Source organism: Drosophila mauritiana, chromosome X (genome assembly GCF_004382145.1).
Source record: "Drosophila mauritiana strain mau12 chromosome X, ASM438214v1, whole genome shotgun sequence".
In the NCBI taxonomy this organism is placed as follows: domain Eukaryota; kingdom Metazoa; phylum Arthropoda; class Insecta; order Diptera; family Drosophilidae; genus Drosophila; species Drosophila mauritiana.
The window spans coordinates 21,318,737-21,459,236 of record NC_046672.1 but is presented as its reverse complement, the minus strand read 5'-3'; the positions used below and the strand labels follow the sequence as shown (position 1 = coordinate 21,459,236).

General features: G+C 43.4%; 10 protein-coding genes and 2 long non-coding RNA genes across 24 annotated transcripts; 11 read left to right on the top strand and 1 right to left on the bottom strand.

Annotated features, from left to right (window-relative positions):
* The first annotated feature begins 53,055 nt into the window (after positions 1-53,055).
* LOC117147765 (double-stranded RNA-specific editase 1-like) lies at positions 53,056-55,704 on the top strand. 4 transcript variants are annotated; one of them, XM_033314793.1, is made up of 5 exons: positions 53,105-53,204; positions 53,376-54,237; positions 54,350-54,713; positions 54,857-55,434; positions 55,487-55,704. In XM_033314793.1, the coding sequence occupies exons 3-5, from the start codon at positions 54,383-54,385 to the stop codon at positions 55,685-55,687; spliced, it is 1,110 nt and encodes a 369-aa protein (XP_033170684.1). In that variant the 5' UTR covers positions 53,105-53,204; positions 53,376-54,237; positions 54,350-54,382; the 3' UTR covers positions 55,688-55,704. The 4 variants fall into 4 exon arrangements, with proteins under 4 accessions (XP_033170683.1, XP_033170682.1, XP_033170684.1 ...); XM_033314794.1 differs by having other exon boundaries at positions 53,127-53,204; positions 53,376-53,391; XM_033314792.1 differs by lacking the exon at positions 53,376-54,237 and having other exon boundaries at positions 53,056-53,204.
* A 6,083-nt stretch (positions 55,705-61,787) lies between these two features.
* On the top strand, positions 61,788-64,543 carry LOC117147767 (double-stranded RNA-specific editase 1-like). Of its 2 annotated transcripts, XM_033314800.1 has the most exons (5): positions 61,834-61,937; positions 62,119-63,129; positions 63,195-63,558; positions 63,702-64,279; positions 64,332-64,543. In XM_033314800.1, exons 2-5 carry the CDS (start codon positions 63,055-63,057, stop codon positions 64,527-64,529), a joined length of 1,215 nt encoding a protein of 404 aa, XP_033170691.1. In that variant the 5' UTR covers positions 61,834-61,937; positions 62,119-63,054; the 3' UTR covers positions 64,530-64,543. The 2 variants fall into 2 exon arrangements, with proteins under 2 accessions (XP_033170692.1, XP_033170691.1); XM_033314801.1 differs by lacking the exon at positions 62,119-63,129 and having other exon boundaries at positions 61,788-61,937.
* LOC117147766 (double-stranded RNA-specific editase 1-like) lies at positions 61,902-71,898 on the top strand. 4 transcript variants are annotated; one of them, XM_033314797.1, is made up of 5 exons: positions 61,902-61,937; positions 69,505-70,366; positions 70,479-70,830; positions 70,974-71,551; positions 71,604-71,898. In XM_033314797.1, the coding sequence occupies exons 3-5, from the start codon at positions 70,512-70,514 to the stop codon at positions 71,799-71,801; spliced, it is 1,095 nt and encodes a 364-aa protein (XP_033170688.1). In that variant the 5' UTR covers positions 61,902-61,937; positions 69,505-70,366; positions 70,479-70,511; the 3' UTR covers positions 71,802-71,898. The 4 variants fall into 4 exon arrangements, with proteins under 4 accessions (XP_033170688.1, XP_033170686.1, XP_033170687.1 ...); XM_033314798.1 differs by lacking the exon at positions 61,902-61,937 and adding an exon at positions 69,258-69,333 and having other exon boundaries at positions 69,505-69,520; XM_033314795.1 differs by having other exon boundaries at positions 69,505-70,830.
* A 4,523-nt stretch (positions 71,899-76,421) lies between these two features.
* LOC117147082 (double-stranded RNA-specific editase 1-like) lies at positions 76,422-79,128 on the top strand. 3 transcript variants are annotated; one of them, XM_033313847.1, is made up of 5 exons: positions 76,473-76,565; positions 76,737-77,598; positions 77,711-78,062; positions 78,206-78,783; positions 78,836-79,128. In XM_033313847.1, exons 3-5 carry the CDS (start codon positions 77,744-77,746, stop codon positions 79,031-79,033), a joined length of 1,095 nt encoding a protein of 364 aa, XP_033169738.1. In that variant the 5' UTR covers positions 76,473-76,565; positions 76,737-77,598; positions 77,711-77,743; the 3' UTR covers positions 79,034-79,128. The 3 variants fall into 3 exon arrangements, with proteins under 3 accessions (XP_033169737.1, XP_033169738.1, XP_033169736.1); XM_033313846.1 differs by lacking the exon at positions 76,737-77,598 and having other exon boundaries at positions 76,422-76,565; XM_033313845.1 differs by lacking the exons at positions 76,473-76,565; positions 76,737-77,598 and having other exon boundaries at positions 77,605-78,062.
* A 541-nt stretch (positions 79,129-79,669) lies between these two features.
* On the top strand, positions 79,670-81,850 carry LOC117147084 (NFU1 iron-sulfur cluster scaffold homolog, mitochondrial). The gene is made up of 3 exons (XM_033313848.1): positions 79,670-79,861; positions 79,921-80,177; positions 81,190-81,850. The coding sequence occupies exons 1-3, from the start codon at positions 79,794-79,796 to the stop codon at positions 81,714-81,716; spliced, it is 852 nt and encodes a 283-aa protein (XP_033169739.1). The 5' UTR covers positions 79,670-79,793; the 3' UTR covers positions 81,717-81,850.
* A 1,346-nt stretch (positions 81,851-83,196) lies between these two features.
* Positions 83,197-85,604, top strand: LOC117148355 (tektin-3-like). The gene is made up of 3 exons (XM_033315713.1): positions 83,197-83,778; positions 83,882-84,469; positions 84,638-85,604. The coding sequence occupies exons 1-3, from the start codon at positions 83,342-83,344 to the stop codon at positions 85,173-85,175; spliced, it is 1,563 nt and encodes a 520-aa protein (XP_033171604.1). The 5' UTR covers positions 83,197-83,341; the 3' UTR covers positions 85,176-85,604.
* A 16,257-nt stretch (positions 85,605-101,861) lies between these two features.
* LOC117146706 (double-stranded RNA-specific editase 1-like) lies at positions 101,862-104,561 on the top strand. Of its 3 annotated transcripts, none has more exons than XM_033313120.1 (4): positions 101,862-102,002; positions 103,141-103,492; positions 103,636-104,213; positions 104,266-104,561. In XM_033313120.1, the coding sequence occupies exons 1-4, from the start codon at positions 101,940-101,942 to the stop codon at positions 104,461-104,463; spliced, it is 1,191 nt and encodes a 396-aa protein (XP_033169011.1). In that variant the 5' UTR covers positions 101,862-101,939; the 3' UTR covers positions 104,464-104,561. The 3 variants fall into 3 exon arrangements, with proteins under 3 accessions (XP_033169011.1, XP_033169012.1, XP_033169010.1); XM_033313121.1 differs by lacking the exon at positions 101,862-102,002 and adding an exon at positions 102,200-103,028; XM_033313119.1 differs by lacking the exon at positions 101,862-102,002 and having other exon boundaries at positions 103,035-103,492.
* Positions 104,562-105,099: 538 nt separating this feature from the next.
* Positions 105,100-107,264, top strand: LOC117146707 (NFU1 iron-sulfur cluster scaffold homolog, mitochondrial). Its single transcript, XM_033313122.1, has 3 exons — positions 105,100-105,291; positions 105,351-105,607; positions 106,619-107,264. The coding sequence occupies exons 1-3, from the start codon at positions 105,224-105,226 to the stop codon at positions 107,143-107,145; spliced, it is 852 nt and encodes a 283-aa protein (XP_033169013.1). The 5' UTR covers positions 105,100-105,223; the 3' UTR covers positions 107,146-107,264.
* Positions 107,265-108,629: 1,365 nt separating this feature from the next.
* On the top strand, positions 108,630-110,846 carry LOC117146705 (tektin-3). Its single transcript, XM_033313118.1, has 3 exons — positions 108,630-109,199; positions 109,303-109,890; positions 110,059-110,846. The coding sequence occupies exons 1-3, from the start codon at positions 108,763-108,765 to the stop codon at positions 110,594-110,596; spliced, it is 1,563 nt and encodes a 520-aa protein (XP_033169009.1). The 5' UTR covers positions 108,630-108,762; the 3' UTR covers positions 110,597-110,846.
* Positions 110,847-111,450: 604 nt separating this feature from the next.
* LOC117147241 (neutral alpha-glucosidase AB) lies at positions 111,451-116,065 on the top strand. The gene is made up of 5 exons (XM_033314055.1): positions 111,451-111,556; positions 112,123-112,252; positions 113,078-113,827; positions 113,987-115,472; positions 115,541-116,065. The coding sequence occupies exons 2-5, from the start codon at positions 112,146-112,148 to the stop codon at positions 115,970-115,972; spliced, it is 2,775 nt and encodes a 924-aa protein (XP_033169946.1). The 5' UTR covers positions 111,451-111,556; positions 112,123-112,145; the 3' UTR covers positions 115,973-116,065.
* A 12,070-nt stretch (positions 116,066-128,135) lies between these two features.
* LOC117147679 lies at positions 128,136-129,328 on the top strand. Of its 2 annotated transcripts, none has more exons than XR_004459856.1 (3): positions 128,136-128,227; positions 128,285-128,480; positions 128,532-129,328. It is a non-coding gene; the product is annotated as an uncharacterized LOC117147679 (long non-coding RNA). The 2 variants fall into 2 exon arrangements; XR_004459857.1 differs by having other exon boundaries at positions 128,565-129,327.
* Positions 129,329-129,782: 454 nt separating this feature from the next.
* LOC117147750 lies at positions 129,783-130,912 on the bottom strand. The gene is made up of 3 exons (XR_004459866.1): positions 130,666-130,912; positions 130,249-130,594; positions 129,783-130,068 (listed from the first exon to the last, which is right to left on the bottom strand). It is a non-coding gene; the product is annotated as an uncharacterized LOC117147750 (long non-coding RNA).
* Positions 130,913-140,500: the final 9,588 nt, after the last annotated feature.

Below are 140,500 nucleotides of genomic sequence, written 5' to 3'. Positions count from 1 at the left end.
TGGGGAAGCTGCTTCGCACCATGCGCTGGGTGGCCGACAGCTCTGCCATCATGTCTGCTTGCCCAGCACAGGCGGCAGCGGTGGCAGCAGTGGCAGTGGTGGCAACGATTTCAACGGCAGTGGAAACAGTTGGGGCAGCAGCGTGGTCAGCAGCAGGGGCAGCAGTGGGATCAGCAGCGGGGGTAGCAGCTGGCTGGTCATCAGCGTGGGGGGGGGAGGGGGGGCGTTGGGCAGCATCGATGGCAGCGTTTGAAGTAACCCTCCTCCAGTACACCAACGGGTTCTGGCACTCCATTCGACGCCAGGGCAACCAGTTTCGCCTGCGTTGGCGCCGAGCTCTTAGAGGCCAGATGGCTTCTACGCCTGCCTCGTCTGGATTTCCTCGAGGCACTGCTTCCGCTCAAGGCACTCGCGCCGCTGTCGCTCTCCATCGGCATTACTCCGATGGTGGCTCCTCCTTCCGTCGACTCCAGCAACCATATGCCCACTGACACGAGGTAGTTGCTCTGGTGCTAGAGCTCCACCTATCGGTAGAGTGGCCCAAAACAGTCCACTGGTCTGGCAGCACTAAACTGTTCCAAGACACAGACCTTAGCAGTGACTACCACCAATAAGCTTTGTCACCGCTGTTCAAAAAGTTTACCCGAAAGCTCACCTCGCAATACGTGCTGAGTGGAAAATTTGCAATAATTTATAATAATTTATTGCTAATAACTTCCAAGCCGCTTTTTTTTATCACACGAAAATTTGCACACCACTTCCGCAGAGCACTAAATCACCGATTTAATCACTTTCCAAACAAGGAAAACGTAGTTCTTCGCAATCTGTGGTACCCGTGGTAACGAAAAAGAGGCTCGGTGGGCCTCCTCCTTTTGCTCCGACAAGCATGGTTACAGGATCCTATTGCTGTATTAGTCGCCTCTTACGACAAGCAACAGAGGACTGTGGATTCTCTCGAAGGTCCAGTTTTCGCCAAAGCGCTGCACTCCAAGTCCATCAAGATTCCGCAAATCTGCATATAGGGGGCAAGCGCACAATACGTGCCAGTCCAGTCCTCATATGGATCTCCACATGCGCAAGCGGTGGTATCGCTGAGGGCTCTCCCGTGCAAAAATGCATTGAACGACCCGTGCCCTGTCAGCAGGAAAGACTTCCTCATCGAGAATCCAAAACTTGGATCCCGGTAGGCGAGAGTGACGTATGGGATAAATCTATGCGTCACCCGTCCTGGTTCGCTGTCATCATACACGCAATGTCCTCGCCGTAAAGCTAGTCGTTTTTTTTTTTTTTTTTTTTTCAAGCCAGTCGTTTTCTTCCCGTCTGTAGTTAGATTGCCCCTCGGCATGACGAGAGAGCTGGCTAAGCCACATGGGGGACACTGCATTCGCGTCGAGGCCCAGGATTGCGGGGGTTCTGCTGGCCTGCAGCAGGACCGCATCCATGTACCGGAGGTACGGTTCCAGAGGTGCATCGAACTGGCAGTATGCGGCGCAAAGGAAGATTGAGCCAAAACTCCTTTTAACGACCAAAAATCTGTGGTGAGGGTTTCCAATGGCATACAGATGGCTTCCTGATGATCCCCGCCGAGATACGGCTCCTGCACCAGCGCCAACTTTAACCCCGATCTCCTGAGTCAGACTCCGAGCTCGATGGTCGCAGCTCGGCCTCGGCCACAGTTCGCTTGGATGAAGCTAAACATTAATGTCTAGCTTGCACCATCGCTAGCAACGCCACGTATGTCGGGCAAACATCCGGAAGGAAAACCATTTGATGTGAACACAACCTACATCAAGATTCGCCATCGCCCGGTCCTCTACATCTAGCGTCACATTTACTGTGGCGCCGTCAGTTACCGACCACACCTTGGTCACCAGGTGCACGGACTTCTTAAACTGGGACAGAGTCATTTCGCTATCGAAGTTATTTTCATGGAGCTCCTGCATGAATTCCTCTGGGCCGATAGCTGTGTCGACGTCATAGACGACGACCTTCGGCTTCTCAGCCGCATTCCGTGCCACATTTAGCCCAACTTCAGCGAATCTTTTTGATGTTACCACCTTCTGCAGCTCTCCAACTGAAGGAGTACGAATGATCGCACCACCACCTCGACGGAGCTCACGTACCTCATGTACTCTGACTCCGAGGGAGGGTGCAACCATCGTCCGCACCTTTTCCGCTATAGCTTTCCCCGAAAGCGCAGGGTCGTCGCACTTCACCACCGCTGACCACGTCTCGCGAACCTTGGTGGTCCGCGGGGCAGCGATGGGTGCAACCTGAGGCATCTGGGGAGCATTGGCGGCAGTAGTCTTCAACGGATTGGACGACGGCGGCGGCGGTGGCGGCATAGAGAGCCGCGTCTCCAGTTCTCCACACCGGAGCATTAACGTCATTACTAGCTCATCGTATCGGCTGATAGCATACGAAAGCTCTTCCGTGTCCACGTCTCCTAGGCTGGGGAAGCTGCTTCGCACCATGCGCTGGGTGGCCGACAGCTCTGCCATCATGGCTGCTTGCCCAGCACAGGCGGCAGCGGTGGCAGCAGTGGCAGTGGTGGCAACGATTTCAACGGCAGTGGAAACAGTTGGGGCAGCAGCGTGGTCAGCAGCAGGGGCAGCAGTGGGATCAGCAGCGGGGGCAGCAGCTGGCTGGTCAGCAGCGTTGGGGGGGGGGGCGTTGGGCAGCATCGATGGCAGCGTTTGAAGTAGCCGCTCGGGCGCCCTCCAGCGACGAATACGCCTCCTCCAGTACACCAACGGGTTCTGGCACTCCATTCGATGCCAGGGCAACCAGTTTCGCCTGCGTTGGCGCCGAGCTCTTAGAGGCCAGATGGCTTCTACGCCTGCCTCGTCTGGATTTCCTCGAGGCACTGCTTCCGCTCAAGGCACTCGCGCCGCTGTCGCTCTCCATCGGCATTACTCCGATGGTGGCTCCTCCTTCCGTCGACTCCAGCAACCATATGCTCACTGACACGAGGTAGTTGCTCTGGTGCTAGAGCTCCACCTATCGGTAGAGTGGCCCAAAACAGTCCACTGGTCTGGCAGCACTAAACTTTTCCAAGACACAGACCTTAGCAGTGACTACCACCAATAAGCTTTGTCACCGCTGTTCAAAAAGTTTACCCGAAAGCTCACCTCACAATACGTGCTGAGTGGAAAGTTTGCAATAATTTATAATAATTTATTGCTAATAACTTCCAAGCCGCTTTTTTTTATCACACGAAAATTTGCACACCACTTCCGCAGAGCACTAAATCACCGATTTAATCACTTTCCAAACAAGGAAAACGTAGTTCTTCGCAATCTGTGGTACCCGTGGTACCGAAAAAGAGGCTCGGTGGGCCTCCTCCTTTTGCTCCGAAAGCATGGTTACAGGAACCTATCGCTGTATTAGTCGCCTCTTACGACAAGCAACAGAGGACTGTGGAAGTATTCTCGCCCGCTAACCACACGGCGAATATGTTGGGCTAAACACCCCTCTTCCTCTGGAACACTTTCTCCGCAAACACTGCCAGCCGTTCAGTCGTCTCTTGATCATTCAGGATTCTCTCGAAGGTCCAGTTTTCGCCAAAGCGTTGCACTCCAAGTCCATCAAGGTTCCGCAAATCTGCATATAGGGGGCAAGCGCACAATACGTGCCAGTCCAGTCCTCATATGGATCTCCACATGCGCAAGCGGTGGTATCGCTGAGGGCTCTCCCGTGCAAAAATGCATTGAACGACCCGTGCCCTGTCAGCAGGAAAGACTTCCTCATCGAGAATCCAAAACTTGGATCCCGGTAGGCGAGAGTGACGTATGGGATAAATCTATGCGTCACCCGTCCTGGTTCGCTGTCATCATACACGCAATGTCCTCGCCGTAAAGCTAGTCGTTTTTTTTTTTTTTTTTTTTTCAAGCCAGTCGTTTTCTTCCCGTCTGTAGTTAGATTGCCCCTCGGCATGACGAGAGAGCTGGCTAAGCCACATGGGGGACACTGCATTCGCGTCGAGGCCCAGGATTGCGGGGTTCTGCTGGCCTGCAGCAGGACCGCATCCATGTACCGGAGGTACGGTTCCAGAGGTGCATCGAACTGGCAGTATGCGGCGCAAAGGAAGATTGAGCCAAAACTCCCTTTAACGACCAAAAATCTGTGGTGAGGGTTTCCAATGGCATACAGATGGCTTCCTGATGATCCACTAGGATGGGCTGCCTTCCCTCGCCGGTCGGTGTCCCCGCCGAGATACGGCTCCTGCACCAGCGCCAACTTTAACCCCGATCTCCTGAGTCAGACTCCGAGCTCGATGGTCGCAGCTCGGCCTCGGCCACAGTTCGCTTGGATGAAGCTAAACATTAATGTCTAGCTTGCACCATCGCTAGCAACGCCCCGTATGTCGGGCAAACATTCGAGAGCATGTCATGCCCCGAGGGTTGCCCTCTGTGACGGCAGTTCCGGCAGACCACTGGGTTTTGTCACTTTCCGCGGTGTGGCCTTGTTGCCCGCACTGGCGGCAAACATTATCCTTTTGCCGGCATTCGCTGACTTTGTGGTCGAAGCCCACGCATCTGTGGCAGGCGTAGGTGCGGACCTGTGATCGGCATCGGAAGGAAAACCATTTGATGTAAACACGGCCTACATCAAGCTTCGCCATCGCCCGGTCGTCTACCTCTAGCGTCATATTTACTGTGGCGCCGTCAGTTACCGACCACGCCTTGGTCACCAGGTGCACGGACTTCTTGAATTGGGACAGAGTCATTTCGCTATCGAAGTTATTTTCATGGAGCTCCTGCATGAATTCCTCTGGGCCGATAGCTGTGTCGACGTCATAGACGACGACCTTCGGCTTCTCAGCCGCATTCCGTGCCACATTTAGCCCAACTTCAGCGAATCTTTTTGATGTTACCACCTTCTGCAGCTCTCCAACTGAAGGAGTACGAATGATCGCACCACCACCTCGACGGAGCTCACGTACCTCATGTACTCTGACTCCGAGGGAGGGTGCAACCATCGTCCGCACCTTTTCCGCTATAGCTTTCCCCGAAAGCGCAGGGTCGTCGCACTTCACCACCGCTGACCACGTCTCGCGAACCTTGGTGGTCCGCGGGGCAGCGATGGGTGCAACCTGAGGCATCTGGGGAGCATTGGCGGCAGTAGTCTTCAACGGATTGGACGACGGCGGCGGCGGTGGCGGCATAGAGAGCCGCGTCTCCAGTTCTCCACACCGGAGCATTAACGCCATTACTAGCTCATCGTATCGGCTGATAGCATACGAAAGCTCTTCCGTGTCCACGTCTCCTAGGCTGGGGAAGCTGCTTCGCACCATGCGCTGGGTGGCCGACAGCTCTGCCATCATGGCTGCTTGCCCAGCACAGGCGGCAGCGGTGGCAGCAGTGGCAGTGGTGGCAACGATTTCAACTGTAGTATGCACACATATCGGTTACCCACTGTACCTACATGTATTCATAATATACAATCACATTGTAGACTTCTGTTGCAATGTGTACATAAACAGTCCAGCCCAAGCGTATGCGTAATACGAGCACCCACTTGAGGGCTAACATACCTAATTGCATGATCAGCAGTACTCACGCTGGCCAAGCGCTGATCGCTTATATGTGTGCAGGCTATGCCGGCAGCGCTGCTCCTCGACTTAGGCTAAGAAACCTTTGTATGTAGATCGCCAGAACATTGACGAATTAACTTCGAATGGAGCGAGACCTTCCCTGCTCCTCCAAATTAAATCAAAATAAAGTAAATTTAAAACTACACAACCAATCTTTCAATGTGGGGCGTAACTACATGGCGAACGTGACAGGACTCAACAACTTCAACAAACAACCAAGACGGCGGCAATTGCGGAGAAACAGCGATCTGAGTGAGTAGAGTGTGGGTGTGATGGGTAAAAACAGGGGCGGAGTTCGAAATAAAGCAAAAAAAAGAATAGCGCACCTAAAGTGGCTATTATATACGAATACTCCACCGCCAGTATGGTCGAAAGCTCAAAAACTACAACCCGGGCTAGACCACTATGTCAAATATCTTAAGGAAACAAACCCAACCACACCCGCTCACTCAGTAAAAGAAATAAAATGCTTACCAAATAATAATAAAATTCAACCTACCCAGCCAAAAAGCCTGCCGGAATTTAAGAAAATCTGCCCGAACGACTGCGAGGGACCATTGGTTCACACCATATTGTAAACGTACTTGCAGGCATTGCAACACCGGCACACAACCCTAATAAGAGGACATTATCATCAACGTGGAGAGCAGCCCGCTCACTACGTCATCGAGGACGTGTCAGCGTGCCAACACCGGCGACGCCCAGCTGACACAGGATAACGTGGTGTGCAGCCCGCCCACTACGTCAACGCGGGAATAGTATTCACACTGTGGTGCGCTATCCGCACACTACAACAACGGTGGATCTCCAACAACAACTGACAAGAGGGAACCGACAGCGCTTCAAAGAGCGCAAAATTTTTTTTAATAGCACTGTGTGCAAAATTTTTTTTCTGATTGCACTGCGATGCATATTTTTTTTAATAATTATAAAAACCAATTGTAACATTGAGCGGAACCTTTTCTGCCCGATGAGAAGTTCGGCCTGTAAAGCCAAACGAAAATTTAGGTAGGAAACCTGTAAATTCATACGGATGAATTAATTTTGAATTTCTCACCGCCGCAAGGCGTCTTAACAAAAAAAAAACAAAATAGATATTTTAAAATTAAAAAAAAAATCGAATCAAAAACAAAATCAATAAATAAACAATAAGTAAATTTCATTTGACAACTCTATAAGTAAATTTTACCCAGACCCAATATATTCAGAAAAAACTGTATTAGAAGAAAACCTCTTTCCAAACATGGGTCTAGTAGATGTTAAGTCAGTGGACTCCACTGCCAATGTAATCAACAAGGTCGAAGTTGTGCCTTTAAACCTGGATTACATTATAATTTGTTTAATTATTATAACAATAATTATGTTGATAAATATATGTTATAAACTATACAAAATGCATAGTAAATGCCTTAAGAAAAGATATATAAGCAGAGCTAATGACTTGGACAGGGTTTGATAGCTGAAAGGCAATAAATAAAGCAAACAAAGCAAAACAAATTTAACCCAAGTAAGCAAGCATAAAACTGCCATGTCAAAAGCTTCAAAAAGAAAACAAAAAAAAACAAGCCTAGTTATGAACATATAAATAAATATGAAAATATAAAATGAAATATAAAATATAATTAAATAAATCTTTTTATTAAATTTATTAAATAAATCTTTTTATTAACACCCCAGTTCCTAACTTGATGGATTGGCTAAATATAATAGCTAAAATCAAGAAACTGCGGGAAGACTTTGATAGATCGTTTAAGTGCCTCAATAAGAGTGCACCAATAAGTAACGATACAAAGATAAAACATTTAGAGACACTATTAGGAAAACATAACGAGGTTCGTGTCATAATACTTGACCACAATACGAAATTATCTTCGTTACAACAGACACAAGTAAAAGATATAATATCTCGATTAAAAGAGAACATATTATATGTGTCACAAAGGCACAAGTTACAAGTACTTGTTCCGAATACACTAAATTTCCCAGCTGAACTATTACTAGACGTAATTGCTGAGGAAAGAAATAGTAAGCCAACAGGAAGCAAGATAGTAAACAAGATGGCACAATCAGTAGTAGATTTCCTAAAGACAGCCTCGTCTCTATTATTTGAGTACGACGACAAAGCCGAAAACCTACAGAGTTTCAAAGACGCTCTGAACTTGTTAGATTCGATAAAAGGAGAACATGAAACTTTAGCAGTCAATGTCATTAAGACCAAACTAAAAGGTCATGCTAGGAATCTCATTAGCACGGAAAATACTATACAGGAAATTAAAGATAAACTCTCGCGAACAGTAAAGGGGGAATCTGTTGAGGTACTCTCTGCAAAATTACTAAATCTGCAGCAAAAGAACAAAACAGCCAACCTTTACACGCAAGAGGTGGAGCAATTAACAAGAGCTCTAGAAGGCGCTTATATTAGTGATGGTTTGAAACCAGAACTTGCAAACAAATATAGCACAACACAAGCCGTCAAAGCAATGACGAGGAATTGCTCGATTGATAAGGTAAAAGTTATCATGCAAGCAGGCACGTTCAACAGCATGAACGATGCCGTATCTAAATTTATAGACAGTTGCACAGAAGCAACTGGACATTCCAACGCTGTTATGTTCTACCAAAATCAGACTCAGCGCGGTACACACCGCGGTCGTTATAACACGAGGGGCTGCCCTTATTACAGAGGCGGTCATCGTTATAAAAATACCAATAAAAATAATAATAATAGAGGAAACTTTAGAGGCCGTGGCAACTCGAACCGAGGCCAAAACAACAATAATCAGAGATATGTAAGAGTAGCCCAAAATAACTCGGGAAACCTTTTTCTTTCTTTTTTTTTTTAATAGACACAGGTGCAGATATTTCTCTTCTAAAAGAAAATTCTAATATCTTTAATGATATTCAAGGAAACAATAAAATTAATATTCAAGGAATAGGACAAGAATTAATTCAATCTAAAGGATTAACTTCAATTGAGATACAGATAGGCAATTACATAATTCCACACGATTTTCATATAGTAGATTCACATTTCTTAATCCCATGTGATGGAATATAAGGCATTGATTTCATAAAGAAATTCAATTGTCAATTAGATTTTAATCAAACAGAAGATTGGCTCAAGATGAGACCAAATAATTTGAATTTCCCAATATATGTTCCAATAACATACAACTCTGGTAATAACTCAATAATTCTACCAGCAAGATCCCAGGTTGTCCGAAAAATACAACTATCCTCAAATGAAGATAGTGTTTTAATACAAAACCAGGAAATTCAAAAAGACATTTATGTTGCAAACACAGTTGCAACAACCAAAAATGCATTTGTCCGATTGCTGAATACAAATAATAAAAATCAAATATCATAGTAAATATAAAAGATCTACAATATGAATCACTTTCGAACTATGCAATAGTTCAAACCAATCCTGAAGCAAGAGGAAAAACTGTCATGTCTCAATTTTTTTTTTTTTAATAAGCATTTTTGTATTTATTGAATCTTCTTGTATAAGAACTAACAATAAGTTTAAAAATCTTAACTATAACAAGTATTTTATGAACAGTTGTATTATTTTTCCAACTGTTCTATGATTAAACGGCCCTTAAAATTTATTCGCTGGGTTGGTAGGTCCTTTCGCCGGAGACGGGAACGGCTGCTGAGCTGGATTAGACCTCGCGCTAGGTGGTTGGGGTGCGTGTAAAGCTTGCTATGGTATTTTTCCTTAAGTTCCGTGATTGCGTTGGTAACTGATGGGATATTTAGGTCTCTTTGGATGTTTTCACTCCGAACGTACCACGGTGCCCCAGTGATGGTTCTCAGAATCTTTGATTGTGCTCGCTGTATGATGTCAATATTGCTGTTGCTGGCATTGCCCCATAACTGTGAGCCATAGGTCCAGATAGGTTTCAATATAGAATTGTAGAGCAAGACCTTGTGATCTAGGCTGAGCGGAGAACCAGAGTTGATGAGCCAGTGTAAGTTGTTGGCTTTGAGTTTAAGTTGGGTTTTTTTGGCTTCAATGTGCCTGCGCCATGTGAGTCTTCTGTCAAGGTGTACTCCTAGGTACGCTACCTCATCTGCTTTCGGGAGTGGTATGTTGTTCAACAAGAGCGGAGGACAGTCTTGTCTGTTTAGCGTAAACGTCACGTGCTTGCATTTTTGCTCGTTTACTTTTATTCGCCAGTCAGAGAGCCACTTCTCAATGTCGATGAGGTACAGTGCCAACTGTGCTGTAGCTTGGATAGGGGACCTTGAACGGCTAAGGATAGCTGTATCGTCGGCAAATGTGGATACCGTTAAGCGACTATTTGTAGGGATGTCGGCTGTATAGATGAGGTATAAGGTTGGCCCAAGAACGCTGCCTTGGGGGACTCCAGCCTCAATTGTATGATCAGTGGAAGTGGCAGTGTTGCACCGTACTGCAAACTTTCTGTCATAGAGGTAAGACTTTAGAAGTTTGTGTGTGCTTTCGGGTAGGGATGTTTTAATTTTAAACATTAGGCCGTCGAGCCAGACTCTGTCGAATGCTTGGGATACGTCTAAAAATACTGCTGTACAGTATTCGCGATATTCAAATGCAGTTCTTATTTCCGTTGTAATACGATTCACCTGTTCAATGGTTCCATGGCTTTCGCGAAATCCAAATTGGTGGGCTGGGATTATATTGTGGTATATCAGATGTTGATTAAGACGGATCAGCAGGCATTTTTCGAATAGTTTCGAAATACATGAGAGTAGACTTATTGGTCTGTAAGATGAAGCGACTGTGTGGTTCTTACCAGGCTTTGGAATCATTATGATAATCGACCTCTTCCATCGTTGTGGAAAGTAACCAAGTTTGGTGATGGCATTAAAGAGCTTGGTTATGTAGCGAACTGCAGAATGTGGCAGCTGGATGATCATTTCCGGTGTTATAAGGTCGCAGCCGGGGGATTTTTTCGGGCTGAGATTGTCTTTGATTATTTTAGTTACTTCTTTAGGACGAAACACAATTGGGGTGTGTTGCTGGTGGCGGTTTACGGGATAGGACGGCAGCGCGAATGTACTAGTAGCCTGGTTTGGCGTGAACACATTTTGTAGGTGAGCGGCAAATGTGGTGGCTCTGTCTTCATCACTACGGGCCCAGCCACCTGAGGAATTCCTTATCGGCAAAACGGTTTCAGTCGGTGGGCGAAGAGTTGAGTGGGCTCGCCACAGTGACTTTTGTTTTGTGCCTGTCGGTGTGAGTTGCTCTATGTATCGGCGCTGATCGTCGTCCTCTTCTTGTTTCAGAGCGTTGGCCAGTTTCCGTGTGGCTACTTTTAGCTTTTGTTTTGCAGTCGGGGATCTGGAAGATTGCCATTCTCTGCGTAAGCGTCGTTTTACGTGGACGAGTTGCTCGATTTGTACGTTGGTCTTTTTTGAATTAATTGTATTATTTGTTATTTTGGGTGTTGCAGTAAGAGCTGCTGCAGTAAGGATGGATTGCAATGCACACGTGCAGCTCTCTATATCAGATTCAGTATTGAGTTTTGGGCTTAGCTCAATATGTGAACTTATATATTTTTTATACCTGAGCCAGTTGGTTTTGTGAGAAGTCAATCTGAATGGTGGTTTCACGTTTTCTGCGTACCGGCGGAGGTGAATTAGTACAGGCGAGTGATCAGATGACAGATCCGGCAGACATTCAGCTTTAACCAAACTGCGGGAAATATTTTTCGTAACTGCGAAGTCGATCAGGTCAGGCAGCTTATTGAGGTCTGATGGCCAGTATGTAGGACTCCCGGGGGAAACATGGTCAAGTTTATTAGTGGCTTTTATTATAGTCTTATAAAGCTGTTTTCCTTTTGGGTTCACAAGTCGCGATCCCCAGTGAGTATGTTTAGCGTTGTAGTCGCCTGCTGCAATGAAGTGTGGCCCTAGTGCTTGGAAGAAATCCAGGAATTGAGCTTCTAATACTGTGAAACGGGGGGGCAGTATACGGCCGCTAGTGTAAGGAGAGTGTTGTCATCCAGCTGAATGCTGATGGATGTGGCCTGAAGATGATTTTCCGCAAATTCTTTGTAAAAGTGGTGCTTCATACGGTTCCTTATGAGTATGGCGGTGCCACCGTGTGCTTTTCCGTCGGGGTGATTTGTACCGTAGAAATGGTAGTCTCTTATTTGAAAATTGTATTTGCTTGTGAGATGAGTTTCCGAAAGAAGCATTACGTCGATATGCCTCTCATGTAGGAATTGAGCTAGCTCAAGTTTGCGCTGTGAGACGCCATTGGCGTTCCACGTAGCTATGCGTAAAGTAGCCATTATTTATTTGATTGTTGGGCTACAAGCATTTGTATCAAAAGGTTTTGATTACGCATCATGTCTTGAATGGTGGTCTTCATAAATGTCATAAATTCCATCATGCTCTGTTGTAAGGCTTGCATCATAGCTTCAGTTTTTGTTTCCTGCTGCGCAGCTGGGTTATAGTTTTGTTGTGTGTCTAATTTTGTGTGCACTTCATGTGGAGTTTGGGTATTTTGGGTTGGAGGCGTCATACCTGATTTTAAAACGTTTGCAAATGTTGTCTTGTTAGTGTTGAATGTAGGCCAGGGAGCGAAACTTGCTGCTTTCGAGAAAATTACTTCAGGATTTGTCTCTGATGGTATCAGCGTAGCTGTTCCTTGGTGTGCCCACGCCGTGTTCATTCTATTGTGAAGACGGATTTTCAGCTCTTTGTAGATTGGACAGCCTCTGTAGTTTGCTGTGTGGTTGCCCCCACAGTTATTGCATTTTTTCTCGCATGCATTTTTTTTGTTAGTTTGACAATGTTTGGAGTCGTGGAGATCTCCACAGACTACGCATACCGGGCGAAGTGTACAATACGACCTCGTGTGGCCATACTCTTGGCAGTTTGTACATTGTACAGGAGCGTTACGTTTGTGCGGCTCTTCTACCGTGATCCTACGGTGCAGAAGGAGCTGGAGTTTGTAAATTGGGTGAACCTCGTTTTTTCTAGGAGGCTTGTTTTCTGGTTCAAGCTCAATCTTGAACAGTGGTTGGGGCTGCCTGTTTCTGTTTTTGATATTGAACACGCTTTTGGCGTAAAATCCCTTTTCCTTTAACGCCTCAGTTATCTCTTCGGGCGTAACATCAGACTCAATGCCCTTCAGGACTACTTGCAGGCCCTTGCTGCTTTTAAGCTGGTAGGTGTAGAAGCCTATTTTTTGTGCGGTAAAATAGTTTGTGACTTTTCTGTAGTTGTCCTCCGTTTTCGTCTGAAGTTTGATTTCGTTGATAGTACCTCTTACGAGGGGAATTATATGAAAGCTATCTTTTCCAATAAGGCCAATCAAAGTATTTACAAAACCGCTTGTGCTCTTCTCGCGGATGTATATTGGCGGAGGTTTTGTTTTCTTCGGTTCGATATCAACGGATCCCAGCGGCACGTCCTCAGCGGTGTCTACCAGCAAGGCAAATCTGTTGGTATTTGCAGGGGCTACATTTTTGATCAAGGTAGAGTTGTCGCGTGTATTTTTCGGCTTCTTTTTCAAATCTGAATTTTTCGGGCTGAGCTTTCGCTTTATTGTAATGTAGCGGTCCATTCCAGTCTGCCAGGTCGACCCAGCTTTTTTGTTTACGTTTTCGTTTTGTTTTGCTGGTAGTGCAGCAGTACCGTTTATTGCTTGCGGTTTTGCTTTCGCTGACTCAGTCAGAGCGTGAGCGGGTGCAGCCGATGACGAGGTAGAGCGGGCTTTCGGTCTATCTCCAGCTGTTGTTGTTGGAGGTAGCGGGGCTTCTGTCGGAGCTAAGAGAGCGGGAGAGCAGGAGCGCGCTCTTTCTTGATTTGTTGGTAGAAGAAGGTTTATTGACCGCTCGATGTCTGCGTTTGGGATTGTCGGTGAGACGTAGGAGAAGTACGCGTTGTTGCGTTGAATTGAGAGCCGGCGTTCGTCTTGCTCGCGGTGTCGCTGAGCGCGAGTGTCGTTCTGACTCATAGTTTTATAATTTAAGATAACAAATCACTATATATTTAAGCGATCTTGCATCGCATAGAGCGTCTCTTTCGCTTTCGGATTTTTTTATTTAGTTTACTTTATTTGGCGTTCACTTCACTCAAAACAACCGATTTTGTGCGGAGCTCGATAAAAACGTCTTCACACTTCGGCGGTCGAATCAATTAACACAAAATTTTCCACCACAATTCAAATATGTAGCATGTCATATGCTGTCATCATCCCATCTGTTCTGCCAACTCTGCAGTAAACACTCATCTAGGCGAGTCTTCCTCTGCTTCCAGCTTAGACACGCAATGTCCTCGCCGTAAAGCCAGTCGTTCTCCTCCAGCGGGTATCGACGTTTTAGCTTGTATTTGACCGCTAATAACTTAGCAGCCAAGTCAAGCGGGGGAGCTCCACAAAGTACCTGCAGTGCCACTGTGGACACTGTTCGGCATACCGAAAGGCATCCAAGCAGGATTAGCCTCTGGCAGGAGGCTAGTCGTCTCCGGGCGGCTACTTGTTCGGCGGTGTCATACCATACCGGGGCACCAAACAGCACACAAGGTGCCATGAGTCCGTCATATATGGTCCGCCTGGCTCGAGGACTGAAGCCAAAGCGGGTCGAAGCACACGCGCCAATGCTCCAACGACTCCCATCCGCTGGCGAAGCGAAGCTATGTGCGTGAGGAATTTCATTCAATTTCCATCACTGACCGTGATGCCAAGGTACTGACAGCTACGCACATACGGAAGGTTCGCTCCAGCAAACCTCACCGTAGGCTCACGTCTCAAGGCACCTTTCAGCAGCATTATTACCGTCTTGCTGGTCGAGACGGCAACGCCAACTTCCGCTCCGCACGCTTCTATGATGGACATCAGTGGCGCTCCTTTTTCCTCTAGTACCGCTCGGGAATTTCCCTCGACGAGAAGCAGCAAGTCATCCGCGTATTCACTCAGCTGGCAATACGGCTGGAGACGCTAAAGCAGTGCATTCATCAGTATGTCCCAGATAAATGGGCCGCTGATTGACCCCTGCGGGCAGTTTCTAGTTACCGGTACATCCACAGTACCGGAACTGCTTCGGATCACTGCTCTTCGGCCGGAGAAAAAGCTCTGCCACAAGCCCATTTCCCTGCATCCCAAGTCGGCTAGTCGGCGGAGTGCAGCACTCCATTCGACGTTGTCGAATGCTCCTATGAAGTCCACGAATGTGCCGAGGCGTATTGCGCCGGGCTGGCACAAACACTGCTCTTCACGTGCCTCCAAGCATCCTCCACACATCGTCCTTGGCGAAATCCAAACTGCCATCTGCAGCCTTCCGGAAGAACTTCTCTCACACGATTCACCATGATGGCCTCGAGCACCTTACCAAAGACTGGTAGCAAGCATATTCCTCTATATGAGGAGGGCTCACACTTGTCCTTATCTACCCCTTTGAGCAGCGAGACAGCTCGTGGGCACTTCCACTCGGCGGGAAAGTATCCCAAACGGATGCATCGGGAAAACAACGATGTTAGGTGCTCAGCTATGGCGCGCCTGACTGCCTTGCAGATAGTGCCATTGATGCCGTCCAAACCGAGAGAGCGTCTGCTCTTCAACCGGGCAACACATACATCAACCTCGAATACTTCGGGGGCCGGTGGGACTTCCTCCGCGATGGCAGTCGGTGCTTCGGACTCCGCAACTGGGAAGAAATTGCGGAGGAGCACTCGTGCACAGTCACCCCAATCAGTGATCAGCTCGGCATTCACGCGGTGGCACCCAATCTCCGTGCACTTTCATGTGATGATCTCATGGCATGATCTCCCACGAAGCGTTTCCAGTCATCCATTTTCGCCATCCCAATGAGCTTCTTGTAGTTGGCTGAGGCACGCCTCAGCTGGACCACTACAAGCTCTATAGCGGCACCGTCATCACGACGCCTTTCATCTTGGAGTAGGCGACAAAGTCTCCGGACTTCGCGCCTTTCAGCGCAGAGGGCGGCAGTCCACCAACGTGCTCTCCTGCTGGTCGATCGAATCGACTTCCTTCCCAGCGCTAATCTGTAGTATATACGAACATAATAACAATAATAATAAAATTTATGATAATAATATTAATAATAATTAGTATATGAATCATAATAATAAGTCAACTAATAAGTAAACTTAGGACCACCCTAATTCCTTAGGTCCACCCTAATCCTAAATATGCGAATTCAGCATGTGCGTTTTTAGGGGCCGCACTCGACTCCCATTGGTTATCGAGTGTGAACTTCATACATTCATATTGCAGAATTTGCTAGTTTCAGCACTTGGCTGTCACGAGCGATCTGCCTGTAGACCACACTAAGTTCAGATATAAATCAGAAGTACATGAAGAATGTACACATGCTTAATAAAAGCCAAATTAATAAAAGAATGACTGATTGCGTTTTAAATCAAATTAACTACAACTGATTGCGTTTTAAATCAAATTAACTACATGGCGACCGTGACAGGACCGTCATAAGTGGTAGCAGAAACTAAAGGAAACCTCTTCACTAAACGTGAGAGGATCAGCATGCCCGGCATTCAATGCTTATCCACCGAGACGGCGGCAATTGTGGAGAAACAGCGATCTGAGTGAGTAGAGTGTTAGTGTGATGGGTAAAAACAGGGGCGGAATTCGAAATAAAGCAAAAAAGAGAATAGCACACATAAAGTGGCTATTATATACGAACACTCCAGCGCCCGAATGGTCGAAAGCTCAAAAACTACAAGCTGAGCTAGACCACTGTGTCGAATATCTTAAGAAAAAAAACCCAACCACACCCGCTCACTCAGAAAAACAAATAAAATCGTTACCTATTAACAAAACTCCAACTCCCCATCCGAAAAGCCTGCCTGCTTATAAGAAAAGCTGCCCGAACGTTTGCCCGAACGATTGCGAGGGACACCACACATTGTGAATATACGTGCAGACATTGCAGACCCAGCACATAATCCCTAAATGAAGACATCATCATCAACGTGGTGAACAGCCCGCTCACTACGTCAACGTCCAGCTGACGCAAGGAGGGTCAGAGTGCCAACACCAGCGACGTCCAGCTGAAGCAAGTAGGAGCTGAAAAATAAAATATTTTTTTTTTGTTGCCCTGCGTGGCACACCACCCTCGATGCACTCCGCTGCATATTAATATTACACAAAATATTGTAACATTGAGCGGAACTTTTTCTGCCCGATGAGAAGAATGGCCCGTAAAGTCATACACCAATTAGGCAGGAAAATGTAACAATATTTAAAAAAAAAAAAATTCAAAACAACATATTTTTAAAGTAAAATAAACCAAAACCGAAAAATAAGAAAAAAAATAATATTGTAAATTAAATATATACAAAAATGGGTTGGTTTGGATCTGACGATAGTCAGACAAAAGATAATACGGCCAATGTGGTCAATAACTTAAAAATAGTCGACCATACAGAAGACATTCTGTCACTGTGGTTACTCCTTTTGATCTTGACGATAGTAACAGTCGCTCAGTTTATATTAACGCTATATGTTAAGCATAACAAGATAATAAAGAAGCGTTATATGAGCAGAGCGAATAATTTGGATAAAATTTAGAAATAAAAAAAAAAAAGATGAATGAATAAAGAAATACTTTAATATTCATTTAATTAATTTACTTTAATATATATAAACATATAAAAAAAAAAAAAAAAAAAAAAAAACCCAAAATGTATATTGAATTAAGATGATCTAAAATTTTTATTTTAAATATCAGAAAACTAGATTGAAAAGAAAAGATTATTGAAGAAACCTTTTTAGGAGAGGCCACAATTTATAAAGTTCGATTGCACAGATAAATCCATATTATTCTTTAAATGGACTGGCAAGAAATAAAAAACGAGCTTAAAGAAATTAAAACGACTTTCGACAAGTCTTATAAATGCATGACACCAAATAGAGAAGTGCAACAAGACACTCTCAACAAGCATGCGCAGATATTGGTAAGATGCTTTAATGAAGCACGCCAATTAATTCACAGAGAAAGGAAAAGATTAACAAAAAATCAAAAATCATTTATCCCAAGCAGTAAAATTTCTAAACAGATTCCGTGAGAACTTGTTAAACGTCAAGTACAGACATAACTTAAATGTTACTATCCCAACGATTTTAAGCACACCTCTAGTGGCTGAGATCGGTGAGGATATCGAAAGTGTAGGAGAATCGGAAATAGAAATAAAAGAAAAGGACCTCCACGATCTTTCAATTCCAGCAGTAATAACATCACCCCAATTACTTGAAGAAGAACTTTCAGATTCAAATACTTCAAGTATACAGGAAACAGCCAAAATGACAGACTCTGCCGCAACATCAAGGGAATATGTGCGACAAATTTCGTCCACAATACCTGAGTTTGACGGCAAAAAGTTAAACTTAAATAGATTCCTCACGGCCCTCCGGCTAATAGATCTGACAAAAGGAGATCAGGAGATGCTAGCGGTATAGGTAATTAAGACAAAGATACTTGGTCCATTATCACACAAAGTTGAAAATGAAAAGACCATTATCGATATAATAAATATATTAAAAGCATCGGTTAAAGGCGAATCGCCCGGTGTCATTAAAGCGAAAATGCTCAGTACACAACAGCGCAGTAAAACTACAGCGCAATATACCACAGAGATAGAAAACCTACGTGGGTTGCTCGAAGCAGCCTATATAGATGATGGTTTAGATTCAAACAATGCAGACAAATTCGCTACAAAGGAAGCCATATCTGCAATGACTAAGAATTGTGGCACGATAAGCTCAAAACCCTATTGGAAGCTGGAAATTTCAACACAATGAATAGCGTGATTGAAAAATACATACACTGCTGTACAGAAATGACCGGCAATTCAAATAGTGTACTATTCTATAATAATAGAAGCCTCTATCGAGGTAATAATTACCGAGGAAATTATAGCATACCGCTACACGCGATTACCATTTGGTTTAAAATTTTTTATAGGCTGTTCTGAAAAGCACATGCTTAAAAATCTAACCGACGTTTTCAAATTATGTAGGCAGCGAATGCAATGATGCATTCGAATATCTCAAAAGGGAATTAATGAAACCAACACTTCTTCAGTACCCAGATTTCAGCAAACAATTTTGCATAACCACAGATGCTAGTAAACAAGCATGTGGAGCGGTATTATCTCAAGACCATAACGGTCAACAACTACCAGTGGCATACGCTTCAAGAAGTTTTACAAAAGGCGAAAGTAATAAGTCCACTACAGAGCAGGAGCTAGCAGCTATTCACTGGGCAATAAATCACTTCAGACCATACCTATATGGTAGGCATATTTTAGTACAAAGTGACCATAGGCCACTATCATATCTTTTTTCGATGAGAAAACCCAGTTCAAAATTAAACAGAATGAGACTAGACTTGGAGGAGTTTAAATTCGCAGTAGAATACCTCAAGGGGAAAGATAATCATGTTGCAGACGCTTTGTCCCGAATAACCATCGGAGAACTTAAAGCAATGAATAGACAAATACTAAAGGTCACAACAAGATCTACAACAAGACAGAAAAATACCTGCGCAGGTGAAAAATTGCATGAACCAAATAAGAAAGAAAATATAAAAATATAAAAGGTAATCAATAACATTGATGCCAAAAAATATGTTATACTCAAAATAGACAAACATAAGTGCTTGTTAAAAAGAGGAAAACACATTATAACACGTTTTGATATGACTAATTTTTATTCTAATGAAATAATCGATTTAGATCAATTCTTTCAAATGCTTAATGAAGAAGCAAGAATAAATAGCATCATTCAAACACAATTGTCACCAAGTGAACAAATCTTCGAATTTGTCACTATAAAGAATTTTAAAGAATAAAGTCAATAAAATACTAAAAAACTTAAAAATAGCGCTATTAAACAAGGTGACAAAGATAGATACAAATGATAAGGTTCAAATAAAAGCAATACTGTCTAAATATCATGATGATCCGTCAGAAGGAGGCCATTCAGGAATTTCTAGAACCCTGAGGAAAATAAAAAACTATTATTATTGGCCACAAATGACAAAGGCAATAAGTAAATATGTTAAAACATGTTTAAAATGCCAACAAGCAAAGACAACAAAACATACTAAAACACCTTCAACAATAACAGAAACGCCAGCAACAGCATTTGATATAGTTTTGATAGATACCATTGGTCCACTGCCAAGATCAGAAAACGGAAATGAGTATGCAGTTACTATCATTTGCGATTTAACAAAATATTTGGTAACGATACCTATTCCAAATAAAAGTGCAAGATCAGTTGTTAAGGCTATATTCGAAAATTTTATTCTAAAGTACGGTCCAATGAAAACAATCATAATGGACATGGGAACGGAATATAAAAACAAAATTATAGACGACCTGTGCAAATATATGAAGATAAAAAACATTACTTCAACAGCACACCATCACCAGACATTAGGAACAATAGAACGAAGTCACAGAACTTTCAACGAGTATGTTCGCTCATATATATCTGTTGACAAAACCGATTGGGATATATGGATACAATATTTTACTTATTGTTTCAACACAACACCATCGGTAGTTCATGAATATTGTCCATACGAATTAGTATTTGGAAGATTCCTTAGAATTCCTTAGGTCCACCCTAATCCTAAATATGCGAATTCAGCATGTGCGCTTTTAGGGGCCGCACTCGACTCCCATTGGTTATCGTACATACAAGTTATGAACCCTCTCTGAATGTCTTCCCTCTTTCCCCGCCCTGCTGCTTTTATATACGATTCCCCCGTTAGACCACTCTACACCACACAGTGGTCTCTCACATACCCCAAGAAACGCTGACTTCGCCCCCCGCCTTGCCCACCAATTTCACGACACATTCAACAGCCACGCCGGCCACTATGTGCTGCGTCCGCAAGAGACACTTTGTTGCCGATCGCGCCCGCTGCAAAACTGCTGCGCCTGCAAATGACACATTGTTGTTATGAGCAGCGCAGCCGCCGGATGTTGCGCAAGAGACCGCCGACACAGCATAGCTCATATTTCGGCCGCTGGCCCAGCAGCTATGCGGGGTCGCCCCTCGTCCCACGTCGCCTGTTGACGAGGCGTTCAAACACTGGAGCCGGAGCTCTGGTGAGACCTGGCGAAGACTGCAGAAGGCAGTCTTCTACTAACACCCGAACACTCCAACTGGAGAACTGCCGCGAGCTATTAAAATTAAATTAACTTTGTAAAACATTGAACCTAAGTTGGACTTAATAAAATTATAACGTGAAACGGAGCTGTTCACTCTTCTCTTCATTTTGGGAGCCGATCTCCAAGAACCCTAGGAATGCTTATCATATTGATTAGGTGAGCTGTGCGGCTACGAGAGCCGTAGTAGCAGAGCGAGAAGTAGTCTCGCTTAACTGGCGCCCGAACAGTCAGAATTCTGACTACCGGCAATGGTTACCAACTAAACACAATAAAAATTATAAAAATGAAAAAAAAACAAAAAAAAGGAAAAAGTGAACCACGAAATGTGGTAAAACAAGATAACGACAAGTGACGAATGGCACTGATGTGATAGTGGAACTATGAAAGTAAGAAAACGACCACCCGCCGCGGTGAGAATGCCGCTACAACCTGTAACGGGAGAAACATTCTGCACGGGCGCAAAAAGTCGTATGTAACAAAACAAAAGACCACCCGCCGCAGCGTTAACGCCGTCTCCGTCCAGGAGCGGGGCATATTTAACGCGGGCGCAAAGTGTCTACTTCAAATATTAAAAAATGACCTATGTAACAACCCACTGCGGCGATTTGTCTACAGCCCCTGTAGCCCATTCGCGAGTGCAAAGTTCATAGGAGGCCCCCGAAAAAGCTGCCCAGTAGATTGTGTGGCAACCGTACCTTAGTAGGCCAAGGCCAAAAAGGGAAAATACGGACCACCGTGCCCAGCGCTAGGCTTCACTCGTCCGTCACTGCCGTAATACAATACTAAGAAAAAATACGAATACAAATGCTAACATAAAAAATACCAAATACCATACCATAAACCATTGCCTATTACAAGAAAATATAAAAAAAATCTCTTTTTCTCCCTTTAGATACTAGAAAAGACACGAGACACACATTTTTTCTCAACACACTCACACGAGGACCAACACAAATTGTCAAGGGTGAGCGAAACTACACTTAACTATCTCTGTGCCTTTGATAAGAAATATAAAAATATTTGACCACAGACGCGTCCAACTACGCTCTTGGAGCCGTATTGTCCCAGGACACTGAGGGAAAAGATCGTCCTATAGCTTACATCTCGCGCACCCTGTCGAAAACTGAGGAAAACTATGCCACTATAGAAAAAGAAATGCTTGCTATAGTGTGGGCATTGGACAACCTCAGGTCTTACTTGTATGGTGCTGCATCGGTTAAGGTTTATACCGACCATCAACCTTTGACCTTTGCGCTAGGGAGCAGAAATTTCAATGACAAACTTAAACGTTGAAAGGTTAGAATAGAAGAGTATAATTGCGTACTCATCTACAAGCCCGGCAAATCTAACGTCGTCGCTGACGCCTTGTCCCGTATAGTTCCAATAAACCACTACCTTGATTGGTGCCGTTCGGATACTGCGTCGGCTACCGAGGGCGGTTCCACCGTCCATAGTGCGGATGAGGACGCATCTCATTTGCTACCTCACGTAGAAGTACCTATCAACGTTTATCGCAACCAACTTGTCTTTGACCCCGAGCGTTCCGAATACCTGTGTGAACAACCCCACAGGGGCTTCGAACGTCATCTCATTCCCGTCGGCACTGGCCTTTTGTCCGAGTTAGTTGTTACTCTGGCAAAGTACCTCAAACCTTCAGTGATCAACGGGGTTAAAATACCCGAAACTTACCTACCATCCTTCCAACGCCTTTGCTTGGCGAATTTTGCTGCGTTCAAAATTCGCATAACGCAGAGGCTGGTGGTAGATTTGTCGGACCCTGAAGAGATCTGCGAAGCCATTGAGCTAGAACATCGCAGGGCTCATAGGGGTGCTAAAGAGGTGCGCCTGCAGCTTTTGGAGAAATATTATTTCCCCCAGATGGCTAGTACCATCCGCAGGCAACTCTGTACGAGAGGCACCCCAATAGACCTTTCCTTCAACCAACACCTATCCCGAAATATCCGTGTGAAGTTCTTCACATTGACATTTTCACTTTAGAGAAGAAAATTTACCTAAGCTGTATTGACAAGTTTACCAAATTTGCCAAGCTTTTCCTTCTCGAATCAAAATCCTCTATTCATCTCCGGGAAAAACTTGTTGAAGCACTACATTACTTCACCGTCCCAAGGGTACTGGTCTCAGACAATGAAAGAGGTCTTCTGTGCCCGACGGTCTTAAATTATTTACGTACCTTGGGTATCGGTTTGTACAATACACCGACCCAGAAAAGCGAGGTCAATGGTCAAATCGAGAGGTTTCATTCCACCTTCCTCGAGATTTACCGATGTTTGAAGAGCGAACACCCTGACTTCAAATTTAATGAACTGGTCTCCATTGCGGTGGATAGGTACAATAATTCTATCCACTCGGTAACCAATAATAAGCCAGCTGATCTATTTTTCGACCGCTCGGCTAGAATAAATTACCAGGGGTTAACTAATTTCAGAACTAAGGCTCTCGAAGACGTTAGGGGTTGATAGAATACCGCCAGGAGCTCGCGAACGCGGCTCACAACAAAACTAGAAAGGAACCTTTATCATATAACGTGGGCGATAAGATCTTTGTTGCCAATAAGCAAATTAAAACAAAAGAGAAGCAGCGCTTTAAGGCTGAAGAAATTGCCGTGGATAGAAGGGTAACGGTAAAAACCAAGAAGGGCAAGATATTGCATAAATCAGACCTGCGTAATTAAAATGGCACCGGCTCGTTGTGTATGTTTCACGCGCTTCCATTACAAAATACACTTTTTACATTTCAAAATACTTTACCAATTGACACCCTTTGCTCAAAAATAATTCAATAACATTTAATTATTAAATCCCTTATCTCTAAGCTAATGTAAGCAACACCACAAAAATAATGTTACTCATAAGATAACTTTTTCAACCAATATTGCAAGTATCATTGTCACCCATATGGTGGGGCTGCAGACGTCTTCAAGTACGAGGCTCCGCTCGTCCCGCTACAAGAGGGCACCGTTTGGCGCGTCAATGGACATTTCAAACTGGCGCACGTCATCGACTTGAGAAGGTTCGAGTCGATGGTCCAGGAAGCTCGGCGTGAGGCTGTGCAACTGACGGATCCCAGGATTGCGGCGTTGGTGGCACATTATCTGGAGGAATCGCAAGAGGGCTTATCTAGACTGACGGGCACTCGGCGCGGACGTCGATCACTGGACTGGATTGGGTCTGCGTGGAAGTGGATTGCGGGATCACCTGATGCGGCGGACTGGGACGCCATTCTTCACGCCCAGGAAAGCATCGTGAAATCGGTCGACCAGCAGGTACGGATAAACGCTGGATTGTTCGATGCCTCACACGACTCCCTGAGGCAGCTGAACGAAGTTGCCGCTAGGGTTAACGCAATCGACGGGGATGTTCACACGGCTACGACCTTATTGCATAAGGCCTTAATTATCAATAGTCAGGTCGGCGAGCTGACACAGGCGTGCCAACTAGCCAAGTCAGGGATCGTCAACTCTCGCCTGTTGGATCACGAAGAAGTGCAGGCTATTCTGACTGAGGTTAGGAATTTGCCTTACCAAAATGCCGTGGAGGCATTGGAGTTCTCACGCCCGTCGGTACTAACTAATGGAACGACGTTGCTGTATATCTTGGCCATGCCCAAGGTCGCCCCCAAGGAATACCGCTTGCTTCTTCTCCTCCCTGCCACGCTCGAGGGAAAGCAAGTTATGCTGAGGCATGACAAGGTCGCCGTTAGCACCGAGGAAACATATGCTGTGGTGAACGACTGCCTCTCCATAGGCAACACGACTGTTTGCCCGGAAAAAAGTCTCCTGAAGATGAACGAAAACAGTTGTGTCCCCAAACTGCTGAAGGGTGGTCAGGCTAGATGCGAGTTCCTCAGGAATAACGAAGCTCGCGTGGAACTGGTTGAGGACGGGATGATGTTTCTTTCTAACTTTAACGGGACACTTGAGGCCGGACCCAACACTCATAACTTAAATGGGACCTACATAGTACAGTTCGCTAACGAGACGATTAGTGTGGCTGGAAGAACCTATACAAGTTACTCATCAAGTCACTTCATGGTCATGCCTGCGATACTGACTACGGTCACCACCACCGGGTACGCGCCTTCACTTCACTACGTCAATGACTTCAACATGGAGAACTTGAGGAGACTCTCGGGGATGTCCGAGAAGGTCTCTTTTTCCTTCCTACTGGAGGCATTGGTAGTCCTGATTGTCGGGGCGCTCCTCTACATCATATGGAGGAAGCTGACATCAACCAAGGGTATTCCTGTCGTGGCAAACTGTGCCTCGGATCCTGACACGCGAGGCGCCGGCAGGGCACCTAAAGCTCAATAATCTGCGGGACGCAGATCTTGAAGGGGGAGGAGTTATGAACCCTCTCTGAATATCTTCCCTCTTTCCCCGCCCGCTGCTTTTATATACGCTTCCCCCGTTAGACCACTCTACACCACACAGTGGTCTCTCACATACCCCAAGAAACGCTGACTTCGCCCCCCGCCTTGCCCACCAATTTCACGACACATTCAACAGCCACGCCGGCCACTATGTGCTGCGTCCGCAAGAGACACTTTGTTGCCGATCGCGCCCGCTGCAAAACTGCTGCGCCTGCAAATGACACATTGTTGTTATGAGCAGCGCAGCCGCCGGATGTTGCGCAAGCGACCGCCGACACAGCATAGCTCATATTTCGGCCGCTGGCCCAGCAGCTATGCGGGGTCGCCCCTCGTCCCAAGTCGCCTGTTGACGAGGCGTTCAAACACTGGAGCCGAAGCTCTGGTGAGACCTGGCGAAGACTGCAGAAGGCAGTCTTCTACTAACACCCGAACACTCCAACTGGAGAACTGCCGCGAGCTATTACAATTAAATTAACTTGTAAATCATCGAACTTAATTTGACTTTAATAAAATTATAACGTGAAATAGACTCACTCTTGCCTTCATTTGGGAGCCGATCTCCTAGAACCATAGGAATGGTTATCATATTGATTAGGTGAGCTGTGCGGCTACGAGAGCCGCAGTAGCAGAGCGAGAAGAAGACTCGCTTAACTTACATATTGCAGAATTTGCTAGTGTCAGCACTTGGCTGTCACGAGCGATCTGCCTGTAGACCACACTAAGTTCAGATATAAATCAGAAATACATGAAGAATGTACACATGCTTAATAAAAGCCAAATTAATAAAAGAATGACTGATTGCGTTTTAAATCAAATTAACTACAACTGATTGCGTTTTAAATCAAATTAACTACAAATCACATACATTATGTACTATACTGCGCAGGGTCGAAACTTGCTGGTCCAACGGCGACTCTGAGAAGTTTTCCGGAAGTTCGGCTGCTCTACTCACCATTTCCTCCTTGAACAATCGCCAACGTGCATTGGAGAAGTTCCAGGACGCCACAGGAGCTATGCTCTCAACTGCGCGCGCTATAGTTGGTTCGGCCACAACAGTAATGATGTTATGGTCACTCAATTCCCACTCGTCCACTCTCCACTCATGTGGCCCACATAGATGCTGCCTCATTGACGATTGTCACGTCGATATCGGTAGTAGCTCTGTGATTATCGAACGTGTACACCTCTGTTGACGGATTTAGGGCGGGGACTCTTGCCTCCAACATGCACTCTGACAGCAACTCACCTCGTCTGTAGTTAGCTTGCCCCTCGGCATGACGAGAGAGCTTGCTAAGCCACATGGGGGACACTGCATTCACGTCGAGGCCCAGGATTGCGGGGGTTCTGCTGGCCTGCAGCAGGACGGCATCCATGTACCGGAGGTACGGTTCCAGAGGTGCATCGAACTGGCAGTATGCGGCGTAAAGGAAGATTGAGCCAAAACTCCCTTTAACAACCAGACATACCCCAAAATCTGTGGTGAGGATGGCTTCCTGATGATCCACTAGGATGGCTGCCTTCCCTCGCCGGTCGGTGAAAACGCTCATTCCTTCAGGCAGCACATCTATTCCGTCCCCGCCGAGATACGGCTCCTGCACCAGCGCCAACATTAACTCCGATCTCCTGAGTCGGACTCCGAGCTCGATGGTCGCAGCTCGGCCTCGGCCACAGTTCGCTTGGATGAAGCTAAACATTAGTGTCTAGCTTGCACCCTCGCTAGCAACGCCCCGTATATCGGGCAAACATTCGAGAGCATGTCATGCCCCGAGGGTTGCCCTCTGTGACGGCAGTTCCGGCAGACCACTGGGTTTTGTCACTTTCCGCGGTGTGGCCTTGTTGCCCGCACTGGCGGCAAACATTATCCTTTTGCCGGCATTCGCTGTCTTTGTGGTCGAAGCCCACGCATCTGTGGCAGACGTAGGTGCGGACCTGTGATCGGCATCGGAAGGAAAACCATTTGATGTAAACACGACCTACATCAAGCTTCGCCATCGCCCGGTCGTCTACCTCTAGCGTCATATTTACTGTGGCGCCGTCAGTTACCGACCACGCCTTGGTCACCAGGTGCACGGACTTCTTGAATTGGGACAGAGTCATTTCGCTATCGAAGTTATTTTCATGGAGCTCCTGCATGAATTCCTCTGGGCCGATAGCTGTGTCGACTTCATAGACGACGACCTTCGGCTTCTCAGCCGCATTCCGTGCCACATTTAGCCCAACTTCAGCGAATCTTTTTGATGTTACCACCTTCTGCAGCTCTCCAACTGAAGGAGTACGAATGATCGCACCACCACCTCGACGGAGCTCACGTACCTCATGTACTCTGACTCCGAGGGAGGGTGCAACCATCGTCCGCACCTTTTCCGCTATAGCTTTCCCCGATAGCGCAGGGTCGTCGCCACCGCTGACCACGTCTCGCGAACCTTGGTGGTCCGTGGGGCAGCGATGGGTGTGTAGTATGTGCCTATGTAATATTAAGAACATTTAAGTATAATAGCATACTAACATATAGCAGCGCTTTCTTGCTATGTTTATGTTTATGTTTATGCAACCGATAAGGCCCAAGGCGGATGATCCACTAGGATGGCTGCCTTCCCTCGCCGGTCGGTGAAAACGCTCATTCCTTCAGGCAGCACATCTATTCCGTCCCCGCCGAGATACGGCTCCTGCACCAGCGCCAACATTAATGTATAATGGCGGATGTAACGTGATCGTACACTCGAAGGCTACAAAGTATAAGTGCATGGTCAGCATTCCCACGCCGACCAAATGCATAATACAAAGGTATATAGCTCGCTCTCTCGATTAGCCGCTCCGCCGATGGCGTATCCGGCAGCGCAGCTACGCGGCTTAGCCTAAGACGAAATATATTCAAAACACATAACGCGGACACTGTAAAGACGTTGAACTGGCAGAACCATTTCTGCCAAACAAAAATTAAACAAAAATTAAATAAAAATCAAATAAAAACCTAAGTCAACCTGACGGCTGTAATAAAAACCAAAAGACTTGTGTTATCAATGAACGACCCATTACATGGCGACCGTGACAGTCGTCCAACGATGGACAAATTGACGAAATAATAAACACATATTGGAGAAAAACGTGACTGGAAGGCTGAGGAAGAAGACCGAGGAATCATTACATGGAACTTACAATTGCCAAAAGTGAGGAAAAATCTGAGTGAGTAGAGTTGTATTGAGTTATGGGAAAACACCGTGGCGGTTTAAAAACTAAGCTGAATAAACGAATAGCCCACGTAAGGTGGCTAATATACGGTCAGCAAACGCCACCGGTTTGGTCGAAAGCTCTAAAGCTACATGCAGAGCTAGACCACTTGCTGCAATATCAGCAAGAATTAAAGACCCATAAACTCGAGAAAACTCACTCAGATAATAATGAAGTTCCAAAATACCAGGCATGTCCAGCACCAGCACTAACAAAGCCGAAGAAGTCCTGCCCTCCTGGCTGCGAAGGAATTTGGAGTCCTCACTGCCTGGGGACTTGTGAGCAGCCATCGACATTGTCAGTGGCCAAACAATAGACAGCAGCGAGGGAGTGTCAGCGTGCCACCCCCGGCGACGCCCAGCTGACACCTGATGAGCATCAGCAGCAGCAGAACATTAAATAAGTAATAATAAATATAATATATATAGTGACATATCCATAAGTCCCTAAGACTTAAGCATATGCCTACCCACCAATACACATACAATATGTACACCCAAATACACCCCCTATGTACCCAACAAATATCATATAAGAATAAATTGTCATAAGATCCTCAAAACCAAGGTTGAATGGAAAAAACCCCAAATCATAATGGACTGTCATAAGATCCTCAAAACCAAGGTTGAATGGAAAAAACCCCAAACAATAATGGACGGTCATAAGATCCTCAAAACCAAGGTTGAGTGGAAAAATCCCAACTCCAATAATCACCCACAAGTAGACTAAACATCACGTCCCCACGTTCAAACTTCGGACTCGCAGTCCCGAAAAACAAAAGTGTCAAATTATAAGCCAAAGCACTTGTATCCAAGAGCAAATGCACTTGATCCAAGAGAAGCGTAAAACAATTAAAGTCAGAAGCTTTTTCTCTTCACTTGATCATATCCCTTAAGTCCAAAGTCCATATTAGAAAAGCTCGATACCGAGGCTTGAACGTCAACCAAATCAGAATAAGTAGATGAGTTCAGTTTGAGACCTAATTGTAATCGGTCGGAGTTCTTCAACTAAAAATATATTTGTAATCATTCAGTAAAATAAAATTATATTTTTTTTACTTATGAGTATTGCAAGTATTTAATTGGCGCAGTCGGTAGGATCCAATAAATAAAAGAGTCATTTTAATACGGTACTAATCCATTGAAGGATACGTTATACGACTAACTATCCAGGATTAGCGAATTAAAACAGTGATTCTAACATTATTTTGAGATCCGCAAAAGAATCTACGTGAAAGTAGAAATTAAATAAAAATCCCGTGCGGTCGGAACCAAAGTTAACTAAACGACTTTCAATTCCGTAATCTAAAAATAAACTTCTAGTTTTGAAAAAACCAAATACTTAAAAATTAAAAAAACCAAAATCGAAGAAAAACAAATACACCATGTCGGTTCCACAACTATCAGAAATCCATTTAAACCAACTATTGAATCAGATAAAAGAATTAAACCACTACGATGGCACACCTGGAAGACTATCTGGATTTGTGAATCAAATAGAACAACTACTTAATTTATATCCAACACAAGAACCGAGACAAGCACACGTCGTATATGGAGCAGTGAAGCGAGTACTAGTGGATGCAGCATTAGAAGTCGTAACCCAAGAAAGAGCGACAACATGGATGGAAATGAAGGAAGCATTGGCAATGGCATTTAAGGATCACAGGCCATATACAACCATTATAAAACAACTAGAAGAAACACCATACCCAGGAAGCATCAGTAAGTTTATAGAGAAACTAGAAATACAATATTGGATTATATTTGATAAGTTAGAATTAGAAAATGATCCCGTTGATAAATCAAATTATACAGATATGTTGAATAGGACTGTCAAAACTGTAATAGATCGAAAACTGCCGGATAGAATTTATATGTCATTGGCACGTAAAGATATTGACACCATTTATAAATTAAAACAAGTATCAATGGAGCTAGGACTTTATGATGCCAGTCCAGAAAACTACCGTCCAAATAGATCAGAAGTGAACAAACGTAGGAACAGGGGAAACTATAATCAAAATAATAATCAAAAATATTACAGTAACAGAAATCACAATTATTATCATTCTGGCATGAATCCGAACAATAATACACAACCCCCTCAAAATTCGAACCAATTTATACCAAATCAAAACCAGTACTCACCTCGTTTCATACCAAATCATCACACATATAGAAGGGATTTAACTCAAGCTCAACAAAATAATCCCCTTAACTTCCAACCCTCGACTTCAAATAATTTAAATAGTCAAGAACCGATAAAAAGACAACGCGAGAGTCAAAGTGACCAGAGCAGAATGGATGTAAATTTTCATCAAGCTGCCTCGGACACTCAAGTGACACAGAAGGACGCACCAGTCCCTATGTAGAAATAAGTTATCATAATAAAATTTACAAAGGAATGATCGACACAGGATCAATACATATACATACACGATCAATAAATATTATAAGGGAAAATTTTGAAAATATAAAAGAAAACGAAGAGAATCTAACAGTATACACCATTAAAGGACCAATTAAACTAAAGAAAAGTATAACAATAAAACCCACTTCAGTCTGTCCGTCTGTTCAGAAATTCTATGTCCACAAATTTTCCGACAATTATGATTTCCGAAAGTATTTAGAAGATACAAATGCTAAGATAAACTATGATAATAATACAGTAATTTTAGGCTCAAAAACATTTAAATTTTTGTATGGAGAAAAGAAGGGCGAGACCGCATCCAAATGCCTCGACCCACAGCTAAAGATTGATTCTGCCCCAGTGGAGAAAATCAATCCAAAGATGCAAAAGGTTAAGACCTCATCTAAAGGCCTTCAAGCGTCAACAACAAAAGAAGGAGGCCGCATCATCTAAATGCCTCATTTCAAATGTTGTTAGTGACACAGTGGACAATGATGTAACACATCTCGATTCCATTGACGACAATATAGTCAACTTCGCGATTAAGAATGAGTTACGTGAATGTAACGAGTATAGACTCGAACATTTAAATGTAGAGGAAGTTGAATGTTTAAAGAAGGTCCTATATGAATATAGAGACATTCAGTACAAAGAGGGCGAAAATTTGACCTTCACAAGTACAATTAAACATGTCACACAAACTCAACATGAAGATCCAGTATACCGTAAACCCTACAAGTACCCCCAAAGTGTTGACCAAGAAGTCAACAAACAAATTAAAGAAATGATAGAACAAGGGATTATTCGCAAATCAAAATCTCCTTACTGTTCTCCTATCTGGGTGGTCCCCAAGAAGGCAGACGCCTCTGGGAAACAAAAATTCAGGTTGGTAGTCGATTACAGGAATCTAAATGAGATAACTGTTAATGACAAATTTCCCATTCCCCGAATGGACGAAATATTGGACAAATTGGGTAGATGCCAATATTTTACGACAATAGATCTAGCTAAAGGTTTTCACCAAATACAGATGGATGAAAATTCTATTGCAAAAACTGCTTTTTCCACAAAGCATGGGCATTATGAATATACTCGTATGCCCTTTGGTTTAAAAAATGCTCCAGCTACTTTTCAGAGATGTATGAATAATCTTCTGGAAGATTTGATCTACAAAGATTGTTTAGTCTATTTAGACGATATTATTGTTTATTCCACTTCATTGGAAGAACACATTTTATCTCTAAAGAAAGTCTTTGAAAAACTGAGAGAAGCCAACTTGAAATTGCAGCTAGATAAATGTGAATTCATGAAGAAAGAAACTGAATTCCTAGGACACATTGTCACAACAACCGCATAAAACCTAACCCAAACAAAACCAAAGCAATCACAAATTTTCCATTACCTAAGACACCTAAGCAAATAAAATCATTTTTGGGATTATGTGGATTCTATCGCAAGTTCATTCCTAACTTTGCAAAAATAGTTAAACCCATGACCCTCAAACTAAAGAAAGGTGCTGTAATAGATATGAAATGCAAAGACTACATCGAATCATTTGAAAGACTAAAAGTTTTGATAACATCAGACCCGATATTAATCTACCCTGATTTTTCAAAGCCCTTTTCTCTAACAACTGATGCAAGTAATGTAGCTATTGGTGCAGTATTATCACAGAATCATAAGCCCGTTTGTTATGCTAGCAGAACATTAAACGAACACGAAATTAACTATGCTACTATTGAAAAAGAATTGTTAGCTATAGTTTGGGCAACAAAATATTTTAGGTCATACTTATTTGGAAGGCCATTTGAAATAATGAGTGATCACAAGCCACTGGTATGGCTCAATAATATCAAAGAACCAAACATGAAACTACAAAGATGGAAAATCAAACTTAATGAATTTGATTATAAAATAAAATATCTTCCAGGCAAAGAAAATCATGTCGCGGATGCTCTTTCCCGCACAAAGATAGAAGAAGTCATGGTTGGCGAAGTCGCAAACAGCGCAAACGCAACTATACATAGTGCCAATGAAGATAATTTGAATTATATATCCATAACAGAAAGACCAATCAACTTCTTCTCTAGACAAATAGAGATAGAAAAAGGCGACAATGAAACAACAAGTGTAACTCACTTCTTTCAAAAATTAAAGATTAAAATAATCTATAAAGAAATGACACTTGAATTCGCCAAAAACCTCATTAAGGAATATGTGTGCACCAAGAAAAGTGCAATTTACTTCCCTAATGATGAAGATTTTCTGATTTTTCAGAGGGCATTTACCAAAATCATAAGCCCTAACAATTTCACAAAATTATTGAGATGTACAACCAAGCTAATTGACATACTAACTTATGCGGAATTTAAGGACTTAATCCTAAAGAAACATAAGGAACTTTTACATCCAGGTATTGAAAAAACCGTTAATTGGTTTAAAGAAGAATACTATTACCCTGATAGTCAAAAGCTAATCCAAAACATTATCAATGAATGTGAAATCTGTAATCTGGCAAAAACAGAACATCGAGACACAAAACTGACATACGAAACAACACCTGAAATATTTAACACAAGGGAAAAATACGTGATAGATTTTTATCTCACAGGAAACCAGATCTTCCTATCTTGTATTGATATTTATTCGAAATTTGCCTCCCTAGTAGAAGTAAAAAGTAGAGATTGGCTAGAAGCAAAAAGAGCCATTACCAAAATATTCAATGACATGGGAAAGCCACAGGAAATTAAAGCGGACAAAGACTCAGCTTTTATGTGCATAGCTTTGCAAAACTGGTTAAGATCCGAAGGTGTTGAAATTTCTGTAACAACAAGTAAAAATGGGGTATCCGATATAGAAAGATTCCATAAAACCGTAAATGAAAAACTAACAATCATTGGAAACGAACAAAACATTGAAGATAGGTGTACAAAATTTGAAACAATATTATACGTATACAATCATAAAACCAAACATAACAGCACTAAACGATATCCCGCGGACATTTTTCTATATGCAGGTAGTCCAGATTTTAACGTACAACAAAACAAAATTGATAAGATAGAATATCTTAATAAAAATAGGCATGATTTTGAAGTTGACACAAAATATAGACAGGCTCCACTTGTAAAGAGTAAAGTTACTAACCCATTTAAAAAGACAGGGCAAATTGAACAAGTAGATAGTAAACATTTTGAAGAAACAAATCGCGGCAGGAAGATCATACATTATAAATCAAAGTTTAAGAAAAAGAAAAAATTTAATAAGAGTAAATACGATAATTCCAGACCGACCAATGAAGAGCAAGATACACATCACATTCCTAATAATGCTTAGTTGCATGATATCATTTATCACCATGGTCAAATGCAGCAATATCGAAGTAAACCCAATAAGCGCGAAAAATGGATATCTTATATTCCAAACTGGAACAATGGAAATTCCAACCAGCTACGAATACCACTATTTGAGTATAAACATAACAAAGACAATGCTAATGTTCGAAAACCTAGTTACTGAAGCAAAAGATTATCCCAATGTACCACAGATACAATATTTAGTCGATAAACTAAAACGGGAAATAAATGGTATAAGAATAATTCAGCGAAGTAAAAGAGGTATTTTAAATGTAGTAGGAAAAGCTTATAAATACTTATTTGGTACATTAGATGAAGATGATAGGGAAGAGCTAGAGGACAAAATTAATAATATGTCAGAAGACTCCGTAAAAACCAACGATTTAAATATGATTGTCGACATAATCAACAGCGGAATTGACATAATTAATAGGCTCAAATTAGAAAAAGAACTAGGCCAACAAATTGCAATACTTATATTCAACCTTCAACAATTCACAGAATACATAGAAGATATAGAGTTAGGTATGCAATTAACCAGACTAGGAATCTTCAACCCAAAATTATTAAAACACGATTATTTGAGACACGTAAATTCGGAGAAAATGCTAAAGATAAAAACATCAACTTGGCTCAAGACAGATACGAACGAAATTTTGATTATTTCCCACGTTCCTAACGAAGTCACTAAAGTTCCGATATTCCAAATAGTTCCGTACCCAGATGAACATAACTATATTCTAACCGAGCAAATATTCGATAAGTTTTATATATTCGATAACCAAGTATTTCATAAGGATACAGATAAAATAATATTTGAAAAATGTATCATTGGACTTATAAAACAAGAGCAGACTCAATGCAAATACACTAAAACCCATAGATACTTTCAGATAAATTACATAGAACCAAATATACTTTTAACATGGAATATTCCTGAGACAATTGTCAACCAAGATTGTACAAATAACCAAATAGTAATCTCAGGAAACAACATTATTAAAATTAAAAATTGTACCATGCAAATATATGAGTTTCTAATTTCAAATAACCTAGCAGATTTTACACAATCAATTTATATCACCAACAATGTTACACGCTTAGAACCAATAAATCACTTACAAACAAAAGAAATGATAAGAGCCCATGTAAAACACTATAACTTCTTTCAAATTATATGCATTACAACATTTATCATCATGATAATTAGTTTGACTCTGTATTTAGCATATAAGTTTAAAAATATACCTAAGAAAATTATTGTCAAATACCGTAAACAAAGAGAAGAACATCCGCACCTAGAAACTAATGTCAATGAAGATATTCAGCTAGGAAACAATATTATGATATACCCAAATCTAACGACCTGAGGACAGGCCAAATTCAAAGGTTGGGGGAGTGACATATCCATAAGTCCCTAAGACTTAAGCATATGCCTACAAGTTAACAACGCATAACATAATCCATAGCAACTAAGTAGCTCTCCATATAGAATGCTGACGCGCCAGAATGGAGTTCAGCGCTCTGCGCAAAGAACGCCCGGCAACGGAAGGCTGGTTGCCTCACGCTGCAAGAAATGCTGAGTCGGCTTGCCGACTCGTCTCGATGGCGCGATGCATTGCTGCTAGGGTAAACTTAGCTCCATATTTTGTAAACTCTTCAGTCTCAGTTTTGCACCAGAATAAACCAGAACGTGCTCCGGCTAAAGCCGTAAATACAATTGTTTTAATTACAAAGATTGCTACGCCACAAGGCTAGACAATAAATCAAAGGGGGCGAAGTCAAGCCCTCCAACCTAATCTTCAGTAGAAGACTCCGACGGAAGACGTCCTACTACCGCTGTGACCTTGAGGGAGGAACCTCTGGACATCGCGGGAAAACACCATTTCATAATTGGCGCCCAACTGAAATTCGAACTTGACAACTAATTTAACAGGGTAGTTAAGTTAGAAATCATGTAAGTTTTACATTTGACTTCTTCGAAACACAAAGAAAGAATTCGTGACTGGCCACAGTCCGCCCCGTGTTGTTTAATCGAGTGGACGTGTTCACAGAAGTCGCGGATAAAACAAAAACGTAATTGTGATCCATCACAAACATTTGCGCAGATCGTGCGCTTATCTCACAAACAAAATCTATTTTTAGTCACTGCATAACGGTGACGGCTTCGGTTCGCGAAACTTATCAGCAACTAGCAAGTTCTAAGCTGTGTTGTTTTTGCCCCTCGCCCTGCGCGCTGCGCAAGCGGGAGGTTGTTACAATTTACCTTACAAGTAAACCGGTAAATCTTATCGTGTTTAGTAAATATCAATTGCATTATACGGCATAAGTATAACGACAATTGATATAATGGAGAATTCATTTGCTCAATCGCGACCTAGCAATGGGTGCGATAAATTTGAGAAAATGAGGAAAGTAGCAGGTGTTGAGCCAGGAGAAATACGCTCCCAACTCCGCGCCAGCTGTGCAGGTATTTCCCCTAACCTGGAAGGTATGCCAACTCAATCTACGGTCTCCAGCTTAATGGTGACAATCAGCAGCAACACCAATGCAAGTGTTACCTGCACTATTTCTAACGTACAGGCCAACATGATCTGTACTCCTACATACACCGATTGCACATCCGTGACCACTAGCATTTGCCCAACTACGCCTTATGACAATGGACTGCCGACACCTCTGTCATCACTGCCCAATAAGCCATCTAAAGCGAAATGCCCCTTTCAAGCACATGATCGTACTGTCAACAGGAAACGAAAAGGCGTGTCTCAGCCCCCATTACCTATCCTCACCCCTTCTCCAAGCCGTAAAACTAAAAGGCAGGCCACTATGCCACTCAATGAGGAGGCCTCTACCTCCACTGCAGCAGCATTAAATAACAATCGCTTCGCGCTTTTGTCTGCTGAAGCGGAGAATATGGAGCAAGACGTGTCGGATGCTGATTCTGACATTGAAGACTCTGCTGCCCGAGATGGTGGTGGACAATCCGCTAAATATAGCAAACCCCCAGCCATATGCGTACCAAGTGTAAGTGATCCGGTCACCTTGGAACGGGCTCTTAATCTGAGTATTGGCTCCTCAAACTACTACATCCGCACCTCTAGATTTGGTGTATCCAGAATCTATACAGCCAACTCTGATGCTTTCCGCACCGCTGTAAAAGAACTAAATAAGTTAAATTGTCAATTCTGGCATCACCAACTTAAAGAAGAAAAACCCTACAGAGTAGTGCTTAAAGGAATCCATGCTAATGTTCCTAGTTCGCAGATAGAACAAGCATTTAGTGATCACGGCTATGAGGTCCTTAATATCTATTGCCCCAGAAAGTCTGACTGGAAGAACATTCAGGTAAACGAAGATGATAATGAAGCTACAAAAAACTTCAAAACTAGACAAAATTTGTTTTATATTAATCTTAAACAAGGCCCGAATGTTAAAGAGTCTCTTAAGATAACTCGACTTGGCAGATACAGAGTCACTGTTGAGCGCGCTACACGTAGAAAAGAACTGCTACAATGTCAAAGATGCCAAATTTTTGGACACTCTAAGAACTATTGCGCCCAGGATCCTATTTGTGGTAAATGTAGTGGTCCCCATATGACCGGGTCCGCTTTGTGCATAAGTGACGTATGTCTGTGTGTAAATTGTGGTGGTGATCATGTCTCGACAGACAAAAGCTGCCCTGTCAGAGCAGAGAAAGCCAAGAAGCTAAAACCAAGGTCCAGGCTACCGATGACTAATAATATTGCCACACTCAAACCTCCACAACGTTCTTCAAGCGGTTACATACCAGCTGAGGCATTAAGAACCAACATCTCTTATGCTGATATTGCTCGACGCAACACGACTCAATCTAGGGCTCGTGCTACTGTGCAGGCTGAAGTTATACCAACGTCGGACAATAGCCTTAACAATAAATTTATGGCGTTAGACAACTCCATTCGGGCCATCAATACGAGAATGGACGAACTATTTAAGCTTATACAAGAAACTGTAGAGGCTAATAAAGCTTTCAGAGAACTGGTTCAGGTTCTAATTACACGTATTCCTAAATGACCCAACCAACCTTAAAAATCGGATTGTGGAACGCTCGCGGATTAACAAGGGGCTCTGAGGAGCTTCGGATATTCCTCAGCGATCACGATATAGACGTAATGCTTACGCCCACCACCCCAGTGGTAACAGTAGAGGTGGCTCTGCAGTCATCATAAAATCTAGACTTTGTCACAGCCCTCTGACACCTATCTCTACTAATGACAGGCAGATAGCGAGCGTGCACCTGCAAACATCGGTTGGGACCGTCACTGTAGCTGCTGTATATCTACCTCCAGCAGAAAGATGGATAGTAGATGACTTCAAATCCATGTTTGCTGCGTTAGGCAACAAATTTATTGCTGGTGGTGATTACAATGCCAAACATGCATGGTGGGGGAACCCAAGATCCTGTCCTAGAGGTAAAATGTTGCAAGAAGTCATTGCACATGGGCAATATCAAGTTCTGGCTACGGGCGAACCCACTTTCTACTCTTACAACTCTTTGTTAACACCATCAGCCCTTGATTTTTTTATAACCTGTGGGTACGGTATGGGCAGGCTAGATGTACAAACTCTCCAGGAACTCTCGTCGGACCATCTTCCTATTCTGGCTGTATTGCACGCTACGCCGTTAAAGAAACCACAACGCGTACGACTACTTGCCCATAATGCTGACATAAACATATTCAAAACCCATCTTGAACAGCTGAGTGAGGTAAATATGTAAATTCTGGAGGCGGTGGACATTGATAATGCCACAAGCCTTTTCATGAGCAAACTAAGTGAGGCTGCTCAGCTTGCTGCACCGAGAAATCGGCATGAAGTAGAGGCCTCCAGACCACTTCAACTTCCTCCCAGAATATTGGCACTGCTCAGGCTAAAACGAAGAGTTCGAAAAGAATATGCTAGAACAGGTGATCCCCGCATGCAACAGATCCACAGTAGACTGGCCAACTGCCTGCATAAGGCCCTTGCTCGAAGAAAGCAGGCCCAAATAGATACCTTCTTGGATAACTTGGGTACTGACGCGAGCACAAATTACTCACTGTGGCGTATCACGAAACGGTTCAAAGCTCAGCCCACCCCAAAATCAGCAATCAAAAATCCGTCTGGTGGCTGGTGTCGCACTAGCTTGGAAAAAACTGAAGTGTTCGCTAACAACCTTGAGCAACGTTTTACACCCTATAACTATGCACCGGAAAGTCTCTGTCGTCAGGTTGAAGAATATTTGGAATCGCCCTTTTAAATGAGCCTGCCTCCGAGTGCTGTCACACTGGAAGAAGTGAAGAATTTAATAGCCAAGCTGCCACTTAAGAAAGCTCCTGGAGAAGATCTTCTTGATAATAGAACCATTAGACTTCTCCCAGATCAAGCATTGCAGTTCCTTGCCTTAATATTCAACAGCGTTCTTGATGTTGGCTACTTTCCGAAAGCTTGGAAATCGGCGAGCATAATTATGATCCATAAGACTGGAAAAACACCGACAGACGTTGACTCGTACAGGCCCATCAGCTTACTCCCATCTCTGGGTAAAATTATGGAGAGGCTGATCCTAAACAGGCTGCTCACTTGCAAGGATGTTACCAAAGCGATTCCCAAATTTCAGTTTGGCTTCCGGTTGCAGCACGGTACTCCTGAGCAACTACATAGAGTAGTGAACTTTGCTCTGGAAGCTATGGAAAACAAGGAGTATGCAGTAGGTGCCTTTCTTGATATTCAACAGGCATTTGACAGAGTCTGGCACCCTGGGCTCCTGTACAAAGCGAAGAGGCTGTTCCCGCCGCAGCTATATTTGGTTGTTAAAAGTTTCCTGAAAGAACGCACATTCCACGTCTCTGTTGATGGGTACAAATCGTCAATCAAGCCAATTGCAGCTGGAGTTCCTCAAGGAAGCGTTCTTGGCCCAACCCTATACTCAGTTTTTGCTTCGGACATGCCTACTCACACACCAGTCACAGAGGTAGACGAAGAAGATGTGCTCATAGCCACCTACGCTGACGATACTGCTGTGCTCACGAAAAGTAAAAGTATCCTGGCTGCCACTTCTGGTCTACAGGAATACCTGGATGCATTCCAGCAATGGGCTGAGAACTGGAATGTGCGCATCAACGCTGAGAAGTGTGCCAATGTGACGTTCTCCAACCGATCAGGTAGCTGTCCGGGTGTCAGTCTGAATGGGAGACTGATCAGACACCATCAGGCTTATAAATACCTTGGTATTACCCTCGATAGGAAGCTCACCTTCAGCAGGCACATCACAAATATTCAGCAAGCGTTCAGGACCAAGGTTGCTCGGATGTCTTGGCTCATTGCACCACGCAACAAACTGTCGCTTGGCTGCAAGGTCAATATATACAAATCCATATTGGCCCCCTGCCTGTTCTACGGCCTGCAGGTATACGGCATTGCTGCGAAGAGTCACCTTAATAAGATCCGGATCTTACAGGCGAAGACCTTAAGAAGAATTTCGGGGGCTCCATGGTATAAGAGAACAAGAGACATCGAACGCGACCTCAAGGTGCCCAAATTAGGAGACAAGCTCCAGAACATCGCCCAAAAATATATGGAAAGGCTTAATGTACACCCCAACAGCCTAGCAAGGAAGCTAGGAACTGCAGCTGTGGTCAATGCTGACCCTCGGACTAGAGTCAAAAGAAGACTCAAGCGAGAAAGTCTTAGTTTTAAAATTTCATTAGAATAATCAAATAAATAATAATTATTATGTTATATCAACTATTATAATTCTCCCTATCATTTTTAGGATTAAAAATCTGTTAGTCTTAAGTACCAAGACATATTGTAAAATAAAATAATTTAAGCAGATCAAATTAAGTTGCCGCATGGGTAACAGTGCGTTGATCAAATAATAAAAACATCATCGTTCAATAAAAGCAAAAAAAAAAAAAAAAAAAAAAATGCCAGTATTATTTCCACTGCATACTTTTACCAAAAACAAAATTTTTGTAGCATACCCCAAATAATTTTTTTTTTTTAACTAATTCTATTTATTAAGGTTCCAAAAGGAATCGTTCAGTCAATTCCTCTGAACTTAATCTAATGTGTGTATAAAGATAAATGAGACCAAGTGGTATCTTAATTATAAAGTACAAAAGGAAGAAAAAATTTGTTTTGAAATTTCTCGCGCGTGTAATTATCGCACCTCGTATAGCAATCAACCGTGCTCGAAAAAATTTAATTGCGCGGTGCCAACCAATGGTAAATCAGTTGGGCATATAGAGACACCAAAGTCGAATACGAGAGTGACGACGGGTGGGAATTAGAATCAGAAGGCTTTCGGCCTAATACGACAGATAACACAACAGTCATGGAAGCTGCCCATTTAGAAGCAGTTATAGCTGGAGCCGTTAGCCAGGCCTTAGCCCAGCAAGCAGTTAGATTGAAACAGGAATTCCAGACACAGTTAGATGAGGTAAAACAACAGATGAAAAGCTTGTGCGTGGAAGCACCACAAGTGGAAGCTTACGAAAGAATAAAACCAGACCCAACTATTCGATGTGAAGTCAAGCTTGACATCGTAAAGACCATGCCGGATTTTACGGGAGAACAAGATGACTATGTGTCATGGCGGCAATCAGCCGTAGACGCATACGAGATTTTCAAACCGTATTATGGTAGCGAAGCGCATTATCAGGCCGTTTCGATTATCAGAAATAAAATCAGGGGGTCGGCAAGAGGGATACTATCATAGTTGCCCATAACACAGTCTTAAATTTCGATGCCATTATTGCTCGATTAGACTGCACTTACGCGGACAAAACGTCGCTGCGTGTCCTTAGGCAGGGACTTGAAACAGTTAGGCAAGGGGAACTTAGCCTAATGCAGTATTACGACGACGTAGAAAAACGATTAACGTTGATAGCAAACAAGATCGTTATAACACACGAACCGGACAGTGCTATTCTGTTCAATAATGAAGTTAGAGAGGATGCTCTCCATGCATTTATTGCAGGCCTTAGAAAACCCTTGAGGGCCATAGTCTTGCCAGCGCAGCCCCAGGATTTTCCCTCAGCTTTAGCTTTGGCTAGGGAATCCGAGGCTACCATAGAGCGCACACATATGCAAAGGCTTTGGAGGACAAGACACTCCTCTATGAGCACCGAAAAAATCAAAACCGCTCAAGGGAGCCGCAGGGAAAACATAGCAGGGCCGAAAATGACCAAGGGAAAAACCCTCATTTATACAGAAAGCAAAATAGGCCCCAACAAAATAGTTCTGCAACTACCGTAATCAGTCGCCTGAGCCTATGGAGTTAGGCTCCACCATGACTCAATTTAGGCAACCGACTTCATTTGAAAGCGGTCAGCCTACAAATACCAAGGCCGAAAGTGCTCGGGGCCACAAAAGATTTGGCTCCGCACGCATGACCGGTCAAAGGCGTCAGAGATTGCAACACACCATGCAACAGGCTGACGAAAAAAATGACAGCGAATATGAAGACGCGGACGCAGCGGCCGTTACCGAGATAGACGAAGAGTCTGATGATCATCAGATCAATTTTTTAGGGAGCGCTCCCGACTGCCGTTCATTGAACGACAGCTACAAAGGAGGAAACTAAAAATTTTAATCGACACAGGGGCGGCAAAGAGCTACATCAAGCCCGTAAAGGAGCTAAAAAATGTGATGCCGGTCGATTCCCCTTTCAGAGTTAGTTCCATTCATGGTTCTAACAGAGTTCACCAGAAATGTTTGATGCACATTTTTGGGAAAACATCTGCGGTCTTTCTTTTAGACGCGCTAACACCATTCGATGGTATTATAGGATTTGACCTGCTAGCTCAAGTGGGAGCAAAACTCGACGCAGAGAAAGGTACGATAAATTATGGTTCTGTTTCTGAAAAGCTTCAGCATCATAATTGCGACAATGTAAATTTTACTAACTTAAATGACATCGCCGTACCAGAACATGTAAAAGATCAATTTCGAAACATGATCGCAAACAGATCTAAAGCATTTTCAGCCTCTAACGAGGCACTGCCGTGTAGTATGCACACAAATCGGTTAACCACTGTATCTATAAGTATTCATAATATACAAGCACATTGTAGACTTCTGTTGCAATGTGTACTTAAACAGTCCAGCCCAAGCGTAGGCGTAATACGAGCACCCACTTGAGGGCTAACATACCTAATTGCATGATCAGCAGTACTCACGCTGGCCAAGCGCTGATCGCTTATATGTGTGCCTATAGCACTGCTCCTCCAGCACCATCGCTCGGCGACAATATATATATATATATATAGGAAACGCATATAAGCGTAGCTGCGCTGCAGGCTATGCCGGCAGCGCTGCTCCTCGACTTAGGCTAAGAAACCTTTGTATGTAGATCCCCGAATTAACTTGGAATGGAGCGGGACCTTCCCTGCTCCTCCAAATTAAATCAAAATAAAGTAAATCTAAAACTACACAACCAATCTTTCAACGTGGGGCGTAACTACATAAGACAAAATGTCAACCGTCTAACTCCCATTTACAGACCCAAACACTACGATAACCTTCGATTGCCAAGAACCAAATTCCCTTCTATCATTCTGTTCAACGTGACTTAGTGGCTGGGATAAAGAAGAGTTCATTTTATCCCGTACTGTAATGTCAGATAACTTACAAGGACACCACCATCTCCCATTGCCAGACCTGTGGAAATTTATAAATGTTCAACCAATTCTATGGCTTTATTAAAAAGCGTGAGGAGTGGAGGAGGACAAGTCGTTACTAAGTCCTAGACCCAACTTCCACTGAGGGTCGATTTCAATAATGGAAAACCATTTGTTTCTCAAACATTAGCCGAGCTAATGATGCCACGAGCAACGAATCAGCGAAATTGTAATTCCCAGATAAGCCGAATTGAATGCACCCTTCGTAGTGGCCTAAGTGTAATAAAACAGAGGAATACAACTCAAAGCTTGACCCAAAAAGTTGCAACGAAAGGGTAAAACATTATATGACCAGGGAAATGCAAAGTGTTGGCGGAAGTGTCGACGGGTTTAATGCAATAGATTTGGAGCAGATCCATGTCGAGCTCCTGGAAGGGACCAACACGATGGCATCTGCACTGGAGTGCGTTTGAAGAAAGCCCCTTAAACAGAAGAGAAGGATGTGTTGAGCTCAGTGGGGCAAAATGACAGGAGAGTTACATTCAACTCACGAAGCAAAAAATGTTGGAACAGTCCCGGCGTACGCTCGTCAGAGTCCGCTGTGTCCGAGAGAAATCCTTCGGAGAACACAAGACAGGAAAGAGTTAAATTTCGCATACATTTATATGAGTTAACACGCAGCACTTGCCTTTCCCTCCCAACCCCGCTCGCTGTCCCCACTGCTGCGGCATTCAGTGTTATGCAAGCCGGGCAGTTCCTACCCCACCTTCATCGCAGCGTCAGCATCGGACGACAGGCCAACGACTCTGGAGTGCTGCAGAGCAGCGCTGCGCGAGTGACCGCAGCGGAATGTGCTGATGCCGTGGGATTTGGCTAAGCGTTGGGCCGCGGAGCTTACGAGTGGCCGGCAAAACGCTGGCCAGTCAGTCCAATTTCGGCAATTTGAATTAAATAAACGTGTCTGAATTATCTGAAGACCCAAGGCTTTCAGTTGATATGTAGTATGTGCCTATGTAATATTAAGAACAATTAAATAAAATAGCATACTAACATAAGGCAGCACTTTGTTGCTATGTTTATGTTTATGTTTATGCAAGCAGTAAGGTCCAGGGCGGATGTAACATGATCGCACACTTGAAGGCCACAAAGTATAAGTGCATGGTCAGCATTCCCACGCCGACCAAATGAATATTACATACGTACATACATAGCTCGCTCTCCCGATAAGCCTAGATATATAAGATATACATAAGAACGCCGCTCCGCCGCTGGCGTACCCGGCAGCGCAGCTGCGCGGATTAGCCTAAGACCAAATATATTCAAAACTGACAAATCAGACACTCTGTAGACGTTGAGCTGGCAGAACCATTTCTGCCAACTAAAAATACAAGAAGGAATTGAATAAATCTAAGTCAGCCTGACGGCTGCAACAAACTACAAAAAGGACTTGTGTTATTATTTGGAGCTTTCTTTACAGATATCATTTAAATCCCAAGAATGCAAGGAGTTTTCCAAGGCAGTTTTCGTAACTGCCTACACTTCATATATCTATAATTATCGGTATGCACTGCAATATTCTAATCACATTTATCTGGTAATAGCATATGAACAAGACAAGCAAATAATATATGAGTAAAATATTAATTCTGCCCGATCGGTTTACGACCAAATGCTGAGCTTGTGGGGCAGTGGGGACAGAAGCCCGAAGGACTTCATGATTTCTATAAAATTTTAAAGCACGATGAATTTTATATATGTTAAGCTAGAAATGGAATGGATTCCAAAGGACATCTAACACGAAAACGACCTATTTATTTCCCGATGTTAAGCAATGATCATTCATATTATAAACCAACGCGACATTTGACAGACTCTTAAATACGGTAGAAGGCCACCTTGGCCCTAGTATCAAAAAAGAGAGAGTTCCCCGATATCAGATACCCGTTACTCAGCAAGTATGCATGCGAACGCGAAATTTCATAATTTTTCTGGGATACCGCTAAAAATTGAGGACCGGCTTGCCGCCTTACGAGCTTTAGAGTGGGCGTGGCAAAAATATTTTTGGCAAATCGATAGAAATTTAAGCGACTTATAAAGTTAAAAAAGTATAAATAAATATGAAAATATAAATAAATATAAATAAAGTTAAAAAAATATCCAAAAATTATTCAAAAATGTGGGCGTGCCAGTTTTAGGGCGTTAGAGTGGGCGTGGGAAATCGATAGAAATTTACAAAACTAATAAAAATTTGAAAAAATTTCAACAAATTTTTCAAAAGTGTGGGCGTAACAGTTTTGTGCGGTTTGTGGGCGTGACAACATGGGTTAACAAACTTGCGCAGCGTCTATGTCTCTAGAATCTGTATGCTGAATCTCAATCTTCTAGCCTTATAGTTCCTGAGATCTCGACGTTCATACGGACAGACGGACATGGCTAGATCAACTCGGCCATTGATCTTGATCAAGAATATATACTATATATAGTCAGAAACGCTTCCTTATGTCTGTTACTTTTCAAGGAATCTAGTTTACCCTTTTACTATACGAATAACGCGTATAAAGACTTAAATTCCCGATGGAACGTGAACCACAATTTACATTCATTCCGCTAACTGATAGACCATCCTAACTATAATCGATGAATTCTGTAAATTTGCAAACGAGAAATTTTATGAACGTTTATAACATTCCATAAATGGAATTCCGCATACAAGGAGTTACATCGTCCGAGAACAAATTAAAAATCTCACTGTCCAGCATACACGGAACTGACATTATTGATAACGCGAAGACTTAAACGCACACAAGTCATAAGTGATTAAAATTTGTATTATTGGAAAACTAAACTTTTGCAATAATTGCTAGTAGAATCCCCAGGTACTAGCTTCGAGACGTCTACCCCTTCATCCATTGCCATTATTTCATTTAGGAAGGAGCGCTTCATTCTGACCAACGCTAATTAATATAGAACCAGTTGAAAAAAGAGAATCAAAAGACTCGAGCTATTAATTGGTCCAAAAATCTTCTAGCTCGAGCTCTGGACAAAACTGGATCAATTCCTGGACACAGGACAAAAGTCGCGTGCGTTCTCTTAGTTCTCGCAATCTACCCGTTTGCCTGACACTATTCAGACTTCTAAATTCCATATCTGGTAAAACATGTAAAGGATAAAATCATTTCAATTCTTTATAAAAAAAATGTCGTCTACTTTACTTTTCAATTGGTACTCGTGTACCAATTGAAATCAATATCGATTCTGCTGAGAGGAAAATGGGATTTTCCTATAATGCATTTTATTATTATGCATTTCCTATAATGCCATTATAATGGCCAAAAATACAGCTTGTAGAGAAATGATTAATTAACTAAAAACAGGAGAGAGTTCTATTGGAGAGGACTCGGGCCAATTTATTAGCAATATTAACCACAGGAAATTGTTTTCCTTTAACAAGTTACAAAAAAAGTGAAGTTATAAATTAATAAAGCTTAGCTAATAGTTAGCGTTGCTACCTTACTTTTCAATAAATACTCTAATGTGCCACAAATAATAACATACTTCGCAGATATGGATACGCACCGCAAGCTTAGCGTTAAAACTGTGTTATAATTTATTTTTAATTTGTTAGTTTAACGTGTAACATTTTCCCTAGATTGCAATCGCAAATCTCAAATTTTTGTATTTGCCGCTAAGCGAACTTCAGACTGCGTTTTCGGAGGACCAAAATGATCCATGAAAACTTGGGGCTTGGGTTAAAGTTTTTCGAATATAAAAAGCCAACCATATTTTTTCGAAATAATCTTTTTTTCCCTAGATTGCAATGGCAAATCTCAAATTTTTGTATTTGTCGCTAAGCGAACTTCAGACTGCGTTTACGAAGGAACAAAACGCAACATCAAATCTTAAGGCTTGGCTTAAAGTTTTTCGAATATAAAAAGGAAAACATATTTTTTCGAAATAATCTTTTTCTCCCTAGATTGCAATCGCAAATCTCAAATTCTTGTATTTGTCGCTAAGCGAATTTCAGACTGCGTTTTCGAAGGAACAAAACGTTTCATCGAATCTTGGGGCTTGGGTTAAAGTTTTTCGAATATCAAAAGCCAAGCACATTTTTTCGATATGATCTTTTCTGCTTTCTTGAATTTGTAAACAATTATGTATACTGTGGACTATTTTTTGTTTTTTAACTGGTTAGTATGCTCACGAACATATTATGGTTTATTAAAGTATTTATAAAAAGGTAGGTAAAATTAAAAGGGGAAAGGATATATATATATATCATGTATATAAATATAGAGTAATTGCTCAAAGAAATGCAATTTAAAAAAAATAAATGCAGATATTTTATAAATTAGCATTAATTTAACGAAATGGCTAGGAAACCCTCAGTCGTAAAGTGCAGAACTATCCTCTTTTAAAATGTAACAAAAAAACTTAAGTGAATCCTGAGAAAGGAGAATCCAACTGCTGGTAGGGGCATCTATGGAAAACAAGAGAGAATGCTATAGTCGAGTTCCCCGGCTATCAGATATCCGATACTCAGCTAGTGTGAAAGCGATCGCGAAATTTCACAATTTTTCTGGAATATCCATAAATATTGGGGAGTAAAATGAGAAAAAAATTTACAAATTGTTTAAAAGTGTGGGGGTGATCGTTTTGGACATCTTGTGGTGAAAGGAAGGTCGTGGCCACAGGTGTTTGGTATAAAGATGAAGCAAAATAAACAATAAGACAAAGAAAGATGTAAATATTTTTCAAAAGTGTGGGCGTATTAGTTTTGGGTGGCTTTAGGGCGTTAGAGTGGGCAGGGCAAAAAGTTTTATTCCAGTCAATAGAAATTTAGCAGACTAATTAAATTATGAAAAAAATGTCCAAACATTTTTCAAAAATGTGTGTGTGCAAGTTTGGGGCGGTTTGAGGGCGTTAGAGTGGGCGTGGGAAATCGATAGAAATATACAAGATATACAAGTTTCGCCAAATTTTAAACAGGCTTTAAACATTTGCATGTTGGACAGGTTATCCTAAGGTATTTATTTAGAGGTGAGATTACGAATCTTTGCGTTGCATTCTAGCAATGACTGGGACCATATGACTTAGGAAAGAGAAAGAAAAGCATAGTTTTCTCTATTCTTTTTTAATGGAGTTTATAGGCTAGAGATAACTAACATTTTCATAACATAGTCAAAATTACCTATCTTCTTCAAAAAGTGTCTCCCAATTATTCATTACAAAACTTTTAGTTGAAGCTATCATTTTTAAAGATGTTGAAAGTACTTATGTATATGGAAGTTAACACCAGCTAAACGCTTCCCCTGGCCCCTCACACCATACACGTGCCACGGCTGAACTGGTCAATGATCTGCAAGCGGGACGTTTCTTACCTCACCGCCGCTGCTGCCCCCCGGACCTTTATGCGGAGTTGCTGGGCTAGCACTCTCATGAGTGCAACACTCGAGCGCGACAGCAACAGTCACGTTGCACTTATGCTGGCCGACCGAGGGCTCGACGCTCATAGCGCGGGGCCGGGTGACACTTGCAGAGGAGAACCTTGCTTAGCGGATCATATCTAACTTCAATTGGTCAAGAATAATAACCGAAAACCATAAGCAAGTACTTCACCTTATTATTTCACATGGAACACATAATTAGGTAATATCCGACCTAGTGCCAATCTGGGGTCATTTTCCCAGGTCGTCGGCACATAATTTGGATAACATAATTTTGTAGATAGATTGTTTCCTATACTTTGTTGTGTACACAAACAAATCTGAAAAACATTCAAAGGAATCAGCTCCCAATGTTTATATATTTAATGAAATTGCTATTACGAAATTAAAAATTGCTACTCTGGCTTTCGCTAAAGCTAGATCTTGGGTAGGAAAATCTATAAATGATCGTAAAATATAGAGAATTAATATAGAGAATATCAAGTGTTGGCTCCTGCTGACGCTTTCATTTGTTGTTATAAAAGCACTTCGGAATAAAATGGATAAAAATCCCAATGAAATGGAGCTTCTAGTCATGACTCAAATCTGATCTGTCTTTTTTAGAAATCCAACAAATTGTGAAATACCCAAAATCTTGGGTCAACTGATAAAAATTGTATTGCCAACTTTTCGGCCGAAATATATTTTAGCCCACAGACAAAGCTACAAAAATTGAATAATGTAGGTTCGGGGCCTTAAGTGATAATTCCTCATAACAGTTTGTCCAAAAATCTGTTATCGTGATCATCATAGAATTTAAGCAGCAAATACTTCAAAGCGATTCGTTGCTCAGATAATTGTCCTTTGTTATTTTTTAGGAGTCGTTAACCAAAACTGTCTGATCCAATTTATATATTTTTCCTAAGTTTTAAAGTCCTCATAGCCAAATGGTTATCTGAAATTGTAAAACACATATTCGCTCACTTTTACAAATTAAATATGCAAAAAATATAAAATAAAAATAAAACAAAAGAGAATGCTATAGTAGAGTTCCACGACTATCAGATACCCGTTTTTTAGCTGGTGTGAATGCGACGCGAAATGTCATAATTTTTCTGGGATATCGATAGATATTGGGGAATAAACTGAGAAAAAATTGAAAAATTGTTCAAAAGTGGGCGTGGGCGATGAAAAATATTCAACAATTTTTAAGAAATGTGGACGTGACAGTTTTGTGCGGTTTGTGGGCGTTAGAGTGGGCGTGGCAACATAGGTCAACAATCTAGCGCTGCGTCTTTGTCTCTAGAATCTGTATGCTGAATCTCAACATTCTAGCATTTATAGTGAGATTTCGACGTTCATACGGACAGACGGACACGGCCAGATCGACTCGGCTATTGATCCTGATCAAGAATATATATACTATATATAGTAGGAAACGCCTGTTACATACTTTTCAACGTTACTCTACAAGTAACGGGTAAAATATAAAATATAGAAAATATAAATATTGTCATAATCAAGCCCGTTTTATAAGGAAAGGAATAAGAAATACTATACGTTAAATGGTAAAGTGTGAAGGTTTCAAAACGACCCTCAAAATTTTTAATAAAAACTAATTGTAACTAATAACAACTAACTAATAATAAAAATAAACAAGCAATTTTTTAATTTGTATGCTGCATTCCGATTTAGTAGAATTACTACCAGTATTTCTATGACGATTATTAAAAGAAAAAATAAAAAAATAGTAAAATGTATACATGCTAACATTGCTACCCAAAATTATAAAACCAATTAGTTTAAAAAATGTGTAAAAATAATAATAAAAAAGGGTTTGCAGATGAAAACATACTCAATATATTTCGGTATGTGCACATAATTCTTATAAATCTCCTCCAGTTAATGTTTATGCGTTATACTGTCACTGCAAATACTAATAAAAGTTTCCACATTTCTCATAATAATATAAACCTAAAACCTAAACTTCAATCGAACCACATCGAGAAAAGTGACCCCACCAAATTCCACACATTACCATGAAATACAATCCAGCAAAAACAATTCCAAAACAATACGTTTTATCCCCTTAGTCATCAAAATTTCCTTCTTTCGAATTTAAACAACCCAAGCAGTCAGCCAAATTTTAATAGCCGTTCGTTCCCACCAGCATCGATGTACAAATCTCCAATGTCCCATAAACACGAACGCGCTGACTTAACAATTACCGCTTGCTAATATACAAAATCTTGGGTGACGTAAGTCACCAAGGCCAATATATTTTACACAACTACTGCGCTGAGAATAATGAATAAAATATTAGATTAGGTTTTTGGTTCAAGAAACAACAAAATTAGCCGTAGATCTTTTTAACAGATTTAACTTTATAAATGATTCATGAAATTCTAAAACAGATTTCTTAATTATTTGTTGTACCGCCGTATTCTTATTTTTGTATATTATTATCCTTTTTTAAATTGTTTTTCGTTGTTGTTTCTCGTAGAATTTCAATTACTAAGAATTCCTTTTTCTTCCGTCCATACCGAAACGTTTTCAAATTTAAACAAATTTGTGAACACTTCATTTGAGAATCGTTTTAAATGCGCACGCGCCCGGCGTCAAAAAGCAACTGAGAGAAATGAAAAGAAGACTCTCGAAAGGAACCCAAAGATCAAGTCTTTTAATACACACAAAAAAAAAGTTGGCAAGCCGCTTGAAAAATGTAACGAAAAATTAAAGTGTAATTGTAGTTCGAAAAATTTTAAGTTAATTTCATGTCTTTTTATTTAAAAAAATGCCTTTCTTCTTATTTAATTTTAAAATTCAAATTGGCACATGTGGAAACGCGAATAAAACAATTATATTTAAAATGTTGTCTAACCTTTCTCGTTAAGAATGTTGTTAAAATAGGTGCTATACAAATTTGACACAAGTTCATCGTCAGTGTACATTTTACATATTCGTGGACACCGTAAATTGATTTTAGTCAGGCGCTTGTACCGAAGTGAAAAAAAGTTTTGCGACATTATTTGTTATATAAAAATATTCATCGGATTCCAAACGGCTTGCGAGCTCAGATAGCTGTCGACTTACATTTCCCTAAACCTATAAGAATTAAAATTTTTACGACGTTTTCCTGTTTTGTATTTATAATATTTTAGGTATGCAAGCACACTTAATCTTTGACGTCCTGTTTCGTCTTTGGTACAATGTTGTTCAATTCCTTATCTTAGAGGATTGGAACCTTATAGATTTTGCCCACGCTGCGGACTGCCAAATTGTGTTTGCAAGTCATGAAAACGATTTAATACGTTATCGCATTGCCATTTTCTAACTCGTCGTTTGTGCACAGTGTCTTCAGCTTAAATATTTTAAAAGTACTATACATTTTTGGTCAAAAAATAAACCACGATCATAACAAAAAATTTGTGCGTTAAATTAATAATTTTGTTGCGGGTATGGTTTGAGTTTTATACTATTCTTTTACTGTATTCAAATGTAAGTCAGTCACAAAAAAATTAGAGAATTACCATGAGCACGCTCTAAAAGCTAAAAATTTCTCAAGAAATACAGAAATACTGTTGCAATTTTTAATTTTCGCATTAATTTTTAGACACTTTAAATAGGCATCTTCGTGTTATTTTTATATTATTGTTAATTATTTTAGAAAAAAATCAGTTGTCTGCGCTCATTTTCCGCCGTCTTTCTATCCCTTCACTTGGTTATATTACTATGACCAGTGTGAAATGTCTATAATATATTTAATACAAGAATCGATTTTCAAAATATGTGAAACAAATATCGATATATTTACATATATTCTGATATATGCATTACATCCCTATTTAAGTTTTTCACATCAGCGCAGTAAGCTTATTTCTGTGATTTGAACAGTGAAAAATTAAATTACAAAAACGAAAAAATCAAGATGGAGGGAAATCTTCGTCCACTCGCGGCAAACAACAAGCCATTTGTCTTTGGAGGCATTTACGTAAGAATCTACATTTTTTCCAAGTGTGTGCAGGAGTGTGAGTTTAAACTTCCCTGTGAAGAGATGTGTTCCTAGTGAAAATAGATCACGAAAACAAAAACCATTTTTGGACTCATCCATAATTGATTTGTGAAATAACAAAGTTTTCGATTTTATTTCTATAATTTGCAGCGCACAAAGTGAAAGTGTGTGTATTCATTACAATTGTGAACTCATTTGCAATAGCCACTAAAAGCGGGTTAATCGAAAGTGCAGAGTCTGCACTGCAGATCGTTGTCCGAATTCCACCAGCATCCACAATGCACCCTCCAGCCCACCCCCACCTTTCCCTCTTCCATAGCATTTGTATCCCACCCATTTGGTCAGTGCACTCATTCCACTCCCTTCGTGCTTTCGATCAACCAGAGATGGCTAGCACTGCGATGGTTTCACGCTGGACTTGCGGTTATCGCTAACTTTTATGGCTACTGAAAATGCATTCACCCAAAATTGTAACTAAAATTATTAGTTTTGCGTCAGATAGCAATGCCCATTCACTCCACCGAAAGTGCCCGAAACGAGCCGGCGACCATGAGCTCAGCCGATGACCGAAGGATCCCCATAACTATACTATTCCAAGTCCAAAATGAATTCGTGTTTGATTTGTTTCTTACTAAAATAGAAAAAATTTAACTTATTTTAGAATTGTGTAACTTATAGAGCACTAGTCATTAAAAATTACTCTATTTTTGCATATCGGAGAAAATTCTATTAGAATTTGAATTTGATTTTCTCGAACCTCGCTGCAACAGAATACATTAACGAAAAATTAACTCACCATAAGACTGCATTTATTTCTTAATCGGACTTTGCTGTTTTTAAACCCCTAAAATTAATGAGGTAATTGTTACCCTACCCTAGATCCACAGTAGCTGGGCAGGTGGCTCCGGTGGTGCGGAGCTTCGTTTCGGGGCACTTGGGTCGCAGGAATGGCCATGGCTATTTCCTGAACTATGGTTTTAAGTTGACCAGCCGACCACCCTGACGCTTCCTGGAAATTTGACGACTTGATGGTTTCCGTTGGCCAGCGAGTCGCTTTTCTGTCGACCCACTGGACCAGCCCGTTGCCTTTGCTAACTAATCGGTTAACTCTTTCGCAAACGCAGAATCCCAATGCCACCGTCAAGCCTTTGATCCAAATGCCGTTGCAGGCCGCCAATGTCCAGGAGCAGCAGTCTCCTCCGGTGGCTTCATATCCGACACCGGCCACTCCGGTGGCTGTTCAGCAGCCATCGACTCCTGTCCCCGTTCAAGTGCCGAACTCGTCCGTCCAGCAGGAAAATCCGGATGAGGACGCCATCGCCTCGAAGCTGCCCTTGCCAGTTATCATCAAGGAGGAGCCGATCTCTGTCGAAGATGAACCGTCCGTCGACATTATAGAGGACAATACCAGTGCCAGTACCAGTGCCAGCGGCATCGGGGGCAAGATCCCATTTAAAAAGATCTTCCAAAAGCGCAAGAAGTCGTCTGGTAAGCGTGGAATTCTTTGGTGATCTGTTTTCCCAGACTTTTATCACACACACACACGAATCACTAGAGTTCTTATGGAAGGACAGACTGGAAATTACTCAACATTTTTACAATAACATATATGTCTTTTAACTCGATCGTAGAACGCACTCGGGACAAGAAGCTGCGACAGAACCGCCAGCTGCGCAAGTCCATGCTCCCCAAGAACGCTCTGATGGCCCTCAACGAGGTTAAGGGCGTGACCATCAGCGATTTCACCATCGTCAGCAATACCGACGGGGGATTCACGGCCGTTGTCACTGTGAACTCCAATCAGTACGAGGGCAAGGGTACCTCAAAGATGACAGCCAAGAACGCGGCCTGCGAGAAGGCTTGGCGCGATTTTATAATTGCGAAGATGACGCCTAAGCCTCCCCGTATTCACCAGGTGGAGATAGGTGCGGAGCCAATAGACACTAAAGAGGATGAGGCCGATGCACCGGATGATGATCTGCCCATGTTGAATCTGGCTTCGTTTGCCATCTACAAGCTGTTCGCGGAGTGGGAGCGCGAGGGCTATGTCGTACCCGAGATGCACGCTTCGGCCAATGCTGCCCAGCCGGCCAGAGAGGATGCCGGAACTCCAGTTCCCGCCGCGCCAAAGGAGCTAAAGAAGCCGCCAGTGCGTACGGAGCTACCCTCTGGCTGGGAGACCATGCACCCGGCGACCATTCTTTGCATTGTAGGCCAGCCCACCTCACTATATTCACTGTCAGTAATCAATTCCCCTGCAGATGCGCCCGGAACTCAACTACGTGAACTACGGGTCATCTGGCGACAACGATACCAACGGCATGCAGCATCTGGGAATCACGGTGGACAACCAGGAATTCCACGCCCACGGCAGATCCAAGAAGATCGCCCGTCGCAACGTGGCCGTGAAAGTGTGCAACTCTCTATTCGGCACAAACTTCACCTACGACGACACCACTTAAGACACCAACTCCAGCCGCAGACTCCAACTGCCGACAGCAACACACCTCGCCAACACGCCTCTCTTAACGGCCAGCAATCAGAAGATTGCGTCCCTGACGTCAAATGCGCAACTCAAAGAATTTCTTCTCTGTGAAGGTGAAGAGGCATATTAAACAAGAATTTACCAATTTAGCTTGCATTTGGGACAGCTCTTACTTATGATTTTTTAGGTGGGCCGCAGCCGTTTTCAACCACGAGTAATCTTGAACTGCAAGATTATCCGAATAATTTTAACGCAAGGTTCCTTGGTAATGCTGATGAATTTTTTCCGTGTATTTTGTTACACACTGTTGGCTTGTTTTTTTTTTTTTTTTTGAAAACGCTTCCACAGAAGAGCATTTCGGTGGCAGATTGGGTATCAAATAATAATTATGCTTACCAGTGAATTAAATTTTTTGTCGTTTCTAGATTAAGCTAAATTACTTGATTTTTTAAAACATGAAGACATAAATATATGCATTGAATATAAAATTGTAAAGTGCATTTTGATTTCATGTGTTCATACTCATACACTCATACACATACATCAACACGAAGAATGTTTTTTTTTTTTGAAATCTCTTATTGCTCTAATCTTATGAACTTAATGTGTTGCTTAAAAGATAATATTATGGATACTGTTCCTTAATTATAATGTATACAAATGTAAAATAGCGGGAAATAGGGTCGACAAGATTCGCCAACGAGTTCGGGTGGGCGCTAAGTCTGTCGGCATATCGGCTGCTGTGGCAGTTTATTTGGTCTCCCAGTGGGACAACTTTTAAGTCCTTTTCGATGACTCGGTTGCTCACATACCAGGGTAGCCCAGATGCATGTCGTGCCGCTCGCGATTGTATTACTCCAAGCCCATTGAGCTGAGTCCCGGAGGCACACTCCACACTTGGATTGCGTAGGTCAGTGTTGGACCAATATGGCTTTTATTAAGGGAGCCTCAACTGCCATATGGAGGTTGCTTGAGTGGAAAACCCTGTCCAGCTTTTTCAGCTTCCATGAGGATTTGGCTCTAACTGCCGTGATATGGACTTTTCAACTCAGCGTCCATCAAGGTGAACTCGGAAGTAGCAGTGGGATGAGACGTAGTCAATGGTATTTCCGTCAAAGAGAAGACCTAGGCATATTTGAGGTCGCAGGGTAAATGTGACACAGGCCGACTTAGTGAATGTAATGGATTTGTTCCATTTACCAGTCCATCGCTCGATTGCATGCAGCCATTCCTGAACTGCATTGGGCTGAATTGAAAGGATGAGTGCGACGCAAGCATGGCGGTGTCATCAGTGTAGGTGGCCAGGAGCAGCTGAGCAGGGGAGGCTTCATCGGTGTTGTTGACGGGAGTTGGCATGTCAGCAGTGTACAGGGTATACGGGAAGGGTCCAAGCACACTTCCCTGTGGAACCCCTGCATCAATGTGTTCCAGGCTTGACCGACAGTTTCGTACAGCAACATCGAAGGGCCGATCAGCGATGAAGGAGCTGAGGATGGCATAATGGGCTGCTCGGAGGAGATCTTTCATTTTATATAGCAGACCTTCATGCCACACCTTATCAAACGCTTGTTTCACGTCCAAAAATACGCCGACTGTTCAAAGCTAGTTCTTGTGGGATGTGTTACCTACCTCCGGCAGTTCCATCAAGCGGGTAAGAAAAATTCTCTCAAAAACTTTGGAGAAAGTTGTTAGCAGGATTATCGGTCGGTATGACTCGATCTGTGTTGGTGACTTTCCAGCTTTGGGGATCATTACAATGCGCGCACGTTTTCATTGCCTGGGAAAATTACCTAATCTTAGCATAGCATTAAATATTTTCACAAGAGCACGCACTCCTTTGCGTGGTAAAAATTTCGCAGTTCGGTTGTCTATGCCATAGTAACCAGGGTTTTTTTTGGCTGCAAAGCCTTTAGTTGCATCATTACCTCATGCGGTATGGTATAGGACGTGTCTGAGCGTCGGAGTATGAATATTGCTGGTAAATGCTAGGATCTCCTGTCGCGGTGTATTGTCTTCTGAGGCGTCTTTTGTGGCTAAGCAAGTCCCTAGCCTCCAAGCTTAAAATGGCAGGCCTCTTTATGGCCGTGAGACCAACTTGGTGTAGCCTGCCTTGCAGCTTCAATGATCGCCGATGTGAAGTAGTCGACGTACGCTTCCAGCCTACTGCAAGTGTCAATGAAAATGTTGAGTTCTACAGTAGCCTCGATGTGTTCTTTAAAGATCCGAATTCTCGCTTGTGGAGAAAGCATTTTTTTAACACTTCTAAATGATTGGGCGTCTTCAATCAATGGCAGATGATGGTCAGATAACAGTTCTGTCAGCACTTTCACCCTGATTAGTTGCTGTCTAAAGCCTTTGGAGATCCCAAAATCTATGGCACTTGGAGAGGCAGTTGCACGGTGGGGGTAGCATGTGGCTTCTCCAATTGTGTGTGATGAACTGCCCAGCAATGGCATCTGTCCATCTAAGTGTCGGAGGGCAGTATATTAAGGCAACATTCAAGTTTCCTCTGCTTGCAGTCAGCTGAATAGTTACTTCCTGGATATGATTTTGAGATAGAGTGGCGATGAGAGATATTTGATCTAGCAAGGATGTTGTCTGTCATCCGGATGGTTGGCAGTATGTAGAGTAAAGCCATAGACCAAAGACACTAGAATAACTAGAATATTTTTTGTCCTTGCAATTTAATGTTATTGGGAGCGCTTATTTCTATGTTTATTTTTGTTCGTTTTGTTTTTGGCTGCCGACCGTATACATGAGCATATGGTGTTCTATGCCCAGAGCAATGTATTTTATTTTTAATTATTTCTTGGGTTGCAAGTGTGATAAGTTTCTTAAATCTAAAACTATTTTGTCTAATTTAATTATTTTCCAAGGAGATCATCCTTCCGTCCGTATAATAGCTGTAAAAAAACTTTAGTCGTGCTTAAATATATATACTTGCTTACCTCTGACTAGGATGTATTTCCTGTGAGGGGCCATTCAGGATAATACCTTTTTGTGATTTTCGGTATAGAATGGCCAAGGAAGGACGGGCATTACATGATCCTTCACCACAGTTGAGGATCGAGCGAAAGCTCGTAGCACGCAATCATATCGATAATCGTCACAATGAAATAAGGCTGAGATTCCAGGACAAGAGCACCACCCACATAACCGACAAGGAGCAGGTGGACCTTTGCGCGTGCGTCTTGGAATCAGAGAACTGCAAAGGTGGCATTTTTTACCACTCGACTCACATCCAACAATTTTGTGTGCGGGTGATACCCGCCACGCACATCGTGGGTACTTATGGTACAAACCAAAGACACTAGAATAACAAGATGCGTAACGGCCATACAAATTTTTGGCACGCGATTTTTTGGCCGTGGCTCTAGAGGTGGCTCCAGGCTCTCTTGAGTTTTTGTTCGAGAGAGAAAGAGCGGAGAGCGCTACAACAAACAGCTCTTTTCTACGCATACAGTGATAGCATACAACTGTATGTGTGCACACGTATGCTCATGTATTGTAAATTTGACAAAATATGCCCTTCACCTTAGAAGTTCGTTGACTTTAAATCTATATTATTTTTTATCAATTGGCACCATGCGAAAAATTCTTGTTTTGCATTGCCTCAACGTTATTATTATTTAAATAAAGCTTAGAAATAGTAATAGACGAATCTATGTACATCACAAAATAAATTTCGAAAATGACTTTATATTAGAATACTTGTCATTAGGGTATTCAGCTTGCGGCGTGAGAAAAATTAATAAGGCAATGATTGTTGAGTGCTTGTGTCCGCACTTCGTGCCTGTTTTCATATTTTTATTTATTTTATTAATTTTTATTTTCTACTACGTATTATTATTTTTTATGAAATATTATTATGAAATATTATTATTTTTATTATTTATTAATAAAATTATTATTTTTTTATGAAATTAAAAAATAATTATTATTTTTATGAAATATTTATTTCTCAATGTTATGTCTTCTTTTTGGAAAATTTATGTTTCAAATTACAGTAGTTATAATAATTTCCTTTGTATTTGCTTTAATTATTATTATAATAATTATTATAATAGTCAGGGAATTTTTATTTTATTTCATCATATTGCTACGAAATTGGCCACAACTCCAAATATGTAAATTCGTTTCTTCGATCAGAATTGATTTCGGCCCGAAAATCGTCTTCTAGCACAACACGCACACATATACGCGTTCTCGTCTCTTGTTTTTACTCACACAAGCAAGCAAATTCTATTTTTATATTTCTTACGCTCTCAACGTGAGCGAGCGGAAAGAGAGCAAATTTGGCCTTCACCAAAAAAGTGGCTGCATAGTGCCAAACGAATGTATGGCCGTTACGCATCTTGTTATTCTAGTGTCTTTGGTAAAACACTCGAATATTTTGTATTGCCGCAAGTAGGGTGTCAAAAAACACAGGGGTGCCTAGAGACCGAGTGTTTTTCGGGTGGACGTAGAGTGCCAGTGGCGGGCTGCAGTTCTCTGCTTGGAATATCTTCAAAAAACCACCCGAGCCTTACGCTATGTTCGTCGGATTTCAACGGTTGGCGAGCTCAGTTAGCTGTCGCTTTACATTTCCCTAAATATAGGTTTATAAGAACTATATTTTTAAAATTTCCTGTTTTGTACTTACAATATTTAAGGTATGAACATTATGAAAATATATCGAAAAATGGTTCAAAAATAAGTTATTAGGCAAATCGATCTTGCAAATTTACAAGATTAATACAAATGTGAAAAAAAATCAACACATTTTTCAAAAGTGTGGGCGTGGTAGTTTTATGCGGTTTGTAAATAAACTTGCGCAACATCTATGTCTCTAAAATCTGTATGCTGAATCTCAACCTTCTATCTTTTATATTTCCTGAGATCTCGACGTTCATACGGACAGACGGTCATCGCTTGATCGACTCGGCTATTGATCCTGATCAAGAATACATATAATTTATATAGTCGGCAACGCTTCCTTCTGCTTGTTATATACTTTTCAACAAATCTAGTATAGCTCTACGAGTAAAAGGTATAAAAATTGTATCATTTTGTTTCAGATATTACAATGTAAACATAGATCTATAGTTACCTTGTGGTTTTATTTGATCCGGGTTTGTCTTCATTGTCAATAGTTTTGTGACTTGAGCAGCGAAAAATTAAATTGGATTTTTTGTAAGTGGGTGTATATGAGTTCTCTGTAGTCCATGATTACAAAACGAGTCGTGCTTTCCCATGGTCTTTTGTTCGTCTGCCCGATTGTATGAACTTTGGAACATCGCGAACCTTAAGTGCTAGTTGGGACTAAGCCTGTATGCAGCGCAGGTTGACTACTGCTTCAATTTTCGTAAATTAATAAAAACCGCGATCTGTCCATTTCCGTCCGTATAAATTTCTAGATCTGAGGAACTATAAAAAGTCAGGGCGTTGAGACTTATGCTCCAGATTCTAGAGCAGTTTGTCCAAAACTGCCATGCCAAAACTTTTCAAAAATGTTCCCATTTTTTTCAGAAAATTATTTGTCTTGGAGCTTTCTATAGATATGCCAAAAGAATGTCGAAAATTCTCCATCGAACTACCACTATCTGAGTAACAGTATCTTAGCTTACTTTGAGGAATAATAGTATTTGTTTAATATATGCAATATATTAAAAACTGGGCTAATAATCCCAACCCAGATAGTTAATTCACTTAATTCGGTGTTAATTTTTATAAATTCGCATACTTTCGTATTGCTGTGGTTGAGGAAACGCAAAACTCTTGTTAAAACAGTGTGAACACCTTTTCTGTTTTTCGTTGATTGGAACCTTCTAGATTTCGCCCACGCTGCGGACTGTCAAATTGTGCTTGCAAGTCATAAAAAAGATTTAATACGTTAAAGCATTGCTTTTTTAAACTCGTTAAGAAACAAAGAATTAAGTTTTTATATATTATTTTAAATTTTTGGACACTTCAAATACCGATCTATTCACTTGGTTATATTACTATGGCTAGTGTGAAATGTCTATAATATAGTTAATACAAAAATCGATTTTCGAATTATTTACAAAATACATACATATAGCTTGACATGACATCCCTACTTTAGTTTTTCATAACAGTGCATTAAGGTTGCCTCTGTGATTAGAGCGGTGAAAAATTAAATTAGAAAAAACAGAAAAATCAAGATGAAGCGAAATCGTCATCCATTTGCTGCAAACAACAAGCCATTTGTCTTTGGAGGCATTTACGTAAGAATCTCTGAATATTTTGCAAGTGTGTGCAGGACTGTGAGTTTAGAGTTCCCTGTGACGTCACGAAGAGATGTATTCCGAGTGAAAATACATCACGAAAACAAAAACCATTGTTGGACTTATCCATATTTGATTTGTGAAATAACAGAGTTTTCGATTTTATTTCTATAATTTGCAGCGCACAAAATGAGTGTGTGTGCTCACCACAATTGTGAATTCATTTGCAATAGCCACTAAAAGCGGGTTAATCGAAAGTGCAGACCGATGTCCGAATTCCACCAGCATCCACAATGCACCCTCCAGCCCACCCCCACCTTTCCCTCTTCCATAGCATTTGTATCCCACCCATTTGGTCAGTGCACTCATTCCACTCCCTTCGTGCTTTCGATCAACCAGAGATGGCTAGCACTGCGATGGTTTCACGCTGGACTTGCGGTTATCGCTAACTTTTATGGCTACTGAAAATGCATTCACCCAAAATTGTAACTAAAATTATTAGTTTTGCGTCAGATAGCAATGCCCATTCACTCCACCGAAAGTGCCCGAAACGAGCCGGCGACCATGAGCTCAGCCGATGACCGAAGGATCCCCATAACTATACTATTCCAAGTCCAAAATGAATTCGTGTTTGATTTGTTTCTTACTAAAATAGAAAAAATTTAACTTATTTTAGAATTGTGTAACTTATAGAGCACTAGTCATTAAAAATTACTCTATTTTTGCATATCGGAGAAAATTCTATTAGAATTTGAATTTGATTTTCTCGAACCTCGCTGCAACAGAATACATCAGCGAAAAATTAACTCACCATGAGACTGAATTTATTTGTTAATCGGACTTTGCCGTTTTTAACCCCTTGAATTGAATGAGGGAATAGTTACCCTACTAGTAGAGTACACCTGATTTCCATAGATTAGCATAGACTACCAGGTCCCGGAGTCCTTGGCTGGATGCGATGACCGGAGACCCACAGTCGCTGGGCAGGTGACTCCGCTGCTGCAGAGCTTCGTTTCAGGGCACTTGGGTCGCAGGAATGGCCATGGCTAGTTCCTGAACTATGGTTTTAAGTAGACCAGCCGACCACCCTGACGCTTCCGGGTAACTTGACGACTTGATGGTTTCCGTTGGCCAGCGAGTCGCTTTTCTGTCGACCCACTTGACCAGCTCGCTGCAAGTGATTTTGTCTAGGGTAGCCAGGCGGAACCCGTTGCCTTCGCTAACTAATCGGCTAATGAAAATCTTTCGCAAACGCAGAATCCCAATGCCACCGTCAAGCCTTTGATCCAAATGCCGTTGCAGGCCGCCAATGTCCAGGAGCAGCAGTCTCCTCCGGTGGCTTCATATCCGACACCGGCCACTCCGGTGGCTGTTCAGCAGCCATCGACTCCTGTCCCCGTTCAAGTGCCGAACTCGTCCGTCCAGCAGCAAAATCCGGATGTGGACGCCATCGCCTCGAAGCTGCCCTTGCCAGTTATCATCAAGGAGGAGCCGATCTCTGTCGAAGATGAACCGTCCGTCGACATTATAGAGGACAATACCAGTGCCAGTACCAGTGCCAGCGGCATCGGGGGCAAGATCCCATTTAAAAAGATCTTCCAAAAGCGCAAGAAGTCGTCTGGTAAGCGTGGAATTCTTTAGTGATCAGTTTTCCCAGACTTTTATCACACACACACACGAATCACTAGAGTTCTTATGGAAGGACCGACTGGAAATTACTTAACATTTTTACAATAACATATATGTCTTTTAACTCGATCGTAGAACGCACTCGGGACAAGAAGCTGCGACAGAACCGCCAGCTGCGCAAGTCCATGCTCCCCAAGAACGCTCTGATGGCCCTCAACGAGGTTAAGGGCGTGACCATCAGCGATTTCACCATCGACAGCAATACCGACGGGGGATTCACGGCCATTGTCACTGTGAACTCCAATCAGTACGAGGGCAAGGGTACCTCAAAGATGACAGCCAAGAACGCGGCCTGCGAGAAGGCTTGGCGCGATTTTATAATTGCGAAGATGACGCCTAAACCTCCCCGTATTCACCAGGTGGAGATAGGTGCGGAGCCAATAGACACTAACGATGATGAGGCCGATGCACCGGATGATGATCTGCCCATGTTGAATCTGGCTTCGTTTGCCATCTACAAGCTGTTCGCGGAGTGGGAGCGCGAAGGCTATGTCGTACCCGAGATGCACGCTTCGGCCAATGCTGCCCAGCAGGCCGGAGGGGATGCCGGAACTCCAGTTCCCGCCGCGCCGAAGGAGCCAAAGAAGCCGCCAGTGCGTACGGAGCTACCCTCTGGCTGGGAGACCATGCACCCGGCGACCATTCTTTGCATTGTAGGCCAGCCCACCTCACTATATTCACTGTCAGTAATCAATTTCCCTGCAGATGCGACCGGGACTCAGCTACTCGGACTACGGGTCATCTGGCGACAAGACCAACGGCATGCAGCATCTGGGAATCACGGTGGACAACCAGGAATTCCACGCTCACGGCAGATCCAAGAAGATCGCCCGTCGCAACGTGGCCGTGAAAGTGTGCAACTCTCTGTTCGGCACAAACTTCGCCTACGGCGACACCGCTTAAGACACCAACTCCAACTGCCGACAGCAACACACCTCGCCAACACGCCTCTCTTAACGGCCAGCAATCAGAAGATTGCGTCCCTGACGTCAAATGCGCAACTCAAAGAATTCCTTCTCTGTGAAGGTGAAGAGGCATATTAAACAAGAATTTACCAATTTAGCTTGCATTTGGGACAGCTCTTACTTATGATTTTTTAGGTGGGCCGCAGCCGTTTTCAACCACGAGTAATCTTGAACTGCAAGATTATCCGAATAATTTTAACGCAAGGTTCCTTGGTAATGCTGATTAATTTTTTCCGTGTATTTTGTTACACACTGTTGGCTTGTTTTTTTTTTTTTTTTTTTTGAAAACGCTTCTACAGAAGAGCATTTCGGTGGCAGATTGGGTATCAAATAATAATTATGCTTACCAGTGAATTAAATTTTTTGTCGTTTCTAGATTAAGCTAAATTACTTGATTTTTTAAAACATGAAGACATAAATATATGCATTGAATATAAAATTGTAAAGTGCATTTTGATTTCTTGTGTTCATACTCATACAGAATCAACACGAAGAATGTTTTTTTTTTTGAAATCTCTTATTGCTCTAATCTTATGAACTTAATGTGTTGCTTAAAAGATAATATTATGGATACTGTTCCTTAATTATAATGTATACAAATGTAAAATAGCGGGAAATAGGGTCGACAAGATTCGCCAACGAGTTCGGGTGGGCGCTAAGTCTGTCGGCATATCGGCTGCTGTGGCAGTTTATTTGGTCTCCCAGTGGGACAACTTTTAAGTCCTTTTCGATGACTCGGTTGCTCACATACCAGGGTAGCCCAGATGCATGTCGTGCCGCTCGCGATTGTATTACTCCAAGCCCATTGAGCTGAGTCCCGGAGGCACACTCCACACTTGGATTGCGTAGGTCAGTGTTGGACCTAATATGGCTTTTATTAAGGGAGCCTCAACTGCCATATGGAGGTTGCTTGAGTGGAAAACCCTGTCCAGCTTTTTCAGCTTCCATGAGGATTTGGCTCTAACTGCCGTGATATGGACTTTTCAACTCAGCGTCCATCAAGGTGAACTCGGAAGTAGCAGTGGGATGAGACGTAGTCAATGGTATTTCCGTCAAAGAGAAGACCTAGGCATATTTGAGGTCGCAGGGTAAATGTGACACAGGCCGACTTAGTGAATGTAATGGATTTGTTCCATTTACCAGTCCATCGCTCGATTGCATGCAGCCATTCCTGAACTGCATTGGGCTGAATTGAAAGGATGAGTGCGACGCAAGCATGGCGGTGTCATCAGTGTAGGTGGCCAGGAGCAGCTGAGCAGGGGAGGCTTCATCGGTGTTGTTGACGGGAGTTGGCATGTCAGCAGTGTACAGGGTATACGGGAAGGGTCCAAGCACACTTCCCTGTGGAACCCCTGCATCAATGTGTTCCAGGCTTGACCGACAGTTTCGTACAGCAACATCGAAGGGCCGATCAGCGATGAAGGAGCTGAGGATGGCATAATGGGCTGCTCGGAGGAGATCTTTCATTTTATATAGCAGACCTTCATGCCACACCTTATCAAACGCTTGTTTCACGTCCAAAAATACGCCGACTGTTCAAAGCTAGTTCTTGTGGGATGTGTTACCTACCTCCGGCAGTTCCATCAAGCGGGTAAGAAAAATTCTCTCAAAAACTTTGGAGAAAGTTGTTAGCAGGATTATCGGTCGGTATGACTCGATCTGTGTTGGTGACTTTCCAGCTTTGGGGATCATTACAATGCGCGCACGTTTTCATTGCCTGGGAAAATTACCTAATCTTAGCATAGCATTAAATATTTTCACAAGAGCACGCACTCCTTTGCGTGGTAAAAATTTCGCAGTTCGGTTGTCTATGCCATAGTAACCAGGGTTTTTTTTGGCTGCAAAGCCTTTAGTTGCATCATTACCTCATGCGGTATGGTATAGGACGTGTCTGAGCGTCGGAGTATGAATATTGCTGGTAAATGCTAGGATCTCCTGTCGCGGTGTATTGTCTTCTGAGGCGTCTTTTGTGGCTAAGCAAGTCCCTAGCCTCCAAGCTTAAAATGGCAGGCCTCTTTATGGCCGTGAGACCAACTTGGTGTAGCCTGCCTTGCAGCTTCAATGATCGCCGATGTGAAGTAGTCGACGTACGCTTCCAGCCTACTGCAAGTGTCAATGAAAATGTTGAGTTCTACAGTAGCCTCGATGTGTTCTTTAAAGATCCGAATTCTCGCTTGTGGAGAAAGCATTTTTTTAACACTTCTAAATGATTGGGCGTCTTCAATCAATGGCAGATGATGGTCAGATAACAGTTCTGTCAGCACTTTCACCCTGATTAGTTGCTGTCTAAAGCCTTTGGAGATCCCAAAATCTATGGCACTTGGAGAGGCAGTTGCACGGTGGGGGTAGCATGTGGCTTCTCCAATTGTGTGTGATGAACTGCCCAGCAATGGCATCTGTCCATCTAAGTGTCGGAGGGCAGTATATTAAGGCAACATTAAAGTTTCCTCTGCTTGCAGTCAGCTGAATAGTTACTTCCTGGATATGATTTTGAGATAGAGTGGCGATGAGAGATATTTGATCTAGCAAGGATCGGCGCCCCCTCGTGTTGTCTGTCATCCGGATGGTTGGTAGTATGTAGGGTAAAGCCATTGACCCTGAAGTTTGTCCGGGAGGAGAGTGGGTTTCTGACGAAATTTTGTCAGTGTATCGCAGCACGGTTTGGGTCCGTGCTAGTTGGGTATTCTGGTTTCCGACCCACAAACCTCTTTCTTTTCGTTGTTGTTTCCCGTAGAATTTCAATCACTCAATTATATCGAAACATTTTCGAGTTTAAACTAATTAGTGAACACTGCATTTATTAATTGTTTTAAATGCGCACGTGCATTAATTGTAATGCCTTTCTTCTTATTTAATTTTAAAATTCAAATTGTCACATGTGTATATGTGCACATGTGGAAACGTGAAAAAAACAATTATATTAGAAATGCTGTCTAAGTTTTCTCGTTAAGAATGTTCTTAAAATAGGTGCTATACAAATTTGACACTAGTTCATCGTCAGTGTACAATTTACATATTCGTGGACACCGTAAATTGATTTTAGTCAGGTGCTTGTACCGAAGTGAAGAAAAGTTTTGCGACATTATTTGGTATATAAATATATTATCGGATTCCAAACGGCTTGCGAGCTCAGTTAGCTGTCGACTTACATTTCCCTAAGCCTATAAAAATTAAAATTTGTAAGAAGTTTTCCTGTTTTGTATTTATAATATTTTAGGTATGCAAGCACACTTAATCTTTTATTAAGTCCTGTTTCGTCTTTGGTACAATGTTGTTCAATTCCTTCTCTTAGAAGCGTTTTATTTGGGTGGACCTCAGTTAAAAAAATTGTACCATTTTATTTCAGATATCCCAATTTAAACATAGATCTGTAGTTTAGTGTAGTGATGTTGTGTATATATGTTTGTATTGAGTTCTCTGTAGTCCAGGATCACAAAACGAGTCGTGCTGTCCCATGGTCTTTTGTCCTCGCGAACCTTAAAGGCTAGTTGGGCTAAGCCTGTATGCCTATGCAGCGCAGGTTGACTACTGCTTAAATTTTCGTAAAATAATAAAATCCGCGATCTGTCCATTTCCGTCCGTATGAATTTCTAGATCTGAGGAACTATAAAAAGTCAGGGCGTTGAGACTTATGCTCCAGATTCTAGAGCAGTTGATGCAGCAAGTTTGTCCAAAAACTGCCATGCCAACCCTTTTCAAAAATATTCCCATTTTTTTCTGAAAATTATTTGTCTTGGCACTTTCTATAGATGTGCAAAAAGAATGTCGAAAATTCTCCATCGAACTACCACTATCTGAGTTACAGGTATCTTACCTTACTTTGACGAATAATATTATTTGTTTAATATATGAAAAATATTAAAAACTGGGCGATTAATCCCAACCCAGATAGTTAATTCACTTAATTCGGTGTTAATTTTCATAAATTCGCATACTTTCCTATTGCTGTGGTTGAGGAAACGCAAAACTCTTGTTAAAACAGTGTGAACACATTTTCTGTTTTTCGTTGATTGGAACCTTATAGATTTTGCCCACGCTGCGGACTGCCAAATTGTGTTTGCAAGTCATGAAAACGATTTAATACGTTATCGCATTGCCATTTTCTAACTCGTCGTTTGTGCACAGTGTCTTCAGCTTAAATATTTTAAAAGTACTATACATTTGTGGTCAAAAAATAAACCACGATCATAACAAAAATTTTGTGCGTTAAATTAATAATTTTGTTGCGGGTATGGTTTGAGTTTTAGACTATTCTTTTACTGTATTCAAATGTAAGTCAGTCACAAAAAAATGAGGGAATTACCATGCACACGCTCTAAAAGCTAAAAATTTCTCAAGAAATACAGAAATACTGTTACAATTTTTAATTTTCGCATTAATTTTTATACACTTTAAATAGGCATCTTCGTATATTATTGTTAATTATTTTAGAAAAAAAATCAGTTGTCTGCGCTCATTTTCCGCCGTCTTTCTATCCCTTCACTTGGTTATATTACTATGACCAGTGTGAAATGTCTATAATATATTTAATACAAGAATCGATTTTCAAAATATGTGAAACAAATATCGATATATTCTGATATATGCATTACATCCCTATTTAGGTTTTTCCCATCAGCGCAGTAAGCTTATCTCTGGGATTGAACAGTGAAAAATTAAATTACAAAAACGAAAAAATCAAGATGGAGGGAAATCTTTGTCCACTCGCGGAAAACAACAAGCCAGTCTTTGGAGGCATTTACGTAAGAATCTACATTTTTTCCAAGTGTGTGCAGGAGTGTGAGTTTAAACTTCCCTGTGAAGAGATGTGTTCCTAGTGAAAATAGATCACGAAAACAAAAACCATTGTTGGACTCATCCATAATTGATTTGTGAAATAACAAAGTTTTCGATTTTATTTCTATAATTTGCAGCGCACAAAGTGAAAGTGTGTGTATTCATTACAATTGTGAACTCATTTGCAATAGCCACTAAAAGCGGGTTAATCGAAAGTGCAGAGTCTGCACTGCAGATCGTTGTCCGAATTCCACCAGCATCCACAATGCACCCTCCAGCCCACCCCCACCTTTCCCTCTTCCATAGCATTTGTATCCCACCCATTTGGTCAGTGCACTCATTCCACTCCCTTCGTGCTTTCGATCAACCAGAGATGGCTAGCACTGCGATGGTTTCACGCTGGACTTGCGGTTATCGCTAACTTTTATGGCTACTGAAAATGCATTCACCCAAAATTGTAACTAAAATTATTAGTTTTGCGTCAGATAGCAATGCCCATTCACTCCACCGAAAGTGCCCGAAACGAGCCGGCGACCATGAGCTCAGCCGATGACCGAAGGATCCCCATAACTATACTATTCCAAGTCCAAAATGAATTCGTGTTTGATTTGTTTCTTACTAAAATAGAAAAAATTTAACTTATTTTAGAATTGTGTAACTTATAGAGCACTAGTCATTAAAAATTACTCTATTTTTGCATATCGGAGAAAATTCTATTAGAATTTGAATTTGATTTTCTCGAACCTCGCTGCAACAGAATACATTAACGAAAAATTAACTCACCATAAGACTGCATTTATTTCTTAATCGGACTTTGCTGTTTTTAAACCCCTAAAATTAATGAGGGAATTGTTACCCTACCCTAGATCCACAGTAGCTGGGCAGGTGGCTCCGCTGGTGCGGAGCTTCGTTTCGGGGCACTTGGGTCGCAGGAATGGCCATGGCTATTTCCTGAACTATGGTTTTAAGTTGACCAGCCGACCACCCTGACGCTTCCTGGAAATTTGACGACTTGATGGTTTCCGTTGGCCAGCGAGTCGCTTTTCTGTCGACCCACTGGACCAGCCCGTTGCCTTTGCTAACTAATCGGTTAACTCTTTCGCAAACGCAGAATCCCAATGCCACCGTCAAGCCTTTGATCCAAATGCCGTTGCAGGCCGCCAATGTCCAGGAGCAGCAGTCTCCTCCGGTGGCTTCATATCCGACACCGGCCACTCCGGTGGCTGTTCAGCAGCCATCGACTCCTGTCCCCGTTCAAGTGCCGAACTCGTCCGTCCAGCAGGAAAATCCGGATGAGGACGCCATCGCCTCGAAGCTGCCCTTGCCAGTTATCATCAAGGAGAAGCCGATCTCTGGCGACGATGAACCGTCCGTCGACATTATAGAGGACAATACCAGTGCCAGCGGCATCGGAGGCAAGATCCCATTTAAAAAGATCTTCCAAAAGCGCAAGAAGTCGTCTGGTAAGCGTGGAATTCTTTGGTGATCTGTTTTCCCAGACTTTTATCACACACACACACGAATCACTAGAGTTCTTATGGAAGGACAGACTGGAAATTACTCAACATTTTTACAATAACATATATGTCTTTTAACTCGATCGTAGAACGCACTCGGGACAAGAAGCTGCGACAGAACCGCCAGCTGCGCAAGTCCATGCTCCCCAAGAACGCTCTGATGGCCCTCAACGAGGTTAAGGGCGTGACCATCAGCGATTTCACCATCGTCAGCAATACCGACGGGGGATTCACGGCCGTTGTCACTGTGAACTCCAATCAGTACGAGGGCAAGGGTACCTCAAAGATGACAGCCAAGAACGCGGCCTGCGAGAAGGCTTGGCGCGATTTTATAATTGCGAAGATGACGCCTAAGCCTCCCCGTATTCACCAGGTTGAGATAGGTGCGGAGCCAATAGACACTAAAGAGGATGAGGCCGATGCACCGGATGATGATCTGCCCATGTTGAATCTGGCTTCGTTTGCCATCTACAAGCTGTTCGCGGAGTGGGAGCGCGAGGGCTATGTCGTACCCGAGATGCACGCTTCGGCCAATGCTGCCCAGCCGGCCGGAGAGGATGCCGGAACTCCAGTTCCCGCCGCGCCGAAGGAGCTAAAGAAGCCGCCAGTGCGTACGGAGCTACCCTCTGGCTGGGAGACCATGCACCCGGCGACCATTCTTTGCATTGTAGGCCAGCCCACCTCACTATATTCACTGTCAGTAATCAATTCCCCTGCAGATGCGCCCGGAACTCAACTACGTGAACTACGGGTCATCTGGCGACAATACCAACGGCATGCAGCATCTGGGAATCACGGTGGACAACCAGGAATTCCACGCCCACGGCAGATCCAAGAAGATCGCCCGTCGCAACGTGGCCGTGAAAGTGTGCAACTCTCTATTCGGCACAAACTTCACCTACGACGACACCACTTAAGACACCAACTCCAGCCGCAGACTCCAACTGCCGACAGCAACACACCTCGCCAACACGCCTCTCTTAACGGCCAGCAATCAGAAGATTGCGTCCCTGACGTCAAATGCGCAACTCAAAGAATTCCTTCTCTGTGAAGGTGAAGAGGCATATTAAACAAGAATTTACCAATTTAGCTTGCATTTGGGACAGCTCTTACTTATGATTTTTTAGGTGGGCCGCAGCCGTTTTCAACCACGAGTAATCTTGAACTGCAAGATTATCCGAATAATTTTAACGCAAGGTTCCTTGGTAATGCTGATTAATTTTTTCCGTGTATTTTGTTACACACTGTTGGCTTGTTTTTTTTTTTTTTTTTTTGAAAACGCTTCCACAGAAGAGCATTTCGGTGGCAGATTGGGTATCAAATAATAATTATGCTTACCAGTGAATTAAATTTTTTGTCGTTTCTAGATTAAGCTAAATTACTTGATTTTTTAAAACATGAAGACATAAATATATGCATTGAATATAAAATTGTAAAGTGCATTTTGATTTCTTGTGTTCATACTCATACAGAATCAACACGAAGAATGTTTTTTTTTTTGAAATCTCTTATTGCTCTAATCTTATGAACTTAATGTGTTGCTTAAAAGATAATATTATGGATACTGTTCCTTAATTATAATGTATACAAATGTAAAATAGCGGGAAATAGGGTCGACAAGATTCGCCAACGAGTTCGGGTGGGCGCTAAGTCTGTCGGCATATCGGCTGCTGTGGAAGTTTATTTGGTCTCCCAGTGGGACAACTTTTAAGTCCTTTTCGATGACTCGGTTGCTCACATACCAGGGTAGCCCAGATGCATGTCGTGCCGCTCGCGATTGTATTACTCCAAGCCCATTGAGCTGAGTCCCGGAGGCACACTCCACACTTGGATTGCGTAGGTCAGTGTTGGACCTAATATGGCTTTTATTAAGGGAGCCTTAACTGCCATATGGAGGTTGCTTGAGTGGAAAAGCCTGTCCAGCTTTTTCAGCTTCCATGAGGATTTGGCTCTAACTGCCGTGATATGGGCTTTTCAACTCAGCGTCCATCAAGGTGAACTCCGAAGTAGCAGTGGGATGAGACATAGTCAATGGTATTTCCGTCAAAGAGAAGACCTAGGCATGTTTGAGGTCGCAGGGTAAATGTGACACAGGCCGACTTAGTGAATGTAATGGATTTGTTCCATTTACCAGTCCATCGCTCGATTGCATGCAGTCATTCCTGAACTGCATTGGGCTGAATTGAAAGGATGAGTGCGACGCAAGCATGGCGGTGTCATCAGTGTAGGTGGCCAGCAGCAGCTGAGCAGGGGAGGCTTCATCGGTGTTGTTGACGGGAGTTGGCGTGTCAGCAGTGTACAGGGTATACGGGAAGGGTCCAAGCACACTTCCCTGTGGAACCCCTGCATAATGTGTTCCAGGCTTGACCGACAGTTTCGTACAGCAACATCGAAGGGCCGATCAGCGATGAAGGAGCTGACGATGGCATAATGGGCTGCTCGGAGGAGATCTTTCATTTTATATAGCAGACCTTCATGCCACACCTTATCAAACGCTTGTTTCACGTCCAAAAATACGCCGACTGTTCAAAGCTAGTTCTTGTGAGATGTGTTACCTACCTCCGGCAGTTCCATCAAGCGGGTAAGAAAAATTCTCTCAAAAACTTTGGAGAAAGTTGTTAGCAGGATTATCGGTCGGTATGACTCGATCTGTGTTGGTGACTTTCCAGCTTTGGGGATCATTACAATGCGCGCACGTTTTCATTGCCTGGGAAAATTACCTAATCTTAGCATAGCATTAAATATTTTCACAAGAGCACGCACTCCTTTGCGTGGTAAAAATTTCGCAGTTCGGTTGTCTATGCCATAGTAACCAGGGTTTTTTTTGGCTGCAAAGCCTTTAGTTGCATCATTACCTCATGCGGTATGGTATAGGACGTGTCTGAGCGTCGGAGTATGAATATTGCTGGTAAATGCTAGGATCTCCTGTCGCGGTGTATTGTCTTCTGAGGCGTCTTTTGTGGCTAAGCAAGTCCCTAGCCTCCAAGCTTAAAATGGCAGGCCTCTTTATGGCCGTGAGACCAACTTGGTGTAGCCTGCCTTGCAGCTTCAATGATCGCCGATGTGAAGTAGTCGACGTACGCTTCCAGCCTACTGCAAGTGTCAATGAAAATGTTGAGTTCTACAGTAGCCTCGATGTGTTCTTTAAAGATCCGAATTCTCGCTTGTGGAGAAAGCATTTTTTTAACACTTCTAAATGATTGGGCGTCTTCAATCAATGGCAGATGACAGTTCTGTCAGAGCTTTCACCCTGATTAGTTGCTGTCTAAAGCCTTTGGAGATCCCAAAATCTATGGCACTTGGAGAGGCAGTTGCACGGTGGGGGTAGCATGTGGCTTCTCCAATTGTGTGTGATGAACTGCCCAGCAATGGCATCTGTCCATCTAAGTGTCGGAGGGCAGTATATTAAGGCAACATTAAAGTTTCCTCTGCTTGCAGTCTGCTGAATAGTTACTTCCTGGATATGATTTTGAGATAGAGTGGCGATGAGAGATATTTGATCTAGCAAGGATCGGCGCCCCCTCGTGTTGTCTGTCATCCGGATGGTTGGTAGTATGTAGGGTAAAGCCATTGACCCTGAAGTTTGTCCGGGAGGAGAGTGGGTTTCTGACGAAATTTTGTCAGTGTATCGCAGCACGGTTTGGGTCCGTGCTAGTTGGGTATTCTGGTTTCCGACCCACAAACCTCTTTCTTTTCGTTGTTGTTTCCCGTAGAATTTCAATTACTCAATTATATCGAAACATTTTCGAGTTTAAACTAATTAGTGAACACTGCATTTATTAATTGTCTTAAATGCGCACGCGCATTAAGTGTAATTGTAGTTCGAAAAATTTGAAGTTATTTTCATGTCTTTTTATTTAAAAAAATGCCTTTCTTCGTATTTAATTTTAAAATTCAAATTGTCACATGTGTATATGTGCACATGTGGAAACGCGAAAAAAACAATTATATTAAAAATGCAGTCTAAGTTTTCTCGTTAAGAATGTTGTTAAAATAGGTGCTATACAAATTTGACACTAGTTCATCGTCAGTGTACAATTTACATATTCGTGAACACCGTAAGTTGATTTTAGTCAGGTGCTTGTACCGAAGTGAAGAATTACAATTTTTAAGAAGTTTTCCTGTTTTGTATTTATAATATTTAGGTATGCAAGCACACTTAATCTTTGACGTCCTGTTTCGTCTTTGGTACAATGTTGTTCAATTCCTTATCTTAGAGGCGTTTTATTTGGGTGGACCTCAGTTAAAAAAATTGTACCATTTTATTTCAGATATCCCAATTTAAACATAGATCTGTAGTTTAGTGTAGTGATGTTGTGTATATATGTTTGTATTGAGTTCTCTGTAGTCCAGGATCACAAAACGAGTCGTGCTGTCCCATGGTCTTTTGTCCTCGCGAACCTTAAAGGCTAGTTGGGCTAAGCCTGTATGCCTATGCAGCGCAGTTTGACTACTGCTTAAATTTTCGTAAAATAATAAAATCCGCGATCTGTCCATTTCCGTCCGTATGAATTTCTAGATCTGAGGAACTATAAAAAGTCAGGGCGTTGAGACTTATGCTCCAGATTCTAGAGCAGTTGATGCAGCAAGTTTGTCCAAAACTGCCACGCCAACCCTTTTCAAAAATATTCCCATTTTTTTCTGAAAATTATTTGTCTTGGCACTTTCTATAGATGTGCAAAATGAATGTCGAAAATTCTCTATCGAACTACCACTATCTGAGTTACAGGTATCTTACCTTACTTTGACGAATAATAATATTTGTTTAATATATGAAAAATATCAAAAACTGGGCGATTAATCCCAACCCAGATAGTTAATTCACTTAATTCGGTGTTAATTTTCATAAATTCGCATACTTTCCTATTGCTGTGGTTGGGGAAACGCAAAACTCTTGTTAAAACAATGTGAACACCTTTTCTGTTTTTCGTTGATTGGAACCTTATAGATTTTGCCCACGCTGCGGACTGCCAACTTGTGTTTGCAAGTCATGAAAACGATTTAATACGTTATCGCATTGCCATTTTCTAACTCGTCGTTTGTGCACAGTGTCTTCAGCTTAAATATTTTAAAAGTACTATACATTTGTGGTCAAAAAATAAACCACGATCATAACAAAAATTTTGTGCGTTAAATTAATAATTTTGTTGCGGGTATGGTTTGAGTTTTAGACTATTCTTTTACTGTATTCAAATGTAAGTCAGTCACAAAAAAATGAGGGAATTACCATGCACACGCTCTAAAAGCTAAAAATTTCTCAAGAAATACAGAAATACTGTTGCAATTTTTAATTTTCGCATTAATTTTTATACACTTTAAATAGGCATCTTCGTATATTATTGTTAATTATTTTAGAAAAAAATCAGTTGTCTGCGCTCATTTTCCGCCGTCTTTCTATCCCTTCACTTGGTTATATTACTATGACCAGTGTGAAATGTCTATAATATATTTAATACAAGAATCGATTTTCAAAATATGTGAAACAAATATCGATATATTTCTACATATATTCTGATATATGCATTACATCCCTATTTAAGTTTTTCACATCAGAGCAGTAACCTTATCTCTGTGATTTGAACAGTGAAAAATTAAATTACAAAAACGAAAAAATCAAGATGGAGGGAAATCTTTGTCCACTCGCGGAAAACAACAAGCCATTTGTCTTTGGAGGCATTTACGTAAGAATCTACATTTTTTCCAAGTGTGTGCAGGAGTGTGAGTTTAAACTTCCCTGTGAAGAGATGTGTTCCTAGTGAAAATAGATCACGAAAACAAAAACCATTGTTGGACTCATCCATATTTGATTTGTGAAATAACAAAGTTTTCGATTTTATTTCTATAATTTGCAGCGCACAAAGTGAAAGTGTGTGTATTCATTACAATTGTGAACTCATTTGCAATAGCCACTAAAAGCGGGTTAATCGAAAGTGCAAAGTCTGCACTGCAGATCGTTGTCCGAATTCCACCAGCATCCACAATGCACCCTCCAGCCCACCCCCACCTTTCCCTCTTCCATAGCATTTGTATCCCACCCATTTGGTCAGTGCACTCATTCCACTCCCTTCGTGCTTTCGATCAACCAGAGATGGCTAGCACTGCGATGGTTTCACGCTGGACTTGCGGTTATCGCTAACTTTTATGGCTACTGAAAATGCATTCACCCAAAATTGTAACTAAAATTATTAGTTTTGCGTCAGATAGCAATGCCCATTCACTCCACCGAAAGTGCCCGAAACGAGCCGGCGACCATGAGCTCAGCCGATGACCGAAGGATCCCCATAACTATACTATTCCAAGTCCAAAATGAATTCGTGTTTGATTTGTTTCTTACTAAAATAGAAAAAATTTAACTTATTTTAGAATTGTGTAACTTATAGAGCACTAGTCATTAAAAATTACTCTATTTTTGCATATCGGAGAAAATTCTATTAGAATTTGAATTTGATTTTCTCGAACCTCGCTGCAACAGAATACATTAACGAAAAATTAACTCACCATAAGACTGCATTTATTTCTTAATCGGACTTTGCTGTTTTTAAACCCCTAAAATTAATGAGGGAATTGTTACCCTACCCTAGATCCACAGTAGCTGGGCAGGTGGCTCCGTTGGTGCGGAGCTTCGTTTCGGGGCACTTGGGTCGCAGGAATGGCCATGGCTATTTCCTGAACTATGGTTTTAAGTTGACCAGCCGACCACCCTGACGCTTCCTGGTAATTTGACGACTTGATGGTTTCCGTTGGCCAGCGAGTCGCTTTTCTGTCGACCCACTGGACCAGCCCGTTGCCTTTGCTAACTAATCGGTTAACTCTTTCGCAAACGCAGAATCCCAATGCCACCGTCAAGCCTTTGATCCAAATGCCGTTGCAGGCCGCCAATGTCCAGGAGCAGCAGTCTCCTCCGGTGGCTTCATATCCGACACCGGCCACTCCGGTGGCTGTTCAGCAGCCATCGACTCCTGTCCCCGTTCAAGTGCCGAACTCGTCCGTCCAGCAGGAAAATCCGGATGCGGACGCCATCGCCTCGAAGCTGCCCTTGCCAGTTATCATCAAGGAGGAGCCGATCTCTGGCGACGATGAACCGTCCGTCGACATTATAGAGGACAATACCAGTGCCAGCGGCATCGGGGGCAAGATCCCATTTAAAAAGATCTTCCAAAAGCGCAAGAAGTCGTCTGGTAAGCGTGGAATTCTTTGGTGATCAGTTTTCCCAGACTTTTATCACACACACACACGAATCACTAGAGTTCTTATGGAAGGACAGACTGGAAATTACTCAACATTTTTACAATAACATATATGTCTTTTAACTCGATCGTAGAACGCACTCGGGACAAGAAGCTGCGACAGAACCGCCAGCTGCGCAAGTCCATGCTCCCCAAGAACGCTCTGATGGCCCTCAACGAGGTTAAGGGCGTGACCATCAGCGATTTCACCATCGTCAGCAATACCGACGGGGGATTCACGGCCGTTGTCACTGTGAACTCCAATCAGTACGAGGGCAAGGGTACCTCAAAGATGACAGCCAAGAACGCGGCCTGCGAGAAGGCTTGGCGCGATTTTATAATTGCGAAGATGACGCCTAAGCCTCCCCGTATTCACCAGGTGGAGATAGGTGCGGAGCCAATAGACACTAAAGAGGATGAGGCCGATGCACCGGATGATGATCTGCCCATGTTGAATCTGGCTTCGTTTGCCATCTACAAGCTGTTCGCGGAGTGGGAGCGCGAGGGCTATGTCGTACCCGAGATGAACGCTTCGGCCAATGCTGCCCAGCAGGCCGGAGAGGATGCCGGAACTCCAGTTCCCGCCGCGCCGAAGGAGCCAAAGAAGCCGCCAGTGCGTACGGAGCTACCCTCTGGCTGGGAGACCATGCACCCGGCGACCATTCTTTGCATTGTAGGCCAGCCCACCTCACTATATTCACTGTCAGTAATCAATTCCCCTGCAGATGCGCCCGGAACTCAACTACGTGAACTACGGGTCATCTGGCGACAATACCAACGGCATGCAGCATCTGGGAATCACGGTGGACAACCAGGAATTCCACGCCCACGGCAGATCCAAGAAGATCGCCCGTCGCAACGTGGCCGTGAAAGTGTGCAACTCTCTATTCGGCACAAACTTCACCTACGACGACACCACTTAAGACACCAACTCCAGCCGCAGACTCCAACTGCCGACAGCAACACACCTCGCCAACACGCCTCTCTTAACGGCCAGCAATCAGAAGATTGCGTCCCTGACTTCAAATGCGCAACTCAAAGAATTCCTTCTCTGTGAAGGTGAAGAGGCATATTAAACAAGAATTTACCAATTTAGCTTGCATTTGGGACAGCTCTTACTTATGATTTTTTAGGTGGGCCGCAGCCGTTTTCAACCACGAGTAATCTTGAACTGCAAGATTATCCGAATAATTTTAACGCAAGGTTCCTTGGTAATGCTGATTAATTTTTTCCGTGTATTTTGTTATACACTGTTGGCTTGTTTTTTTTTATTATGAAATCGCTTCCACAGAAGAGCATTTCGGTGGCAGATTGGGTATAAAATAAAAATTTTGCTTACCAGTGAATTACATTTTTTGTCGTTAACTAGATAGAGCAATATTAATTTTAGGTCTTGAGTGGTAAATTACTTGATTTTTAAAAACATGAACACATAAATACAAGTATTGAATATAAAATTGTCAAGTGTATTCTGATTTGTTGCGCTCATACTTGCGAGTATTGGTTCAATGTTGCCCAATTATAAATTTGTTTAGTAAAACGGTATCGCAGCAGGGTTTTGGTCCGTGCTAGTTGGCTATTCTGGCTTCCCACCATAAACTAATCGAACAGCGTTGGCAACCCTTCAGCAGCTGTTAGCTGACTTTTCGTTAGTTTTTATTATCAAACGCAAAAGCGAACGATATGTCGAAATTTCTGTCCCAAGCGGCTATAAATACGCTGCGAAACACGCGCCTGGGGTCGCGGCAACTGTAAGTACTCCACGATCACCCGATGCCCACAGGAGTAACCCATTGCCGCTGTTCTCCAGGGTGCGCAGTTTTGCGGGCATCTCTAACACGCGTAACCATCGCGAAGCGGGTCACCAGGAATGGGGATGTGGTCAGTCTGCGGGACGCGGGCTGCTAGAGTTGCGGATGCCGGTGGCGTGCAGAAGGAGCATGTTTATCCAGACCCAGGACACTCCGAATCCGGAGAGCTTGAAGTTCCTGCCCGGCGTGGACGTCCTGGGAAAGGGGAACACGTACGACTTCCCCAACGGAACCACCGCCCACAGCAGTCCTTTGGGTGAGTAAGGATCCACGTGCGGCTCCCTGCGTATCCCATAAATCGGTTCTCGGGTGGCCGAAAAGATCACATTGCTGTAAAGGTCCAGTTTTCCTGGTTACCTCCAAAATAGGCGGTTATCTTTTAGCAGAGAGATACTTGATGCTTCCACCCCGAAATTGATGCAAAACGTAGGCAGTTTGTGAAGAAAGCGCTATATCTTCAATGGTAGAGCTCAAGGTGGATCTGGTGGCGTTCTTCAGTGTTCTTAGCAAACTAATTTAAATTTTAAAATACTATGCTTTCATTAATTTGAAGTAGTTTTGGTTTGGTAGGGAGTGTAGGGAAAAACTGGACATTTTTATAATTATTCATTCTTGAAAAAGAATGAAAAGGTGCAAAATAATGTAAACTGGGTAATTCAGTTAGAAATAAATCAATATATATAAATACAATTTACATTACTAGCACTATCAGTATATATATATACTGATGATGAAAAATTGAGTATTACTTATTACGTTCCTGGCTGTTCACAAATTCTTAAGGCACAAAGTCGCAGAATTTAGATATTTCTACTGTCACCCATAATGAAAAATGTAAAGAATTATCTAAATAATCACAATTTAATTATTTCAGATTTTAAAGCAGCCTCTCGAAGTGCAACCACTTAGCTTGTTTTTTAAATGCCTTTTTCAATATGTGCAATAATTTCTTTTTTTTAGTTGTTCTAAAAATGGTTTAAAAACAAATTCGTTCTAAAAAAAATGGGGTTTTGTGAATACATTCTTGTAGGTTCTAAAGTGTTGCGTCTCTATCTAATTAATGCGCAACTAGTTTGCGCACAACAAGTGGAAGCACTCCATCTGGAGGCCATAATACTGAATTGTTAGATGTTCTTGGAAACCAAACATTTTTGTTAGATCCACAAGATTAATAATGCATACGGCCGATCGTTGTAACTTTCCAATTTTTGATATTATATAATCCTAATGAAATGTACTTCTATTTGCAATTATCACTGGATCCGCAGCCAAATTGCTGTTCCGCGTGGAGGGCGTTAAGGGCGTGTTCTTTGGCGCCGATTTCATCACCATATCGAAGCAGGAGGGCGCCGAGTGGAGCCTGATTAAGCCAGAGGTGTTTGCCGTCATAATGGACTTCTTTGCCAGCGGCTTGCCAGTCCTCAACGATGCCCAGCCCAATGCGGACACCGAGATTCTCGAGGATGACGACGAGACGGTGATGATGATCAAGGAGCTGCTGGACACGCGCATCAGGCCAACCGTCCAGGAGGACGGTGGCGACATCGTCTTCATGGGCTACGAGGCCGGCGTAGTCAAGCTAAAGATGCAGGGCTCCTGCTCCTCCTGCCCCAGCTCCATTGTGACGCTGAAGAACGGCGTGCAGAACATGCTGCAGTTCTACATACCGGAGGTGGAGTCCGTTGAGCAGGTCTTCGACGAGGCAGACAGGATGATCGACAGCGAGTTTGAGCGCTTCGAAAAGAACCTTAAGACGCTCAAGCAGCAGGAGCCCAGTGGCGGCGGTCCCCATTAGAGGGACTTATTTTAATGTCCCTGCTTACGGTGCTAATTCTCTAGTGAAGCCAATAGTTAGTTGTATACATAAGGTACATTTAGTTGATTGTTTAAATAAATCTACGGCTTTAAGCTTAACTGTTTGTGCATGAACTGATGTACAGAAACTATTATTCGAGCTTTGATCTTTGGGGTTACAAAGGAAATTTACACTTGTTTAAACTGTTAAAATTTCTTTGAGCAAATTTAAATTTATAAATAACTCCTTTAAATTCCCTCTTTAATGGCAAAAGGTGCCTCATTTATAAATGGATATTTATATATTAAAAAAGAAGGGAATATAAGAACGTCCCACTAAGAATATCTATTCAATGCATTCATTCAATACTATTGAAAATGTGGGTTCGATAAGGATAAGGTCTTCAAGCTAATCAATTGAAAACCAACAGCCTAATTAATTCGGCACTAAGCAAGGTCAATAATTGAGAAACTAACTCAGTGGGGCCTACGGCCCAGTCTGACCCTCATTGGCAAGTGGGTCAATAACCCGTGTCATTGCCATCGATTCCACAAATCGTTAAAGGAACCCATTGCCAGGCGATACCGCTGCCAGGCTACCGTTTAATCAATAAGCCCGCCAGAGAAGAAGCCACCGAGCGCTGGCGCTGGAACCATTCTATCCAGAGCCGCAGGACCGCACAGACCCAAAGGAAAGGGATCTCCGAGGAAGAGAAGTGGTAATATATCAAGTCCGTCGACCAATGCTCTGCTGGGCCAACGAGGATCACTATCTGAGCCAACGCTACCCGAATCCACAGCAAAAGGCGCCAGAAACGCTCAAGAACCTGCTGTTGCGATCCAGTGTACCGATAGTGAGTGCTCCAAACCCCGAGTAGGACTCACGTTTCGCCGGCACCATGGCACCGCTCAAGGGGCAGGAGGTGCTCAAGTTCCACAAGCACTCCTACCTCGAGAACCGCATCTTCGATCACCGCCTGGTCAAGGGCAACCTTCTGGACAAGTGGCCCACCGCTGACATGAACGAGTATAACGAGCGCAAGGACCACCGGAACCTCATGGAGTCCTATGTACCACTAACCCATACCATTACCCATTGCACCTATGCATGTATGTATGTAGTTTCGTATCTTGGCATTCATCTACCATAGCAGCACTGAAAAGTAGTGGAGCACCTGGCCAAGATGTAGCTGCTTTAGATGTAGGTGGGCACCCAGAAGGCATATCTATCTGCTTCCTGCATGGAGGACTATCACGTTGATTTCGATATCGCATCAGCCATGTCATTTGATCCTTTTTCGTTCGATATATGGATCGAGCTGGAGTCATGCCACATACCACATTATGCTTTATAGCTTACTTTATTTCTGTTGCAATGCCACTTGGCTAAAATTCGGTGAGCAATCGGAGTAGGCCACTTTTGAACGCTGGGCCCTGTCACCCGGTCACAGTCTGAGATTAGTTTAGTTTACTCCACTCCTCGAATGGGAACCTATCTGTGCTTTTTGAAATCATTCGTTTGTTCCCAACACCCAGTCCAAATTCCAAGTGGCACAAATTACTAGTACTTCACTATCCCAACGATTCGACTTACAACCGATACCATTACCGAAACCTTCGACCACGATGAGTCACAATGGGGCTGGTGTCGGAGCCGGATCCGGCGGATCGCCCATCCCGCCAACCACGGTCATGTATTCCCAATTGCAGCCATGGAGCCAGGCGGGCGCTCCGCCCTGCATGGAGCCCGTCATGGGGCCTTCGATTCCGTCGAGAGTTGGCACCGCCTACGAGACGCCCACGAAGCACCCGTGGCGCCCGGCTATGGCCTATGAGCTAATCCAGGTGAAGCATATGCCCGAGCAGCCGGTGACCAACCAGCTGACCAAGCAGTGCTTCCTGCCCAAGGGCATGAAGACGGACGGCATGATATTCCCCAACCTGGTCACCGGATTCGATCGCAATCCGCAGCACGCCGCCCGGGCTGCCCTCTACACGCGGTACACCAGCAACGAGTGGTACAACAACAACATGACCAAGTACTCCGAGTCGAACATGAATCGGTAAGTGGCTAGCTCCTTATTGAAAAGACAGATATGTATGTATGAATATCTGGTACCATACTATTGCAAGAAGGACAACCGCATGATTCATCGTGTCTTTCAGCAACCTCTCGGAGCGCATGCGGAATGACGCAGTGCGTCTAATGCGGGAGACGGACGAGAAGGCCACCTCGGGCCAGAGGGACGCCGGCCGAAGGCTAGGCGAGCGCATCACTGACCTGACTTTCTGGCGCAACGAGCTGAACGCGGAGCTGGAGAAGCTGATCGCCGAGATGTCGGACATCAATGAGCTGCAGCGGCAGTGCGGCAAGGCGCTCCTCGACCTGGAGATACCGCTGCACATCGCCCAGGAGTGCCTCTTTCACCGTGAGTCGCGCCAGGGCACGGAGAAGGTGCATGACATCGTAGAGAAGGCCCTCCTCGTGGAGTCCAACAACTTGAGGAACTCCCGTGACCGCCTGGGCGGCCTGCACGAGAAGATCTCGAAGCAGGCCCTCGACTGCCGTGGCGCCCAGCATCTCCTCGAGGACGATGTGTCGCACAAGGAATCCTCGCTCGGCATCGACTCCATGTGCCACCAGCTGAACAACCACAGCCGCGGCATCACATACTACGGCGGCATCGAGAAGTTCGATCCCTCGGTCAGCACCCAGGAGTCCTGGGCGCAGGCCAGCAGCGAGCACGTCCGCCGGTGAGTCCATTAGTCTTGTGCCTCGCCTATCGAATACCCATTATTTAGCTTAAAGGAGTAGGAGTAAAGGATGCCTATAGAGGTGATTCGTTCATTGAGCCGAAAGCTAATCATAATCGCATCCAAAATCGAGATTCTTGTACCCTTTTCTATCCCTTGTTTCCACAGCTCCCAGGCGGAGCGCGCGAAGCTCTCCCAGCTGCGGAGCGATGCCCAGAGTGTGGTCAACTCGGTGGCCACCACCGTGTGGGACTTCTGGAGCAACACGAACAACGCCTTCGATCGCCGCTCGCAGGAGATGGCTGAGGCGAAGAACCGGGTGCAGCTGCACCTGCAGAAGGTCCAACAGGAGCTGTTCGACATGGAGAAGCATCTCTTCCTGCTGCAGAAGGCCATCCAGGACAAGTCCGGGCCGTTAAAAGTGGCCCAGACGCGACTGGAAGCCCGCTCCCACCGCGAGGGCGTCGAGCTGTGCAAGGACCACGCCCAGGACCGCCTTGTCCAAGAGGTGCAGGACATCCAGGGTGCCGTGGAGACGCTGCACCACAAGCTGATGGAGGCGGAGGCCACCCACCAGGGCCTACTAAAGACGCGCTGCACCTTGGAGGTAGATCTGCGCAACAAGGTCAATGCCCTGTTCATCGACAGAGAGAAGTGCATGAGTCTCCGGCGCTCCTTTCCGGTCAGCAATCTGATCAAGTACTGATCCGTATCCGTAACCGCACGCCGGGCTCTGGACTCTGGACTCCGCACTCCCACTCGCTTTTCCGCCACCTGTTTTCTTAACTTGGCTTTTCTGTGTGTGTCCACTTCAAGAGCCAAACTGCAGTCTCCCGCTGAAGCACAGTTATCCTTTTTACTGGCACATATGATATACTATCAAATGGAAAAATAGGTGTACTAACTATTCGGAATTATTAGGAGCAAGAATAAAAATAAATTTTAAATCTATATATTACATAAACGGAACTGCTGATAGATTACTTTTAATGGGAATCACGGTGGACAACCACAAGTTCCACGCCCACGGCAGATCCAAGAAGATCGCCCGTCGCAACGTGGCCGTGAAAGTGTGCAACTCTCTGTTCGGCACAAACTTCGCCTACGGCGACACCGCTTAAGACACCAACTCCAACCGCAGACTCCAACTGCCGATAGCAACAAACCTCGCCAACACGCCTCTCTTAACGGCCAGCAATCAGAAGATTGCGACCCTGTCGTCAAATGCGCAACTTTAAGAATTCCTTCTCTGTGAAGGTTTTTTTTTTAATTTATTTATTAAGGCATACGGGGTAGTCATGTCCTTCTTATCTATTAATTCAGCCCATTTTGGGCTCGCCGTCTAACTATAGTTAGCTTTTTCAAATTTACAGTAATTTAACTAGAATTACATAACAATCACATATAACAAATAGGATTTAAGATAAGCGTCAGCTTCTGCGGACCCTTGTCAAAGGAGATCGGGTAATGAGATCCCTCGGTTGCCTTCTATTGAGCCTCCTTGGTGGGCGAGATCTATTTAGAGCGCTGGCCAGCCGATTTCTGTGGCGCTCCAGCCTGTCATGGTATCTGCTCGAGTGCTGGTTTATTTCGTCAAAAACCGTTGCTGGTTTCAGGTCTCTGTGCAGAGTGGTGTTTCGAACAAACCACTCGCAGCCGGTGATAAGTCTTGCTACCTTATTTTGAATAGCCTGGGTTTGGCACCCATACTTACAGTTTGGTGCTAAGATCTGTTTGTAAATTGTCAGCTTGTTGGATAGCGACAATTTACTGCGCGAACAAAGTAGCCAGTAGTGCTTCTTAGCACGTAGGCGCGTTCTGATGTCGGTCACATGCTTGGAAAATGTGAGTCTGCGATCCAGAAGCACTCCAAGGTACTTTGCTGCGTTCGGCTGTGGTACGGGGGCTTCCTCGATGTAGACGGGCGGTGGCGTTCTCCGCTTTAAAGTAAAGCAGACGTTGTTGGATTTACTGCTATTGATGCCAATGTTCCAACGTCTTGCCCATTACGAGAACCGGTATGCAAAGTCCTGGATACCATCGGCTGCGTCGTGCTCGCATCGGGACCTGTAGGTGACGCACACGTCATCGGCAAATGTGGCCAACATAGATTTCCCGTAAAGGCTTACATCCGGCTGCGGCATGTCGTGGCTATACAGACAGTAGAGCAGGGGGCCGAGGACACTACCTTGTGGAACACCAGCTGCCACGTTGTGCTCGGTGGAAATTGCTGAATGAAAGCGCACAGCGAACCTCCTTCCTTCCAGGTACGATTTTAGCAGCCCAAAATATGGAGCAGGCAGCGTCTGCTTGATTTTCAGTTGGAGTCCAATGTGCCACACTCGATCAAACGCTTCTCGAATGTCCAAGAAGAGGCTGTTACAATATTCCTTACTGTCGTAGGCCGTCAGAATTTGCTCGACGACTCGATGGAGCTGCTCGACAGTACAGTGGCCAGCGCGGAAACCGAACTGGTGCTCAGGGGTAATCCCATGGGCTTCCATAATCCTTACAATCCGGACAGCAATCAGTCTCTCAAACACCTTCGAAATTGAAGGGAGGAGACTGATCGGCCGGTAGGAGGCGGGCTCCCTTTCCGGCTTGCCAGGTTTGTGGATCATGGTGATTATCCCGAGCTTCCACTGATAAGGGTAGCGTTGAAAACCAACGTTATGTAGAGGATCGCTTGTCTGGGCAGGGCCTTCAATGTGGCGTTGCAGATGACGTCATGTCCAGGTGCTTTGTTGTTACTCTGGCGCACAATGACTTCGGCTACCTCGCAGGGTTTAAACGGCGTGATTGGCATATCCATTTGAAGCGCTTGGTTCAGCTGGTCCTGAGTTTCCTCAACCTGTTGCAGGCTGGCAAGCTTGAATGGTTGAAATCGCTCGGCGAGGTGCGCAGCGAATACCTCCGCTTGTCCCAAGTCGGTCCGACACCATGTCCCGTTGCTATCGACTAGAGGCGCCTTCCTCGTGCAACGCCTTTTGATTGCGCGCGTGGCCTTCCACAGTGAATGCGCCGCTTCGCTTTCGACTCCAGTATTGGCAAGCCTTTCGTCGAACCATGCGGCTTTGTGCAGCACCAACGCGCATCGGAGCCTACTCATCGCTCGATTCCATTCCGTTTTGTCCAACGGGTGCCGAGACCTCATCCACCTAGTGCGTAAGCGCCAATTTACCAATTTAGCTTGCATTTGGGACAGCTCCTACCCATGATTTTTTAAATGGGCCGCAGCCGTTTTAAACCACGAGTAATCTGGAACTGCAAGATTATCCGAATAATTTTAAAGCAAGATGCTGTGAAGAACTGATTTTCTTATTTCGCTCGCTACGGATTGCAGCGGGTAGCTCAGAGAGTTTGTGCGTTCGTCCCACCAAATTTATGATTGGTGTGATTGCCCGACCAAGGAAAAGCAATGGGTTCTTATTATAGCCGTTTATTCTACCGTTTCAAATATAATTTCTTCGGAGATCTCACTACTCATGCGGCGCTACTCCTGCAACGCCTTGCCTCCGTGGTACTGCTTGCTCCTTGACGCGGACGACGAGTCGGCCCGGCCGGGACTAGGATGTTATGGTGCAGGGTGTATCGTCCACGGGCGAGGCAACGCTCGGCCTGGGACCACCTTTGCTGGCCACTGACTCCACTGATCCTTACGACACGCCAGATCCTTCTCCTCCACTCCCAGGATCTCCACTTGCTTGTGGTGATCGTCCTTTCGCGTCCTTCGGGCTTCTTGCCGCCCGATGCTTGCACTGTTCCTTTCCTTCTGACTTGACCGCGCGTTCTCACTTCCGAGCTCCTTCCGTTAAAACCCCGACGCTCGTCCTTTTTCCGTACGCGATCTTGCTGTCTCACTAACTGTCTCCTACTCCTCCGCCTTCAGACCCCGATCCGACTGCGCGCTGACCGCGCGACTCGCGCCGGTACTCTCCTCGACTATCCTCGAGTACGTACTCCTCGCGTGTTGAGACTGACTGCCTCGAGCTGCACTTCCGCCGTCCCTTTATAGGCCGCCGGGATCCCGTTATTTCCCCTTTTGCGCACGGCCCGTTCGGGTACAAGGTCCAACAGTTGTACCGTTAGTTCACGGTGCGTCCTCTTTGTGCACTCTTGGTTTGGTTTTTTTGAAAACGCTTCCACAGAAGAGCATTTCGGTGGCAGATTGGGTATCAAGTAATTAAATTTTTAATTAAATATTTTAATTTTTAATTGATTAATTAAATTTTTTGTCGTTATCTAGATTAAGCTAAATTAATGTTAGGTCTTGAGTAGTATATTTACTTGGTTTTTAAAAACAAAGACATAAATACAAGTATTGAATACAAAATTGTATAGTGCATTTTGATTTCTTGTGTTCATACTCATACAGAATCAACACGAAGAATGTTTTTTTTTTTTTGAAATCTCTTATTGTTCTGAACTTATGAACTTAATGTGTTGCTTAAAAGATAATATTATGGATACTGTACCTTAATTATAATGTATATGTCGGAAATTCATCATCAAATTCCCTTCATCCTCTTCACTATTCCCGTTGTCTGCGCAACGTTTTCTGGCGCGTGAGCGAGGCATGTGTTCTGCTCAATAATCGATCACTGACTGACTCAATCTCTCTTCACAAAATCAGAATTATGGGTAGTTCTTAACTCTACACGCATTACCAACACATTTTGGAGACCCACTCTAGTCCACATACATCAATACTAATGCACACCGCATTTTGCTGTACGCTTCCGTAATTACTGCAGACATCTACTTCCCCGCGCTCATACACACGACCAGACTACGTTCGGCAGAAACTCTAACGGTTCTCTGCCACGCATCAAAAGAATAGAAAAGGCGCCTGCATGGCGCGTGCCAAGCAGAAACGCGCAATTACTAGAAATGTCGTTACATATAAATGATCTGCGACATATACAAATGTACCGTGGAGAGATTATGCTAGCTTACGTGTAAGGGAAATAGGGGGAAATAGGGTAAACAAGATTCGCCGACGTTTTCGGGTGGGCGCTAGGTCTGTCGGCATATCGGCTGCTGTGGAAGTTTATTTGGTCTCCCAGTGAAACAACTTTTAAGTCATTTTCGATGATGCATGTAGTGCCGCTCGCGATTGTATTACTTGAAGCCTGTTTAGCTATTGAGCTTTTTCAATAGCTGTTGCGAAAAATAAAGACAACCGAATAAAGTTTGTTTATATTACGACACTGTTTATTTTGCGAATTGTTTAAGGCAGCTAGGGCCTAAGCTAAGTCTTTTCCGAAACACGACGAATTGGCAATTGGTGGGGCAGACAGCCGAAATGCAGCGCCCAAGCTAAACGTAGGTAGCTAACAACAACAAACAAGGAATGAGCGCCGTACAGATAAATGCGTGCGAGAGCAGCGGTTTGCACTATGGGCATCGCAACTGCTACCACTGCCTAATTTGGCTTATAATAATAAAGAATATGAGCTTAGTCTACTGCACAGTTTTGGCGGCTGCATGACCCAACATCCTCCCCCCATTGGAAGCTTGGCTTCCAACAGAGTCCTCAAGGGGAAGCAGACACAGCTTGTTCACTGCCCGCCTTATTACTCCAGACGCGGTCCTCAATTCTGCAACTCGAGCGACGCCGTCTCTGCCAGGAATCAACTGCATGACTCTCGCCAAAGGCCATCTCATTGGGGGTAGATTCTCGTCCTTAACAAGAACGACGTTGTCCACGGCAACGTCAAGTACTCTTCCTTCCATCGCCTTAAAAATATTTGCTGAAGAAAGGAGATGCGCTGCCAAGATTCAAGCCTATTATAGTTTAGACCCGTTATATCTGGCTCGTCAAACGACGAAGGCGGACCACCATCCAGATCGGCAGGGTTCCCTGAAATGGGAACTGTCGGGAGATCCTTGATCAGCTCCAGGTGCACTGCCTTGGTTGCAAAGCATATAAATACGCAGACGTAGACGCATTTAACCGCGGGGTTGTTGCGACTATCCGACTTGTGAAAGAAGGGTCCACAGAAGTCTATACCAGCCACCTCAAAAGCGTGAGATCCTTCCAAGCGCTCCTTGGGAAGGTCCGCCATTATGTGCTCTATCAGCCGCGGCTTAATCCGAAAACATCTGATGCACCTGTTCACGGCCTTGGTAACCGTCTTCCTCCCCCCAATAGGCCAATATTGGGATCGAATTGCACCCAGAAGAGCTCGAGGTCCGGCATGAAGATTGCTTTCATGGTAATGCGAGATAATTGCTAGAGTCACTGGATGGGACCTTGGAAGGATTTTCGGGTGGCGGCCATCAAAGTCCAATGACGAATTCCGGAGGCGACCGCCTACTCTAAGAAGTACAAATTGATCCAGGAACGGCGAGAGCGATGACATGGGACTAGACGAGGAAACTCTTCCCAGCGTTTTTAGGGACTGCAGGTCCTCCCATAAATGCGCGCGCTGCACCAACCGCAGCATCATATGAGTACCCTCTTGAATGTGTGCGACGGTGAGCCCAGGATGACAAATTCCATTACAAAATTTGTAAATGTATGCAAATACTCGTTGCAGTGAGGGGTAAGAATTTGCAAATTTGGAGCTAGCAATTACATCCACGTACGGCGACTTTACGATGAACACACTTCGACGAAGCTCAAGCACCGGTTTGTCAGGACAAACAGCTGTTGGCCAATCTCTTTCAGGCTCCGTAAGATAGGCGGGTCCATGCGACGAGAGTGGCGATTCGCTAATCTCAGACGGCAGGGATCCTCTGGATAAGATGTCAGCCGGATTTAACGCTGTTGGAACATAACGCCAAGCCGTGACATCTGTCAGCTCCTGAATGGCAGCAACCCTATTTGCCACAAATATGTTTTCCTTGCTGGCTGAAGAAGGAACGCGTGAAGCTATTAAGGCGCTACCGCAAGGGCGCGCGCAGCCTCCAGACACAACCCGGGCCAGACGAGTTTTTTGAAGCAGCGGCAGTCCTGGCAACAACTTTATCTGACCTACGCACAGCAGCTCATAAAACAGGCTAGCTCCTATTAACATGTCAACACGCTGAGCTTTATGAAATTCCGGGTCGGCGAGCTGCAGGTTTTCTGGAATCTTCCAGTCCCCAATGTCCACATTAGAACTTGGCTGGCGATCCGTGATATTGGGAGCGATAACTGCTGTTATGCTCGTTGAGAAGTCCGAAGTGACAGACCGAATCGCAATTCCTACCGAGAATCCATCAGTCGCGAAATTGGAATCCCCGATTCCAGCGACGGAGTCGGACGACCTCGACCTCTTAAGTTGCAGTTGATTTGCAAACCGAGAGGTGACCAAGTGCAGTTGAGAGCCATTAATTAATGCATGCAAATTAACACTATCACGTCGGAGTCACCAAATGTTTAGCTATTGAGCTTTTTCAATAGCTGTTGAGAAAAATAAAGACAACCGAATAAAGTTTGTTTATATTACGACACTGTTTATTTTGCGAACTGTTTAAGGCAGCTAGGGCCTAAGCTAAGTCTTTTCCGAAACACGACGAATTGGCAATTGGCGGGGCAGGCAGCCGAAATGCAGCACCCAAGCTAAACGTAGGTAGCTAACAACAACAAACAAGGAGTGAGCGCCGTACAGATAAATGCGTGCGAGAGCAGCGGTTTGCACTATGGGCATCGCAATTGCTACCACTGCCTAATTTGGCTTATAATATTAAAGAATATGAGCTTAGTCTACTGCACAGTTTTGGCGGCTGCATGACCCAACAAAGCCTGTTCAAGTTACGGGGTTTGGACTGTCACCCGCTCTCCGCTCCCTCTTACGCTCTCCCGCTCTTCACCACAGAGTCTCAAAGGAGTCTCCGCTGCGCTTGGGAGAGCCTAACTAATTAGAATAAGCACCAGTGTCAAAACTAACCACGCTGAATAAACATACGCCCGGTCGCGCCCGCGCAATTACGAAAAGTCTAGTGGTCGCTTTTCTTCGAGTGTTTTCTTTTCAGCATATTTGGAAAATTCCAGGACAGCAACCCCCAACAACCCATCATTTTTTGGTCCTTCCCCTGGATTTTCAAGTTTGTCCACCAGCGACCAAATTATAAGATAAGTACGAAATTTCCATTCCTTTTAATTGCCGGTCTGCAGCAAAAGGTTCGAAAATCCAATTTCGTTCAATTTGCTGTAAGATTTATTGTCAAATCTAACGGATTTCTCCGACAAAAGGCAATTAAAGAAAAGTACTTATCCATTATCACAGGCGCCGCCATATTACCCACCGTTCTCCTTTCACCCTCATTCGTGAAAATTTCTAATTCCAAATTTCCGAATATATTTAAATATTCATCCAGTCCGAAAAGTGCAAAATTCCAAATGTGAAAAAGTGAAAATATTTTGTGCCAAGTTCAGTGAAAATTTCCAAAGCTCTGCCAAAAGTGGCAAAAATTCTGTTCTTGTTTCACTGTGTCCAACGCAAGCCAAATTCTTTTCGCAACACATTTTTTTGCTTTAACTCCGCAGTCCACTTAATACAATTTGCTTTGCTATCGAAGAATACAACAACGAAACAAACAACACATACCCTCTGGCCATTCCAAATAAAATATTAATTAAACATTTACCCGCCAGTTCCATATATTACATCAACATATACTACATCCATATATATTACATATATAACATTAACATATACTACATCCATATATATTACATATATCACATCAACATATATTATATCCACATATATTACCGACATACATTGCGCATATTATCTGCATTCCTTTTAAACATATACCAAAGTTTAAATTGTTTCCCGTCGGCAAATCCAAACCACAAATAAAATTTATTCCAAGTGCCGACGCGGAAAAGGCGTTTTGTTTTCCATCAATTTTTTTCCGTAAATTTCCAAATTAATTTCCGAGCAATAAATTAAAAGCGTTTTTTTCTCTTTTTTTTTAACAAATAACTTTTTCAATATTTATTAAATTATTTTTTAAATTTTTTTTGAAAATTTTCAAAAAAAATCATCCATAAATAAATAATACGACCGCCAAATACAAGTCGTTAACCCGACAAATATTTTTTCCTGTATTGTTTGGATATTAATTTGTGTTTGTTTTAGAAGTACTTACAACGCGGAGAAAAGACTCCAATTCCACCATTCCACCGTTTCCAGTTGTAAACAAAAAAATAAAATTTTCTTCGTTCTAATAAACATTTTATTCCACATCCACGTGTTCCACATTCCAAGTTTTCCAACCGTAAAAAAGGTGGACCTAATTACCATAAATCACAGGTCATTTATACAATTCGCTGTTTACTCCGAGTCACCTGTCCAATTAGTCTAAACTACGGCGATTCCACTTCGTAAATTTTACACCACTTTCTCACCCATTACATCCTATACGGTCTTTTTCCGCTGCTTTATACCGTTCACGTCGGCAAGCTTAAATTTATTAAGTGCAGTCTGAGGAATCTGTCTACTTTTTCAAAAGTGTGACCGGGCTCCAAAACCGCTTCCCTTCCATTTCGTATTTCTTCGATTATGCCCATCGGGGACGATAAGAAGAAATTGTCCCAGGTCTATTTTTTCACCACAAGGGCCCAAGAGTGTAAGAATCCCAAGCATTTCGGTGAAAACGCCTGCGCAGATTTCCGACGACTGTGCTACTCCATCCAAAGTCACAGTACAGCGCACAGCTAAAAATATGGCTGCTTCCGATCTAGCGCTACCCAAATTCATTTCGGTTTCTGACCGCTTAAGCGAATTTGAGGCTCAGATCAACACTCCGGAATCCGCAGCTCCAACCGTCACGATGCTTAGCGTCCGTCGCGACCAAGTCCGAACCCTATGGGAAAAGGCTGAAAAGGAATTCGACCTCTGCTCAGAGTGCCTTGTGTCAGCAGGCGAAGCGGCAGCAAGCAACATGCCTATTCTCAGGGCTAAATACAGTTATTGCTATTCAGTCTATGAAAGGTGTGTTGCCCAGCTCGTTGATAAAATCGAGCAGGGCACGTCTCAGTCCATCCCAGCCGCGAACGCTGCGCCCCAGGCCTACATTTCCTCTGGCTATCCGGTTGCCTCCATGCGATACAGAAGTTTTCGCAGGCGACTATCTTCGCTGGCCGACTTTCCGGGATATTTTCACAGCCATTTATATCAATAATCCACGGCTGACTCCGGTTGAAAAGTTATTCCATTTAAATGCCAAAACAAGTGGCGACGCGCATGCCATAGTTTCGATTTCGCCTCTCACCAACGAGGGTTTCCGCTCTGCGTGGGAAAACCTAATAGAGCGTTTCGAAAATAAACGATTGTTGGTAAACAGTCAATTGAAAATACTGTTTAATGTACAGTCGATACCACAGGAATCTGGGGCGGCCTTGAAGGTACTGCAAAGTACTGTTCAAGGTTGCTTGACTGCCTTAGAACTGTCAGGCATCAACACTGAGAACTGGGACTGCCTGCTGGTATATCTGTGTTCATCCAAGCTCCCGAAGATAACTATCTCCTTATGGCCCCCCCGAAATGGGGAGAGCTGAACACCTTCCTCACAGAACGTCATCGAACCCTAGAGGCCATCGATGATGTGAGACCGTCCATACCAAGTCAGTCGCACTCAAAAGCGATGAACTCAAGTAGGCCCTCTAGAAAACTAAATTCCTATGAGACGAAAGTGGCTCCAAAATAGAAAAGTTGAGACTTGTGCAACAAGGAAAATCATCCTGTCCGTGTATGTCCGCGTTTTCTCCAAATATCGGTTGACGACCGGTCAGCCAACATTAAACGGAAGCAGTTATGGTTAAACTGCTTTGCAAAGGGACATCAGCTTCGTGAGTGCAAAAGCGCGCACAATTGTTTTACTTGCCGTGGCCGGCATAACACGTTGTTGCACCGAAACAACCTCTTTTCCAGCAATTCAAGCCCTTCAAATCCTGCAAGGCCAATTTCCGCTAATCAGGCCAATTTCGTTCCAAATGAGCAAGCCGGTGTTCAAAATTATTTCGCCACGGGCTCAAGAGCTATCCTTCTTGGCACTGCCATAATCAATATTTCCCATCTTGGCACTAACTTTAAGGCACGTGCCCTGATCGACTCCGGATCAGAGGCGACATTCATAACCGAGCGACTGTTCAATCTAATTAGATTGCCATTCCAGGTGGTTCAAGCCCAAGTCTCGGGCTTAAACCAAACAGTAGCTGCTCAGTCCAAGAAGCTCTGCAGTTTCACCATCCGATCTCCGACTAGGCCCGCGTTGCAGTTGGAGACGACGGCCTATGTCCTCCCTCAACTAGCCGGAAATCTGCCTTCCTACCCAATTCCGGAAAATTTCCTTCGGGATCTTCCCGATTTTCCACTGGCGGATCCAAAATTCTATGAGAGCGCACAAATAGATGTCCTTATCGGAGCCGACATTCTGCCTTCGGTGCTTCTGAGTGGAGCAAAAACCAACATCTGTGGCTCTCTCTTGGGGCAAGAGACCATTTTCGGCTGGGTACTAACTGATTCCATGTGCGAGAAGAATTTGCATTAAAGGACCACGAGAAACGAGTGCGGCAAATATGTCGTTATTCTGCCTTTTCGCGACCCAGAACATATCGGTTCCGGGCTAGGGCATTCTAGGTCTTTCGCGTTGGCTCAGTTCTTAAGAAATGAGCAGCGTCTAAAAAGAGATGAGGCCTTGAAAGCGAGATACGATTCGGTAATCCAGGAATATCTCGACTTAAAGCACATGTGACAAGTTCTTCCTACCCATGATTGCAACGCCTATTATATGCCACGTTTGCTGGCCACTGAAATCGCCGCCGCCGAGCGGTTCCTAATTTCGAACACTCAGCGCAGAGAATTCCCTGAGGAATGTGTCCACGTCAAGTCCAGTCAGACAATGGCAAAACCTTTGTTGGCGCTGCCACCCTGCTTTCCCGCGATTTCCTTCAAGCCGTAAAAGAGTCGGTGACGAATGCCTATATTCATCAAGAGATGCAATGGCAATTTATTCCTCCGGGGGCACCCCATATGGGAGGCCTTTGGGAAGCAGGCGTAAAAAGTTTTAAGACGCTATTTTACAAATGCACTGCCACACGAAAATACACGTTCGAAGAGCTCTCCACGCTCTTGGCAAAAATAGAAGCGTGCCTTAACTCCAGGCCGCTCTTTCCTATGTCTGAGGATCCGACAGATTTGCTGGCTCTGACGCCATGTCATTTCCTTGTCGGGGGACCCCTTATGTCCACGGTGGAACCCGAAGTAATCTAGCACTAGTCACTAGCACTAATCATCCATTATTTTTCATTTCGTTTCGATCTCCTTTCGACATTCAACTACGCGCAGCATGGCCCCTCGTCAACAAAACGCACGCAGTGCTCGTGCCTTGGAGAGCAGACGTACCCGAGGTATTCAATTCTACCGATGCCGAGTCTGCCGCGGTATCCATCCTCTTCGGAAGTGCGCGAGGTTCCTAAAGCTCAGCGCTGAAAAGCGTTTGCGAGCAGTCCTCATTAACAAATACTGTGCCAATTGCATCGCTCACGATCATTCCACGGGAGACTGCCGAAGCGGTGATCGTTGCAAGAAGTGCGACCGATCCCACCACACGCTGCTCCACATGCACGAGCAGGTTAGCTCGTTGTCGCGTTGGCGAGCGCGCTCGCGTTCCAACCGGTGCCAACCCGGCAAGCAGCTTCGGCCTCGTCCCAACGTTCCCACCGGCAAAATCCGCCAACTCAGCGTGGGAGTTCACCGCCACGACGCCCGGAATCGAACACGCCAGGCCCATCGCTCTCGTCGCTGCTGCAACGCCACAGCGTGAACATCCTTCCGACAACGCTGGTCAAGTTGGAGACCGGGACGAAGACCTTCGAGACCTCAGCACTTATCGATCCGTGCACCCCCATGAGCTGCATCGACGCTTCGTTGGCGTCAGCCTTTACGCTTCCGATGACCAATGTTGGCGACGAGAAGGTCTGCACGACGACGATTCGCTCCAGGATCGACACTAAGCTGGAGGTCGTGCTCAAGATCGAGCCCAGTGTGCGAATCCGCACACCTGTCCGGGCATTGAGCGACACCGTGGTGTCCAAGTTCCGGGACATCATGCTGGCTGATGACCAGTTCCATCGGCCTGCTACCGTCTCCATGGTCTTAGGAGCAGATGTTTATCCAAAGGTTATCCATCCGGATTCCTGACCTTCCACGAGGGAATGCCGGTCGCTCAGAAAACTGTTTTTGGGTGGATCGTGTCCGGTGCCTGCAGCCTGCCGTAGGATGGCTGTGTTGCAACCCCTGTGATTGCAAGGAGGGCGGAATGTTCAAGTTACGGGGTTTGGACTGTCACCCGCTCTCCGCTCCCTCTTACGCTCTCCCACTCTTCACCACAGAGTCTCAAAGGAGTCTCCGCTGCGCTTGGGAGAGCCTAACTAATTAGAATAAGCACCAGTGTCAAAACTAACCACGCTGAATAAACATACGCCCGGTCGCGCCCGCGACCGAAAAGTCTAGTGGTCGCTTTTCTTCGAGTGTTTTCTTTTCAGCATATTTGGAAAATTCCAGGACAGCAACCCCCAACAACCCATCAAAGCCCATTGAGCTGAGTCCCAGAGGCACACTCCACACTTGGATGGCGTAGGTCAGTGTTGGACCTAATATGTCTTTTATAAAGGGAGCCTTATGGAGTTTGCTTGAGTGGAAAAGCCTGTCCAGCTTTTACATCTTCCATGAGGATTTGGCTCTAACTACCGTGATATGGGCTTTTCAACTCAGCGTCCATCAAGGTGAACTCCGAAGTAGCAGTGGGATGAGACGTAGTCAATGGTATTTCCGTCAAAGAGAAGACCTAGGCATGTTTGAGGTCGCAGGGTAAATGTGACACAGGCCGACTTAGTGAATGTAATGGATTTGTTCCATTTACCAGTCCATCGCTCGATTGCATGCAGTCATTCCTGAACTGCATTGGGCTGAATTGAAAGGATGAGTGCGACGCAAGCATGGCGGTGTCATCAGTGTAGGTGGCCAGCAGCAGCTGAGCAGGGGAGGCTTCATCGGTGTTGTTGACGGGAGTTGGCATGTCAGCAGTGTACAGGGTATACGGGAAGGGTCCAAGCACACTTCCCTGTGGAACCCCTGCATAATGTGTTCCAGGCTTGACCGACAGTTTCGTACAGCAACATCGAAGGGCCGATCAGCGATGAAGGAGCTGAGGATGGCATAATGGGCTGCTCGGAGGATATCTTTCATTTTATATAGCAGACCTTCATGCCACACCTTATCAAACGCTTGTTTCACGTCCAAAAATACGCCGACTGTTCAAAGCTAGTTCTTGTGGGATGTGTTACCTACCTTCGGCAGTTCCATCAAGCGGGTAAGCAAAATTCCCTCAAAAACTTTGCAGAAAGTTGTTAGCAGGATTATCGGTCGGTATGACTCGATCTGTGTTGGTGACTTTCCAGCTTTGGGGATCATTACAATGCGCGCACGTTTTCATTGCCTGGGAAAATTACCTAATCTTAGCATAGCATTAAATATTTTCACAAGAGCACGCACTCCTTTGCGTGGTAGAAATTTCGCAGTTCGGTTGTCTATGCCATAGTAACCAGGGTTTTTTTTGGCTGCAAAGCCTTTAGTTGCATCATTACCTCATGCGGTATGGTATAGGACGTGTCTGAGCGTCGGAGTATGAATATTGCTGGTAAATGCTAGGATCTCCTGTCGCGGTGTATTGTCTTCTGAGGCGTCTTTTGTGGCTAAGCAAGTCCCTAGCCTCCAAGCTTAAAATGGCAGGCCTCTTTATGGCCGTGAGACCATAGGCCATATGGCCGTGGTGTAGCCTGCCTTGCAGCTTCAATGATCGCCGATGTGAAGTAGTCGACGTACGCTTCCAGCCTACTGCAAGTGTCAATGAAAATGTTGAGTTCTACAGTAGCCTCGATGTGTTCTTTAAAGATCCGAATTCTCGCTTGTGGAGACAGCATTTTTTTAACACTTCTAAATGATTGGGCGTCTTCAATCAATGGCAGATGATGGTCAGATAACAGTTCTGTCAGCACTTTCACCCTGATTAGTTGCTGTCTAAAGCCTTTGGAGATCCCAAAATCTATGGCACTTGGAGAGGCAGTTGCACGGTGGGGGTAGCATGTGGCTTCTCCAATTGTGTGTGATGAACTGCCCAGCAATGGCATCTGTCCATCTAAGTGTCGGAGGGCAGTATATTAAGGCAACATTAAAGTTTCCTCTGCTTGCAGTCAGCTGAATAGTTACTTCCTGGATATGATTTTGAGATAGAGTGGCGATGAGAGATATTTGATCTAGCAAGGATCGGCGCCCCCTCGTGTTGTCTGTCATCCGGATGGTTGGTAGTATGTAGGGTAAAGCCATTGACCCTGAAGTTTGTCCGGGAGGAGAGTGGGTTTCTGACGAAATTTTGTCAGTGTATCGCAGCACGGTTTGGGTCCGTGCTAGTTGGGTATTCTGGTTTCCGACCCACAAACCTCTTTCTTTTCGTTGTTGTTTCCCGTAGAAATTACTCAATTATATCGAAACATTTTCGAGTTTAAACTAATTAGTGAACACTGCATTTGAGAATTGTTTTAAATGCGAACGCGCCCGGAGTCAAAAAGCAACTGAGAGAAATAAAAAGACTCGCGAAAGGAACCCAAAGATCAAGTCTCTTGATACACACAAAAAAAAAGTTGGCAAGCCGCTTGAAATTGTAATTGTTGTTCGAAAAATTTGCAGTTATTTTCATGTCTCTTTATTTAAAAAAATGTCTTTCTTCTTATTTAATTTTAAAATTCAAATGGTCACATGTGTATATGTGCACATGTGGAAACGCGAATAAAACAATTATATTTAAAATGCTGTCTAAGTTTTCTCGTTAAGAATGTTGTTAAAATAGGTGCTATACAAATTTGACACTAGTTCATCGTCAGTGTACAATTTACATATTCGTGAACACCGTAAATTGATTTTAGTCAGGTGCTTGTACCGAAGTGAAGAATAACAATTTTTAAGAAGTTTTCCTGTTTTGTATTTATAATATTTTAGGTATGCAAGCACACTTAATCTTTGACGTCCTGTTTCGTCTTTGGTACAATGTTGTTCAATTCCTTCTCTTAGAGGCGTTTTATTTGGGTGGACCTTAGTTAAAAAAATTGTACCATTTTATTTCAGATATCCCAATTTAAACATAGATCTGTAGTTTAGTGTAGTGATGTTGTGTATATATGTTTGTATTGAGTTCTCTGTAGTCCAGGATCACAAAACGAGTCGTGCTGTCCCATGGTCTTTTGTCCTCGCGAACCTTAAAGGCTAGTTGGGCTAAGCCTGTATGCCTATGCAGCGCAGGTTGACTACTGCTTAAATTTTCGTAAAATAATAAAATCCGCGATCTGTCCATTTCCGTCCGTATGAATTTCTAGATCTGAGGAACTATAAAAAGTCAGGGCGTTGAGACTTATGCTCCAGATTCTAGAGCAGTTGATGCAGCAAGTTTGTCCAAAAACTGCCATGCCAACCCTTTTCAAAAATATTCCCATTTTTTTCTGAAAATTATTTGTCTTGGCACTTTCTATAGATGTGCAAAAAGAATGTCGAAAATTCTCCATCGAACTACCACTATCTGAGTTACAGGTATCTTACCTTACTTTGACGAATAATATTATTTGTTTAATATATGAAAAATATTAAAAACTGGGCGATTAATCCCAACCCAGATAGTTAATTCACTTAATTCGGTGTTAATTTTCATAAATTCGCATACTTTCCTATTGCTGTGGTTGAGGAAACGCAAAACTCTTGTTAAAACAGTGTGAACACATTTTCTGTTTTTCGTTGATTGGAACCTTATAGATTTTGCCCACGCTGCGGACTGCCAAATTGTGTTTGCAAGTCATGAAAACGATTTAATACGTTATCGCATTGCCATTTTCTAACTCGTCGTTTGTGCACAGTGTCTTCAGCTTAAATATTTTAAAAGTACTATACATTTGTGGTCAAAAAATAAACCACGATCATAACAAAAATTTTGTGCGTTAAATTAATAATTTTGTTGCGGGTATGGTATGGTTTGAGTTTTATACTATTCTTTTACTATATTCAAATGTAAGTCAGTCACAAAAAATTGAGGGAATTAACATGCACACGCTCTAAAAGCTATGAATTTCTCAAGAAATACAGAAATACTGTTGCAATTTTTAATTTTCGCATTAACATTTAGACACTTCAAATAGGCATTTTCGTGTTATTTTTATATTATTGTCAATTATTTTAGAAAAAAATCAGTTGTCTGCGCTCATTTTCTGCCGTCTTTCTATCCCTTCACTTGGTTATATTACTATGACCAGTGTGAAATGTCTATAATATATTTAATACAAGAATCGATTTTCAAAATATGTGAAACAAATATCGATATATTCTGATATATGCATTACATCCCTATTTAGGTTTTTCCCATCAGCGCAGTAAGCTTATCTCTGGGATTGAACAGTGAAAAATTAAATTACAAAAACGAAAAAATCAAGATGGAGGGAAATCTTTGTCCACTCGCGGAAAACAACAAGCCATTTGTCTTTGGAGGCATTTACGTAAGAATCTACAATTTTTCCAAGTGTGTGCAGGAGTGTGAGTTTAAACTTCCCTGTGAAGAGATGTGTTCCTAGTGAAAATAGATCACGAAAACAAAAACCATTGTTGGACTCATCCATATTTGATTTGTGAAATAACAAAGTTTTCGATTTTATTTCTATAATTTGCAGCGCACAAAGTGAAAGTGTGTGTATTTATTACAATTGTGAACTCATTTGCAATAGCCACTAAAAGCGGGTTAATCGCAAGTGCAGAGTCTGCACTGCAGATCGTTGTCCGAATTCCACCAGCATCCACAATGCACCCTCCAGCCCACCCCCACCTTTCCCTCTTCCATAGCATTTGTATCCCACCCATTTGGTCAGTGCACTCATTCCACTCCCTTCGTGCTTTCGATCAACCAGAGATGGCTAGCACTGCGATGGTTTCACGCTGGACTTGCGGTTATCGCTAACTTTTATGGCTACTGAAAATGCATTCACCCAAAATTGTAACTAAAATTATTAGTTTTGCGTCAGATAGCAATGCCCATTCACTCCACCGAAAGTGCCCGAAACGAGCCGGCGACCATGAGCTCAGCCGATGACCGAAGGATCCCCATAACTATACTATTCCAAGTCCAAAATGAATTCGTGTTTGATTTGTTTCTTACTAAAATAGAAAGAAATAATTTAACTTATTTTAGAATTGTGTAACTTATAGAGCACTAGTCATTAAAAATTACTCTATTTTTGCATATCGGAGAAAAACTATTAGAATTAGAATTTGATTTTCTCGAACCTCGCTGCAACAGAATACATTAGCGAAAAATTAACTCACCATAAGACTGCATTTATTTGTTAATCGGACTTTGCTGTTTTTAACCCCTTAAAATGAATGAGGGAATTGTTAGATCCACAGTCGCTGGGCAGGTTGCTCCGCTGGTGCAGAGCTTCGTTTCGGGGCACTTGGGTCGCAGGAATGGCCATGGCTATTTCCTGAACTATGGTTTTAAGTTGACCAGCCGACCACCCTGACGCTTCCTGGTAATTTGACGACTTGATGGTTTCCGTTGGCCAGCGAGTCGCTTTTCTGTCGACCCACTGGACCAGCCCGTTGCCTTTGCTAACTAATCGGTTAACTCTTTCGCAAACGCAGAATCCCAATGCCACCGTCAAGCCTTTGATCCAAATGCCGTTGCAGGCCGCCAATGTCCAGGAGCAGCAGTCTCCTCCGGTGGCTTCATATCCGACACCGGCCACTCCGGTGGCTGTTCAGCAGCCATCGACTCCTGTCCCCGTTCAAGTGCCGAACTCGTCCGTCCAGCAGGAAAATCCGGATGCGGACGCCATCGCCTCGAAGCTGCCCTTGCCAGTTATCATCAAGGAGGAGCCGATCTCTGGCGACGATGAACCGTCCGTCGACATTATAGAGGACAATACCAGTGCCAGCGGCATCGGGGGCAAGATCCCATTTAAAAAGATCTTCCAAAAGCGCAAGAAGTCGTCTGGTAAGCGTGGAATTCTTTGGTGATCTGTTTTCCCAGACTTTTATCACACACACACACGAATCACTAGAGTTCTTATGGAAGGACAGACTGGAAATTACTCAACATTTTTACAATAACATATATGTCTTTTAACTCGATCGTAGAACGCACTCGGGACAAGAAGCTGCGACAGAACCGCCAGCTGCGCAAGTCCATGCTCCCCAAGAACGCTCTGATGGCCCTCAACGAGGTTAAGGGCGTGACCATCAGCGATTTCACCATCGTCAGCAATACCGACGGGGGATTCACGGCCGTTGTCACTGTGAACTCCAATCAGTACGAGGGCAAGGGTACCTCAAAGATGACAGCCAAGAACGCGGCCTGCGAGAAGGCTTGGCGCGATTTTATAATTGCGAAGATGACGCCTAAGCCTCCCCGTATTCACCAGGTTGAGATAGGTGCGGAGCCAATAGACACTAAAGAGGATGAGGCCGATGCACCGGATGATGATCTGCCCATGTTGAATCTGGCTTCGTTTGCCATCTACAAGCTGTTCGCGGAGTGGGAGCGCGAGGGCTATGTCGTACCCGAGATGCACGCTTCGGCCAATGCTGCCCAGCCGGCCGGAGAGGATGCCGGAACTCCAGTTCCCGCCGCGCCGAAGGAGCTAAAGAAGCCGCCAGTGCGTACGGAGCTACCCTCTGGCTGGGAGACCATGCACCCGGCGACCATTCTTTGCATTGTAGGCCAGCCCACCTCACTATATTCACTGTCAGTAATCAATTCCCCTGCAGATGCGCCCGGAACTCAACTACGTGAACTACGGGTCATCTGGCGACAATACCAACGGCATGCAGCATCTGGGAATCACGGTGGACAACCAGGAATTCCACGCCCACGGCAGATCCAAGAAGATCGCCCGTCGCAACGTGGCCGTGAAAGTGTGCAACTCTCTATTCGGCACAAACTTCACCTACGGCGACACCACTTAAGACACCAACTCCAGCCGCAGACTCCAACTGCCGACAGCAACACACCTCGCCAACACGCCTCTCTTAACGGCCAGCAATCAGAAGATTGCGTCCCTGACGTCAAATGCGCAACTCAAAGAATTCCTTCTCTGTGAAGGTGAAGAGGCATATTAAACAAGAATTTACCAATTTAGCTTGCATTTGGGACAGCTCTTACTTATGATTTTTTAGGTGGGCCGCAGCCGTTTTCAACCACGAGTAATCTTGAACTGCAAGATTATCCGAATAATTTTAACGCAAGGTTCCTTGGTAATGCTGATTAATTTTTTCCGTGTATTTTGTTATACACTGTTGGCTTGTTTTTTTTTATTATGAAATCGCTTCCACAGAAGAGCATTTCGGTGGCAGATTGGGTATAAAATAAAAATTTTGCTTACCAGTGAATTACATTTTTTGTCGTTAACTAGATAGAGCAATATTAATTTTAGGTCTTGAGTGGTAAATTACTTGATTTTTAAAAACATGAACACATAAATACAAGTATTGAATATAAAATTGTCAAGTGTATTCTGATTTGTTGCGCTCATACTTGCGAGTATTGGTTCAATGTTGCCCAATTATAAATTTGTTTAGTAAAACGGTATCGCAGCAGGGTTTTGGTCCGTGCTAGTTGGCTATTCTGGCTTCCCACCATAAACTAATCGAACAGCGTTGGCAACCCTTCAGCAGCTGTTAGCTGACTTTTCGTTAGTTTTTATTATCAAACGCAAAAGCGAACGATATGTCGAAATTTCTGTCCCAAGCGGCTATAAATACGCTGCGAAACACGCGCCTGGGGTCGCGGCAACTGTAAGTACTCCACGATCACCCGATGCCCACAGGAGTAACCCATTGCCGCTGTTCTCCAGGGTGCGCAGTTTTGCGGGCATCTCTAACACGCGTAACCATCGCGAAGCGGGTCACCAGGAATGGGGATGTGGTCAGTCTGCGGGACGCGGGCTGCTAGAGTTGCGGATGCCGGTGGCGTGCAGAAGGAGCATGTTTATCCAGACCCAGGACACTCCGAATCCGGAGAGCTTGAAGTTCCTGCCCGGCGTGGACGTCCTGGGAAAGGGGAACACGTACGACTTCCCCAACGGAACCACCGCCCACAGCAGTCCTTTGGGTGAGTAAGGATCCACGTGCGGCTCCCTGCGTATCCCATAAATCGGTTCTCGGGTGGCCGAAAAGATCACATTGCTGTAAAGGTCCAGTTTTCCTGGTTACCTCCAAAATAGGCGGTTATCTTTTAGCAGAGAGATACTTGATGCTTCCACCCCGAAATTGATGCAAAACGTAGGCAGTTTGTGAAGAAAGCGCTATATCTTCAATGGTAGAGCTCAAGGTGGATCTGGTGGCGTTCTTCAGTGTTCTTAGCAAACTAATTTAAATTTGAAAAAACTATGCTTTCATTAATTTGAAGTAGTTTTGGTTTGGTAGGGAGTGTAGGGAAAAACTGGACATTTTTATAATTATTCATTCTTGAAAAAGAATGAAAAGGTGCAAAATAATGTAAACTGGGTAATTCAGTTAGAAATTAATCAATATATATAAATACAATTTACATTACTAGCACTATCAGTATATATATATACTGATGATGAAAAATTGAGTATTACTTATTACGTTCCTGGCTGTTCACAAATTCTTAACGCACAAAGTCGCAGAATTTAGATATTTCTACTGCCACCCATAATGAAAAATGTAAAGAATTATCTAAATAATCACAATTTAATTATTTCAGATTTTAAAGCAGCCTCTCGAAGTGCAACCACTTAGCTTGTTTTTTAAATGCCTTTTTCAATATGTGCAATAATTTCTTTTTTTTAGTTGTTCTAAAAATGGTTTAAAAACAAATTCGTTCTAAAAAAATGGGGTTTTGTGAACACATTCTTGTAGGTTCTAAAGTGTTGCGTCTCTATCTAATTAATGCGCAACTAGTTTGCGCACAACAAGTGGAAGCACTCCATCTGGAGGCCATAATACTGAATTGTTAGATGTTCTTGGAAACCAAACATTTTTGTTAGATCCACAAGATTAATAATGCATACGGCCGATCGTTGTAACTTTCCAATTTTTGATATTATATAATCCTAATGAAATGTACTTCTATTTGCAATTATCACTGGATCCGCAGCCAAATTGCTGTTCCGCGTGGAGGGCGTTAAGGGCGTGTTCTTTGGCGCCGATTTCATCACCATATCGAAGCAGGAGGGCGCCGAGTGGAGCCTGATTAAGCCAGAGGTGTTTGCCGTCATAATGGACTTCTTCGCCAGCGGCTTGCCAGTCCTCAACGATGCCCAGCCCAATGCGGACACCGAGATTCTCGAGGATGACGACGAGACGGTGATGATGATCAAGGAGCTGCTGGACACGCGCATCCGGCCAACCGTCCAGGAGGACGGTGGCGACATCGTCTTCATGGGCTACGAGGCCGGCGTAGTCAAGCTAAAGATGCAGGGCTCCTGCTCCTCCTGCCCCAGCTCCATTGTGACGCTGAAGAACGGCGTGCAGAACATGCTGCAGTTCTACATACCGGAGGTGGAGTCCGTTGAGCAGGTCTTCGACGAGGCAGACAGGATGATCGACAGCGAGTTTGAGCGCTTCGAAAAGAACCTTAAGACGCTCAAGCAGCAGGAGCCCAGTGGCGGCGGTCCCCATTAGAGGGACTTATTTTAATGTCCCTGCTTACGGTGCTAATTCTCTAGTGAAGCCAATAGTTAGTTGTATACATAAGGTACATTTAGTTGATTGTTTAAATAAATCTACGGCTTTAAGCTTAACTGTTTGTGCATGAACTGATGTACAGAAACTATTATTCGAGCTTTGATCTTTGGGGTTACAAAGGAAATTTACACTTGTTTAAACTGTTAAAATTTCTTTGAGCAAATTTAAATTTATAAATAACTCCTTTAAATTCCCTCTTTAATGGCAAAAGGTGCCTCATTTATAAATGGATATTTATATATTAAAAAAGAAGGGAATATAAGAACGTCCCACTAAGAATATCTATTCAATGCATTCATTCAATACTATTGAAAATGTGGGTTCGATAAGGATAAGGTCTTCAAGCTAATCAATTGAAAACCAACAGCCTAATTAATTCGGCACTAAGCAAGGTCAATAATTGAGAAACTAACTCAGTGGGGCCTACGGCCCAGTCTGACCCTCATTGGCAAGTGGGTCAATAACCCGTGTCATTGCCATCGATTCCACAAATTGTTAAAGGAACCCATTGCCAGGCGATACCGCTGCCAGGCTACCGTTTAATCAATAAGCCCGCCAGAGAAGAAGCCACCGAGCGCTGGCGCTGGGACCATTCTATCCAGAGCCGCAGGACCGCACAGACCCAAAGGAAAGGGATCTCCGAGGAAGAGAAGTGGTAATATATCAAGTCCGTCGACCAATGCTCTGCTGGGCCAACGAGGATCACTATCTGAGCCAACGCTACCCGAATCCACAGCAAAAGGCGCCAGAAACGCTCAAGAACCTGCTGTTGCGATCCAGTGTACCGATAGTGAGTGCTCCAAACCCCGAGTAGGACTCACGTTTCGCCGGCACCATGGCACCGCTCAAGGGGCAGGAGGTGCTCAAGTTCCACAAGCACTCCTACCTCGAGAACCGCATCTTCGATCACCGCCTGGTCAAGGGCAACCTTCTGGACAAGTGGCCCACCGCTGACATGAACGAGTATAACGAGCGCAAGGACCACCGGAACCTCATGGAGTCCTATGTACCACTAACCCATACCATTACCCATTGCACCTATGCATGTATGTATGTAGTTTCGTATCTTGGCATTCATCTACCATAGCAGCACTGAAAAGTAGTGGAGCACCTGGCCAAGATGTAGCTGCTTTAGATGTAGGTGGGCACCCAGAAGGCATATCTATATGTCTGCTTCCTGCATGGAGGACTATCACGTTGATTTCGATATCGCATCAGCCATGTCATTTGATCCTTTTTCGTTCGATATATGGATCGAGCTGGAGTCATGCCACATACCACATTATGCTTTATAGCTTACTTTATTTCTGTTGCGATGCCACTTGGCTAAAATTCGGTGAGCAAACGGAGTAGGCCACTTTTGAACGCTAGGCCCTGTCACCCGGTCACAGTCTGAGATTAGTTTAGTTTACTCCACTCCTCGAATGGGAACGTATCTGTGCTTTTTGAAATCATTCGTTTGTTCCCAACACCCAGTCCAAATTCCAAGTGGCACAAATTACTAGTACTTCACTATCCCAACGATTCGACTTATAACCGATACCTTCGACCGCGATGAGTCACAATGGGGCTGGTGTCGGAGCCGGATCCGGCGGATCGCCCATCCCGCCAACCACGGTCATGTATTCCCAATTGCAGCCATGGAGCCAGGCGGGCGCTCCGCCCTGCATGGAGCCCGTCATGGGGCCTTCGATCCCGCCGAGAGTTGGCGCCGCCTACGAGACGCCCACGAAGCACCCGTGGCGCCCGGCTATGGCCTATGAGCTAATCCAGGTGAAGCATATGCCCGAGCAGCCGGTGACCAACCAGCTGACCAAGCAGTGCTTCCTGCCCAAGGGCATGAAGACGGACGGCATGATATTCCCCAACCTGGTCACCGGATTCGATCGCAATCCGCAGCACGCCGCCCGGGCTGCCCTCTACACGCGGTACACCAGCAACGAGTGGTACAACAACAACATGACCAAGTACTCCGAGTCGAACATGAATCGGTAAGTGGCTAGCTCCTTATTGAAAAGACAGATATGTATGTATGAATATCTGGTACCATACTATTGCAAGAAGGACAACCGCATGATTCATCGTGTCTTTCAGCAACCTCTCGGAGCGCATGCGGAATGACGCAGTGCGTCTAATGCGGGAGACGGACGAGAAGGCCACCTCGGGCCAGAGGGACGCCGGCCGAAGGCTAGGCGAGCGCATCACTGACCTGACTTTCTGGCGCAACGAGCTGAACGCGGAGCTGGAGAAGCTGATCGCCGAGATGTCGGACATCAACGAGCTGCAGCGGCAGTGCGGCAAGGCGCTCCTCGACCTGGAGATACCGCTGCACATCGCCCAGGAGTGCCTCTTTCACCGTGAGTCGCGCCAGGGCACGGAGAAGGTGCATGACATCGTAGAGAAGGCCCTCCTCGTGGAGATCAACAACTTGAGGAACTCCCGTGACCGCCTGGGCGGCCTGCACGAGAAGATCTCGAAGCAGGCCCTCGACTGCCGTGGCGCCCAGCATCTCCTCGAGGACGATGTGTCGCACAAGGAATCCTCGCTCGGCATCGACTCCATGTGCCACCAGCTGAACAACCACAGCCGCGGCATCACCTACTACGGCGGCATCGAGAAGTTCGATCCCTCGGTCAGCACCCAGGAGTCCTGGGCGCAGGCCAGCAGCGAGCACGTCCGCCGGTGAGTCCATTAGTCTTGTGCCTCGCCTATCGAATACCCATTATTTAGCTTAAAGGAGTAGGAGTAAAGGATGCCTATAGAGGTGATTCGTTCATTGAGCCGAAAGCTAATCATAATCGCATCCAAAATCGAGATTCTTGTACCCTTTTCTATCCCTTGTTTCCACAGCTCCCAGGCGGAGCGCGCGAAGCTCTCCCAGCTGCGAAGCGATGCCCAGAGTGTGGTCAACTCGGTGGCCACCACCGTGTGGGACTTCTGGAGCAACACGAACAACGCCTTCGATCGCCGCTCGCAGGAGATGGCTGAGGCGAAGAACCGGGTGCAGCTGCACCTGCAGAAGGTCCAACAGGAGCTGTTCGACATGGAGAAGCATCTCTTCCTGCTGCAGAAGGCCATCCAGGACAAGTCCGGGCCGTTAAAAGTGGCCCAGACGCGACTGGAAGCCCGCTCCCACCGCGAGGGCGTCGAGCTGTGCAAGGACCACGCCCAGGACCGCCTTGTCCAAGAGGTGCAGGACATCCAGGGTGCCGTGGAGACGCTGCACCACAAGCTGATGGAGGCGGAGGCCACCCACCAGGGCCTACTAAAGACGCGCTGCACCTTGGAGGTAGATCTGCGCAACAAGGTCAATGCCCTGTTCATCGACAGAGAGAAGTGCATGAGTCTCCGGCGCTCCTTTCCGGTCAGCAATCTGATCAAGTACTGATCCGTATCCGTAACCGCACGCCGGGCTCTGGACTCTGGACTCCGCACTCCCACTCGCTTTTCCGCCACCTGTTTTCTTAACTTGGCTTTTCTGTGTGTGTCCACTTCAAGAGACAAACTGCAGTCTCCCGCTGAAGCACAGTTATCCTTTTTACTGGCACATATGATATACTATCAAATGGAAAAATAGGTGTACTAACTATTCGGAATTATTAGGAGCAAGAATAAAAATAAATTTTAAATCTATATATTACATAAACGGAACTGCTGATAGATTACTTTAAGACTAGATGGCATTTGTTGAAAACTCCTTCGAGATGATCCAACATTCTCTTTCTCATTGGCCCTATAAAACATACATACATATGCATGACAAGGGATGGGCTACAAGTGCTATAGCTAATTTTAGTTTCCTTGCCTTATATAAACAAATATACATATACATGTATATATAATATACATACATATATATATAATATACATACATATACATTAAATATACATGCATGTATGTGCATAACAGAGTTGTAAACTATTAATGTAACCGACTTGTAAATTGAAGAACAGTTACTGAATTGCACTATAAAAGATAGCTTATGATGTGTATGTTGGCACAAATTACGAAAGTTGGGTCTGTGTGTTTCTGAAGTTTTCGTCTGTCACTTTTGATTATTGGAATCCATTAGCTCTTAGCTTCTCCTAGCTTAGAAAATGTTTTGATGCTTTGGAAACACTAAGAATATTGACATTTTTTAAAATTGCCGCCATAAAATAAACGTACAGGCACACTAATAGTGGGGTTGGTATTTTTGCTATGTTTGGTATTAAGTGAACACTTTGGTGTATGTACTGCATCTTTAAACAGCCAAGCGACGGTCACATTGATTGTGTCCTATGCAAGATTTTTAATAAAAGTTATTAACCAGAATTCAACCGGAGGCGAGCTGTTTGAAACTTAAAGGTTTGGAGTTACACGAAGACGGATGCACGGCCAATGTTTTAATGGATCAGCGGATCTCCCGAAAGTCCTGCAGCGCAAAGTGCATTAATAACCGGCGACATATTTTTACGACCATAATCAAAACTTTTCCGTGCTAGTCAGCTGCACCACACACCAACACCATCTGATTTTCCCCGCAAGTGCGCATATCCCCTGCCAGGGGTTGATTAGAGGGTAATCCGTAGCCCAGCTGCATGCAAGCTGCATTTTCCGACCATTTTCGCCTAACGGCTCCGTCCCACCTTCTGGGCCACGACTGACGTGTACATTCATTTTGCAGCGGTGGGCCCCACACACACACACGCGCGCGCACACACACGATGGCTTGAAAGAATGCCGTTTGTGTGTAAGCAATGTAAGAGCGAAGCAACAGGATCGAATTCCCTGTAATCTTGACAGTTACATTTACTGTTACTGTTACAGTAGGCCGCGTCGTGTAGAGCAAAATAGGATAATACTAGAAAACAAAATCGAAAATCGGACGAGTCCGTAGTAGTTTGTTAATTATATATTTTCCCGCTCTTCAGGTCGAAACACAGGACAAGCCGCCATGCGATTCGCTCTGGCCTTCGTGGCCATCATCTGGGCTTTTTTCGTCCTGGCCGACGGAGTGGACCCCGGGAACTTTAAGACCTGCGAGCAGAGCAGTTTTTGTCGGTAAGTCTGGCTTTGTACACGATGCACTGCATACGTACGGGGATATTTTTTCACATTTGTATTAGTCTTGTAAATTTCTATCGATTTGCAAAAAAAAAGTTTTTGCCACGCCTACTCTAACGACTTAAAACCGCCCAAAATTGCCACTCCCACATTTTCGAAAAGTGATGGATATTTTTTCATCATTTTATTTTTCTTGTAAATTTCTATCACGCCCACTCTAACGTCCCAAAACCGCCCAAAATTGCCATGCCCACATTTTTGAAAATTGTTGAATATTTTTTCATAATTTTATTAGTACTAAATTACTATCGATTTTCCAAAAACTTTTTGCCACGCTCACTCTAACGCCCTAAAGACGCCAAACCGGTCACGCTTACACTTTTGAACAATTTTTGTCATTTAATTCCCCAAAATCTGTCGATATCACAGAAAAATGATGAAATTTCGCGTTTGCATTCACACTAGCTGAGTAACGGTTATCTGATAGTCGGGTAACTAGACTGTAGCATTCTCTCTTGTTTTTTCTCCAAATATTGATATTTTCGTCAATGAAACGCACTAGGAAGGCAGACTTTACCCTCTGTAGCTTTGTGTTGTTTTTAAATGTCCACTTAAAAAGAAAGTGTCTAGTAGTTTCACAACGTTTAAACTCAACATTTTGGTGCTCAAGTTGGCTGCACTCAAAGTGCTAGTCCACTGTAATTTCGAAAATATTTAGCGAAATAAGCCCACATATTGATAATTCAAGTTGTTTTTGCGGCTGTAAAGGACTGCTTTATAGGAACACCATAACTTGATGATGATTTTATTTATGGTTTTCAGACGCTCCCGAAAGATTCAGGGATCGGGCAGCAAGTACGCCTTAATTCCCGGCACCTTGAACACCTATGCGGATTCGTTGACCGCTGATCTCGTTAACAAGGAGAACCATCACCAGTTCGCCTTTAAGCTAGAGGCTCTGGAGGGCAGTACCTTCCGCTTGCAGATAGATGAGAAGCAGCCACTTCGACCACGATATCGCGTCGAGCACGCTCTTAAGGGCCCAACCCAGGCCGGACGCATTCGTGTCCAGCGGGAAACAGATGGAGAGATCGTTATCACATCGGAGAAGAACAAGGCTGTGATCCACGGAGACCCGTTCCGCATCGATTTCTTCGAGAACGACGTGCTGGTGGTCTCGGTGAATGCCAAGAACTGGTTGTACTTCGAGCATCTGCGGCAGAAGGCCCAGGAACAGACCTTCCACCCGCCGGAAAACGAGAATCAGCAGGAGCAGGATGCCGCTGTCGAAACTCCTAAAGCAGCAGATACTATCGATGATCCTGGTGCATGGGAGGAGAACTTCAAATCGCACCACGACTCTAAGCCCTACGGTCCGGAAGCTGTGGCTCTGGACTTCTCGTTCCCCGCAGCCAAAGTTCTATTCGGTATTCCAGAGCACGCCGACAGCTTCATACTAAAGTCCACCTCGGGCACGGATCCTTACCGCCTGTACAACTTGGATGTGTTCGAATACATTGTGGACAGCAAGATGGCCCTATATGGCTCAGTGCCGGTAATCTATGGTCATGGGTGAGTTTCCTTTGAGTTCTTTTACTACTATAGGTAAGTTAAAAGCTTAAAAACTGGCGAACTGCTGATCGCCCATAGTGGCTGTGTACACTGTTTAATGCTATAATACGAAGTGTTGTTTAGAACAAATTTTAACATCTAATTTCTAATATCTTCCAGAGCGCAACGCACTGCGGGTGTTTACTGGCAGAATGCCGCTGAAACTTGGGTGGACATCCAAACCTCGGAGACCAATGTTGTATCTTCGCTGGTAAATTTTGTATCCGGCTCGCAGAAGACTCCTCCTCCGGCTGCCCACTTCATGTCGGAGTCGGGCATCGTGGACGCCTTCATCATGCTGGGACCCAAGCCCATGGACGCTTTTAAGCAGTACGCGGCTTTGACTGGAACGCACGAGTTGCCTCAGTTATTTGCTCTGGCCTACCACCAGAGTCGCTGGAACTACAACGACGAGAGGGATGTAACCTCCGTGTCAGCGAAATTCGACGAGTACAACATACCCATGGACACCATGTGGCTGGACATCGAGCATACAGATGGCAAGCGCTACTTCACCTGGGACAAGTTCAAGTTCCCGCACCCGCTGGCAATGATCAAGAATCTTACAGAATTGGGTCGCCACTTGGTGGTGATAGTCGACCCGCACATCAAGCGGGATAATAATTACTTTTTCCACCGCGACTGCACGGATCGTGGTTATTATGTGAAAACGCGCGAGGGCAATGATTACGAGGGCTGGTGTTGGCCGGGAGCGGCTAGTTATCCAGATTTCTTCAACCCCGTGGTCAGAGAGTACTACGCCAGCCAGTACGCGCTGGACAAGTTCCAAACAGTCACCGCAGATGTGATGTTGTGGAACGACATGAACGAGCCATCGGTGTTCAATGGTCCTGAGATCACGGCGCCCAAGGACTTGATCCACTTCGGCAACTGGGAGCACCGCGACGTGCACAATTTGTACGGTCACATGCACTTGATGGGCTCCTTTGCGGGCCTGCAGCAGCGCGATCCCAACCAGCGGCCCTTCATCCTCACACGCGCCCACTTTGCTGGGTCCCAGCGTTATGCTGCCATTTGGACGGGTGACAACTTTGCGGACTGGTCTCATCTACAGCACTCCGTCAAGATGTGTCTCACGGAAGCGGTGGCCGGCTTCTCCTTCTGCGGTGCCGATGTCGGTGCCTTCTTTGGAAACCCAGATACTGAGCTGCTGGAGCGCTGGTATCAAGCCGGTGCCTTCCTGCCCTTTTTCCGGGCTCATGCACACATCGACACTAAGCGCCGGGAGCCATGGCTCTTCCCAGAACGCACTCGCCAGGTAATCCAAAATGCTGTGATCAAGCGTTATTCATATCTGCCCCTGTGGTACACCGCATTCTACGAGCTGGAGCTGACTGGAGAGCCGGTAATTCGCCCATTATTAGCTCACTATCCACTGGATAAGGAGGCCTTCGGCGTTGACAGCCAGCTGCTGGTGCAAGATCGCCTGCTTGTAAGACCCGTCATGCAGCAGGGCGTCAGCAAGGTGGACGTGTACTTCCCGGCAATAGATGACAAAAAGAACAGCGACTGGTGGTACGATGTGGATACTTACCAGCGCCAGGAACGATCCGGCTATGTGTCGGTTCCAGTAGATGATTTCAAGGTGAGAGGCGTTTTTCTGTTTTTGAAAGGTCACATTAATTATGTTTTATGCTTTCAAACTCCTTACAGATCCCCGTTTGGCAGCGTGGTGGCAGTATTGTTCCTAAGAAGGAGCGACAGCGCCGCGCCTCAACCTTGATGCTGCACGATCCGTACACACTGATAATCTGCTTAGACCGTCAGGGCAAGGCAGCCGGTTCCCTTTACCTAGACGACGAGAAGTCCTACGCGTACCGCCAGGGACAGCGCATCCACGTGAACTACGAGTTCGCCCACGACCAGCTGGTCAACAGCTTCGTGGGCAAGCCCAAGTACAAGACCCTTGCCTGGATCGAGCGAATCGTGATCGCCGGACTTGAGAAGGTGCCCAGCAGCGCCAGCATTACGGTGAATGGCGTCAGCCAGCAGTTGGAGGTGCTCCAGCATGATAACACCGTCGTCGTGCGCAAGCCGGGCGTCAAGATGGACGTCGACTTCGCCATTAAACTCAACTTTGCGTAGTCTGTAGTCGCAATGTGCGCCGTGTATTAATGTTCTCCTAAATATTTTAATTTTGTGCATCTTAAAAATTGCCATTAAATGTTTTAAGCATCACCTCGACCGTCTCCTATTCCAGGCAAACTCAAATAATAGATTCCCTAACTGCCTTCGTTTAGTATCCCCCGCTCCTTCTTTGCAATTCCATCAATTCAACATTCGGAGAGTGCAACTCAAGTTGAACGCAATTTATGTTTCAATAAATATACAAATTTTTCTGTACGAACGATTTCTTATTGGTAAAATTATTGCCCAGAGGGAAAGTAGCAATAAGCCCAGCACCATTTAAAGTATCTGTCAATATGTATATATTCTTGTTCGAAACAAGCCCTAGCTAGTAATCTGCTTGAATCTTTTCAAAGTCTTGTGTCTGTTCTACATGTCGAACATGACAAACCGCAGTTTTGAGCGGCTATACCAAAAATTGGCCGAAGAAACACTCAATACTTAAGTTATTAGTAGACCATTCAGTGTGGGGCGTAGTGACGAAGTGCACCATAAAAATGAAAACCTGCTGTGGTCCTTCGATCATACGAGTAATAGCAATGTGCCGGTAAAAGTGCACGGTTCAGGAGAAAAGGCGAATGTCCTAGAATGTCCCAGTTATGTTGCATTGTTGTGTTCATGTTTGAAATGTCGAATGGTAAGTGAATTTTTATGGTAATATATGATACAGGACCGTTTTGTTCTACGGCTTTTGTGAAGGATGCCAGCGGGTAAGCATTTCAGTTCCCATAGGTAATCAAGCTAGAGATTTGTGCAAAATGCAGTTGAAAAGACAAAGTTTTATTTAAATGTTATCTTAATTCCACTGCTTAAGAAATTTGCCAAACTTTTAACGTCTCGTTTTAGGGTTATTAAGCAATTAATTATCGTACGATCGAATGATTGCTTTCTTGGTTTTCGATCTGATTTTAATTCGAACTTCTTTACCATAGTTGTGTGCATTTTTTATTTTGTGCGGAATTAAATGCTCATGGGATTTATCTTACCCATAAGATATTGATATTGATAAGTTTTGTTGATCTTAACGAATTTATTCCAACTGCATCCCGATTTCGCTTGGTGGCTGTTCTTATTCATTTCCTTCCCGGATGTGGGCAACATTATCAAAGTTATTTCAATTAAAATGTGGCTCCAAGTCAGTGGGGCGAGAAAATGGGCTGCGGCGCCCCCACTTCACTTGCTGACCTCTGACCCCCGACGGCCTTAGATGTATTTTCATAAAAATGTTCATAACTTTTCGTTTCGGTTGAGCTTAAGAATGTTGTTAAAATATTTTTGCAGCCTTCCTTCGGTTCCCTTCCACTGCCACTTTCTCTCTGCGGTCATTTCCCCCTATACTCGTACTTGTGTACCACCCCATACACATGTGCATGCATATATATTTTAGCATTTTGAACGGATGTGGCCATGTGAGCACTTGTATGGAGGTCAGCAGATTTTCCGGCAGCATAAGCATAATTATTTTTAATGCGCTCTGTAAGAATTTGAAAGGGGTAAGCGAGCGAAGCAAAAACAATAATAGCAACAAGCACATCCTTGGCATTTCTGGGATCCTTGGCTTTTCCGTGGCCTGCGAACTCCCCATCGCAACCCACAGGCTAACCTAGCGCATTACATTGCAAAATTAGAAAATTAGCTGAGCTTTTAGGTCCATTCGTCGCAGTCCGATAGTATCTCCAAAAACCACTGAAGATGCTAGATACTCCTAATTGTTACTCGAGCAGTGGGGACTGTTAGTTTTGGAGATAAGTATGCAAAATGCACAAGGAATCATATTTCACCAAATATAGTCTAGTAGATCCATTTACTAACAGTAGGAGTCGATTCAGGTCCTTCTTGATATAAAAACGCAGCAATATATCCATTTCAGAACTGTTTAATGTATAAAATATTCCAACAGCTGGCATTTTTTGTTTTTTAATTATATTTTACTTGTAGTTCATTTGGGCAGTTGCTACCATATTGCGGTGTTTGAAACTGTCTCAGGCTAACCAATCCAAATTTTTTGTGTGCAACATTGAACGCAACGTCAGCAATAGAACAAATGTCAGTAGCACTTCTCGTCTCCCATCATTTCAGGGTCCTTTCACCACACTCCCGTCCAATTCCCAATCCCCATTCCACAATGCTTAAGCCCCAATTCCGACTTCGTTGACAGCAGCATCCCTGCTCGACCAGCAATGGGTGGATTTGAATTCCGAAAATTGGGTGGTGTACTGAAAAAAATGGCAATGCCATTCCAAAGTTCTGTGCAGTTAGAGTAAAAAAGTGAAAAGTATGTAACAGGCAAAAGGAAGCGTTTCCGAATATATTAAGTATATATGTATATTCTTGATCAGGATCAATAGCACAGTCGATCCGTCCGTCTGTCCGTATAAACGTCGAGATCTCAGGAACTATAAAGGCTAGAAGGTTGAGATTCAGCATTCAGATTCTGGAGAAAATGACGCATCGCAAGATTGTTGACCCATGTTGCCACGCCCACTCGAACGCCCACAAACCGCCCAACACTGACACACCCACCCTTTTGGAAAACGTGTTTATATTTTTTCACATTTTTAGTCTTGTAAATTTCTATCGATTTGCAAAAAATTTTTTTAAACGCACACTCCACACCCAAATATTTTTTCATTTTATTCCCCAATATCTATCGATATCCCAGAGAAATAATGAAATTTCGGCTTCGCATTCACTAGCAGAGCAACGGGTATCTGATAGTCGGGGAACTCTAATATAGCATTCTCTCTTGTTTGTATTTTTTTTAGCCAAAGTTTTTCGCCACCCAAAGATGCGTTTTAAAACTTAAGTTTCAAATTCGAGCACAATATTCGCAAAAATTGTTTTTGTTTTTCTCAATGCATTGGCTTTGATGCGTTTGAATTATGTGCGTCATGCTCAAATTGTTGTTCACAAGCACAGTGTCTAATGTGTTTGTTAGACATCCTTTTAATGTGGTATAAAATTACAGGGTGATATATGTATATATGTTTTTAGATATACCTGTTTTATATTAATCTTATTACATATAGCATAGCTATTCAGTCGGGTCCAAGTATTGGCCTGAATTCAACTGAGTTATGGGTATCCGATAGTAGAGAAACTTGTCCAAATTTTTCAATATATGGCACGACAGCTTTATGGAATAGTCCGAAAATAGGTTGTTTAGAAAATGTGAAGTCATTGAAGTTTCGAATAATTGTCATTTTAGGCCTATTTCTTTCGGCCACTGTGCAGTTTGGCGAAGCCAGTGCGAGCGAGAGGGTGGTATGTTGGGGGAAAGATAAGGGGATAGTGGCATGACGGGAAGGGGGATGGGGATGGCGGACATACATATGTATGTATGTAGCTGACTGACTGACGACAGCACTTGGCTGACTTGCTGACTGTCAAGTTAAGTGCGGATGCACACACGTAGTGCGGCGCCACGCCCCATGTCAGAACGCCTTTGCCACGCTACCAAACCAAAGCCCCCCTCCCCCCCACGCAATGTAATCCAGAGAAAATAGTGGAGGGATGTGGAGGGGCCAAGATCGGGGGGAGGCGTGTTAGTTTCGGGGGACCTGCCGCAAAACACAGTAAAACGCGCGCATATTTATAACGAAATGCTCAATTTAAATTCCCATCAATCTTGGTCGAATGCCACACACACACACACTTACCCTCGCACACACAGATGCGTACACGTTCATGATTTGGATTTCGGTATTCTCCTTCCTATTTGAGTTCCTCCGATACTGAGAAAAATTGTCTTTTACTTTAGATCGAAGAGGACGAATCGAATAGCCTTTACTACTCGCAATAGAGACAAAGTGTGTTGCCTAAAAATGAATTTATAATCGCAGAACTAACCAATAGCCATATAGTGAAATTTTAGTAGACCTGTTCTTTCTCTCAGTGTGCGGCACACTCAACTAAATGTAGTTGCTCTCCCCTAAAGCCATCTACATGATACACACATACATACATATCTCGTCTTTGCTGCGTTTTAGACAGCAAAAAAAATTAAGCGCATCCAAAAAGCAGAGTGAGAGAATGAGAATGAAGGACCAAAAACCAAATAAAAAACATTATACAAAAACAAGAACGGAAAACCAAAACGAAACGCGGCAAAAGCTTATTGAGCGTTAAATTAAAAAATTCTTATGAAAAAACAAAACAAAGGCGGAGAAAAAATAGCCAAACGCAGACAGATTTGGATAAAAACGCAAAAATGGTAAGAACACCACGCATAACAAGAAAAATTGTTTAAAGGCGACGGATATGACCACCATTCATCTGGAATTTTGCATATGCAGTGCCAATTTGAACGCAGAAGGTCCGCCAGAAGCGAAGGCTCATTTCATAGTTTTCCCTCGATTGTCATGTCTTCTAAGCAAATTCAGCAATTGGAAAACAATTGGAAATGTATTGCAAAGTAATCTCTTAATTAGCGAGAGCCAAAAAGTGTCACACACAAGTCTAGATCGTTCTGGAGGGGAGTGCAGTGCTTGCAGTGCAAGGAGCGGCTGGAAGATAGATCTGATATAGGATGACGAGCTAGAAGACGCCACACCCTAGGACACCTGACGATCGAGTAGGTGCCCAGAATGCCCAGTTAGTTGGGACCGCAGAGTAGGTGTCTGGAGGATGAAGTGCTGTAGGATCGATTGGTCGTGAGCTAACCAGGCGACAAATGGTTATATTCGCAGTAAAAAACACTTTCTTCTCGACTTTCCTGTCTTACAGCACTTCCAGAGTGATGTAAACCATCTTTTTTTAAGATCTCTCTAGTTTTCATGGATCGCTGTCGTAAATGCGTTTTGAAAACTAGAAAAGTATAAAACCTATAACCTTTACCTAGGTATATATGGATGGAACGCATTCGCATTCAATACTAATTCCCAAAATGACTGTTGCAAAAACCTTGTAACCTCTTAGCTTCACTGTAAATTTCAAAAAATAATAATAGCTACCCATTAAGATGTTGAACTTTAACTGATGAACCCAGTAACAAAGATTTTCTATGTTTTGATAACATTTTCAGGTTTGCACTTAATAGAAGGACTAAACAATAATGTACGAGTAATTTAAAGTTTTGACGATTTGGGAAAAATTCGAATATGTATTTTAAAAATATTGAGAACAAAATGTATTCCTGCCTTGGCAGGCTTCAATTGAAGCTGGCCGCAAATTGGATTCGAATGGCTCGGTAAATATATGTAAGCGACTTTTCTCTTATTAAATAAAGCCAACAAACGACATTGCAATTGGTCAAAGGGCGTCGGTAAGAGGGGGTCCACTTGGTCATCGCTCGGCGAGATGCAATACAAATATTATACTATACATGATGACCAGGCGGAGGAGTCGGACTTCCAATTGAAAATGAAATTGTGGCAACAAAAAGTGGGTAATAAAAGGGGAGGCGGGCAGCGGGGCAACACTCATCTCACTGTGTTTACCCCTTTGCCGCCTTCCTAGACCCGCTTTAGCCAACCGCTTCCACCTATTTATTTACCCCCTTACGGAGCCCCCTTCCACCTTGGAGTCCCCTCACCCTCCTATGCACTACTCACGTCGCGCTTTTTCATTACGGGTCCACGCACACAAGTGCAGCACTTGACCAGGGGCGTGGTGAAAGGGGAGCTGTCACTTTGATCTGTGATGCAGGTGCAAAGAGACACAGAGCCGGAATAGGATAGCACATACATATAGGGCATATAGGACATGGGACATGGGTCATGGGGCACGGGCGTGGACGTGGAAGGGGTGGGCATGGGTATGGGGATGTGGAACCTGGGACCATCACGCAAATGCCACCGTCAGCAAGTCAAAGTTTATTGTTTCACTCTTTTTTTTTTGCAGACGCCTCTCCCCATCGAGCCCTGCGTTTTTTTTCTCTTTTTACGCTTGTGCTGCATTTATTTTAATTGAAGCTCTCTCGCTTTATGTTGTTATTGCCGAGCACTAACTTGGATGAAATTTGCAAAGTAAAATTCCATCGGTGGTGCTTGAAAGGCGGCTTTAGTAAGTCGGATAATGCCGACGTATTTCGATCGAGGACTATCAGTTGTGAAGGTAAGGAAATCACAAAATAGTAATTGTAAAACGCGATTAAAATGTTGATTATATCGATAATTCCGATATTATCCGATAAGTATGTCGCTGTCTCGATAACAGAAAATTCTGCTCGGACTGTCTAGACTTTTGGTTGTTCTCCGCACTTGTTGAACGTAAAACGTTGTGCAAAAATCCAAATGTAGTTCATGCAATGACTAGTAAATATGAAATGTATATATTAGGTATCAGCAGAATTCAGTTGGCTTGACTATAGTTATTATTATAAAGATATTACAATTGTGTTGACATTAATATGTACTTTAAAGTAATTTTCTAATACTTCCGTTTTATTTTATATACATCATGTACTATACTAAACATTAATGTACTGCTCTATTCAATATTATAGCGCTTATCATTTGGTTCATAAAGGTATGATTTTCACAAAGAAATATCACTTATTGCCCCACTGTGCGACGCTAGATGAAAAAAGGGGATCAGAGGCAGAACTGAGGGGACTCCGCTCCTTTGCGTTCGAGTGCCGCGTGTTTATGCAGCATTTCGCTTTTGTTTGCCTTTCACTTTGGTAGTGTAGGGCCAAAGTCAAACCCTGCAATAATATTTATTGATATCTGCCCGATCTCGGCGTTGTCTGATTAATTACTCAGCAAGTGGGATGAAGAACTACTGAATTTCATCCGGCGAGTTGAAAGGCGCAGTATCTGTTCGAATAAAGCACCAAATTATGATGTAGTGTTAGAAAATGTACTTTCAGGTGTTGGTATCAGTAACGTTCATTATTTACTTAACGGTGATTTCTGATTAGAAATATTATATTTCCCTCTTTGAAATGTTAGATGTCGAGAATTTGGTTTTTGCATATTTATTTTCAATTTCTTTAGGAAGTGTTTTTTATTTTTGCATTTATGTATCTTAAGGAACTGTATTATATACATTAACGTTAATTTATTTATGACATCTGGAACGGATGACTTTTTAAGCTGAACTGAAAAGTTTAGAACTGTTTACACTGTTCGATGGATTAGTCTAAGCCAAAGTTGCTCTTTTTATAGTTTGTCTTATTCTAGAGACTATAGTTAACCGACTAACTTTGGTGATAAGCCATGGCGATTGCAAGTGAGTTGATCAGTTAAATGGACTACGATTCTATGCACTTCATTAAATGACTTTGTAGTGTTTCAGTGTTTGTAGTCGAATATATTTAAATTTCCGCACTACATCCTAAAACTGGCGAGCCTGGGGAGTAACTTAAAGGCGTGGTGCCAACCAAAAAGCACCCCAACGCACCGAGTGCCTGATGCTTCCCTTATCTCTATTGCTGGCGTCAGTAAAAAAATAATGTATAAATAAAACTAAAATAAAAATTGAAAGCCAAACAACGGGGCGACACGCAATAAACTGGCTGCTCGCGGCTTCCAGACGCTCGCTCGTGGCTCAAAAATTCCCAAAAAATGCCCGTGGATGCCGATGCCTGGGCCACGGATGATAACTTGGTCGCCTTTCCTCGAGTGGCAAGCTCCGCGCTCGGTGCCGCCTGACATCGCTTTATGCATAAGCAAACATGTCAAGTCGATGCCGGGATCCTCCTGGCAGCCACTTCCTCCGCCCGCCCCAAGATTCTGGCGCATCCAGGCACACTCGCAAAAATATGTATTAGTATAATAAAGACTCTCGATTCAAGAAAGTCCAATTAGTAATTTAGTTAATTACCTAATAAATTAAATAAGTTAATAGTTGATTTGTTTTAAGTTAAACTTATAAACTATAATTTACAACGGAAAGTGGAGAGCACCGTGCTTAATAAAATTGTATAGACTTTGCACAACTGAACTCAGAACTCAGCGCCGATTTCTCCTAGTGCTGGTACCCCTTCCCAGTCGTGCCCGTCCTGAAGCGTAATGTTTATCCAGCCGGCTAAGTCAGGCAAAAGATGTTCCGCGTGATTTGGAGCTGGCGAAAGGGAGGGGGGTTTGGCGGACGGAGTTCATTTCGGGTTAATGTTAATGCGCTGCCCGGGCGCTGCAGGATGCGTGTGTCCTTACAGATTTCGTGTGAGTTATGGCTGGAGCTGGCAATGAATACGGAGCTCCGAGTGTGCAGCTGGAACAGATGCAGGTTGTCTTGGCTTGGCTTGGCATTAAAGCCGCCTTAAGTCCTCCTCCCTCGGCCCATACTCCCGACTTTTTCCGCCTGCGACTACGTGCGGCGACTGAATTGGCGGAAAATTAAATTTGCACATATTGCTGCAGTGCCGATTGCCAAAGTGCGACGGGGACATCCTTAAGCTGACAGTTTCACATTTTCTAGCAATTTCCCAGTCACTTCCTGATTTTACGCTAAGACTTGAAGATTGAACAATTTTAGTCTGAGATCCATATCCAGTTTTATGAACTGACAATATAAACAATCTGTAACTCCTATATCAACAAGGGGTCATGTCACTCGTTGCATTTGTACAGCGTTGCATTTGCAAAGGAAATTAGCACAGAAATTCGTGGCTTACATACATTGTACTTATTATGCCATGCTGACTAGGTTCGATGCAACGGCTTGGTCCTCTCGACCACGTTAACCCTTTGTTGACCATTTCCCCCTTACCAGGTCGCCAATTCTTTGTTTATTGCCCCTGTAAAGTGCGGCACACAAGCGACAAGCGACGAGCAGTGGCGGCGAAAAAGGGGGCATCGGTGGGGCTTTCTTGCATATGATGTGAAAAAGCGAAGGGGAAGCGATTCCGGCTTTTGAATTTTCAATTGGCCTGAAGTTTGATTATGGAGCCAGGAGTGGATTTTTAAGCCTTTGTCACGCATTTTTTATGGCTCAAACACGTGGCCATGTACGTATGTATGCATGTCCTGCGGAAATTTAATTGATTCAATGTGCAGCGATGGAAGTTTTTGCTCCTGTTCCTGTTCCTGAATATGTCGATTGCTGCGACGAGTGGAAGGCTCTTCCAAGTCAGCCCACTTAGCTGTGCGGAAAACTATACTATACTTTTCAGAGAAGGTAATGCCTAGGACTTGATTTGAAAAATGAATACAGTTTCTTTTGGTGCAAAATATAAATAGATCGGGTTCATGCTTCCAAGCCCTTAATGTTTTGGCGAAACTCGCTTCTAAGCTGCAAGTGTCTGTGTCGGTAATGAAGTGATTTTAAAACGGCTTACAGCCGAAGACGAAGGAAAAGCGCAGGCATTATTTTTAATTTCCCTCTCACCTAAAGAACAAACACAGCGCACATGCGAATATATCGAAGGTGGAGGGGGGGGCCTTGGGTTGTCAGAAGTCAGTTTTGTTTATTTTAAAATTCAGCTCCTCGGAATCATTTTGTTGGAAAATGTTGCACATAATTCTTGTTTAAGTATCTTGTAAATTGCTTAATAACGCCAAAGGGACTACCTTACCCTCTCCACAACTCTCCCACCCACACACACACAGTGGCAATTACCCCTTCCGGGGCCGGGTCGTGTCGGGGGGCGTGGCCGGGTTGAAGGTCGCGCTGGGTGGCAACTTTGTATTCAAGTGCGAAACGTAACGAAACGAGCGAGAACAATTTAAGACAAAAACTTTTGAGCCAAGATGGCAGCAAGGCAACTGCAAATTAATAACAGACTGTGTGTGGGTCGTAGGGGGTTGGGGGGGGGGGGGTTTCGTTCGTTGTACGATGATGTGGGGGTGGAAAATGCGTTTTGTAGGGGTGGCGGGGGGGGGGGGGGGGGGGGGGCGGATGGGTGGCACTTGTTAAATTTAATAACGAAATAAATGTTCACGCGCACGCTAATTTATGAGTTGAAAATGTTCTCGCATTGCACACATTAACACGTAAGGGCGTCTTTTCCTTTCACCCCTAATCTTTTCCGCATATTTAAGGCATAACTCCCATTTTCTGATGGCAGTGGAAAACTCAACGCTTCACTCAAGGATTCTCGGCACTGGCTTGAGCGCGAAATTGTTGCGAAATTACTTTAATTGCAAATGCAAGTATGGGAATTCGAAGCGAAATCTTCGCTCTGCTTTTTTTCCATACCGCCATACAAAGCCAATGATCCTTTTTTTTAGATCTGAACCACCTGGGGAAATCCTTTCGCTACTACTTTTCCCTGCTAAGTCTGGGGAGTTCTAAAGAGCGTTCGGCTGAAAAGTGCCCCTTGATGTCCTTGTTGAAACAATATTTCCTTAGGTCGTCAATTTGGTCATATTCCTTTCGAAGTAAAACCAATAAGCGGAGTGAGTTCCTGAAGTTTTGGATAAAATCGATGTGCACTCGCTTAGCGATATAGAGCTAGGACAGCGCGGATTAATCAGTGAGATAGCCATGTCCGTCTGTCCTTCTGTCTTACAGATTCTAGAGACAAAAACGCGGCGCTAGCTTGTTAACCCATGTTGCCACGCCCACTCTAAAGTCGCCAAAGCGGTCACGCCCACATTGTTGAAACATATTTAAATTTTTTCTCATTTTATTCCCCAATATCTATCTATATGCCAGAGAAATTACGAAATTTCGCGTTCGTATTCAAACTAGCTGAGTAACGGGTATCTGATAGTCGGGGAACTCGATTATAGCATTCTCTCTTGTTTAGTGCTCAAGTTGCACTTGGGCGGGTTAACTAGATCCGTCCATTAACTTTAAGCTAGGAGCTTTTTCCAGTACTAAATCGCGTGCTCTGCAATATACTCATGTGCCCATATGTACTTTTTATTAAAATCATAAAGAAATTATTAATCTGCTTATAGGTATACAGTTTAAAGCTGGTGGTGCGAGACACCGTTGAAAAAAGACGCTCGATATGAGCAAGCTGCAAATTGCGCTGTGGAAATTCATAATTAACAAACACAAGACGCTGCTGTCATGGAAAAGCTTGCAGGATCTCGGGCTGTCAGGCTCCTTACGCCACATCGTTATCCTGGCCAAAGAGAGTGGCAGCTGGGCAGGAATCGAGGGGTCGGAGCCCAAATTATGCAAAGTGTTTGACAAATTAGCTAAAGAAACTTGTTAAAAGCGCAAAAGCGCATGCATAGCAACGAGACCGGCCAAATCCTGCAACCCGCCATCAGCTTAAAATTGTTTTAATAATTAGCATTTTAAGCGGACCAAACTCTCCCTATACCGTTTCAAGCATTTTCACACACGGAGTGCTAAGAAGAGGAGCCGTGACAAGTTTGGGTCGGCGGACTTCTTTACCAGGATAATTACCGGCCAGGATCACACTGGAAGCCCTTAACTTTAAAGCACCCGCATATGCATGTTTTGTGAGAGCATAAAAAAGGATTAGCAGGAGTTTCTACCCGTGGAGGCAAATTAATTTTCGGCCCAATAGGGTATATATAAACTGCTTGTACATATGTGTAAAACCCATCTTTAAGTTACCCATCTGTGCATAAACGAGTCATTTTGGCTTAAGCATTGATAAAACGTGTTTTAATATTTAACATATATGTAGCAAAAAATACCATTTATCCGTTACAAGGTAGGCCCGAGAATATATGTATATGTATATAACAATAAATGAAATATGAAGAAAACATGGGAACTGTGTTCCGTCAAACTGACCCCACCTTAATCTTGGGCTATGAGATCTCGATGCGTTAGATCCTTGTTGTTTTCAGACATGTACACATACACATATACATACATATGTAGTTCTTCGTTTATGTAGTTTTTATTAAACAAGTATTAGAGCTTATTAGTGTAGCAAATCATTTATGTTCTTCAAGATTACACGTTTAATTATTTAGACTCATGACGAAATTTATTATTTAGATTTAGGAACAACCGCTCTTGGCAACTTTTTCACTAGACTCCACTTCACTCTACACTCGCTCCCTTTCTATCGATAGCTTGCTCTTGTCAGGGCTGCAATGTGGAAGTATCGAAAGATCTAATACCTATTACCACTGCGAGTATTCTTACTCGAACCAATTCCCACATATATATATAAGCGTACCAACAAATTGTAGATTATACAAAAGCGTAAAAAAAGTACACACTAAAATTATTTGTATATATTTATATGTGTATATAATTGCTCCGCAATCTGAGAAGTAATTGTTGTTAATTGGTTTTGCCTCGGTTCACTATTTTTGTTTTCTTGCTATGCGAGTTTAATATGGATTATTGAGACTGCTGGATAGTGGACACAATCTTTTCCAATGTAGGGTGATTATCACGACGCCACTTCACTGACCACTTGTTCACTAATTTCAATACCGCCAGAACCACCAACATTACCGCGATGAATGTCAGGGTATGGAGCACGCCTAGGATCCGGTCTTTATGGTCGATTACTTCCACGGTCTTGATCACATTGGCCGTATTGCAGCCCATCTAGGAATTTCCTGTATCTTGCTTTGAAAGGCAAGTCTTTCTTCACAAGGCGCCCTCTTGAATTCCTGTCTGTTGCATTGAAAAAGTGAGTCTTCTTTTACGAAGTGTCCTTTTGCCTGTCAGGTCCCCTTTCCAGTTTAGGTCCATGAAATCCCGCTATTTTGTACAGGATCGGAACGACGATGTCCTATCTGGGCTCTCGGGGCTCTCGATCGCGGGATCCTTTTGCACCGATGACTGTAGCTCTTTGGACGATCTCCTCAGCGGAACGGCTCCTTTAGGAGCCGCCTAAAAGAGTCCCTTCTTGAGACTGTCTTTTCCTAAGCGGGTCCCCTCTCAACATTCTTCTAGTAGGCTAAAGTCGTTTTATACCATCTTAGATCTTTCTCTGGTCTACTTCTATAATCGGTTCTATGGGCCAAGTGTTCCCGCCTATGAATAATATTTAACTACTTCTCCTGTTTTGGGAGTCAATGCCCTGCTGATAAGCTGTGCCATTTACTGGAGAAAAATTTCCATGTGAACTATTGCGACCGCTGGAGTGGACATCTGACACTTGCTTATTGCTGAACTGCATTTAACTCATTTGACTCATATTCTCTGCTTCAGATTCTGGCTGTTTCATAGGTGAATCTTCACAGTCTTATGATCTTACATAGAGGGTGTACGTGAGAACATTTACTATTAATTTCATCCGTAGCCTTTCTTAGCTCTAAGTAATTTACATATTTTACAAAAATTAAAAAGGCAAAAATTCATTGTTATGTCACAAGAAAAAGTATGCGAAAAAGCAGCAAAGTTGCCAGCGACATTGGCGGTTAAAGCAATTGCATAACACTTTGAATACTTATTGGCACAAGCAAAGAAAATATATACTCTTTTCCAAATCGAAGGCGTTGTTTCAACAAACTTTCCACGGCTGAAATGGGCCAAGACATTAAAACATTGGATAAGCCGAGAATCTCGACTCGGCTAGTGCCCTAAGAATATACTTACTTTTAGCGATGGAAACTCTTCTTTATGTGTAGCAGTCATGTGCTTTTGAACGAATACGGACAGAGCAACGGACAGAGGGGCGGACGAACGGACAAACGGACAAACGGACATGGTCTTGGCTTGGTATCCTGATCAAGAGAATATTTATGTACATACGAACGTATGGAACGGCTCGCCTTACCTGTTTTTTAATTTAACCAACCATCGAGTATAAAAAAAAACATATATTCACTGGACTTAAATAATTTATGTAGTCTTCAAATTCTAATTTAGTATAATACATTGGCAGTGTTATTACGTTGCTTGCAAATTAAAACAGACCATTTGTATGTGGGTTTCTCTGCAGACAAGCTTAGATATATATATATATAATAATACACTTGCAGGTGTGGCAGGCAGAAAGGATATGCGAGCTGTTTTGGCAGCGAAAAGACAGCTCCTGTGACAAGCTCCCTGAGCGCTTATTTGAGAATCGTTTTATTTTTATTGCGAGACTCCCAGGCGACGAGTGCTCAGTGTCAGTGAATGTCATTTTAGCTCCGCCGGAGTCGCAGGCGGAGAGGGATATGCGGATGGTCGGAATCCAGACACCGCATCCCCAAAGTCCCTCGTATCCTGAGAGTCCTACATCAAGTTGGATCATCTGGCTTGATGGACTCAGAGCAAGGTTGCTTAGTCTGTGCCAAAAAGGAAGGGAAGCCGCATTAAATACATTAAATAAATACATTAAATACATTAATAAGTATAACCAGCACGTTTACACTTATTCGCGGGGATTGCCAAGGTTTAATATTGATGTAAAATATCTGAGCTTTTTAAGTGGTACACGCTTCTATAACTTAAAAATACATACATACTGTATCAATAAATAAGGTGCAACTCGAATATTATTTCCCGAGGTAAGGATGTTAGTCAATTTGACTTATGTAAGTGCTCCTTGTGCTCTCGCATTCACTGCTGTATTTTCAAGAGGGAAAGGGTGTACAAGGTTCCGCCCGGTATTCCAAGATCCCATTTGTCTGCTACAAGTGTCATTGCTGGTGAGGCCGATGTGGGAACCCTTTTTTGCTTTGCTGAGAATGAGTGTGTACTTTTGCCCCTGCATACCAACGTCTCTGATGTCTGGAGCATTTGACAAATCAAATGGGGATCAAGTGGCGCGGGGAGTTCGTGTTCGTGGGGGTGGGAATTGAATTGCTGTCACTGAAAATGTTCAAAATGAAAACGTTGAAGGTTAATACGATGCGATTTGCCTGAACGGATTTTAAGACAACCCCGTTTTTCTCGTTTCCGGAGCGGCCATAAAATGTTCCAGGAGGTCATGACATGACACGACAACTGACACGATATACTCATGCCGAAAACTTTTACGACTTCCATCGGGGGCTTCCCCTTTTTAAGATTGGTTGGGGTTTTAGGTCAGGGAAGTGGCCTTTTATAGGCCACTAAATCATTGCCTCCGCTGTCCAGTCAACAGCTTTCAGTTTTTTCCTCGATTTTTTTTTTTTGCGTTTTTCTGGATGCTGGGGTGCGACACTCAGTCAGCTGTGAAATCCACTTAATTCCATTTACTTAAGCTAATTTCACGCCATATTCAATTTAACACATCATGGTCGTTCATTATTTATTCACAGCATGTAAAATCAATGGCCAACACGGGCAGCTGGAGTGGGCGTAAAGAATCAAATTGTTGAATGTCCAGGGGTGCAGAGCCACACACACTCAAGATAAAAAAAGCCCAGAAAGGAAACGGGACTAAAACATGTCGTAACGATCATAAAATACCGTGATTTTAGAATATTTGTTTTTCATTGGTGCAAATACAAGCAAATTCAGGAAAATGTATTCACTTAATTAGTATCAGGAATACATGTAGATAGGCGTCTGAACTGAAAACAAAATATATTTGATAGCATAACTAAATATAAAATATGACACTTTAGGTCAACTGCATGGGATAAGACTTTCTTTTGTATGGAACTAATTTTTATGATTCTATTTTTAAGGCATTTCGAGAATGGATTTTTTTTTAAATAATTGCAGATTGTTACAAGCGCTTTAGAAATTCAAAATACACTCGGTAATTTTAGTACTGAGCATAAAACAACCGGGGCGCCCATCAAAAGGCGATGACGCTCGCTTAATTTGGAGCGCTGGAATAATTTATGGGGCATCGTTGAACGAAGGACGAAGAACGGGAAGCTGGAGAATGGAGCAAATCCAACGCTATTGGGCATTTCTGGGAACTCCAGGAACGAGTGGAAAGGAGAGGGACGTGGAACGTGCCGAAAAACCGCGCTGTGGGGAAAGCGGAAAACTACGTCCGCGTATGGAGTGCGCTTTGGGGGCACCTGGCTGGCCTTAACTCCCATAATGGGGATTCTTTGTAATGTGCCTACATGTGGGGCCACAAACGGGAATCCTGCGAAAAATCGATCGATAGGGAATGTTAAATGGTAAATCTTGAAATTACCGAAGGGATTTCAGTGCGATCCTATCAATTGAACTCGGTTAAGATTAGGCTATTGGTTTTTAAAGTTGTATAGTTATAAGTTATAGCTTAGTTGTTCTCACACCACCAAGAGTTCACTGGGTGCCAAACTTCAGTAATTCCATTTTGGTTTCCTGCTCAAATTTAGACTGTTCGATGTTGCTTTTATTTTTCTGTACAATGCATCCAAGCATCTTTTGGTTTTATGTAAATAAATTCTTCTTATGAGTGTAGTTTATCCACGCTAAAATCACGCTTGAATTAATTAATGTTGTGACATAACTAGCAACTATTAATAAGCTATTATTGCATTGCTATTTAAAGATAATTGATCAAGTTACACGTTGAGTTACTATTCGAGTAACTTAACTTGAGCACGGATGACGTTTAAGAAGCATCCTCTGGGACTGTGCTACAAACAGCAATTCCCAAATTCAATGCAGTCCATGTTTTCCATGACCGACGACAGTTCTACATAGTTTACCATTTTTGGGGAGTGGTAGGGACGAGCGGGCAGTATTCAAAGCCGACCGTGGACACTGTGTACATAAGTGGCATAGGCACAGTCCGCACTCCCGTTTCCGTTTCCGTTCCCCGCGTCCCATTCCATTTGTTCCCCCGGTCAGGTAACGGTAAAAGCGCCAGATGTTTGCACGCCCGTCGCCGTGGGAACTGGAACAATATTTGCGTAACGTGTTTGACAAAGAAATGAAAACTGAAAGCGCCAGCTTGGAAAATCAAATGAAAGCACACACTTACCACCCACACCCATACATGGACGGGGGGGAAGGGGAGGAGACGTGGCCCCACAGAAGCTAGAAAAGGAATTCCAATGAAACAAAGCATGAATAAATAGATACATAATAAATAAATAGTTAAATGAACAGGCGGTTCTAGAGTAAACCCAATGCACTATTTATACAGCACTCCATGGACGGATACTTTTGAGTTAACAACTTTTGGAGTCTACATTCCGTTAAATTATGTTTTGACATCTCTTTAAAATCTATGTTGTAGCACGCCCACGCCTAAAAATAAAAAACACGTACTTAGTAGAGATTTTTTTATAGTTATTCCATTTTCCGTCAACATCTAGTTTTGCTTACCTTGTTGTATCTTGTGATCTTAATGGGATTTAAAGCCTCTTTGACCGATCAAACCTATTTTAAGATTTACTGAGTAGTTGCTGTCTTTGAACAAAAGTATCGCACGAAAATAGAAAAAAGGTATAAAATGTTCACATGCAAAATAATGACACCGTTCAGGATTTGAAACAAACACTCCAGATTACGTTGGGACTGTCTTTATTCCTTCTGTTCAACAACTCAGATCCAACTTCTATTAAGAGTCGAAAAATATTTCGTGGAATTGTACAAGTTCCACCTTTGGACAAAACCATACCATATAAAACTGGTAACCAACTTTAATAAGCTAGTATACACGTGTCTAGCAGCTGAAGTGTGATCATGTCTTGGCTAAAAAGAATACCATATCAAGGAAAACATTATTTGAAGAAGTCGAACGATTTCCATGAAAGCATACGATTGCCAATGATTTTGGGCTTGAGCGCCAGGAACGATCGGCCTGCGATATCAGGGTGAGAAGCACCATCAAATTTCCCAACAATTTCTCTGTGATTCCAGGAATTCAACATTCAGGAAGTGCAAACGTAAAAAATGTTGTAATAAATATAAATGTTTGAAGAACGGAGGCGGTTGGGAGGAGGTCATAGAAAGATGCATTTCATATTATTAAAGTACAAAACCAAACTGTTTCTCAGTCCCCGAAAATCCGACTTGGGCTAAAACCCTGCAAAGCAGTTTCTTTAATGACGCTCTGCAACACCTGCACTGTACATTTTGCAGTGTTGAGAATCGTGTGCTTTGGGAGGCGCATTCGGACTTGCATTACTTACGCACACACACGGAAGTCTTTGCAATGACGTGTTCATTTAGCCTATCTATTGTGCATTGATGAAATTATTAGCATAGTCAAACTGGCCATGTACGTTATGTATTAACGATAGGCGTGCGTATTTTAGTGCCACGCAGTAAAGCCACACTCTCGTAATATGTCTAAAAACTATTATTATTTCAACAAAATATTCATTGTGAAGCCATTGCTTTGGGACTTCACTTTATATCAAGGAAGTGATGAAGAATCTCCGAATACTTGCCTAAAAAATGGCAATCACTTTGGCAATTCCATTTCCGTTTTTCATTCAGCTGGCCAGAGCAACACACATGCGCTTCCCCATATAAATTCCACCCCTGCCTTAAACTTCATCAGCTTTTGCCTCTTTTTTCAATTATTTTATGGGCCGCGGGAGGGGTTCGTTGGTCGGTTGGTGGTTGGTAACAACAAACAGATTTCAATTTGATTGATAAATACGGCAGAGCGTGTAAATGATGTTGCAATCGAAGAAAAGGACACTAAAAATTACAACCCAACGGAATCATCATCATGTGGGTGGTGGAGGAGGGGCTGGTAGGGATTTCAGAATGGTGGTTGGGGAATCTACCATCTGATACGCTTGACGTTCCATCTCTTATTCTCCACACACACACACACACACACCCAAACAAGCCCACCAATACAGCACCCACACAATCACAATAAGTGGCTGTTACATTTCACACCAAAACATTGATGAAGCGACCAAAAGGAAGATGAGGAAAGAAGGGAAACGGAAGTGGAGCGCATGAAGAAGAAACAAGCCGCAGAATGGACAAGCCGAGCGAGATGGCTATATGTTTGTGAAACCCACCAGGAAATATAAAAAACTATGTCAGCTGCTGCTAAAAAAAAAATAATAGCACCGACTAAGTAAATATATATACTTTAAGCTCAATAAAAAAGACAAAACAAAGTTCACTCGAACAATTTGCAGATTATAAAAGAACCCATCGTTCGTTTAATACCATATAGAAATTTAGCATAGATGTAATATTTGTGTTCCCCATAAATGTTCCGTTCTTTGTTTCAAGCTGGTAATCTGTAGAAATTTCCGAGCTATGTGAAGTTACCTATTTTTGAACTGATCCACCAACTGAGGCACCCACGCATAGGGTATCAAAATCATTGAAAGGAAAGGAAGAAAAAAATCACAGAATTTTCACAAAGATGTTTATCATTTTCACTTCGAAAGTTTTTCCACCGAGGCAAAAAAGGCGAGACGTTGTCGGTGATGGACAAAATATTTTCTGCATACAGATTTGGCCAGTAGATAAAGTGGTAGGAGCAGAAATAAAGTAACGAAACAAGAAAAATTGTGTGAAAAAAACGAAACAATCAACTGGGCAGAGTGGAAACGTTAGCCAAACGGGGGAAACTCCCGGCGAGCAAGCAGGAAAGGCGTGAGGACTGAGGACTGAGGACTTGGGGAATAATGGCAAAAGGCACCCAAAGGACATAATCGGCCATTGGTCCAAAAACTGTGCGGACGTTGTAAACTGCCAAAGAAGGAAGTCGGCCAGGAACCCGAAGCATTGGGGGAAGCACAAGGGACCGGAATGGGGAATCGGAAATAACGGCAAACAGCAGAAGTGGCAGTTAAAATTGTGCTGGGAATAAATCTATCATCTAATGCAATATTACATCGTAATGCCATTCAGCAGGAGCCACTCCTGCGGGAGTCCACCCACCAAATGCTCAGCTGTGGTTCACTGTTTTTCAGTTAAATGAAGTCGATTATTCGGGTGCCTCTGGGATTGCTGGAAATATGATTGAACAAATGATTGAATGCCAGACAATATACCATATAGTATAAGCGAGAGCATATGGGGGAGTTGGGTTTAAATCAGAAATGATGCGATCAGGATGATGCATGTACGGAAACCTGTTTCATGATAGTTGCCTTTTTTAAGAGTGATATGAGAATCTATCACTTATTAGAGCCTCATTTTAGGGCTTACTAGGTCATTTTTTTTGCACGCCAACTTAAGCAGTGTGATCTAAAGAGGAATAGTTTACTTTCGACATGGCATGTGCGATTTGTTTAAAATTCAGTTTTTCTGAAAAGTTAGTTTTCAAGACCTTTTAGCTTTTGAATACATTCCGAAAAATCACAAAAGCAATACGCCTGCTTCTATGCAACACTTTTGGCTGGAAAGCCCCTGGCACAATGCTACATCTTGGCTTCTCTCGGGCAGGACACTCGGAGGCGGTTGGTGTGGAAACGACCCGCGGCCATCGAGGATGGATGAAGGACGTGGCCCGAAGGACGATGGAGCTCGGTAGCTAGCCCTGATTGGGGTTAGACGTTATTTAAACGAGGCTAACACAAACACAATCAGAAACGAATGTGTATTTATGGGGAGGGGAGATACCACATCGCAGTGTGCATATCCTGGAGCACAATTGAATTAGGTTAGTCATGCTTTAATGCACATCAACATACGTGCAGCCAGGCAGGACATTTCCCGCTCCAACGTGTATATGTGTCTGTGCATGTGTGTGCGTGCGTGCGTTTGTGTGTTTAAATGTACACATATAACAGTTCCCTCATAAATCTCATTGTCAGTGTTTAACTTTCTTGTTGGCTTAACTTCACTTGGGGCAACAACAACAGCTACAAGAAGCCGAAGCCGAAGCAAAGCAAAAGCAAAAGTCATTTGTCATTTCAGTTGGCAACACTGGCGCACACCCATACACACACGTGTAAGCAGAGTTACGCACACATATGTCAGTCACATGCACTTGTATTCGTATTTGCATGCATTAGTTAACTGTCCAAAATGGGTAATATAGCTACTCGAGACAATTTGGAAAATTGGAGTTACTAAGGCAAACCATATAATTTTCTAAAAATAAGGTTTAGATAACAATTCAAAAATGTAATACTTTGTTGGTAAAAAGTTCCTTCTATTGTATAATTGTCTTATTGCCATATTTACTGTCAAACTGCATAAAAATTGTATATCTGCTTAAGTGATTAACATCAAGCTACTACATCATTGGTTGTTAGTTTTTAAAGGGCATTCGTCGTTTCTTTTTGAGTTCCTCAAACTTGCATTTGCATTCTCGTGTTTTGCTTGTGCAGTCAACTGCAATAAATATTAAGTCAAAGGATGTTGCAAGTTTTTCTTTCAAAACATAAATACGTAGAAGGATCGGCGCGCAGTACGGGTTCTCGGGAATCCCCCGTGTTTGTGTTTGTTTGTCAAAACGCTTGCGTTGTCAGCCATTTTGCGAGGAATTCAAGCACCCCCACTCCAAGCAGACCCCCCTCCTTTGCCCAACGAAACACTTAATTAATTAGCTGCAAATTAGGTGTGCGTCTATTTCGCCTGCATCCCGTCCAACAACAACTCACTGCTTGTATCTGCGGTTTTCTAATTGACAAAATGGTAGCCCAATGCCGAAGCCGCAGTTTTGCCTTCCCCTTAAAGATTAAAGATAAGAAATCTTCATTTTGTAAGTTAAAAAATAAATTATTGTGCTACGCCATTTAAATAAAATCGTCGTCCCGTATTTAATACTTCTTATTTTAATATTTAACCAACATTTTTATATCATATCCACACAGTGTAGGGATAAACAACAAAACTTTTTTTTACTTCTTCGGGAAATGCACAACTATTATGAATATAAGCCCTTACTAGTAAAAATGTATTATACGTGTAGCAAAATATAACTATTTGAAACCGCAAAAAAAAACCTTATGTTAGTGTGAAATTTGGTTCTCAAAAAATATACATAATAAGATCACTAGCCTAATGGAATCGTGTCTACAATCGTATTTTTGTCCAACTAAGATGCAATTTAGTATACTATAATTTTTTCAATTTTATATAACGTCAGAGGGCATTTATGTACATATCCAGATCATGAAGCATGTACATTACAGATCATGAAAGCTTATTAAATTCGAGAAGCAAAATCGTAGGCTTTAGACTAAATTAAAGTGATTAATTTCTATCCTGACCCGATCACCTAAATCGAAAAACAACTTTGACAGCCAGGACCTGCCCACGAAATATCTCCGTCTTCGATGCGGATTTCGACTCTCTGGTTCTTTGGCTTGTTTTGGGACAGTTTACCAGAACTCGCAGAACTCCCTTCCCCCGAAAAGGGAGAAACTTTTTCGATTATATGCTTGTGAAAGTTTTCGGTGTTTGTGCGCAAACACTGGCCACCCACCCACCCACCACCGACGGGCCAATGCCTTTTGGTCCTGGCCAACTGAACTGAGTTGGCCAAAAGCGAACCGCAATTCAACCGCACATCGACAACAACAGCAGAAATAACAAGAACCGACGGAACTAAACCTCTCATTTTGTTGTTGATATCGGAGCGATAAAGTGGCGAGGAAGTGGGCGAGGGGAGCCCCAAAGCAAAGTAAAACCGAAAAGCAGCTCGTAAACAAGCAATCAAATTGTAAAAAGGACAACGCCAGGGTTGCCCCCAATTGGCATTGTCAAAGGATATGGCCTGGCCTGCTCCACGTGAGTGTGTCTGTGTGCGTGTGTGAGAGGAGAGAGAGAGAGGGGCCAATGGACACCCTTACAGCCCCTTCGCATTTCAATAGTTTTCCCTTTCGCACAGCTAGGAACTCTGGATGTGTGCAATACGGATGTGCAGTCCTGGCCGGGATTATTAACTCAATAAGATGTGTGGTCGGGCTTTGGCCATTCACCTAATTAACATGCATCGAACGCCTCTTTCAATTATGTTAATGTGCCCGTTTAAGCCAAAATGAGGAGTACATATGTACATATGTATATGCTCGTTTCAAACTAATTTTTGTATATTTCGAACAAATCAAAACGGTTAATTTGTTGCATTCCATGGAAGATTTATTAACGGTATTACTACGGTAGATGACAATTGTTGTATTTGATGTTCTAAAATCTATAATTTCATTTCAAGAAAAGGTAAAAAATCAAATGCAATTTAGCATAATGAAATACATATGTTTATACCCGTTACTCGTAAAGTTAAAAATCTAAAAATCTATCGATTTTCCAAAAAATCTTTTTTAAAAGAAATTTTGCGTTTGCATTCACACTGGCTAAGTATCGGGTATCTGATAGTCGGGGAACTCGACTGTAGCATTCTCTCTTGTTCTTGAGTTTTGAAGGGGAGCCTTGGCAATCTGACAACTGCAGCTTTACATACCTTCAAATTTTAGTATACATATATCTTATAAACAAGGTAGAATTGAAGTGACACATTCATTAATTAAAAATGTATAGGTCGCTATGAAAATAAATTCTTAAAGGCAACTAAAGGACTCTTTGACTCGTCCTATTTTTAGCAAACTAATATTTTTCGAAATTTCCCGAAATTAATGCATCATATTATCACAATTTCGACAATGGTCCAGTCTTAGTAGTTAGATTATCCTTCATGTATGGTCCTAAAAAAAAACCAATTTGCCGTAAAACTCGGTATTTCTTTCGTAGCTTTTCATGTTAAATTCACAACCACGTGGCATTGTCCACCTGCCCAATCTGCTAATTGATTAACACCTGAATGTGCTAAATCATCTTGAGATGCGATTTGTTTGCCACTAACAGATATTAGAGCGAGTCCTTCGTCCTGCGCAAATCTGGGCACAAGCCAAGTGGGGGAATGTGGATGTCGGCAGCCCGCGGAGCGAGTCCCTCTAAATGCGTCATTAAAAAATTAAAAGCAAATTCCCGCACAGTCCAGAGCAGGAGGATGCGGACAACATTGTTGATGGCCGAAGGCGGAACGCTGGCAACTAGCGAAGAATCAGAAGGCGAGGCAGGAGAATGTCCTTCGAAGACGTCGAAAGCCAGATGCCACATTAATGTGCCTGTGCACCCGGCGACGGGGAATTGGAAGCGGTGCGGATAATTCTGGGTAACATTGCCTCTGGAGGACGAAGGCTCGAGATTATACAATGCAGCAGCGGAATCCTCGTCCCGCCCCTTCCGGAAAATGCCGTCAGAATGAAGTGGTTGCTGTCACCAGCGTTTCGGGCTTGTGCGGTTTTCACACTAATAAATTGTGAGTTTCATTATTACTTCAATGAGATTAACGTTTTAAACATACATTGTTGACTTACGGGTAAAAAAGTTTTCAATTACCCAATTAAATTTGTAGAGGCTAAGTTTTAGTAGTGTAGGTAGTTGAATGAGTTAATAGCCATGTGTTCAATATATATACAGGGCTTTTGAAAGTTGTTCTAAATTAAGATTTTTGCTTGGATCTTCAGCTTGTATTCATGTGGGAATTGGTTCGAGTAAGAATACTCGCAGTGGTAATAGGTATTAGATCTTTCGATACTTCCACATTGCAGCCCTGATCAAAATGCAACCCTAGACAAGGGCAAGCTATCGATAGAAATGGAGCGAGTGTAGAGTAAAGTGGAGTCGAGTGCAAAAGTTGTCAAGAGCGGTTGTTCCTAATTTTAAATAATACATTTTGTCATAAGTCTAAATAATTAAATGTGAAGTCTTGAAGAACATAAATGATTTGCTACACTTATAAGCTTTACTACTTGTTTAATAAAAACAACATAAACAAAGAACTACATACACTTGCACCGCGATAATAGGCATTCAGCATTGGAGTCCTGTCGTCCATAAATGAGTGGCGACCAAATCAAATTACCCGCCACTGTCACTCACTGAGTCACATGTACCGAG

What these genes read in the sequence shown, in the direction of transcription:
- LOC117147765 (XM_033314791.1), top strand. Translation starts at nt 54,254, where the DNA reads ATGGTTTCCGTTGGCCAGCGAGTCGCTTTTCTGTCGACCCACTGGACC. An exon ending in AAAGCGCAAGAAGTCGTCTG is followed by an intron (nt 54,714 to 54,856) that starts GTAAGCGTGGAA and finishes ACTCGATCGTAG; the next exon opens with AACGCACTCGGGACAAGAAG. An exon ending in CGGCGACCATTCTTTGCATT is followed by an intron (nt 55,435 to 55,486) that starts GTAGGCCAGCCC and finishes ATTCCCCTGCAG; the next exon opens with ATGCGCCCGGAACTCAACTA.
- LOC117147767 (XM_033314800.1), top strand. Translation starts at nt 63,055, where the DNA reads ATGGTTTCCGTTGGCCAGCGAGTCGCTTTTCTGTCGACCCACTTGACC. An exon ending in TGCAAGTGATTTTGTCTAGG is followed by an intron (nt 63,130 to 63,194) that starts GTAGCCAGGCGG and finishes TCGCAAACGCAG; the next exon opens with AATCCCAATGCCACCGTCAA. An exon ending in AAAGCGCAAGAAGTCGTCTG is followed by an intron (nt 63,559 to 63,701) that starts GTAAGCGTGGAA and finishes ACTCGATCGTAG; the next exon opens with AACGCACTCGGGACAAGAAG.
- LOC117147766 (XM_033314795.1), top strand. Translation starts at nt 70,383, where the DNA reads ATGGTTTCCGTTGGCCAGCGAGTCGCTTTTCTGTCGACCCACTGGACC. An exon ending in AAAGCGCAAGAAGTCGTCTG is followed by an intron (nt 70,831 to 70,973) that starts GTAAGCGTGGAA and finishes ACTCGATCGTAG; the next exon opens with AACGCACTCGGGACAAGAAG. An exon ending in CGGCGACCATTCTTTGCATT is followed by an intron (nt 71,552 to 71,603) that starts GTAGGCCAGCCC and finishes ATTCCCCTGCAG; the next exon opens with ATGCGCCCGGAACTCAACTA.
- LOC117147082 (XM_033313845.1), top strand. Translation starts at nt 77,615, where the DNA reads ATGGTTTCCGTTGGCCAGCGAGTCGCTTTTCTGTCGACCCACTGGACC. An exon ending in AAAGCGCAAGAAGTCGTCTG is followed by an intron (nt 78,063 to 78,205) that starts GTAAGCGTGGAA and finishes ACTCGATCGTAG; the next exon opens with AACGCACTCGGGACAAGAAG. An exon ending in CGGCGACCATTCTTTGCATT is followed by an intron (nt 78,784 to 78,835) that starts GTAGGCCAGCCC and finishes ATTCCCCTGCAG; the next exon opens with ATGCGCCCGGAACTCAACTA.
- LOC117147084 (XM_033313848.1), top strand. Translation starts at nt 79,794, where the DNA reads ATGTCGAAATTTCTGTCCCAAGCGGCTATAAATACGCTGCGAAACACG. An exon ending in CGCCTGGGGTCGCGGCAACT is followed by an intron (nt 79,862 to 79,920) that starts GTAAGTACTCCA and finishes GCTGTTCTCCAG; the next exon opens with GGTGCGCAGTTTTGCGGGCA. An exon ending in CGCCCACAGCAGTCCTTTGG is followed by an intron (nt 80,178 to 81,189) that starts GTGAGTAAGGAT and finishes CTGGATCCGCAG; the next exon opens with CCAAATTGCTGTTCCGCGTG.
- LOC117148355 (XM_033315713.1), top strand. Translation starts at nt 83,342, where the DNA reads ATGAGTCACAATGGGGCTGGTGTCGGAGCCGGATCCGGCGGATCGCCC. An exon ending in TCCGAGTCGAACATGAATCG is followed by an intron (nt 83,779 to 83,881) that starts GTAAGTGGCTAG and finishes CGTGTCTTTCAG; the next exon opens with CAACCTCTCGGAGCGCATGC. An exon ending in AGCAGCGAGCACGTCCGCCG is followed by an intron (nt 84,470 to 84,637) that starts GTGAGTCCATTA and finishes TTGTTTCCACAG; the next exon opens with CTCCCAGGCGGAGCGCGCGA.
- LOC117146706 (XM_033313119.1), top strand. Translation starts at nt 103,045, where the DNA reads ATGGTTTCCGTTGGCCAGCGAGTCGCTTTTCTGTCGACCCACTGGACC. An exon ending in AAAGCGCAAGAAGTCGTCTG is followed by an intron (nt 103,493 to 103,635) that starts GTAAGCGTGGAA and finishes ACTCGATCGTAG; the next exon opens with AACGCACTCGGGACAAGAAG. An exon ending in CGGCGACCATTCTTTGCATT is followed by an intron (nt 104,214 to 104,265) that starts GTAGGCCAGCCC and finishes ATTCCCCTGCAG; the next exon opens with ATGCGCCCGGAACTCAACTA.
- LOC117146707 (XM_033313122.1), top strand. Translation starts at nt 105,224, where the DNA reads ATGTCGAAATTTCTGTCCCAAGCGGCTATAAATACGCTGCGAAACACG. An exon ending in CGCCTGGGGTCGCGGCAACT is followed by an intron (nt 105,292 to 105,350) that starts GTAAGTACTCCA and finishes GCTGTTCTCCAG; the next exon opens with GGTGCGCAGTTTTGCGGGCA. An exon ending in CGCCCACAGCAGTCCTTTGG is followed by an intron (nt 105,608 to 106,618) that starts GTGAGTAAGGAT and finishes CTGGATCCGCAG; the next exon opens with CCAAATTGCTGTTCCGCGTG.
- LOC117146705 (XM_033313118.1), top strand. Translation starts at nt 108,763, where the DNA reads ATGAGTCACAATGGGGCTGGTGTCGGAGCCGGATCCGGCGGATCGCCC. An exon ending in TCCGAGTCGAACATGAATCG is followed by an intron (nt 109,200 to 109,302) that starts GTAAGTGGCTAG and finishes CGTGTCTTTCAG; the next exon opens with CAACCTCTCGGAGCGCATGC. An exon ending in AGCAGCGAGCACGTCCGCCG is followed by an intron (nt 109,891 to 110,058) that starts GTGAGTCCATTA and finishes TTGTTTCCACAG; the next exon opens with CTCCCAGGCGGAGCGCGCGA.
- LOC117147241 (XM_033314055.1), top strand. Translation starts at nt 112,146, where the DNA reads ATGCGATTCGCTCTGGCCTTCGTGGCCATCATCTGGGCTTTTTTCGTC. An exon ending in GAGCAGAGCAGTTTTTGTCG is followed by an intron (nt 112,253 to 113,077) that starts GTAAGTCTGGCT and finishes TATGGTTTTCAG; the next exon opens with ACGCTCCCGAAAGATTCAGG. An exon ending in CCGGTAATCTATGGTCATGG is followed by an intron (nt 113,828 to 113,986) that starts GTGAGTTTCCTT and finishes AATATCTTCCAG; the next exon opens with AGCGCAACGCACTGCGGGTG.